This window comes from Pagrus major, chromosome 15 (genome assembly GCF_040436345.1).
Source record: "Pagrus major chromosome 15, Pma_NU_1.0".
Lineage (NCBI taxonomy): Eukaryota > Metazoa > Chordata > Actinopteri > Spariformes > Sparidae > Pagrus > Pagrus major.
In genome coordinates, this window is record NC_133229.1 from 2,204,342 (window position 1) to 2,342,815 (window position 138,474).

General features: G+C 41.0%; 2 protein-coding genes and 1 long non-coding RNA gene across 5 annotated transcripts; all 3 read right to left on the minus strand.

Moving 5' to 3' along the window:
* Window positions 1-6,677: 6,677 nt before the first annotated feature.
* LOC141009857 (uncharacterized) lies at window positions 6,678-9,898 on the minus strand. The gene is made up of 3 exons (XR_012180156.1): window positions 9,647-9,898; window positions 7,101-7,241; window positions 6,678-7,005 (listed from the first exon to the last, which is right to left on the minus strand). It is a non-coding gene; the product is annotated as an uncharacterized lncRNA (long non-coding RNA).
* A 609-nt stretch (window positions 9,899-10,507) lies between these two features.
* On the minus strand, window positions 10,508-57,426 carry ndst2a (N-deacetylase/N-sulfotransferase (heparan glucosaminyl) 2a). Of its 2 annotated transcripts, XM_073481341.1 has the most exons (16): window positions 57,344-57,426; window positions 44,327-44,388; window positions 32,377-32,427; window positions 30,439-32,088; window positions 29,669-29,756; window positions 29,006-29,160; window positions 28,428-28,613; window positions 26,209-26,337; window positions 24,605-24,787; window positions 24,231-24,327; window positions 21,910-22,033; window positions 18,043-18,217; window positions 17,115-17,285; window positions 16,428-16,537; window positions 16,205-16,307; window positions 10,508-13,273 (listed from the first exon to the last, which is right to left on the minus strand). In XM_073481341.1, the coding sequence occupies exons 4-16, from the start codon at window positions 31,510-31,512 to the stop codon at window positions 13,148-13,150; spliced, it is 2,721 nt and encodes a 906-aa protein (XP_073337442.1). In that variant the 5' UTR covers window positions 31,513-32,088; window positions 32,377-32,427; window positions 44,327-44,388; window positions 57,344-57,426; the 3' UTR covers window positions 10,508-13,147. The 2 variants fall into 2 exon arrangements, with proteins under 2 accessions (XP_073337442.1, XP_073337443.1); XM_073481342.1 differs by lacking the exons at window positions 44,327-44,388; window positions 57,344-57,426 and adding an exon at window positions 41,825-41,908.
* A 13,359-nt stretch (window positions 57,427-70,785) lies between these two features.
* Window positions 70,786-113,736, minus strand: zswim8 (zinc finger, SWIM-type containing 8). 2 transcript variants are annotated; one of them, XM_073481580.1, is made up of 26 exons: window positions 112,094-113,736; window positions 100,302-100,455; window positions 97,339-97,433; window positions 96,836-97,008; window positions 95,749-95,856; window positions 95,546-95,627; window positions 94,892-95,012; window positions 93,843-94,044; window positions 91,998-92,173; window positions 90,488-91,787; window positions 89,138-89,269; window positions 88,649-88,828; window positions 88,096-88,279; window positions 84,101-84,199; window positions 83,782-83,906; window positions 83,330-83,651; window positions 79,208-79,363; window positions 78,742-78,964; window positions 74,288-74,577; window positions 73,945-74,168; window positions 73,228-73,725; window positions 72,559-72,736; window positions 72,229-72,402; window positions 72,010-72,129; window positions 71,639-71,817; window positions 70,786-71,329 (listed from the first exon to the last, which is right to left on the minus strand). In XM_073481580.1, the coding sequence occupies exons 1-26, from the start codon at window positions 112,269-112,271 to the stop codon at window positions 71,126-71,128; spliced, it is 5,877 nt and encodes a 1,958-aa protein (XP_073337681.1). In that variant the 5' UTR covers window positions 112,272-113,736; the 3' UTR covers window positions 70,786-71,125. The 2 variants fall into 2 exon arrangements, with proteins under 2 accessions (XP_073337681.1, XP_073337680.1); XM_073481579.1 differs by having other exon boundaries at window positions 73,228-73,770.
* Window positions 113,737-138,474: the final 24,738 nt, after the last annotated feature.

A 138,474-nucleotide genomic window follows, 5' to 3' on the forward strand; every position in this document is an offset into this window, starting at 1 on the left:
GTGAATTTAGAACTAATTCAAAATGTGGCAGCTCGACTCCTAAATGAGACTAAAATTAGACTGAATATGAACCTGTCCACCGAACACTAATCTCTCCTCACCTGCCCAGCACTGCTATGCAGCATTGCTGGACAGCGTGGGTTGCTTGATGCAGTTGGTCAGCACAGCTTTTGGTCTCTGTACAGACACAATAACATAATATAATAATACACATAATACCAAACCTGGCAACCTCACTTTGATGACAAGACTTCAGGAAGCTGCCCACAGTGACTGTTCATCAAGAAATAATTCTAGCATGTAAATGCAACTTTCTCTTTAAGTGCAGATTAAACAAGTGAGATACAAGATGTTAATCACTGAGCTTTAGAGGTATATAATTGAACTCTGGACAGAGCCAACAGCTAGCTGTTAATCTGCTCCTAGTCTTAATGCTGAAGTAGGCTAACCCTGTCCTGACTCCCGGTCTGTACTGGGGGGTGTAGTTCATAAGAAATTGCCAGAATTCGAAGGTAGCTCTAAAAGGGGGAAGCATAACCCCTAACTGCTGCTCACTATACTCTTTGCCGTAGCTATCTTTGGCTGTAGCTACTGGCTGCCATAGATCAGTTAGCTGTGGAGCTAAGTGGCCCTATTAGCTGAGAGGAATTTGCCTGGACCGCAACCTCAGATGATGGTGAGAGTCACTGCGGACAATGGGGGTCAGTCAACAAGTCTTCCAGTGAACAGAGCTGGACACCAGACTGGGACTGAACACAGCCTCTGAGACAACAGATATCAGTTTGAAGACAGGGATACAGTACAGAGGTGATTTACAGCGGCTCTGACCAGGACTATGACTTTGGGGATGAGAAGATACGGCAGGCGGGTATAATAATAATAATAATAATGATAATAATAATAATAATAATAATAATAATAATAATGATAAAATAATAATAATTTATATATTTATTTATATAGCACCTTTAAAAACAGAGTTTATAAAGTGCTTTGACAAAAGAAATCAGGACTGAGGATTTATATTGCCCAAACCAGAGGTGATTGTGGAAAGACAATCCAAGACTGTTTAAGTGAGTTAGTTTAGTTTATGTCCAGTTTGAATGAAGTGTGTTTTACGATGAGTTAATGAGACGATTAAGCTCGTCTTCAGTAAAAGACACAAACTTGACTGTTGCATTTTTCTGTTTAGCAAAAAAAATAGGTGTAAAATATTTCCTTTCTTAACAGTTTGTGAGTTTATTTTATCCACTTATTAGACTAAGTAGTGAACTTGCCGCTTTTACATCTCCCAGCTTAAACTACGGGGCTATCAGACTATCACCTCTTTAGGTACAAAGTGGTGTTAGGAGACAGGACAGGCCTGGGCTAGCTGATTAGCATGTAAACTTCAGTAGACGTCTGTGTAACACGGCACATAAACAATATGACAGAACATCAACACTGTTTCTTCACATTGTTTTGATAATGTTAGTTCAGTTTTTGAATGTTTTAAACTTCAATTCTGGCAATTTCGGACACATTGCCCCTTTGACATGACATGAGATTGATGTTCTTCCCACCTCACGCTCAGAAAGAAGGCGAATAAATGTACTATTATTTTTTGAAATAGATGCAGGGTGATTCTGATCTGGTGAATGGCTGACAGGACCCACATTACGTCATGAGAACGTGTGGTGTTTTAAAGCGTCATGAAGCAAGTTACAGGAACAGCAACAAGTCGGTGTTTGCTAACAGTATCAAGTCTGAAGCTACACATAGTATTTCTGAGATTTCAATCTGAATCTTAAGAATTTAATTTAATAGATGTCGGACCATCATTATTGAAACTTGAATTTTGTAAATATATTGTAGGTGTTATTACAGAAGCTAGTTTTAAGACATTAAACTTCCAAATCTGATGTACAATTCTCTATTTTACCAAACTGTGGCACACACAGGTAACAGCCTTGGGAAATTTTCAGGCACTGACTCATTCAGCGAAACAATGTGCAGCATCTCTGGATGCTAAAACCTTCTGCACACCGTCACAACCACATTCACACCCATGAAGAAACATGCTCACAGAAACAGACGCAGCACGAATTGAATACATGCACACACACATACAAGAACAGTGTATTCAGAAAAGAGGTTTTAAACATTTTCATCCACCATCTTACCTTTCACAGAGAAACACTTGCTGCTGATTCTCTATCCTCACCTCTTTCCTCTCCCTTTACGATGGATCGGATGATGGGTGCTATTCCTTAGAAAGCCTTCATCCTCTTCCTCCTCCTCCTTGCATCCACAGGTGACCTCTCCCTCTCCCTCTCTCTCTATCTATCGTTAACTCCACTCCATTCACTGAGCTGCCTGTGATCCCTCTCTGCTCTCCCCCCCACTACTCTCCCTCCTTTGTCTCAGCAGCCCCCGGGCTGTGCACAAGATGGAGGAGACCTTGAGATAATCCTTTCCTACATCTGATTACAAATGTGAGGATGCAATCTTCAAATCCCTGCTCTGTAAGAGAGAGTCCAGCCGGTTAGCGGTTGGCTTACGCAGCTGTAGTGGGAGACGGATGGAGGGGGCGGGGGAATGATAATGAGAGGAGATAGTCAGGCATCCAGCGTCATTGTCCCTCCACCTGGGCAGGGGGAGCAGGGCTGATGCATCAATGAATGTGCGCACTAGAGAGAAGAAGACATCCTTTGTTTCTCTTCCTTCGTCTCCATTCTCCTTTTTTATCTTCAGCTCCGCTCTGAACTCAGTTACTGGTTTAGTTTCACACTTAGTGGTTCTCTCGCTCAACCTCTCTGTAACCCTCCCACCAACACCAACCCACTCTCATCACTATCCCTGTTGCTATGGAAACTGCAATACTGAATGGGCCTGTGTGTTTTTTCTCAGCCAGCAATGAGACAGACAGCCAAAACAAATCAGCTGGGAACTGCACATGTTTATGGTTGACTCAGTCAGTTTCAAATATTAACTCATCGCTTCTCATTTCTATATATGTCAGAAACCATGGCGGACACAAATGATGGTGTCATGCAGAGACTGTAGAGAATATGGACGTAGTTCCTGTGATGTCACCCACAGGTTTGTGATGGGGCTTTATGAAGCTGCTCTATTGGAGCAGGAAAATCCAAATATGGTCAAAATACGGGAAGCCTGGGTGGAGCTTGAATTAGCTAGTGTTAACTGCCATGGCTAAATGTAGGCTAATCAGTTGGGATACAGCCAATCATATGCAATTAATTTAAATGTGTAACTGGGTGAGTCACAAATTCTCCTTTGATATGCAGCAGAGGGCCACAGGTCGGACTGGAACCCTGAGCCGCTGCAGCGAGGACAAGGCCTCTGTACATGGGATGCTTCTACCAACTGAGCTAGTGGACGCCCCAGGAAATGCTGTTTGTTTATTGATTTGTTTTATGACTGCACGTGAAATAACAAAAGCAGCAAAAAGGGGGATACTGCTTGTCTGCAACCTGATGTGTTTGTTTATTCAGATCATCGAATGAGTATAACCTAGTATAAACCCCCCCCCCCCCCCCCATCCTTTTATAAAAGTAGTAATTTTAGGCTACCTTGCAGAATCTTGGAGTTGCTAGTTTGGCGCTGGAATCTGAACTGATCCTTTAAAACACCAAAGTCATGTTGTGGTTTCTCAAATGTCGAGCATCCACTCCTGACTCTGAGTTGTGACTCACCTCTTTTTAAGGGCCTCTCAACCACCAAACACCCACACCATTTGCACCTCAGCAGTTTCAGCATTTACATTTTCAGTAGGAGAGTCTAAACTGGCTGATTTGGGCATTCGTTCTCTATTTTCCTGTTAACTGAGCTGTCCTTACCATTAAATGAAGCTTCCCCACCTGACTGACAATGCCCACGTTGCTCGGACTACTAAACAAAGTGGGGATACTGCCTTATAATCTTAATCTATGAGTCAGTGTTTTAATTTTACCTCCAAACTTGGCTCTTGTATCAATACCATCTCCATCAACTATGAATTGCTTTGTCCTGGGCAATAGACTCAGATTCCCCCTTGTGGTACTCTGAAGACAATCTGGCCATTATTCCCAATTGTCTCTTAACTGCTCACCCTTCCTAAATGATGATTTTTAGGTTTAGGATTAGGATGCAAAATGTATTTATTAAATTATCTCCCACTAAATCAGTAGTGCAATGTTCATAAGCTGAAACCATCTTACTCTTGTCCGTACTCATTTTGAGTCTATCCCTCTTGAAATGTCTGACGCACTGGTTCCAAGACACTAGCAGCTAAAACATTTAAATATTCCACTAGTCCAGGTGATATGTGTATAAAATCAATTACTTTTTCATAAAAGCATGAAACTTGGTACACTTGTAGAGTTTGAGGCCCGACACATTTTCAGAGATGGAGCCATCATTAATTGTTCAGATGAACAGTTTATACTGAATTCAGGTACGTTGTGAGAAGGAAACTGGGGACCATCTTGAAATGGGAACACACAAGCCAAGATGGCCATTAACATGTTGACCCATGAGTACTCAGTAGTCATTGGTCAAAGCACACCCATCTTCAAACTCCTTCACCTTCATTTCATTCAGATCTCAGCTAAACACCTGTAAAGTTCCATGACTGCATCTTGCAGCCTGGTTTCCACTACAGTAGGAGTCACCAGAACCACATTTGCCATGATCACACACACACACACACACACACACACACACACACACACACACACACACACACAGTTTGTATTCACAGTATTTGAGAACCTTGGGCAGACTTTCTAATAATATCATATCTGCATGCAAGTTGTGTAGAATGTTTTGTGAATCAACCCTGATAATACAGTGACTGTGATATACATTTAATACCCATTTAATATTCCATATGAACTTGGCAACTTAGCTGAAAGCAGCTACAAACAACTTTTATTTTTTTTGTTGATTCTGGCCTCTGTGGTTGTTCGAGTCCCCCCTCATGTCGTAAAGATCTTGATCTGGCTAGAACCAATGAATATTGTTAATATTGTTCTTTTTAAACACAGCTGTTTGCTGAATGCATATCAATGAGGTAATGTAGCTTGTAATGTATTTGTGGCTGTGTGAGACTAACATACAGTATATGACTGCAGAATATAATATGGGTTATTATAATTAAACTTTTGTTTAAAAGCTGAAGTAGTCAACATTCCTGGTCACATCCTTGTCCAGGAAGAAGAGGGCTGATTCAGGAGAGGTTTACAACTCTTTCACCAAACAACTAGAGATCATCTTGTGATGACATCACACCAGAACAAGGAATGTATGGCATTAAACATGGTATAGTTCACCTGTTTCACCAAACTCACTTCTCTGATGTCATCTGTTACACTGCACCATTCATATCACAGCAGGTGTGATCCCATTGAAAGATGGTCTCCAGTTTCACTGAACCTCATCTTTATCACAGCCACACACCTGAGAAGTTTCATGCCTGCGTGTAGCAGGATTGGGACACCATCGCGTTGACAAAATCTGTCCAGAAAGTCCTTTTAGTCTAAATTGCTATGGTCATTGGAGGCAGTGGTAGCTTAATCCCTGGATCAGAAGCGCTTGCCCCTCCCCCATTATCACCACTGAGGTGCCCTTAAGCAAGGCCCTTAACCCCAACTGCTTCAGTGGCTGGCAGATCAGACTGTGGTTGTACTGAGCAGCTTCCAGGTGTAAATGGGTAACTGTGAATGTGATCAGGGCGTTCCTGAAAAAGAGAGCATTCATTAATTGTAATCCTCGACCATCAAATCGTAGGGGTAGATATCACCTCGTGTGTGTTATCATGTTTGTTCAGGAGATATTATGCAAAATATATAATTCAGTTATGGCAGCAAGTAAAATGGCCGCTTCATAGCATTTTTGCAATGGCTCCATATCTGAAAATGTTCAAGACCCCAAACTGCACAACTTTATCAAGTTTCATGCTTTTATGTAAAGGTGAACAATTCACCTCAGATTTGGCGTACCTCCTGGACTACACCTCGCAACTTTGATCACTGGATGTCAGTATGGTTTTTGACACCTTTGATCACTGTATACTAAACCAAAATGAAAATCATTTGGTATTTCAGGCCCTGCTCTCGTGTTGTTAACTACATCAAAATTTTGTAATGTAAAATGCAAAGTACCTCAGGGCTCTGTTCTCGGCCCTCTGCTTCTGTTTTTTTTGTGTTTTATTTAACCAAATTAAATATTCATGGAATGAATTTCCAGTGTTACACTGATTATACTCTGCTGTATGTGTCTGTAAAGGCAAATAATTAAATTATAGGTCTGTTTGCTGTGTAAAACTGGATTTACATAGTTTCCTTTTCCTAAATTGGCCCAGCTCATTGGACCCAAATTTTGCTCAAGGAGAAGTGTCGCTCTGAAATCTTGCGAGAGGTGAGGAGAGTGCCAGGAGATGACTGTAGAAATGTGAGTCAGATATAGGTTTACTTAAATCTTAAGAGTTTACTTATTTAGCTGATCTAGGTGAGGCACCAACTGTAAGAACTTACCTCAGAGCAAGACGTTCTGGTTACAAAAAGGATCTTATTTAACAAAAAGGTCTCTCTCCATAGGAATCATTTTTGTTATGTTGTCAGACACTTACAAAAACAACCTGAGCGTGACGGTTTGAAGGTTTGTAGATGGACCCAAAAGTGGACAATCAGACAGGAGAAGGTTAAAAGATGATTTATTCAACAATCAGTGAATATTAGTGCAGTTCAGGGGTAGCTCGTTGAAGCAGGTGAAGAGAGCTCCATGAGGAGAGGGGTTATTGAGGTCATGAAGCTCCAAAGCATGCAGAGAAGCGTAGTGGCTGGCTGGGTTCTGGTGAAGGGTTACCAGTGAGTAGACGGGGTCCTGAGAGCGTCTCGGTTCGGGGAGTCTCGGGGGGAGTGTGGCAGGTGGCAGAGGTGCGCTGGCAGGAGGCTGGTTGGTGGAGGGGGTGGTTGGTGGAGAGGCTGATTGGTGGAGAGGCTGGAGAGTATGGAGAAGCCAACACTGGGGAGGATGAGGAGAAGAACAGCATTAAAGCTTGTGGAGAGACAAAGTAGCACTAGGAAATAACACTCAGATCTTGGCTTCAAAGTAACTACCACGGTGTGGTGTCAGAAACAATCTGGCAGCGAATGGAGTTGACCAAGGAATTTAACCAAGGGGTGATGAGGAGACTCGCTGCAGGTATGTGTCCAGCTCCAGCCCTCCAGATAAACCATGCCTCAGCCTAAGACGCACCTCTGAAACTCACAAGCAGAAGTACACACCAAACATGAAAAAAGTCCACATCAAAAACCAAAATCATGACACTCCTGTCACTCCTGACGCCTGTCAGTGGTAAAAACAAGCACTTTTAGTGGACGAAACTAAAACCCAGGTTTAAAAATGCCAGAATTCCTCTTTAAAAACCATAAAAATCCAAGATGAGTGTGTATTCCCAAACTACATAAACCACATATAACTTGCTCTGCCAAACTACAGTTGAATTATCAGGAACAACAACCATGTCCAACTAATACCAGCACTATTTTAAGGTATTTTAAGGTATTTTGAGGTTATATTCTGGAATTTTCTGCAAAAGCCAGACACACGAGAGATTTGTTTATGTAAGTCTTAGCACATGTGTGGAGAGGATGTTTAGTGTTTAGAACACTTGTCACTGTGAATTATCTTTGAAGCATCATTCATGACCCCAGTGACACCAGCAGAGAATAAGAGTTCTTTGGTTCTGCAAGTATCCGTGTGTTTGAGTTGGGGGTGGGGGGTGGGCTGACAGCTGTGCACAGATTAAGGCTAAGATTTTCTTGGAGCAGCTCTAGCTCTGTGTGTGTATTTCATTACAATGCTATTTGCTTGCAGCTCATGAGTGTTCAAAGTATTAAAGTATATTTCTGCATTTGGAGTGCATGTGTATAGTTATTTTCTCAGAGTGTTTCTTTCATTATGTCCAAGTCTTCATAGCGCTGTGTGATCACTGCTGTCACTGTGAGGCTCAGGCTTCACTGTTAAGGGAAATTCCTTTATGTTGGATCCATTGATGGTGAAATCGATCAGGCCAGCAGTAGATTGTTAATTGAGACTGATTTATACACACGTCTGGGAGTCTGGGTTGTACTTTGAAGACTGCTACTATGAAGTCAATAATTCTGCATGACAAGGGGAGCCATACATTCCTTATACAAAATGCATAACATAAATTGAGAGCTACCAAATATTCTTCCTCGCTCTTTTCTCCAGCTAACCAGGGGATCCGTCTGTTCCATCTCTACATACTTACATACAGTCATGGTCAAAAGTTAGCATACACTTGTAAAGAACATGTACAGGTGCATCTCAAAAAAATTGAATATCATGGAATATCAAGCCCATTTTTTTCTGTAATTTAATTCATAAAGTGAAACTTTCATATATTCTAGATCTAAAAATATTAGAATATTACATAAGACCAATCAACAAAAAGGATTTATAATACAGAAATGTTGAACTTCTGAAAAGTATGTTCATTTATGCACTCAATACTTGGTCGGGGCTCCTTTTGCACGAATTACTGCATCAGTGCTGCGTGGCATGGAGGCGAATCTAGAATATATGAAAGTTTCACCTTTTTGAAGTAAAAAAGTTAAAAATGAACTTTTCCATTATATTCAAATTTTTTGAGATGCACATGTATAACATGGCAGTCTTTCAGTTCCAATGATTTCTACAGTGCTTATTTCTCTGTGATGGAATGAGTCGAACACAAACCACTTTGTCACAAAAAAACATTCATTAAGTTTGGTTCAGTAATGAATTTATTATAAGTCTTCTGAAAGTGTGAACAAATCTGCTGGTTAGATTTACTTCCCTATCTAATCATCACTGATTAAACCTCAGCATTAGCCAGCAGTGGCTTCTCCTGTTCAGTGAGTCTGTACCAACATCCACACTGAGTGACCTCAACACTTGAGTGTGTTTCCATTCCACCAAATAAGTCTGCACAGAATCCCTATAACAGACTATGTAGTGTGTAGCGTAACTGAAGAAGGCCTACAAGTATCATAATTATGGCGCCAGATATAACATTAATTATATCAAATTTATAAAATATACCTCAGGGTTTTCAGCCTCAATAAGTGGACACACCACAAAAGGTCCAAAGAATAGGGTTAAATAATAATCAAAAAGAATGTCCACTCCCATTTTAACTTTCAGTTATTATTAATCAAATCAAAATTTCAGGACAAAATAAATTCGACTCTTGTTAACATAACCAACATACTTCAACACAGTTCATAATTGGTCCTGGATCATACAAGAAAACACACCAGAAATAACATAAATCACTTCGTCCAAATTAAATCTCCTTCTTGGGCTTTAAAGTCATTAAAATAATGTCAATTGATAAATGTCCAGCAATGTAGGGTGAATGGGAATATGTGTGTGTGTTTGTGTGTATGTTCAGTCCATGTGGTATGACTGGGACAGAAGGGGGAAGGGAGAGTCCAACTTGGGAGATGTGGAGATTTCCCAGGTTTGTGAAAGGGTAAGGGGATGTGGGCTAGTGTGAAATGGGGAGCAGTGGTGAATTCAGGAAAGGCAGTCTCTGGGCAAAAAGGAAATACTAAGTGTCCAAATGAAGAGTAATGATCCACTGTGAAACACTCACAGTCAGGAGCTGTAGTTCACACCTGCCTCAGCAGCAAAAAAGGTAAACTTTCTCAACCCCGCTCTGATGATAGGTGAACCTTGGTCCTCAGACTTGGTCTCTCCAGTGGTTATCTCCCAACACTCCTTCCTTTCCAGACCCTCTTCCTCTGCTTCTGCTCCCAGTCTCTGCTTGTCCTCACATGCACTCTTGTTTTTTTTTCACCCACAGGTGTGCACTCACTATATAACTTTTGCCACACCCACTCTACCACAGCCCCTCCTCTCCCTCACAGCAATCTCTGCTGTGAGGCAGAGGAAAGGTGCAGTCCAGTCTGCTACAAGTGATATTGAACTGAATAGAAGTAGGAAAAATCGCCACAGGGATTCATGTTTTTTTCTATTCCTTTTGCTGGTTGGTAATACAAAAAGGGTGAAAATAATAAATATCATGTAATCAACATTCTTTGTCTAAAAATGTGTGTCCTTTTACAATATATATCTTTAGGGTTTCTTTTTCTCCTACATTGAGCCAGAAATCTCTGTCAGTAGCACTAACATACACCTCATTTATAGAACATTTATTCTAAACAAAAAAAAAAAAAAAGTGTTCTGAATTATGGAGTGATGAAATGAGATAAATGTACAAACAAAACAAAACTTCTCTAAAATATCTTCAGAATTTAAACAAGAATTTTGAACCTGCTGTTCAGATTTCTGTTGTGGAAATTTTGTAAAAAATGTACCCTATTCACCTGTTGTGTCCCTTTCCTGGATATGGTTTTGAAGAGGCTATTGGCTCTCTACTGTACAGTCTTACGGTCAACTATTTCTACAATCACGTAACATGAAGGTTGGGGTAAAAAAGACACGGGAGCCATCATTTCCAACCTCCCTATGCATTTATTAGAGATGATACAGTGTTGGCCTTTTTGACATTTATACAAAACAAACAGAAAACAAGACAGCAGCTTCTCGTTCATCTCCATACTGGCTCCAATGTCTGTTTTCCTGTCCAATTTGTGGGTGACTGTCCTCAGATGGACAAGAGCGTGAGTGTGTCCGGTGACAGTTGTGTCGTTTTAACAGAAGATACTTGACATGTACTGGGTCTTTTTTTTTTCTTTCTGAGTGTAGCGCTCTAACTGACTGAGGTGCTGATCCCCCTCTCACAGTAAAACTCAACCCACACTGGGTTTTAACTATCTCTGGTCCAGGGCTGTATTGCGTGACGACATCATGTCAGGATCACTGTATACAGCTGTTTAAATATTTATCACTGTTAAAATGGTGAAAACACTTTTGATGGATGACAAACAATTACAAAGCACATTTTATACCAAACAATACTGTTAGCAGCTGGTTAAGGTCACTTTACATTACACAAGTCAATTTACTAGTCATGGTTGGTCCTGTGTCTGTGAAAACATTTGTATGTTTTCTGTGGTTCTGAGTTTCTTCGTCAAGTCTGAGAAAACAACCCTGATGATGTCATAATGATGTCATCAGACTATAAACAGAAAGGAGTCCCAAACTTCAGAGGTGACTGAAAGATATTTACCTGGCAGGAAGGGTATCAGCTTATCTCAACCACAGTTTCTAAAGTCTGTCTCTGCAATACTACATCATTAGAATTTCACTTTAGGCTCACATTTGTCTCTTCACACAAATTTAATTTGTAAATGTACAGCAGACCATTTCTTGGAATACAAATGGTCATCACTAAATATGTACACATCAGTTGTACATATTTCAGCTTTGTTGCTGACTAATCTTGTCCCCTCAGCTTGTATAAACACACTTAATGCTACATTGCTCAAACAAGTAAAAATCCAGTCCTACAACACAACCTTTGCCCAACAGTGTGTTGTTTGGTTCACTCCATATGTGGAAACATGGATTATAAAAAAAAGAATCAGCTATGTGATTAGGGTTAACAGTAGGGATGTCATGATTCTCCAAATTCTTAATTGATTGATTTTTGATTTAAACATATTTTTCAGCACTGATGGCTATGCCTTTGTTAGACTATCACATCTGGATTTGCTAAGGTCAATAGATCATTGGTTTTAAGCCCAAGATAGGGGTATTTTACAGAAGCAGCTTGACTTTATCCTGGTGTTTTTTTTTTCTGGGTTCCACAAAGATTCCAAAGCAAAACAAAAATGCAGCAATTTGGGGATTCTGCAATAAAATAAAGGAAAAGAAATTCAGTTTGTTACAAAGTTCATTTTCTAAAATCTGTCCTAAGCAAGCCCTGAAAATAAATCAATAAAGGATCTCGGAGAAAGAAACTAAACCCAACATCTCCAACGCTGTCAGAGTTACCTTCGTGCCAGTCAGTTGATTGTCTTTGTGTACACAGGATAAGTGTCTGAAAGTGCAGCTGCAGGCTACTGCTATGCTAGCTGTGTCGCCTCTGAACTTTTGCTTTGTTTTCTTTGGACGCATGAAAGAAGGTGGGGGTGGAGAGAAAAATAGTACTGGGATAATCGCAGATCCGGTTTGAAATTAAAAGTTCATTTCGATCCATTTTTGATTTAGAATTGAAATAATGACACTCCTGGTTAAAAGCAGGTATACAAGCAATCTAAAGTAAAAAAAGGAGAATGGAGGGAGACCTTCGCAAATGTGGAGTTCAGTCGATGATCATTTACAAACCATCTTTACCTCAGTGAATAATAATAATCATAAAGCTGTTTCCTTGATAGGATGTCAGTGTGGGCAGAGCCTGGACCACTCCTGGGCTTCAGTCATGTACTTACACACATGATATTTACATTGACCTGTCTTTATATTCAATTCATTACAGTGAACAGAGTTAAAAACTGTGAGGATGAAGGGGATAGCACCACCTCAACTGTTGGCTACACCTGCAGGTATATGTGTGAGTAACAGAGAAATGTGGACCAGGATATGGGCTGTCTGTCTGTACTGTCTGCTTCACGCTCACAGCCATTTTGTTTCCCATCTCTGCATCAAACCTAACATATACAACTTCTTTTGAAAATCGATTGCTTTACAATCATTCTTGTGTACAGATGAGGTTTCTGTGTGTGTGTTTGATTGTGCATGTTAGTCCTGTATCCAGTCATACACTTACATCCACACAGTCTCATCCTGTGAGTTTCTCTCCTCATATTAAGGCTGTCTGACCTGTTCTTTATGCCTCACACCCGCTGGTCACCCAGTCCTCTGGATCCACAGCAAACTGATGAATACAGTGTCAGCCCCTGTCCATCACCAGTGAGGCTGAAGGCTGTCCAGTGCTCGAGGAAGATTGGCAACAAATCAGCAGTCCAGTGGTAACCTTCTCCAGTAGTGACCAACAATTAGAGAGGGTCTCATGTTATAGTGGAACAGGAGCACCAGTAACATCGGCTGTAGCTCTTTTAGTGTGTGCTACTGTAGGTTTCAGATCAGGTAGTCCAGTCTAATCAAGAGCCACGTGTTGGCTCACCCACAGACTCCAGTCCCGGCTTGCTTTTCTGTGGTGTGTCTGTGTGTGTGTCAGCATGCGGCCTCAGCTCCAGCTTGTGCTCTGGAGTTCTTGGCGAAGCCAGGACGGAAGCGGTTGGCCCAACCGATTCAGCAGATGCAGCAGCTCCATGTTGTGCTCACGGTAGTACTCTGCCAGGAAGGCACGGGACTGCACACACACACACACACACGCAAAAAAATATGTTGGTCAGAGATCAGAAGTACAAAAGAAAAATGACTTGTTATAACATACAGAAATTAAACGTACAATGATCTTCTGTCTCTTTGCATAAAATAACTTCAATATAATTGTGGGGATCCTCCAGTGTTGTTGATATGACCAGTCTCCTCTGTTACTGACGTTTTACAGGATAACTTTGTGTTATTAAATTTTTTTCTTATTGTCAATAAAGCTCATTCAGACCAACACTATGTGAGTCCTGCCCTGTGTGTGGCTCTCAGCTACAAGTCCATTAATTCTGACAGAGGATCTTTCAAAATTGATCACAAATCTACCATTACATTTTTTTAAAAGGCTCAGTTATTTTCTAAAACAGCTGGACACTGTTGTTTGGACAAACATTACTCAAACAGGAGGAAGTAGAGCATTTATTGAGGACGATTTTCAGCAGCGTGTTTAATCCACATTTGTTGCTCTGTCGCTTCCTGAAGTGGGTGCTGCAGCCCCCCTGCTGTGCCTTAGAACCGGCCAAGATGCCACAAAATTTGATCATATCCATTTTAATTGTACAATTTAATAATGTTTCACTACATCAGAAAAAATGCACCATTTACTTATATGAAAAACAAAGAAAAAAGCAATAAACATCAGAGCCACCTTATTAAAGCTCTGTTAATATGTAGTATGCCACAGCTCAGAGTTTCCAGTGTTGTCATAGTGACAGAGAAACCGCGACATGCTGATAAGAGTACATGGTGGAACTACTCAGTTTAGGACTTAATGGACAGGTTTTGGCTGTTTGTTGAACACAGATATTCATCACTGACATTTAGTGTGTTGCTGCCGATCCGAATGTCACATAAGTGGTCGTAACTTTTCTCATCCCGGGTCTACATGAAAAACAAGACAAGGAATCCCTTGTCTGGGGACTTAGACCTGTAGTTTATGTACGCTTAAGTCTCCATCCAAATCATAACACCGTGCATACAACAGTGGGTTCACAAATTCCATTTAAACACCTTACAATCTTTTCTAAATGTTGCATACACCTAAATGTGTGTCAACGATAGTTTTTATAATTGTAATACTTGTAAAGCATGAAATGGTCTTGGCCTAAAAACATCTCGTGATTTGTTGAATGTTACAAATGACCAAGACCCCTCAGATCATCTGGGACACCTTTACTCATGCCGTTTTTCCATCACATCTACCGGCCCGGCTCTAGTCGGTTTGACTTGGTGTGGCAGCCCGCCGCAACAGGGATTTGCATTTCCACCCTAACTGGGCGACCTGCTTGAAGGTGTGTCTTAAACCAATGACATTTGTCCCAATCGCCGCAGTACTGTCGGTTATAGTACAGTTACAAACACGTTTATTTCTTATAACTTCACAATAAAAGCCCCCCGTTATTTAGTCAGTTAAAGCTTTTATTATGAAGCAACATCACAGGAAATGTTGTGTTTTCACCAGGAGTAACTAAACATGACTCCGGAAACAGCTGAAAGTGAACAGGACGAAACAGTAAAACACAGCAGATGTTTGAAAGTACAAACAGGACGAGAGAAACTAGAGAGATTCAGTTAGAAGCTACAGGCCACAGAGCTGACACAGACATGAGTTGAGTATCGATTTTAGGGGGAGACGGGTGCTTAATATAGGTTGGCCACAGTTGTTAACTGTCACCACGGGCAACTTGGAGGCGAGCGAACACAGCTTGACCCTACTCTGGAGCTGGTCCATTGCTGCAACTCAGTGCAGTAAAACTGGTAAAGGAAAAGCAAATCGTCACGGCTGGTGGAAAAATCAGTGTTCCCAGGATCAAACCCAAGCAAGGTGAACAGCTTTTAGTTTCTATGCTCTATGCACTCTTTAAATCAGATATTTAATCTATAACTTTTCATTTGCTTATTTTTGCCTTTTGTTGTTATTGTCTGGCAATTTTAAAATTTCCTTCAATTGCATCTTTTTTTCTTTTTTCAAACCACTACGGTGAGGTGCTGCAGTTTACACATGTATTCTAGTGAGTAAGTGGGGCAGTAAGACAGTGTTTGTGAATAAATAATGTGTGTGTTCATGGTATTGAATGAACATGTCACCCAGTGCAACAGTGTAGTTTGTTAGTAGGATACTTCATGGGATGTGCTGACAAGAGGAAAAATATAGAATATTACCAGATGTAAACAGGCAGAACTTGCCTAGCTCTTAAAGAGTAACTACACCCCTTTTCAGCTGAAAAACAACATACAGTATATGGGTGTTTAGTAGTGTTGATTGACTGATTCAGGTCCACACCTTATTAGCATACCTTATATTTGAATTCTATATATTGTGTTATAAATATGCATAGTGACTTCCCTCTGCAGGTTACAATCTGGCTTTTGCAATTGAATTTTGCTGTTAGCGGATCATAGGCGACTGATTTCATCCACAGCCACCACTCCCTCCCTCTGTGTCCCCTCCTATAAAATCAATGTCTCATGATTGAACAGACTTTGGGAGAGCATCAGTGAAGAAGTGATTGAGTAGTTACATAAAAATGTCTTTGGTAACAGACAGGAAGTCCAGGAAGTCACGACATCATGACATTCAATGTGTTTTGTGGTGACAAACCCTTGCTAATATGCTAGCTAATAGCAGGTTGGTGTGTATGCGTGTGTGTGTGTGTGTATTATGCGTATATGTGTGTACGTGTGGTTGTGAAGAGGGGGAGTATATGGGCATGTCATGCCACTCCCTGCCATCCCTGCCCACGTTGAGGCATTTTTTTAATTTCCAGGGTAGAGGCACCTCTGGGGTTTAGTTACTCTTTAATAAAATCTATAACTTGGAAAGTTTTGGTAAACCAGAATTATCCTTCAAATTTTAGTGCTTGCACATGCTGGTCAGTGAGTGAAGTGAGTTGATGAGGTGTAGATGTACCTCAGAACTCATCTCTGGGTACTTCCTGCCTTTACTCTTCCCCAGACATTTGGCTCGACCTCCTTCCACCCGCTGACACCAGAAACCTTTGCTGTCATCATACCTGCAGAAACATGATAATACATTAATACACCTTTCACATGTGGTACATGGAATCATAGCTGGGTTCATTTCTCTGTATTTATTTGTATTTCTTTTAGTAGTGCGTGTGCGTGTTACAAACATTAGAGCCTGGGTGTAATTGAAGATGGGAGTAACACCGAGAAACCTCTGGATTCCCTCCATCACTAGTGCTGGGTTGGACCGCAGCAAGGCCCCATCCACGATATGCAACTACAACACACACATACTCAGTGTCATACATCACTCTAACTGCACAATTGTTGATGATATTTCCTTAAGATGAACAACTGCTGCTTCCATGTAATGCAAAAGTTAATGAGTTTCCTCTTCTTACAAATTTCCAAATTCATTTGGGATTTTTTGTTGTTTTTTCCCCCACCGAACCAGACCTGACTAAACTGTGACCCCAAAACCAAGGTATGTCCAGAACAGTGACCTTAGTGCACCCTTACACCCCTATTGACTAGTTATGTTTTTCTTCTTCCAGACGTTTCATGAGTTCAATAAGACAGCTTAAAAACACTTTGCAATGAAGCAAACAATTTGTAAAGCCAAGCCTAAAATATTAAGTGTAACCTCGATAAAAGCATTTCCATTTAGGCGGGAAGCCATCCACAAAGTGAAAACACAGTCAACTGAGCATGAATGCTTTGTGAAGTGAAGCAATCATAATATTATATCATTTCTGTGTCAAAATATCCGGATGGAAACGAGTAAACCAGCTGCTGACCGTGACATTGAAGTATATAGGACCACACTAATGTCCACCTGCTCCAGTGTTTGTTACCTGGCTGGGCTGGTAGTGTTGCAGCCAGCGCTCCAAGTGAGTAGCGTAGATGCCGGGATGAAGGCAGCGCCTCTGAAGGGCCTGCAGGTCCCTGGGGGCTGAGAGGCCTGCAGTCACCACAGCATGGAAAGTGTTGTTGAGGGCCGCAGGGTCCTGGTGGGCCCTCTGGTGCTGTGGTCATCAACACACACAGACACAGACACAGACACACACACATAACAGTGAAGAGCGTTACAACTGCTGTGAGGAACCTGTACAGCCTGACACAGAAGTTTAGCTGTGACGTTGCTCCCATGCTTCAAATAGTGGCCGGACATTAGGCTAATGTTAATTATGTAGGAGGTATGTCGGAGGGAGGCAGAGATCATCTTCGAGTGATAAAAAAATAATTCACCTAGTATTTTTTTTTAAACAGACATCTCGGGGCACATGTCGGACCTTATAAACTTGCTGGGAAGCACGAACTGGACGAGACCCATGCTGAGTGTGACTTCTGCCTCACAACAATTACTAATCATGTTAGCCATTTCACCTGAAGCTAATGTCTGCAGCCATAAATAATAGCCGTTACAGCAAGCCCGGCTAATCAGCCAAGATCCGAGGAGGCGCGGTCAACCTTGCTGTCCACCTCTGAGAGAGTTGTGTACAGCAGAGTCAATAGATGCCTAATCTTAAAGCTGCCATGTGAAAACAATATTATTGTAGATTACAACAATCGTGTAAGGCACTGCACATGGATAAATGTTTTGTTTTTGTAATGTATATGTTTTGATGTTTGATCATTGAGGATGCCATACACTGAGCTGCATTGAGAATTCTTTTGCATTCGAATCATTACGGATGAATCATAACTGAATGGAATTGTGAGGCCAGTGAAGATTCACACCTCCAGTGTGTACAGTTTTGTAGAGTGTGTGCTGGTTCTCACCTGGTACCAGGAGTACGCTCTATCAGATGGGTTAATGAGCACTGCCAGGATTTTGGCTCTGGGTAGCAGGGCAGCAGCTCTCTTAGGAGCCACCTCTGTGTCAAAGTAGTTGGCACTCTTTTCAAACATGAAGTCTGTGCTGACATTAGAAGGGAATGGGAAGAAGTCCATGTACCTGAGGAGAACACAGATAAAACAAGTGCTTGTTAGCTAGTGCCTAAAAAAGTATTCAAACCCAGCCCATTTCATTTTATTGTGTTTCCATCTAAGGGCACACTCACACTTGGCCCAGTTGCTCCGTATCGTGCACGATTGTAAGCACGATTGTCCCTCCTCCCCAGTCCCCTGCTGGCCTGCACTCACATTGCTCCGGTCGCAACCGGGCGTGAGCACAGTTACCTCTTGTCTTATATGATGTGAATAACATTCATCATCACAATGCGATGCTGGGAAACCTTGGGTGCTGGCATTCATGTGAATGCCACTTGACATGCACCACCCATCCAAACACTGTTGTGGACCAAGTACACCCCCTCATCACAACAACACTACCCGATGGCAGTGGCCCCCCAGCAGGACAATGTGCCCTGACACACTGCAAACGCTGCTCAGGAACAGCTCGAGGAACACAATAAAGGGCCCAAGGTGATGACCGGGCCTCCAAATTCCCCAGATCCCAATCTGATCGAGCGTCTGTAAGACATGCTGGAGCAGGTCTGATCCATGGAGGCACCCCCCCCCAACATACAGGACCCAGAGGATCCACTATAAAACGCCCTGGTGCCAGACACCACAGGACACCCTCAGAGGTCTTAAGTCCATGTCTTGACAGGTCAGAGCTGTTTTGGCTGCACAAGGGGAACCTTCACAATATTAGGCAGGTGGTCATAATGTTATGCCTGATCGGTGTATATATGTATATATATTTTCATGAGCTGAACGCAAAGATCTAAAACTTTTTCTATATACACAAAAGATCCATTTCTCTCAAATATTGTTCACAAATCTGTCTAAATCTGTGTTAGTGAGCACTTCTCCTTTGCCGAGATAATCTATCCCACCTCACAGGTGTGGCATATCAAGATGCTGATTAGACAGCGTGAATATTGGACAGGTGTGCCTTAGGCTGGCCACAATAAAAGGCCATTCTGAAATGTGCAGTTTTGCTCTTTTGGGGGGGTCAGAAAACCAGTCAGTATCTGGTGTGACCACCATTTGCCTCACATCTCCTTTGCATAGATCTGATCAGGTATTCTGTTTTTTTTCAATGAAGATCACATTAAATGAATCAGAAATACAGTCTAGACATTGTTAATGTCTGGAAAACGGCTGATTTTTAATGGAATATCTACACAGGTGTACAGAGGCCCATTTCCAGCAACCATCACTCCTGTGTTCTAATGGTACATTGTGTTAGCTAATCGTGCTAAAAGGCTAATTGATGATTAGAAAACCCTTGTGCAATTATGTTAGCACAGTTGAAAACTGTTGTGCTGATTAGAGAAGCTATAAAACTGGCCATCCTTTGAGCTAGTTGAGTATCTGGAGCGTCAGCATTTGTGGGTTCGATTATACTCTCAAAATGGCCAGGAAAAGAGAACTTTCTTCTGGAACTCGACAGTCTGTTCTTGTTCTGAGAAATGAAGGCTAATCCATGCGAGAAATTGCCGTGAAACTGAAGATGTCCTACAACGGTGTGTACTACTCCCTTCAGAGAACAGCACAAACGGGCTCTAACCAGAATAGAAAGAGAAGTGGGAGGCCCAGGTGCACAACTAGGCAAGAGGACAAGTACATTAGAGTCTCTAGTTTCAGAAACAGACACCCCACAGGTCCTCAACTGGCAGCTTCATTAAATGGTACCCGCAAAATGCCAGTCTCAACGTCCACAGTGGAGAGGCGACTCTGGGATGCTGGCCTTCTAGGCAGTGTGGCAAAGAAAAAGCCATATCTGAGACTGGCCAATAAAAGGAAAAGGTTAAGATGGGCAAAAGAACACAGACATTGGACAGAGGAAGATTCAGGAAGAAAAGTGTCATGGACAGACACAACTAAGTTTGATGTGTTTGGATCACACAGAAGAACATTTGTGAGACGCAGAACAAGTGAAAAGATGCTGGAGGAGTGCCTGACGCCATCTGTCAAGCATGGTGGCGGTAATGTGATGGTCTGGGGCTGCTTTGGTGCTGGTAAAGTGGGAGATTTGTACAAGGTAAAAGGGATTTTGAAAAAGGAAGGCTATCACTCCATTTTGCAATGCCATGCCATACCCTGTGGACAGCGCTTGATTGGAGCCAATTTCCTCCTACAACAGGACAATGACCCAAAGCACACCTCCAAACTATGCAAGGACTATTTAGGGAAGAAGCAGTCAGCTGGTATTCTGTGATGGGGTGGCCAGCGCAGTCACCAGATCTCAACCCTATTGAGCTGTTGTGGGAGCAGCTTGACCGTATGGTACATAAGAAGTGCCCATCAAACCAATCCAACTTGTGGGAGGTGCTTCAGGAAGCGTGGGGTGAAATTTCTTCTGATTACCTCAACAAATTGACAGCTAGAATGCCAAAGGTCTGCAAGGCTGTAATTGCTGCAAATGGAGAATTCTTTGACGAAAGCAAAATTTGAAGGACAAAATTATTATTTCAAATGAAAATCATTATTTCTAACCTTGTCAATGTCTTGACTATATTTTCTATTCATTTTGCAACTCATTTGATGAATAAAAGTGTGAGTTTTCATGGAAAACGTGAAATTGTCTGGGTGACCCTAAACTTTTGAACGGTAGTGTTATATATATATACTGTATATATATAAATATATATATATATATATATATAAATATATATAATATATATATAATATATATATATATATATACAGTATATATATATAACACTACCGTGTAAATATATATATATATATATATATATATATATATATATATATATATATATATATATATATATATATATATATATATATATATATATATATACACACAAATTTATATTCATATTTATATTTATATGGAGAATATTGTAGCGCAGCAGGGATTTGCATTTCCAACACAACTGGGCGACCTGCTTGAAGGTGTGTCTTAAACAATTTACGCACATGTACCAATCCCCACAGTGCTATCAAAGAATCACAGCTAACAAAGTGGCCCCGCTAATTCAGTTACAAACACGTTTCATTTACTAAAACTTCTTCACAATAAAAGCCCCCGTTATTTCTCTATGCAATTCTGTCTGGCACCGGGTTTGGACTTTTCCCCAAAAATGAAGGATGCATGACAGCACAAAGGAAATGCGTCTGCCATTGCGCAACCAAAACAGGAAGAGGCATTTTTTTACCCGGTCACTATCCCCAGGTAATGGTGGAACATCTGGATTAACTGTGGAAACTCTATACTGCAAAATAAAAAGAACCCTGCTGATGGAGGAGGCAAACAAGGTGAAAAGGGAGAGTGATAGAAACTGAGGTAAAACAAGAGTGAACAGACGGGCATTCACTCGATGGAGAGCGTCTGTGTTGTGTCAAAGTCTGTTTTCCCGTTGATATGTTCCTCCAGTACTTGAGACAGTTCAAAACGGGCGTTCTAGATTAGAAAGTAACAAAATCTGCCTACTTATTAACACAACTTTTCATAGCGCTGAGATCAAATTGGGAATCTTACAGTTGTTTTTTGCTGTGGACAGTAGTCAGGCTGTTCCAATTTTTGCTTGAAAAAATAACATCTAATGAAAAGAACAAGAAGTAGAAAAAAAAAAACAAAAAAAAAATTTAAGGCATGTTGTGTTGGGGCTCTAACTATGTATTAAAAACTATCTGAGGGCAGAGTCCAGTATGCGGTAGTGTTATCTTTACCAGTCAATCCCATTGTCATAGTTTGCTCCACTGAAGAACTGGATCTCCTCAAAGGTGGTGGTGCTGGGGAAGGAGCTGGTGACTGCTGGATGGAGGCTCAGGAATGAATGAAGCGCTGTAGTGCCTTATAGAAAAAACAAGACATTTATAAAAATAAAGAGAGATATGTATACACTACTCAAAATGTATATGTATATGTATATGTATGTATACAGTCCTGCTCACCATTATTGGCACCCCTTCATTTTTTGCATAACCTCTACAGTATCGTCAGAAATAAATGGAAATGTACCAAATTTATATCATCAGGATCTTTTAATCGGAGGTCCAAAGTAATTTAACAAAGAAAATTGTTTTTTCAACTTACATATTGTAATTTCAAAGAAGAAACAGAAAAAACAGCATGTGCAGCAATAATGGCACCCCTCTTTAATATCTGGTTGCACACCCTTTGGCAGTGATGACAGCCTCCAAACGTTTCTTATACGCTTCTATAAGCTTCTTGCACTTCTCAGCTGGTATTTTCTCCCACTCTGTCTTTGCAAATTGTTCAAGCTCTTGAACGTTTGCAGGTTTCTTTTCCCCAATGGCAGATTTCAGCTCATACCAAAGATTTTCAATCGGATTGAGATCAGGACTCATGGCTGGCCATTTTAAAACAGTCCATTTTTTCCTTTTCAACCATTCCTGCGTGCTTTTGGATGTGTGCTTTGGGTCTTTGTCTTGCTGGAGGACCCATGATCTTCGACTCAAACCAAGTTTTCTTACACTGGGTAGGACATTTCGCTCTAAAATCTCTTGATAATTCTCTGATTTCATGATTCCTGTGATACGGTCAAGGCCTCCAGTACCAGATGCAGCAAAGCAGCCCCACAGCATTATGGATCCTCCACCATGCTTAACTGTTGGTAGGGTGTTCTTTTCCTTGTAGGCTTCATTGTGTAGTCTATAAAAAAACTGTGGGTGTGCATTGCCAAAAAGCTCTATTTTTGTTTCATCTGTCCACAGAACATTTTCCCAGAAGGATTGTGGTTTGTCCAGGTACTCTTTGGCAAAGATTAGTTGTTCCTTTTTATGTCTTTTCCTCAGCAGTGATGTCTTCCTTGGCCTTCGCCCATGAAGCCCTGTTTGGTTTAGTGTGCGGCGTATGGTACTTGTTGAAACCATGACTCCAGACTGTTCCAGGTTGGCCTTCAGGTCTTTGTATGTTTGACGTGGTGTTTTTTCCACCATTCGCACCAACTTTCGAAGACTTCTCTCATCAATTTTTCTCTTCCCCCCACGCCCAGGGAGGTTCTTGACAGTTCCATGCTTGGCAAACTTCTTAATAACATTACGCACTGTTGAAACAGGGACACCAAGGTCTTTGGAGATGGCCTTATACCCTTTGGAGGTCTTGTGTTTGCCAATTATCGCACTTCTGATGTCCTCAGACAGCTCCTTTGTCTTCACCATTGTGACAAAGGAACAGGGGATAACAGATGGCTTTTTAAAACAGGGAAGTCATCATTCATTGGCTAATTCATGTCACATGGGCACAGACAATTTATCATAGGTGATTTCTCATTTGTGAACACAATGTGTTTCCATACTGATTTACAGCAAAGGGTGCCAATACCAGTGACACAGCAAGCTTTAAGGTTTTCTATTTTTTCCTCCCATTGTTTATTGTTTTAAATTGTTGTTTATCATTTGCTCTTTTGTATCAAACACAAGTTCTCTATAGAAAAGAAATGTTTCACTTGATTCATTTTTTTCAGAAGATATTCCACATTATGTACTTAAACTTCATGGGTGCTAATAATGGTGAGCAGGACTGTATATAAGGGCTGTCACACACAAACTACATACACATACACACACATGTATTGATCTTGATCCTGATCTTGATGGTGTCAAACACATCAAGAAGGCAAGAAATTCCACAAATTAACTCTTGACAAGGCACAGATGTTAATTGAAAACCATTCCAGGTGACTACCTCATGAATCTGATTGAGAGAATGCCAGAAGTGTGCAAAGCTGTCATCAAAGCAAAAGGTGGCTACTTTGAAGAATATAAATTATAAATCATATTCTGGTTTGTTTAACACTTTTTTGTTTACTACATAATTTCACATGTGTTCCTTCATAGTTTGGATGTCTTCAGTATTGATAATAATATAAATAAAGAAAAAACATTGAATGAGAAGGTGTCCAAACTTTTGACCGATAGTGTATATATACACACACACACACACACACACACACACACACACACACACACACACACACACACACACACACACACACACACACACACACACACACACAGAGTGATACCTGTTTTCTGTGGTCCAATGACAAGGAACTTGGGGAGTCTGTCGCAAGTCTTTTCTTTAGACCAGATATCTTTGTGTCTCTTGTCATGACAAGGGTTCTGGAAAAAAATAAAGAAAAAAAAAAAAATCCGGCTCATTGCACTTTTTAAGAAACAAAATACATTCAAAACTATGCTTTAATTCCAGTGTTCCTACTACATTTGCTTATGCTGTGCACAAGATCGCCTTGCTTATCAGTATTAGCAACTTCTGTCACTCAAATAGTCAGATGTCCCCTTTAATCTGAACTGTGGGCGTGAATAAAAGCTTTTTAACAATAAATTAGATGTACTGTGATGAAATTATGATTTCCAAAAACAATATGAAAATACTGACCTGCCAGAGTGGGTCTCTCTCCTCAGGGAAGATCTGGAAGTATTTCTCAGCGAGCTGGACCGGGGGCAACGTCTGCAGCTTGAGGTTTGTCCAACACTGGACAAACTTCACCAAGGACTCAAAGGTGTACAGACCCAGCCGATCGTTGCCATAGTTAGACAGGTGGGTCATGAAGATACTGATCTGGATTGAGAGCACAATGTATTTTGAAAGTTAGTTTAATATTTACCTGGAGCTGTTGTCAGAGCAGTAAGACCCTCAGCTCAAACCAGCAGGCTGAGACAAAATTAGCTAGATAATGACCAACAGCTTTTAAGTCTGAAAATGATCAGGACTTCTTGGTGTTGCAAATATATAATTTGAGCAGAATAATTATCATAAAGTTAGTCACACAAAGAATAAAGAAACTCAAAAGAAGATTGCATACCATAAGCAAAAATGCTCTATCTATTCAACAAGATTTTATGCGTGCGTGTATGTGTGTACACAAGAGCTGTTTTTAAGTCTTCAGTCAAGTCTAAAGTCTTTGAGACTTGCAAGTCAAGAAGCAGCTTCTGATCCATCAATGCTTAGGATGAAAATTACTATAACATTTGTCCAAAATCACAGAAAATACTTCTATTAAAACGGAGCATTTAATGTCCAGTTGCAAGTTATGAATCAAAGCATCTGTGTGTGTCCAATATCTCAGTGAAAACACTCTCAATGAAGTTGCAACTGTACAATTAAAACCAGGATCAGTTACAGAAGAGGCCCCCACATTAGTCATCGATCCACACCTGCTAAACAAATAGCCCAATATATAAAATTATGAAGATTCAGCACCAACCTCCAACTAACCACTGCAGCTGTTCTCCTATGCAGCCATCAAGTTGTAAAAGGCTTTGAGCAACATTTCTTTAAATACTCAAGACTAATAGTGTTTAAAGGTGAGATGCTTTTGAACAAATTTTCTGCTGTTCTATAAAATATTCATTATGATCTCTCCGATCTCTCGTCTATACTGCCAGTGCCTTCAGACAGCTGACTGGTAAAGGCAGCAAATGAGTAATGTTTTATTTTAAAACATTTGGCTGCATCAGCCTGAAGACCTCACTTCAACCTCTTCTCTCTCAGCTTTTCTGCACAACGTTTATACCTTTTTTCTCTTTATTGTTGTCCATCTTGCTGCATTGCACTAATCATTCAAATGTTTTAAATGTATCCATCTAACAAAAATGTGAAAACAACAGGGCCTCCCCTTTAAAATGGACTGGTCCAAAAGTAATTCGCTGGCATTAACCAATTGCGGGCAGCCCACTCGCCTGGGCCAGTAAGCCACACAACACACACTTGTTTTAAATTTAAGGAGGGGATGTGTCATTTATATTTTGCCTCGCTTCAGCCCCAATTGGCAAGCAGGGAGGAAAATACCTGGTATATCTGGATGGCCAGACCATCATTTAACTGAATACATGGCCTCTCTGGATTCCAATTGATGGAAATGTAATCCCTGCATTCAAGTCTCATGGCAGACGAGTCCAAGTCAAGTCAAAGTCCTCATTTTTTGAGTCCAAGTCTTAAGACTACAGCTCTGGTGTGTGTATGGGGAGTGGTTTCCATACAGGGTTTAGGAGGACAGTGAGGAAGAGTTCTCCTCCTCTGATGCTCTTGTCCAGCTCCTTCGAGCCTCCTGGGTATTCATTGTAGAAGATCGTATGGGTGAACAGCCCACAGGTCTGCCTGGGTAACACCTAAAACACACAAGGAGATCATGAGACATTTTAACTGTTGTTACTGCTGTTTCAGTTTAGCCTGGGCTGAGCCGCAGGATCACAATTGTGGTTGATCTGGGCATTTTTTGATCAATAGGTACAGCTATAAAGCCTGATCCATTTTTGGTCATTTGTTGGTTTATTAGTACCGCTTTCTACGGAGCACCCCTTAGGCCACATGGTAGAAAAAAATAATGGATGTGGAAATCTGTGGGAACTGATTAATAATTAGATTTGCCTTCTTGTTCTTGATCAGCTCGAGGCACCATGTATACAAGTAACCCAGCACACCTACGGACAATCCTGTCTTTCGACGTGGAGTTTGCCTTTGATAGTGATCAATAATAAAATGAGGTGTGATCAGGTGCTTTGCTGGCGCATCTCTGAGCAGCAGAAAGCATTTGCAGTAATAACATGGACCCTTGATCTAAAGTCAATGTCACAGTGTTTTACCTGCTACATGGAGGGCTCAGTGTTCATATAGTAAGATGCACCTTCATAGGCAGGTTCATAAGGCATGTACACTGTGCTTTAATGATTAGAGGCTGCTTTCAGTCATTTAAAGGTTTCCTTTCCATGCATATAGTAATGTCACTGTAGCAAACACCATGGCACTTTTAAGCAGCAAAACTAAATCTGTATTTATAAACTGGTCAGTACAGAGGACACTCTCCAGAGGACACAGCAGTGATGGAGCTCAGGAGTCGGTGTAGTGTATCAGTGTATCAGTGAAGTTAAACTGTTTCTGCTGCTGGAGTCCATTGCAGGTTATGTCATTAATATGTTCCTCATCAAGGATTAATTATTTCACCCACCCACACCCCATCCCCTATTAATCAAAATGATAGTTCTTATGACCTGTCCGGTTGATCAGAGGACTGAGATCCACGCATCACATTACTCACACAGAGACGCAACGCAGCGCTCTTCCTCCAGTTAAATAGAGCATGTTGCTCACATACAGTCAAACCGAGTTGCTGTCATCATCTTTATTGATTATTGATCACTGTCAAAGGCAAACTCCATGTAGAAAGAGAGGACTGTCAGTAGCTGTGCTGGGTTGCTTGTATCCATGGTGCCTCCAGCTGATCAATGAGAAGAGGGCAAAATCTGTGGGCACGGATTGTGAATCCGAGGGCATGGATTTAAAAAAAAGTGCGCACTGACTGTGAATCTGAGAGCACGGTTTACAAATCCATTCCCATGGAATCCACATCCATTTTTTCTTCCCACCATGTGGCCCTAGGGGGGAATCCCTAGCTTTCAAATGTCAAATTGCACTTGAAACAGTACAACTGCGCAGGGTTTGTTTTTTGAAGATATTCCTCTTCCTTGAAAACAAAATACTATAGGACAACATATAGAATATTATTGGAGAGCTAACGGAAAGCAGTGTATTTTTGTAATGCAGTGTTGGATCATGACCAGTGAAGCATTTAACTTTGATCCACACAATATTTGTCAAGATGGGTAACTCGCTAATCAGAATGCTTTTACTGCAATATTCATGACCCTCTAAGACACTTTAGTCCGGAATAGACTGGAGGGTGCTTACTGCATCTTCGTTTTACCTCCACAGTGCAACACAAAGGCATTTGAAAATCATATATGGCATTGCTCACTATCTGTTCCATTTCTGTCCACAGGTCTTTGTCCAACAAAACATTTCGCTTGAAGGACAGCTTTTTCCTTCTGCAAAAGGACTGAACCTTTTGCAGAACCTTGTACTGCTGCACCTGTACACCATGCTCCTGTACATGTGAATGTGCAGGTTTCTCTGTTTACCTAAGTTCTATTTTAATTTATTTTGTGACTCTGATATGTATGTGACAGAAGGCATATTATGTTATTGTGTATTCAGCTTAAGCCACAAACCCTGCTGTGCAACGTTTTCACAGAACTATTTTCTGCTTAACTGTCTCCACACAGCTGCATAGAAAAGAACATCTAAGCTGCTGAGCTGCTAGGTTTCATTATCACTTCCACATTTACCCTTATTTTTCTAAATTTACATTTACTGATGGGAACATTATTGAAATGCAAGTATTGAACAAGGACTGTAGACTGACCTGGATCCCATTGTGGATGAAGCCACGGCGGTAACGAGCTGGCCTCAGATGAGGGTATTCCTCAGTGCTGGTCACCTTGATGCCCCACACAGACTTCCAGGCCTCATAGAGCTGACTGTGAACTGGGTAAACCCCAGAATGGTGCGGGGCCACTGCATAGCCCATATCTGTGGGGATGCCATGCTCCTGGAGAGAGGGAAGTGTGGAGAGAAGACAGGATGTGGGCAAATGTGGAGGTCAGCAGAGAAAGAGCAAACAGGCAAGAAAGCTGATTCCCAACCCCCATGCAGGTGTGTAATGCTCGTATAAATGACCAACATTTCTAAAAACTTTCACTTCCACAGCTGTTAACACAAATGACTGTAAGAGGTCTATTGCACAAGAAAAAAGCAAAAAAGAGAAGAGATCAGAATACTCCGACACTACTCGTAACCACAACACACAAATCCTCTTACTACAAGCTCCTCTATTGATCATATAACCACATAGTCACATACGCCTTCTAATCTCCATGTAGCTTTACACAAGTCATGTAACTACACTTAGTGGTGCTGGTCATGTCTGATAGTGGTGCGAACCTGAGCAAAGATCTTGTTCAGCCTCATTTGCTCAGCCAAGACGCTGACGTTGTGAAAGAGGTGAGGCTGCATGTGACTCCACATGTGAGGAAACCACCAGAAATCCATCCTGTGTTGCAGCAGCATGTCGTCTCCCCGATCCTCCTCATCAGTTCCTGTGCACGCAAGCACGCATGCACACACATACACAGACACACACAGTTTAGGCAAAACTATTGTGGCCTGATCTACATTAAACACTGTCTCTTTGTGAGCGATAAGGTATTGAGTCTGTTAAAGACAATAGTACTGCTGTCAGATTGGTACTCAGTACTGGCAGATACCCTGAGATGACAGAGCTGAATTGGAATTGGTCACAATAACATAATGATCTTGATTTGTTTTTAGTTCTGCTAAGAGTAAAACTGTAATAAAACATTTCAGCAAATGAATGTAAAATATATTATTAAAAAAAATCACTGATTCTTACAATCACGACATTACATATTCCCATGAAAGATTTTGCAAAGGTTAACACATGCTAGTTCATTCATGCCAATAGTGCTGTATTTTTTTTAAACTTTGCTTGTTACAAAAACAAAGGCAAAGATCCAGAGCTGTGCAATGAGAGAATGTGTTTAACCAGAAAGCTGTGCTGATACAATACTGTCAGATATGCCATACCTGTGTGATAAAACTTTCCAGAAAATCCCAAGTTGAAGGTGAAATTAGGGACCAGAGCTCTCAGCTTGTTTTGAGTGTTGAGCAACGCCTGTAAAAGGAGGAAAAATACACCCCACGTTAACACTCACTTGATGACAACATTATCTTATTATTCATTTTCTTTACAACACGAGGCAGTGGTGCTCATGGGAATTGCAGTCTTCATTTCTGGAAAAACTAACATTTTTTTCCAACAGGGGCCGCAAAAATAATCAAACAGAACCTTGTAGTTGCTTTAAGCTTTTTTCAACACTGCCTACAATCCTTTAAAACATAGATGATAGGAGTATTTAACCTGCAACAGCTCTTACGTTTTAAAGTAGTCCTATAGGGAGGACTACATAATGGGCTCATCGGTAAAATGAAAAAACACTTTTCACATCACCTTTTTCCCCCTTTAACACTATGCATAAGGTATATAATCCTTGGTTAGTGACCACCAGTTGTAGACTACTTTTCACAATGCACTGCGGGATACTATATAGGGTATAACATTTTCCACTACACATTTGGACAATGCTAGAAAATGGCAAACTCACTATATAGTCCACTTTATTGTAAGTAGTAAGTGATTTTCGACACAGCCATAGTATTCTCTCTTTCTCTCACTAACAGACACAGTGTGTGGCCTATGAACAATCAAAACTACTGGGCGATATGAGAGGCAAGTAAAATTAATGTCTGATCATTCGTGGTCTCTTGTGTTACTATAGATGACAAGGCTCACTCACCTCCACATCTGAAACCTTCATACGGGTTCCCTCTTTGCCAACAAATATATCATCCACGTCAACCAGGATGTGGCGGTCCAAGGACAAACACAGTCTCTTTCCTGTCAGGTAGGCAATGGCATCCACAAACACTAGTTTGTGAAGCCAATAGTTGAGATTGTTCCCAAATAGAACTCTTTGAATGCCATCGTGGAGCCCCAAGTCCTGGACCACTGTGGCGTGGAGGGCCCGCAGGGGGCTGGGTCCAAAATGTGCCAGTACCTCAGACGACTTGGTGCTGGCCAGAAGCACTGGTTCATAGGTAGAGTGGTTGGACTGGAAAATGGTCCAGTCATCCCCTGGTAAAGAGCCTTGCTCAACCTGGTTGGGCTTGGTGATGTAAAGCAGAGGAGCATTGGGGTTTATGCGGTAATCCCTGAGTCCCAGGTGTGAGTGTAGAAAAAGCGGGAAACCTTTGAGCTGTGCGCTGAGAAGAGAGTTTTCATTAGCTTTGAAGAAGCCAATGACACCTACTCCATACTCAGCACAGTACTTGTCTAGCAAGTCACGGTTCCAAGCATCCAGATTGACATATTTCAACACATTTTCATAGATGATCAGTGTGTAGCGTCCACGGTTATGCTCTGTCAATGTGGGCATGTCACCTTTACCAGGAGCAATCTCTGTCCGGTAGTGGAATCGGCTAGACTCTAATATGGCTACAATCTCCTGGCCCAGCTGGGAGTATATGCTCTCCACAAACACCAAAACTACAGGCTGTGTCCTGGAATTGTCCACCGCCTTCACCTGTCGAAGTCGGCCCTGGCGTGAGGGAAGGAAGAGTGGTGCCCTCTGGACACCCGGCCCTGCTCCGGCAGCTCCGGTACTCGCTCCAGGTGATATCCCCCCTCCTCCACCACAGTCACTGAAGGGTAAAGGGGGGGCCTCCTTGATTTTCGGGCTGTTGGAGACATAGTAAGCCAAGAAGGCCATAGATAGCAAGCAGAAGATGATCAGTGCCAGGATGAGGCGGTGAAGCTCCAGCTGGCGGACACCTCTCATTAGCTTCCACACACCCAAGCCGGCACCTACCATGGTTTTGGAGGGGAGAGGCAGGAATGGGCAGCAACCAGCAGCAGTGAACAGGGATGGAGGGGAGAAAGGTGAAGGAGGAGTGAGAGGAGGAGGGAATGGAGGCGGAAGATCGAGCAGTAGATACTGGCACTGAGCTGTGCTGAGGAATAGCCATTTACACTAGGTCACCATGGCCAGCATCATCCATTACCTGCCCTCCACTTCTTGCTCTGCAGCGCAACAAACAATCTCAATCGACTGAATAAACAGAGGGAAGGACAGATGATTATTTGATGGATGGAATGTGAAATAGAATGCCCAATGTCAAATAAAGACGGAGGAATTGAAGTTGGACGAATCAAAGCTGGCACCAACGAAGATGATCTCTCTGAGGACCAGTTGGGTCCATAGTATCAGGTCCCAAGTTCAGCCTTCCCGCTGCTTGGTCAGTTCTCTCTTTCAAACAGCTGCGCAGGTTTCTCTACACGTGGATGTGTCCATCTGTGGATGCTTGTGTACTGTGTCTGCGCTGGTGGCCTGTGCTTCGGGGCTGGACCCCCTCAGGCCACCAAGCCTGGACATCCCAGAAAAAGACAGCTAGAAGATAAAGACAGGTGAAGGTGAAGAAGGTGAGGAAAAAAAGGAAGTGAAGCAACCCCCTACACCTTCAGGGAAGTAGTACATTTTCAATGAACTTTCAATCATCATAGCTGTTCTGTACAATTCTGGCATGCCTGCAACTCAGTGAGAGGTAATGTTTGAATGTTAAGAATGTATTCTGCTAAAGGAATATTCAATAATCCAAAGAAAAGGTTTCTCCTCCTAGAGAAAGAACTTTTTGACAAATCAGTTATTGGATAGATCTATTGTCATAATAATTCTTACCTGAAAAGTACTGCAGCTCTGTAAACCTTCTATCCCAAATCTGAAAGAGCCCTGAAGGAGAGAGATACAGAAAGAGAAGGTGGAGAGGGAAGAGAAAGAGAGAAAATTTAAAACATATACTTTTACAAGGACAAAAACAAGTCTAAGCTCTGTTTGATTTAATCAACAAATCTAAGTGGGGTCATTCCATACCAACTCACCTAGGCCCTTCCCAGTTCATGACAAGGATTTTCTTGAAAAAATCATTTAAAAAACATCTATTTAATCCATGGAACCTTGCAGAAACCTATTATTGTACTTCAAATAATTTTTATGAAAAATTATTTTTTAATGTTAGCCCCTCAGACCTAAAGTTCATCATTTTTGTGATTATTTGTATGTGTATTCTAAGCTATTCTACTTACTGCTTATTTTTGACTGGACAGGGTTGAAATTTGTCCTGAGCATCCAAGAAAACCCCCAGGGTGATTTGCAACATCTATTCATCTAAATAGTTGTTGCAGAGTGTTTACAGTCAAATTTTTGAAGAATCTTTCATTTTCAAAAATGATCATCACTAGTTTCCACTTTGTTACAACCAAATTAGATTTTGTGTAGTATTAATAAAGTTCTATCACATCTAAGAGGTTGTTTAGTCCATGATATATCGTTTCAGCATCAACACTGCGCACATGATGTGCGATGTCAGCAAAATATCTCAAATCGTCCTGCTAAAGCTTTTTTGCTGCTTGATACAAAAGGAAAACCCATGCAGTTCTCATTTTCCATAACTTGTCTACAAGAGAAGTCTGTCTGATCTTTCTAAAATTATGTTATTAATTTACTCTGATTTATGGGTTTTTGGATACACAATTTGTTGCTAGTGAGTGTCATGCAGGCTCTCCAGGCACAGCGAGTTTGTCTCTGAGCTGCCAGTGCAGTTTGGTCAGTGGAGGAGAATAGGCCACGTTTCCTCCTCATCAGAATGCATTATACAGTCAATCAGCAGTTTGTGGTCTAACATAGACCTAGTCTCAAGTGTCTGTGTCAGGAAGAGGAATAATCTAGCGGATGTGCAGTGCTTGAAGCGGAAAAAAACCCCCAGCAGTTTTGGACAGGCCATTGGGGCTCCCGATGGCCAGTCCGACCATGTTGGCATAGATAGATAGATAGATAGATAGACTTTATTGTCTGTCATGAGTGACAGAAATTCTTCTTTGACAGGCTCGTATAAAAGAACATTAAAAACAAACATAAAAAACAACATTTAAGTGCAATCATGCGAGAAAAAACGGAGGAGGGGGCTGTTAAAAGCAGCAGCAAAGTGTTCATTTTTGATTATTCAGGGTGGTTATTGCAGAGGGGATGAGGGATTTTTTATAGATGGTTTTTCTGGGCCAGTGGAACCTTATAATGTTTGCCTGATGGCAGCAGCTGGAATGTGTGCATCTTTAGACACTGTGCTTACTTACTTAGTGTGTCATACAAACCGAGCACTTCAAGTACTGACAGAGAATAGCAGGCAGGCAAATTTAGGGCCAAAGTTGAAAAATTCCTAACAAAAAAGTATTTGGAGTAAAACTATAGGATTTTGCAAGGTCCCATGAACTAGGACTGAATGATTTCAGACAACGCGATCATATGATCGCCAAAGCTGCGGTTTTTGCAGCGCTCCTGACTGACCCAGGATCTGTTGTGTCAACTATTTTACACATACATGCCGTCTCCCTACCATCCTGCCAAGCTCACCAATCAGAAGCGGCATGCTACTCGTGGACAGGTCACGCTAACCAATCAGTATTAACCTGCTCCTTAACGTGTTCTGAAATGGCTTCAGCTGGACCAGAAGCGGAGTTAGGGGATTTAATCCCCAAGTAAAACAGCACATCGGTCATTTGGGAGTATTTCGAGTTTGAGGCTGCAGACGTGCACCAGAAACAGGTACTGTGCAAAACCTGTCGCGCTAAAGTTGCAACATCCAGCGGAAACACAACCAATTTATACCGGCACTTGAAAAATCACCACAGGCATTTGCATGACGAATGCATGACGAAAAAGTCTGGTGAAAAGTCCGGTGAAAATGATACTCAGGCCCACTGTAGCAAACAGACTACAATTACAGCATCTTTTGCCAGTGTATAATATCCATTAAGTTAATAAATGCATTTGGAAGCAATTTTTAACTTTAGTTTTCATCCTTGCATTAGAGTAATAGCATTTAATGTTTTAATGTTACTGTACATTGTGAATATTGCACTGAAGCTTGATTTGAAGGAAATCGTGAATCAAATCGAAATCGCAGTATCTGCCAGAAAAATCGCAATTAGATCTTTTCCTAAAATCGTTCAGCCCTACCATGAACTAAATTTTTTTTTGTTTCTCGAGAAAATCCATGACTTGAACAGCAAGAAGTTCTGAATTCTGGCTGAGTTGGCATGGAATGACCCAATAACTTCATACAGTCTGAGCAAAATACAGACTTTAAACATGAAATAAAGACAAAGAAGGCTTTTTCCCTTAAATACTTTCAAGTAGAGGAGAGAAAAAAGTCACATTTATTTTCTGCATAGACACTGAAGCAAAGAGAGAGAGGTGGAGCACTTCAAGGCTTAGATGGACATGATGTCCCAAGTGCATTACAGTGGGAAACATCCAACCTCCAAGCTTAAAACGCTTAACAGAAGCCTAAGATTACATTTTGTAGAAATCTGACAAAACATTCAGCAGTATAAATCATTTCACTTTTAGGTTAGTGCCTGGCAGACTTCTTTTTCATAGCTAGACTCAAGAGAAGGATAAGAACCCATTGCCCTACAAAACAAACATGCAATGAAAACATGCAAATAATTGAAACTGATGGCCAGAACATAAACCTTATGGAATGGTTAAATATTCCAGGAGACTCCATGTTTCCATGTTAAAAGAAGAATTTATAGTGGGGGCAAATACTAGACATACAGAGACAGTCCGTCTACAGTACTGACCAAAATTTAACTAATGGTCAAGTAAGAACATCAATATAGATGCTTAAAATGACTCAGAAGTCTAAAGACCAATGTACTTATGAATGCACTTGGGATCGTTAACCATAGTTTGTGATAAAGTAGCCACACATTCATAGTGTAAATGCAATTTATTAGTTAAAGCTTCAAACACAGTTGCCTTCCCAATGACCCTGACAAAGTACCCCATATAATTATATATGTGTGGTCCTTAGAACAACCACTGTCAGACTGGTATGAATGAGAGACAAAGACTGTGTTGCCTTTGTATGAGTATAGTAACCATGCGTGTAGATGTGTGCACATGCATGCCTTGATTCTTTTGGCTCACAGTGCTAATTAAAGGAGCTTCCCACAGCAATTGGAGGCCATGAATACTGTGAGGCATCACACACACAGAGCAGACAATACCACAGTCAGCAGAGGGCCCACACTGTTTGGACTTCAATTCAGGTTCTGTCGTGGTCTTAAAGCTCATTATTTGTCTGCCTGATTGTATGTGAACAGACACCAGATTGAATAGCTAATGTTTGCAAAAGGCTGAGGTGATGGATAAAACTTAATTGGATGGAAGTGAGACACACAAATGCCAGCTGGACATTGAAGAAGTCTATCAATGTTTCAGATGAAGAGGAGGTTAGACAAACTATTTTAAAACATATCTCTCTAACACATTTAATTGTTAGTAAGAGTGGTGCTTATGTTAAGGGTCAGATAAAACAAAACACATGAATTGTGTGTGTGAAATTAACTTAAACGACATGGAAAGGGAAGTCCATTATCTAATCAGTTAGGTATTGCATTTGAGTTGGGAATGTTTTAAAAAACTCACTTCAGAGGCTTCAAGATTAATTCAACATCTGAGATTTAAATGCCTGCTACCAGGAGTAATGCTTGGAAGAGTAACAATAGTATGTTGTTAGAAACAAGCTTTGAGCATACACAACAAGGAGAAATGCCTGTTGTGAAAGGTAGAATGTGATTTTGTGAAACTTAAGTTGATAGCCTGGGGGATGCATGCTCCCTCTAGCAGCAATTCAAAGTCATGTGATAAAATGTAACCCAATGTAGGTCTCTACGTCATCAAGCTAACGATCAACTTATTCTAAGTGTTTCAATCGTGAGCCACGTTAAAATCATATATACCCCCATTCCTACTTAGAACCAACCAACTATTTTGTAACCGTTCACCTACAATGGGAGGAATGTGGTGTTCTTTGGTGTGTGAGAAATAGAAAAAGGGAGGCAGAGTCCATGTTCAAACTTGTCTAAATGTTCAAACTACTTTCGCTGCCATTCAGCAATAAATACCACCATTTGGCACAATTCATTTACACTTTTTTTTTTTTCGTTTACTCTATTTATTTGGCCATGGACTCCTTCAACCCCAGCAGTGGGATCAGCACCTCGGAGAGCACAGTGGTGCACAGTTTTGCCCTTTGTCTTATCCTCAGTCCTAACAATTGTGCCAATATAATGCATAAAGTTGTTCTGCAAGTTGGGCTGGGTACGGATCAGCGATTAGCGCCTATTTTTACAGGTTGGGCGGTATGGGTTGGCTCTTATAATGGGCTGGGTGGGTGCGGGTCATAACAACCTTGACCCACACATTTCGAATGTGCAGGCATAAACTGTGATGGTATAGCATTAATACGTCTGTGAACATATGAACACAAGTGAATAAAGTGATCACTTGTTACAATTCATTGTGCTGCTTTTGAATTTGAAGAAACTCCCGCAATGCGTTCTTGAGATACTGCTTTCACAATACACAATGTCACAGTGACCTTGACCTTTGACCTCCAAAATTGAATAAGTTCATCCTTGAGTCCAGGTGTGGGTTTGTGCCAAATTTGATGAAAATCTCTTGAGATATCTGTTCATGAGGCATGAGGTTGCTGTAACCTTTGATCCCCAAAATTGAATCAGTTCATCCTTGAGTCAGATTGGACATTTGTGCAAAGTTTGAGGAAAACCCTTCAAAGTGTTCTTGAGATATCCTTTTCACAAGAATGGCACAGACTAACATGAGGCTACAGTGACCTTGACCTTTGACCTCCAAAATCTAATCAGTTCATCCTTGAGCCAGAGTGGACATTTGTGCAAAGTTTGAAGAAACCCCCTCAAACAGTTTTTGAGATTTCACGTTCACAAGAATGGCCTCTGGCCCTGGCTCTCGCCGGCATGGAGGCATAAAAATGAAAGTTGGAGAAATCCCTGGAACTTAAGATTGCCGTGATATATACAGTATGTTCTTTACAAGTGTATGTAAACGTTTGACCACAACTGTAGCTACCATGCACAGTTCACCTGGTGTCCACTCTGCCATTTTGTTTTCTTAATTCTGCCGATGAGAAATCCTGTTGTTTTTTTTGTTGTTTTCTTTTCTGGTTTGAGTTCAACTGTCTATTAAAGTGTGTCATCAACTTTTGTTGGCTGAGAACCCAACACATGGTCTGAATTGCCGGTGCATTAGTCACAAACAATGGATAACTATGTCTCTAGGCAAGACGCTTTAAAATAAGCCCAAACCATCAATATGTAGCAAACTGCATTTGAGTCACAAGTAGGCCATGTGGAATTTGCTTCACACAGATAGCAATTAATGCAGAGCTATTACTATAGACTGTTCTTATTTTGTCCACATACAGCATCTAAGCACTACCAAGAACATCTAGTAGTAAACTGGAATAAACACTGAGCCTACACACACAAAGTATATGGGCATAATAAAATGTCAGACAGACACAGACAGATTCGTTGAAGATGAGGAAGATGAGGGGGAGGAACAGATAATAAATGAAGTGCGGGAGGAGCAGTGTGGGGAGACTGTGGTCATAATGAGCATCTGCTGTTTAATGGATTACTGAGTAGAGCTGAATACTCCTCTGGGATCCACAAAGACCAGCCAGCAGCAGTAACACTGGGGAACAGGCACCAAACTAGCTGTATGGAAGATATGAATATCCAGTGTTTTATAGCAACCTGCCCATTAGCTTAAGTGAGTATCAATTTCATATTTCATAGTTTTGCTGAGCAAAATGGACAGATCCTGTAGGAAGCATTAAGTGTTCATTGACTTATCATGGTTTTCTTCCCATCAGTTTTGATATCTCTTTATTTAGCGGTAAAAGCGGTCAAATTGTCAGAGGAAAAACACAATCACAAAGCTTAGGTGTTCTTTCCCTGGTCAGCTTTAGCTTAGCTTATGGTGAAAGTTTCATTACAACTTAAGGAGACACACAGCTCACACCACTGGAAAATAGAAAGGAACAAGACCAATACAAAAACATCTTTGGTGCGGTTCAGGGAAACTGGGTTTAGTACTCTCAGGGGTAGATTCACGAGGTAGATGTGTGAACTGTCTGACTTGATCCAAGAGCTCGGGGACAGATCTCAGGTGTGACACTGAGTCTTATCATGCATTCTTTTGTATGGACTGAGGACAATAATACACTGCCTGGCCAAAAAAAAAGTCACGCCTGGATTTAACTAAGCAAATAAGCAACACGTTATGTAGCCCTAACTAATGCAGTGAGTAGCTTCTCATTTCTTGAACAGCCATGTCGGAAGACACATCCTGTGGTCTTGGAAAAGATGTTACTCTGTTTCAGAAGGGTCAAATTATTGGCCTGCATCAAGCAAAGAAAACAACTAAGGAGATTGCAGAAACTACTTAAATTGGATGAAGAATATTGTCCTCACAAGATTTAAGGTCACAGTGACCATGACTTTTGACATCCAAAATGTAATCAATTTTTCCTTGAGTCGAAGTTGGCATTTATTCCAAATTTGAAGAAATTCCCTTAAGGCGTTCCAGAGTGATGGCTGCATCAGGGTAAGAAGAGAGGCGGATGAAGTGATGAACCCATCATGCCTAGTGCCTACCGTACAAGTAGGGATGTAACGGTTACCGGTGTCACGGTAAACCACGATAAAATTCCCGACGGTGAAGGTTACCGTTTAAGTTTTAATTACCATGGTAACCGCCGCGGTCGATAACCACGGTGTGGAAAACTCGCGAGATACTTTATCCAAGTCTCCCTACGCATGCGCAGCGTGCAACGTGCGCTTGTTATGTAGTGAAGAAGACATGGCGGAGGGTGGACGTGATAGTAGCGGCCCTCAAGGCATTTTTCCGCCTTCAAAGAGAACCAAATCTGAAGTCTGGGCGTATTTTGGTTGTTATAAGAAAGCTCAGGGACAGCTGGTCGAGGATGGCAGCCGTATCTGCAGGAGCTGCAAGAAGAAAGTTGTTGCGAGGGGCGGCAACACGTCCAATTTACTTACTTATTTGCGCAACCATCGCCCTCAACTGTTCAGCGAATGCAAGGTAAATTAACCTTAAGCTCAGGTGAATGATGTGTGTATGTCGAGTTTTCTCTGTCTAATTTGCTGTTGTCACTAATGCAAACTGACCAGATAGTGGTATAACTGAACGAAGTTGATCCGTGATTTGGCACGTTATCTGAACCGCTTATTAATTGTAGATTTTACTTTTTAAAGTCGACCTAATAATTCCCCAAATATTGATGCAGAGCTGCAGTGAGGAGGATTTGAGACAAACACGTACTGGGTGGACTGAGTTAGTGAATGCAAACTGACTGAGATGACTGACTTTCATCTCAGCTCCGTTCACCGGAGCAGCGTCTACCTGTGGCTCAGCAGCCATTAGACCAATCAGATTGACCGAGTCCATTGACAACAGACGAGCAAGCAGACAGAGACAGACAGCCAATATATATATAAGTAATATCAGAAATATATAATACTTGTGGATTATTTGTAGAATAGACTATATATAAAGAATAATCTAAAATGGTGAATATAACAAGTGTCTAGATAGAGATAAGAGCCAAAATAGAGTATTCATAATTAATTTAACAATAATCCTTTTTGTTTTGATCTAAAAGATTATCCAACCTGTTTCTCACAAAAGTGATATGATCTAGATTGTGAGTTTTGTGATCTGTTGGTTGCACCCTTAGTATTAAGTAACAATGACAGTAATAATTAATAATGACATTTTCTATTCATTTTTTTCACAGAGAGGGTCTGCTGGCCAATCAGGTGCTACTGCCAGTACATCTCATTCTACCTCTGTAACGCAGACATTACAGGACGCGTTTCAAAAACAGGCTGCTTATACCCTAACCCTTTTAATATATAATAAATCTATTTAAATATAAATCTTGGTGAAATTATTTCAATTTATCAGTGTATCAGTGTTTTTTCAACATTTTGAAGACATTTTAAAAATACCGCGGTATACCGATAACCGTGATAATTTTGGTCACTATTACCGTGGTGTGAAATTTTCATACCGTTACATCCCTACGTACAAGCCTGTGGGAGAGCAGTGTTATAATCTGGGGTTGCTTCATTTGGTCAGGTCTAGGTTCAGCAATGTTAAATGCCTTAGCTGACTAGCTGAATATACTGAATGACCAGGTTTTTCCATCAATGGATTTTTTCTTCTCTGATGGCATGGGCATACTCCAAGATGACAATCCACAATTCATCGGGCTCAAATTGTGAAAGAGTGGTTCAGGGAGCATGAGACATCATATTCACACATGGATAGGCCACGACAGAGTCAAGACCCGAACCCAATTAAGAATCTTTGGGATGTGGTGGAGAAGACTTTACGCAGCGGCCCGGCTCTCCCATCATCAATACAAGATCTTGGCGAAAAATTAATGCAAGTCTGGATGGACATAAATGTTGTGACATTGCATAAACCTATCAAAATGATGCCACAGTGAATGCATACCGTTATCAAAGCTGAAGGCGGTCCAACGAAATATTGAAGTGTGTGACTTTGTTTTTGGCTGAGCAGTGTAGCTTATAGTTTCTATCAAAATATATACAAACAAGCTTTTCAATATTTTTAACTTTGTTGTCCTTGCTAAGCGACAACAAGAGCAGGCAGTTGTACGTTTTCAGTGCAAACATGGCACCCAAGTCTTATCCTTCCATGGTGGGACCTCCATGGATGGTGCTTGTTCTAGATGCTCAGTGGGATTGGGATCTGGGGATTTTGGAGGCCAGGTTGCCTTAAGCACTTTGTAATATTCCTTTATGGCCGTGATACGGTCGTTGGAGCTGATTGCGACCGTTCTAGATGATGCTTGTGTTTTCACCAACTGCGGCACAGCACATTTGAGAGTCTATGTTTGACGGAAGCGGACTGCAGCCGCAGCAGATTGTTCCAGACAGGAAGTCAGACAGCTGGACTGCATAGTGCATCCTGTCAATTTTCAAAATAAAAACACTCTGCTCCAACTCAGGATCTACAGCACAACAAAGTCGGGAATATTAACAATTAACAATCAAAACAGACAAATATGAAAACTATTTCACTACGAAGCCTACACAACCACTGTAGATACACAAAGATCAAGGAGAAATGAATAAATAAAGACAATCTGAGCAAGTACACAACATCAAGCAGTCATGACACTCGCTTTTGAAATGCTCTCAGTGGGATATGAAGTTGCATGGAAGATGGAACATAAGGCTGGTTTCAGACCAAATCCGGCAGTGCGGCAAAAACACAGGTTTTCCCATGCATTTTAATGAGGGCAGTCCATTCTGGCTGCGGCGGTGCTGGCTGCAGGGGGCTCTGCAAAAAAATGGTGACGGCTGCGGTGAAAAAGTTGAGACAGACTCAACTTGGTAAAACGCAGCCCGATGTCACATTGCAGTGGCCAATCACATAAGCTGGCGATCAGACTAGCAGCATGAATGACTGAAATTACAGTGGATTGTAACGTAAACATAAACAGAGCAGAACAGGTCAGTAGCTGGGCATGTTATTTAACATACAGATGCAACACAACAGACATTTCTTTGTGTAGCGCTATGTTTCACTTGTGATCCCTCGGCTTGGTCCTGTGCCCCAGTTTAAAACATGTAAGTAATGATCTGCCTTGCATTCTGGTTGTGTACCGTTATTTTTTATTTGTCGATAAGTCACACGCACGGACCATGGAGTGACACTCCCACATTGCCGCACAAAACAGTGGCGTTTCTCCGCACCACCGGATTTGGTCTGAATGTACCCTAACAGTGTAAACACACCAAGCAAAAGAGACGTGATGACTAAAAATTCCACTAGTCTGATTTCGGCAGTAACTTTACTGGTTAAAATGATCAAACGTAAACAAGCTTCTCACTAAGGTCTTATATGAGCTCATGATTCTGACATATACATCATGAACAGGAACATCCTGAATAATCAAGTTTCATTCTTGTCCTGAAGAACACTCTCATGAATCGATTTGATTCAGAATCGATTTTTGATTCAAAACAATTCTTTATTCGAAATTGATTATCAATTGAATGAATAGGGGGGCACGGTTTCCAGTCTTTTGCACCAGTATACTGTGTGCCAAACCATTCACTGGTGTCCTTAATCAGCTGAAATACTATATGAAACACAATCATAAATTGAGATAAACGATATGCATCCTTTTCATTTTAAATTTTGTTGTAGCATACTTTTACACTTACTTGAGAAGATTGTTTAAGAAAAATCTTTACTTTTACTCTGATACATTTGGAAACAATAGTGCTACTTTTATGCACATTTATGCACACATAAGAGGCAGGTGGTCAGCTGGTCCCAGGTCTGCTGGTTGCTCCGTTATCGATCCTCGAGCCACGCCTCCGCATGACTTTATTTAAAGCAGCAGGAGTATGGCTTTCAAGTCGCACTAACCGCTAATATTTATGGATGAATTAACTGCGCATAGTGCAGCGAGCTGCAGTCGTATGAAGTCAGTAGAACATCAGAGTACCCATTGCTGACAGAGGGCTGTAAGTGTGCCTGTTGTGGTAAAAAGTTTCGTAATATATACAATGCTCGATATGGTTCAGGACTTTGGAGGGCCATACAAAAACCTCAATTCTAGCCTGATTGATCCATTCCTTTACCACTTTTGATGAGTGTTTGGGATCATTGTCTTGTTGGAACACACAACTGCACCCAAGACCCAATCTTCTGACTGATGATTTTAGGTTTTCCTGAAGAATTTGGAGATAATCCTCACCTTCTAAAGGCCTCACCTTCACACCTCCAAACTCACCTCCTATTGCTGGTCATTGTGGTCCAGTTCAGCTCAATTTTTGTTTCATGTGACCAGAGTTTTCCTCCAGAAGGCATTTTCTTTGTCCGTGTGATCAGCAGCAAAGCAGATGATGCAAAGCACACTGTGGACACTGACACCTGTCTTCCAGCAGCTTCTAATTCATTGCAGACTTGCTTTTTGGTGGTTTTTGGTTGACTCTTGACCATCCTGACCAGTTTTCTCTCAGCAGCAGGTGATAGTTTGTGTTTTCTTCCTGATCGTGGAAGTGACACAACTGTGCCATGCAATTTATAATTACAGTTGTTAGTGCAGTTGATCTTGGGACCTGTAACTGCTTTGAAATGGCTCCAAGTGACTTTCCTGACTTGTTCAAATCAATTATTTTTCTCTTCTCTTGCTTTTTCAGATCAATGCTGAGCTCCTTAGACTTTTCCACTGTAGTGCTAAAGTTAAGAGGTCATGCTTCAAAGAAAATTTTATTTACACATCCTTCTATCATCACCAAAATTGATCGTTTAAGTTGCTGTATTTATATTTTTGAGCCATCAGATTTGGTCACAAATTTCAGAAGACCCATAATAAATTCATTATGGAACCAAACTTCATGAATTTACAAAGTAGTATTTTTGTTTACTAGAATATTTTATGACGTCCTCATTTTAAGTGTGAAAAGTAAGAATGACAACACGGAATCCTCTTACCCCAACTGAAAGCAACAAATCAGACAACCAAGTTGCCTATTATTTAAGACACTTCATCCATATAAACAGTTGACAATAATATAAATGGTAATGAAGTTTCTAATCCACACAAATATAACCCAGAGGTGTCAGATCAAGTTACCACAGCTAATGAAATTCATGAAAGTGTACTGACTTGCTTGGACTGGCTTTCCCTCCACTGTCACGAGATCTTCAACTCAACATTGCTGTGAATATCTGAAAAAGTAAGAAGACAAAGGGGTTAGGGTTTATGTTACAATGGAGTCCAAGGGCTTTTAAAAACTATTAATTGGTCCAACAGAATGTTAAGTCATTTTAATGTTTTTTGTAGCCTATACATCCTTGCCAATAAGGAGATATGATCTGGTATTAATTATTACAAATAAGTTTAAAATATCAAGAAAGTGTTCTTTATTTTAATTAAGGTGCAGACTCTCCAAACACTAATGTTGTAGAAAGATAAACTTGTTAATAGGGATCTGCAATACGACCGTTTCGCAAGCTGGTAACAAAGAGCTGCATTTAATACTACACATTTGATACAGCACATAAAAAACAAAGGAATACAACAAGTTCACTCAAGCAATACAGGCAAAGGCACCGAAGCAACAAACACTCGTGGATACTTTCAAAAGGAAAGAGAAATATCCTTGAGACAGCGACATGGCCACAAATATTACAGAGAAGGTCACTGAATTCATCGCTCTGGATAACCAGCCCATCTCTGTGGTGGGGGATCAGGGTTTAGTTACAGACTTTGTTTACTTGGTTGTTTTTGTTAAAAAACAAAAAACAGATAAATCAATGTTGCAATAGGATATGCAGAATAAGAAAGAGCCATATGAACGTATTTACTTTGTTTCAACAAAATAAAAAAACCTATTAAGGAACAGCTTGGATGCAGGTAATTTTTTCTTAATGCAGCTGTATTATCTAGGAAAATAGCAGTTAGGGCTAAGTATCGGATTGGGACTCGGTATCGGCAGATACTAAATATTAAATGACTCAGATCGGGATCGGGATCGGGGTAAAAAAAAACCTGATCGGGACATCCCTACTTGTTAATTTAAAAAATACATTTATTTTCCACTACACAATTTTGTGAATTAGTTTAATGATTAGTTAGATTTAGGATTAGTTCAACGCCAGTGTTACTTCCTTTAAACAGTTAACGTTCTCTTTCAAACAGACAACAGAGGTGTGGTTAATAGTTTAGCATGGATAGCAATAGCAGGGTATAATCAGGAATCCTGAAGTTACATTTAATACCTTTAAAGACCTTTTTTAAGACCCTTTCCATACATTTTAAGACCTCATCGCCACTTCGAGTTCTACCAGGTCACATCAGCGACACACTTTTACTTACATTTGCTATTTATTGATTGTAAGATAGCACAACTAAACAGTCTTAGTTTGTGGTAACTCCTTATCAATACATCATTCAAATAGGCGGGGTGGAAACAAAGCACAAGAGAAAGAACTGAGTGACTAATCCAATGCAACGTTTATTAGAAAGAAACCATTAGAAAATAGAAAATCCCGGCCACGCCGTGCTGCCGCACAGAGTCAAACCGAATAAAGCCAGGCAGGCAGATGTAATGCCACAGACTGATTGCCTCCATGCCACGCTGCATTGATGCAGTAATTCTTGCAAAAGGAGCCCTGACCAAGTAAATAAATTAACATACTTTTCAAAAGTTAAACATTTCTGTATTATAAATCCTTTTTTTGATTGGTCTTAATAACATATTAATATTTTGAGACACTGGATTTTTGATTTTCATTAACTGTAACCTGTAATCATTAGAATTAAAACAAAAAAAAGGCTTGAAATATTTCACTTTATGTTAATGAATCTATATAGCTCATCTGGCCCAGAAACGCCTCGGAATCTCCCAGGAGGAGCTGGAAAATGTGGGGAGAGGGACCTCCAGAATACCCTACTGAGCCTGCTGCCACCGTGACTCTACCCTGGAAAAAGAAACATGGATGGATGTGGGTGGATGGATGGATGAATTACAGTGAGAGACTGAGGATCAGTATAACCCAAAACACTATATTTAATGTGAGCTGCCTGCCTAGTGACTGCTAAAGTTATTATCGATCAACTATTAATATCGTTTGACAAAATGATCTTAACTAAAGGCCCACTTATTAGCCTTTTCTTGAGATTCCAACTATATTTCACAGTATTCCTATAGTCAGTTGTGAATAAGACATAAGTCAAACTAAGCTGGGTAGGAAAATCCGGCCACATGACAACAGGATGTGTCATCTGCTGAGTCAGACTTTGAAATCTCTAAAAAAAGAGCTTGTAGGTGGAGTTTAGATTTGTACTGTTTCAGAGTCATGTATGAATTTTCATAGTCAATGATTCATGCAGTTTACAGTGCGCAGACCTTCATGGTAGGAACTTAGGCTCTGTGTGTGTAGGTGGCATTAAGTGCGTATCCTTGATTTGCAGTATATATCTTGATGGGAGATCAAAAAGCTGGTGTCTCTGGACTGAGTGTTTCTATAGTCCCAACTCCAATAGAGTGACATGTCTACTCTCCGACAGAAGTTACATTCCTGCAGTTAAAAATTCATTTTTTTTTATTTAAGCTTATTAACTTCAATCAGGACCCTCAGTTTTTGGATTTGGTGGTGTGAAAAAAATAAGGTGCGCCAAATTTAGAAGGGTACATGTTAATACAATGTGTCACATTTTTAATCAACATTAAAGCATGTATCTATTAGATGGGAGTCAGTATCAGCACAATATTCAAGGACTCTGACTGAGATTGGGGACATCCCTTTTGTTCTCAGACTTGGTTGAGTCCTGCGGCCATTAGTTTTTTCATCATTCGTTTTCATCTTTGTACTGCAGTCATGTCAAATTTGTAGTTTTGCTGACTTATAAGCACCTCTGAGTTTTGGGACTGTTGTGTGAAAACGTGACATCAATGCAAAAAAAACCCCAACCCTATATTGTTTTCTGTCCCTGGGTGTCTCCTCACTTTGATGTTTCATTTTGACTAAAGACAATCGATCCTGCAGTTCATCAGCCTGCAGGGAAACGCATCCCCTCAGCTGCTCTGCTCCAGCTCAACACTGATTAACACTCATCTCCACACTGCAAACTGCTCATTAGCAAACCACTTCACTTCAGCCTGTGTGACAGTGCCAGCCACATGGTGCTCAGAACCATTTGCTCCTCAATCCCACTTTGTAGTTAAGGGATTCTCTACCAGCAGTGCTCTGTGTAGTGGTGGTTGAGGAAAAGGAACTCTGTTGCATAATTCCAGACAATTCAGAGGAGGACTCAGCCAGTACTGACTTATGCTCTCAACTTGTGCTCGCAAAGGGAGCACAGAGGGACAGCTTGGCTAGCAAGCCCCTTTTTGGTGGAAAATGTCCATCCAGCACTAGCCAAGTATTGCGCGCATCCGGACGCACATGCGCACACACAAAATAGGATGAAATAAAATAGCATGGTGATTTTCTTACTGATGATTATAATAATAAATGGTAATAAGTGTACGTTTTGGTGAAATGGATGATGTATGATTCCAGTGAATAAGGTGCAGATAGATAAATGTTTTGTTTATGTTTATGTATTGAAAATATACAGCTTTTATTTTGTAGACTGCTGTAGTCTGATTATTGGAAGGACTTTCTGAATAAAAGGGGATCATTGAGAATTGTTTTGCATTCGAATCGTTGACAGCTTTATCGTAATCAAATTGTGACGCCAGTGAAGATTCACACCTCTAATTGATGCCTGTGTACTGCGTGGTGGCTGCAGTGCTGAGCTTCTGCTGCTCACTCACGTGTTTGAGTTCATGTAGGCTGCGTTGCTGCTGCTGCGCGGCTCCTACCTGCCCCATCTGTTTACATGGAGTTTGCCTTTGATAATTATCAATAAATATGATTACGTGATTTTCCTTTACACCCTTTGAATGAGCAAGAAAGTATGAGTGAGAAAGAGAGGGAGGGAGGGAGGGAGAGAAAGGGAAAGAAAGGTAGTGCACAGGAAAGAAAATGCCCCCTACTTGTGTGTATTCTCTTCATGTCTGTGACATATTCTACACATACAGACATTAAAATTGTAGTAAAATGCTGGTGGCTGATGATGTGGATATGACTGTCTACAGGTCATTTTCAGGACTATTTTTGCCAAGAACCGCGCGCGCGTCGGCAAAACTTCCAATCTCTAGATCACAAGACACAGCAGCCACGTGTAAATGGTCAATCAGTGGGTGTTAGGGGTGACACATAAAATAACATCTTATTTGTCAAATCTCATAGGCGTTAATCTCAGGGAGGCCACAATCCATGACCAGTATATCAGTGTAACGGAGTGTTCATTAGCAGAGTTACAGTACTTACTCTGGTGTCCAACTCAGTAACACATGTAGTCGTGTGGTTTTAATTTTCAAATGAGTTAAAAACACTGCTTTATCACACCTCATATGCACTACAGCTCACTTTGCGAACGTACCTCCACTGCTACAACTCCATCCTGGGGGAAACACTGTGGTCACAATCTGCCTTCTTCTCCTGAGTTATGGTGTTAAATAATGGCCAGAGAAGTGTTTTGTGCAGAATATTATGATATCACAGTTAAGTTGATCTTTTGGAAATAAAATGTCATCACTTTATTTTATTCACATGAATTTCCTTCCTACAGGGAGTACAGATAGTGAATAAACTTACCACAGTTGAACTGGAACTGATCTCAGACCAGAAAAGCATTCATATTATCAATATTTTTGGTGAGGTAATGAATTCAGTTACACTGACAGACTGTTACGACAGAAACAATGTCAGCAACAATGAACAGGCAGAGGTAAGTTGAATGCTACACGTCAGTTTACTACAGCTAAATGGTAGAGTTTGGAAATAGGGTTAGGAAATATGGAATTAAAATTATGATTATACAATATTTAGCCTTGAAAGCCATGATGAAATGATTCAACAAAATGACCTTTCTAATTAGAATAGTATTTTAGATAATAATTTAAAACTTTAATAGATTAATCACTGATAAAATTATTTTATTATTTTACTAATTATTAATTAAGAAACAAAATTAGAACCACATAATGAATCAGTAGAAACTGCATATCTAGGTGTGCTGCTTTAGCAGCTGAATATTGATTCACTGTGATTCAATACGCCCTGTTAGGTTCAATACACAAAGGCAAACAATACAATACAATACAATACAATACAATACTACAATAATGTTTGCCGTTTACCTTGATTGGATACTGCATATGTTTTTTATGGAAGGCAATTAAGATAAGTGTTAAATTTTTATAATAAGGTTTGTGGTTTGACTATATCTGCTTTTAATTATTTTTACATGCAATATTGCCTTTGCTAGTGTGAGTAGTTTTATATTAAGATATCGAAACCGTACCGTTACCGTGGCCCAAAACCTGTGATGCATACCGAACTGTGGGAAAACTCTACCGTTGCATCCCTAGTGATTAATAGAGCACATTCCTGATATCCTATGTAAACTGAGAGAACAAAATAAGGTTGCAGCCATTAGTGAAGATGTTTAATTAGGTCTGCCATTCAGTCATTTTCCGGACAAAGCCTTTAATACAAATTTATTGGAGCATTGCAGCCAAAATGTAGGGCACCAAGGCAAAAACCAATGGTACAATAACTATAAGTCATTATTCCATTGTATGAAGATAAAACAGTGTAACATCAAGAATTAGGAGTCAGCATAGTGCGTTTCAAACTGAGCTTAGTCCCAGGCTAAGGTAGCTATTGGCCCCAAGCTAAGAGAGCCATTGGTCCCAGGCTAAGGGAGCTGTTAGGCCCTGGCAAAGAAAGCATCCACACTAGCACATTCCAAAGTGGGCCTGGGGCTAAGAGGTGCCAGTGTGAAACGGAACTAAAGATAAAAGGCATAGTAAGACAACATTTGAGAATGTTCAGCTGACCTTCAAAGTACTTGCGTGCTTTACCCAGGGCTAGCCCTGGGCTAAGAAAGCATTCATACTTGCACAGGACTCCTGAAACCCTATGAGGCACCAGGAGCAGTACATCTCAGGAGCAGTTAGGGTTTCGGTGTCTTGCTCAAAGGCCCCTCAGCGGTGCTCTGGAGGTGAACTGGCACCTCTCCAGCTACCAGTCCACAATCTTGACTGGTCCAAGGGGGTCTAGAACCGGCAACCCTCCAGTCCCCAAGCAAAGTCCCTACATGCTGAGCTACTGCCGCCCCCTAATCTGTGCCAAACAGCAACTATCAAATGAGAACTTCACTAGTTAAATTTCAATTACTTTCATTCTTCGAGACATTGAAAAATGAATCCCTCTAAAAAGGAGGCACTTAATGTAACACCTTCCTTCTTCCCTGTAAGGTCTGCTCACTAAAGGAGCACAGGGTAAGGGAGTGGAAATGAGCAAAGTTTCCTGCACAAACTATTCATTACAGCCTGCCTGTCATGTCTTAACATGTTCTAACACAACTTCCCACATCACCCTCCAGGTACACACTTTCCACAGACACCCCCGATAATGCCCTGAAACCACTGTTGCAGCTTACATGCTACTGCTGACCAACTACAGTGTTCAGATTCACTAAGCCTACTGGTAACACTTTAAATATCCCAAAATCCCTTTGATGTAGCACCACAGTGCTTTGCACATTCAGCTACCATTAGGTCAGGGTTTTACAACACCTAAAAATAATCTTATCGAATACTGTTTATAGCCATATGGATGCAGTTTTAATGTGTTGCGACTGAGATCCTGACCCACCATGCATCCTAGAAAGTGACAAATAAGTTTTTTGCTCTAAATGACATAATTACATAATCATCATCAGTAAATAGAGGACCCTGTCTGACTCTCACTCGCGGGGAGGGACGCTGTTTTCTGGGGGAAAGTTCACTGAAGTCTCGATCAGGAGGGCTGACCATCGCAGTGATTTTTTTCTATATAAGTTTCCAGAGACAGTAACTACAACAACACAATAATGGAAAGCGACAAAGCAACCATTCAACTGCAGGAGCCATCTGACTCTGTTGCCGGGGACAGACGCTGTTTTTCAGGCAGAAATGTGACGAAGAGTCGGTAGGACAGACAGGATGACAGAGGCTTTTCCACGTACGGATGCAGTATTTTTTTCCTCATATAAGTTGGCAAAGACAGTTACCACATTACTGTTGTCTGGTCCTGTAATGTTGCTTTGTGGGTTGAAGTGTGTTTCATTTATTAGTTGAGTGAAGGATCTGTTTAGTTATCAGACTGTGAACACCATCAGACCAACACACCTGTTCCGTACTGCCGGCTTTTCCATTTACACAGCCGCCGGCTCACTTGTGCTGCGGCTCTGATACTACCTTCGGAGGCAGATCAGAGTCGAAGCAAAACTGTCCCTGTGTAACTTTCACACAGACGGCGGGGCCGAGTATTGGTGCATGATTCCCCCCACTGAAAGGGCAGTGTGAAAGGGGCTAGATATGCGGCTGGTTAATACGGCATTTCCACATGTGCTCGCTTGGCTTGACTGAGCACATCTGGGATTTATAACTCCATTACAACAGGGATGTGTTCTTTAACACTTGTGTTGAGTAGAAGACATTCAAAAGCGACGGGCTGGTCCATGGCTGTGACAAGCGGTGAAAGTTAACGGTTTTCCACTTCCTTAATACTTTCTAGGTCCTGACACCACACAAATTGATTATATTTATAATTTATTTCAAACAATAACACAAAGAATAAAAAGGCTCCTGCCTTGTCTCTAACACAACAATTTTGGCCTCTAAACTGACTCGAACTGACACCTGGTCTCAATTAAAACTGGAATTTATAAGCTTTACAAAAGATTTATTGCTGGCCTGATGTATTTGGTTGGAGTTTGGCGTTTCAGTTTCTTGAAGTTTCAAGAAACTGAAATACGTCCAGTTGCCTACGATACAGCACTTACATACATCAATATGTTAGGCAAGCTGATCAATCCAAGACAATGTTTACTAAACATGTTATCACAGCCCTCCTCTCTGATGGCTGATTCTTCATGCAACAACACAGACTGATTTGAATGTGTTTGTTTTTCTGTGCTCAGTGTGGGTCAATGGATGGCAACTTCAGTCTGTCCAGAGCAGACAGACTTTGTACAGGAGCAAGATGTCTCAATAACTATTGACCAGACTGTCACAAAATTTAGTCTTAAAGTCATGTTCTCCAGTAGATGAATGATCTTGGTGACCTTTCTTCGAGCGGTCATAAAGTATAATATTCCCCATACCAACACATTCATCCATGACAAAGTATCTTTAAATCTAATGGGCAGTCTGGCATGGAATTCACAGAGCACAGCCACATTACAGACAGAAAAATAAGTGGAAAGCAATGAACACAGAGTTTTTGCTTTTCTTTATCAACAGGCCTGTTCCAAGATGCAGGTGCACTGAGTTCTCTCGATAATTTTGCTGAGAAAAACACAGACAATAAATCTGCGACATAAACAGATGTGAGACCCTTTCCAGGTATTTACACTAAATACAGCACTGCATTGAAATAAAAAAAGACTGCAGCACTATCTGGAAGCCCAGTTTGAATTCATCAAAACACTGCACAGTGGTTTATATGAACTCTGGAGGATTCTCACCAGGACAAGTAGTATCCTCTGTCTCGTGATCACCAGGTTAACTGGAGAATTATCCTGTTCATGTTGTACAACATCTACAAACATCTGGTGTTTGTCTTCAATGTGAATGGGTACAATTGACATTAATTTCGATGTCAAATGACTCTGCAGTAGCCAAGGGGGTTTATCCGCTCCAGCTTGCACCACAGAGATGAGAAAGAAGTGAGATGTTTGTCTTCTTAGCTACTTTCATGATCAGCTCCAGAAAAAAAAGATGTCTAATTCAGAATTTTATAGATCAAGACTTTAAAATAAGTTTAATGTCTTCTCGATGCAGTCTGATGAGGTAAATGATCTGCTGCTTTCTACTGTTGTTTCCAGTGCATTTGTGATGAAAAATTTGACACACAAGAAATGTTTCTATTTCTGGCGGTCTTGCCTGTCTTTAAAAAACCTACATGGCTTTAGAAATGTCCATCCCTTATAAAAGACAACAGTTCACCAAACCTGGCAGCATCCGACCTGACTTAAACCCTGGCAGCAAAGGCTAAAGACAAACAATCTAAACTAGAATTCAGCTCAGTTTGAACGGCCGCATTAAAACAATTCACATCTCGTTTGCCGAGAAACAGCAACAACGCAGAGATTAATCAAAAGTTAGGTGAACATTGCACAGGGTTCATACACCTTTTCCAAGGTCAAATTCAAGCACCTTTCAGGCACTTTCAAGGTCCATTTTCAAGCTTTTCCAGCACCTTACAGCTGTGGTAAATGACATTTATACTAATACAAATATACTCAAGATTATTATTTCACTTCTTTATCATATTAAAAGAGATGGTATTGTGCTATACTAACACAACCAAAACTGTGCTTGTAATAGCAAAATGATAAGAAATTAAAAGGAAAACACTTAAGTAGACTTTGCTTGCTATCCAACCTGGCTGAGTCAATATAAACAATTACCCCAAAAATCACTCGACAAATAACTTCACTTTCAATAAATTCTTCACTGAAAATGTGAAAAATGAGAACATTTTTCTTTGACATAGGCAGTCAATCAGCTCATTGACTTTTTTTACACAGTATTGTTCTGATTTGAAAAAACAAACAGCATTAACAACACAAAAATACAGGGCTAACCAAGGTTAGGACAAAAGTTGCATTAGATGCATACATATACTGCAGAAATTCAAAATGCATATTTCACTTCACATTAACTCAGCAAGATGTTGTGCAAATCAAAACAAATCTACTTAAGCTGAGGTTAGTGGCCTTTATCCCCTTCTGTTGAAAAGCAGGACCTGGATTTATAAGTCTTCTCATCAGATCTCGATGCTTCTTTCCTAAATAACACCAAAAATAGAAGGAAAATATTATTTTTTAAAAAACAAAATGTTTATTATCAATACAATTATCAGTAAGATGTTGAAAATGATATTTGTCAAGCAAATATGTTGCTGTATGTGTTATTGTAGAAGTCCTAAATTATCACCTTTAAAGTGCTTGATCTCTTCATGGTAATAACATGACATACAGTAAGACAGGCATGGAGACTAACACTGAGTAGGAGACTTTGACATTTCAAGTCAGAAGACTTTGACATTGCACAAGAACCTGTCTGATATTCTTCTAAAGAGAAATTGAAATAATCTACAATTATTTTATCTACAAATTTTATTACTATTATTATTTACAATTATAATATATTGGTCATCTCCCTTGTACAAACATGTAGATAACGTAAACACATTAGCGTCAACGTGTAACGGTGGCCTAACGTTACTTGAATATTCTCTTCTATGACTTACCTTTCATGTGACTCTAGAGCGCAGACTTTCCCACTGTGAAAAGCGGCATGTCGTTTTTGCAGACTTTCGCAGGAGGCTACTCATGGATTTGGTCCTCATCTTAGCCACGGTTTGTATTTGTCGTTTTGTAGCCAATGCTCATTAAAACAGCAACCTCCCAGCATGCTGTCTTCTCCCACTCACTAGCCCCATTCACACTGCCCTTTGCGTGGAGGGATCCTGCGCCAATTCTTCGCATCCTCCTCTGTGTGAAAGTGTGAATGGATAAGCCGGCAGCGCGGAGCGGGGCATGTCGGTCTGATGGTGTTCACTGTCTGATAACTAAACATCCTTCACTCATCAAAATAAAGAGAAATGACCCACAAAGTAATGTTACAGGACCAAACAACAGTAACGTGGTAACTGGTAGTGTCTTGCAACTTATTGCGAGGAAAAAAACATTGTAGTTATGCGTGGAGAAGTGTCTGACATCATGTCTGTCATAAAGTCTGTCCTACTGACTCTTCATCACATTTCTGCCCGAAAAAAAAGCGTTTGTCCCCAGTAAAAAACTTTAACTCACCAAGTGTTTGTCTCCTTCACTATTGTGTTGTTGTAGTTACTGTCTTGAAAAAAATCACCGCCACGGTCAGTTCTCACAACCGAGATTTCAGTGAACTTTCCCCAGAAAACAGCATCCCTCCCAGTGAGTGAGAGAGTCAGGCAGTGTCCTGTTTACTGATAGAGATTATGTAATTATATAATTTAGAGCGAAAAACTTAACTTTGTCACTTTCCAGGATGTATGGTGGGTCAGGATCTCAATCACAACACATTATAACAGCATCCATATGATTATAAACAGTCAGCAGGTACGTGTTTAGATTAACAGGAGGACACCGGGCGAAACATGTTGAAAAAACCACACAGACGTCATCATCATGACGTGTACCGTCATGCGTCTTTTGGATCCGCAGCGCTGGCTTTCTGTGTGAATTACACACTGGTGCGGCTTTACGCCGGAGCTGCTTGGTTCTGTGTGAACAAACAAAGGCGGAGAAATGGCCAACCGCCGATGCAGAGATAATGCAGAGTCTCTGTGTGGAAAGGGCTAGAGACGCAAGCGAGGCCCAGGCGGCGCTGTCTTCACTTTAGGTTCTTTGACTTATTTTATTTCTCCATCTAATAAGCGAACTATTCTGTCAGATAGCGATTTGCCGTGAAAGAAATACAGTTACAATTTCAAGCATTTTCAAGCACTTTATCCAAAATTCAAGCACTTTTCAAACCTTGAAAACACAACATTAAAATGTAGGCATTTTCAAGGATTTCAAGCACCCGTACAAACCCTGATTGCAAAGAATCTGGCCAAGCACACATGGTCAACTTTAGGAACTGAACATTTTCAATACTTATAGGAGGGGGTCTAAATACAAACACTGTTCAAGGATTGAGGTTCCACAGTAGGGCTGCACGATATGTAAAACAATAATATTGCCATTATTTTGACAGATATTATGATTACAATATTATTCACAATTAGCCGGAACCCCACCCCACCCCCCAAAAAATAATAATTAAATCCTGATTATGTGAAATTTGTTAGGGTCTGTACCAAACAATATTTTCTTACCCTGGTGAACAACATTTGTAGGCTTGGGCCTCTCTGCAGCGCTACAGTACCTAATTATAATGATGTTTGTCACACATTATCAAAATATTGCAGCTTCTGCAATTTTAATGTTGCACTTAGCCATATTTCAATTTCGATTATGTTTTGAATAATTTTGCAGCCCTATTTTAACACTCAAAACTATGACATCATTAACTGCTGTTAATTGTGATATTCACTGAAGGAGTAAACAATGATTCTTCTTGCATCAGTAATAAAACTGCAACTTAGCTCCTAACACTTTTACTCCAAGCCTCTTTCAAAAAGTCATTTTTCAGTTGTTTCACAATAGTTCACAGTGATCCACATACACATAACATCAATAGTTGGCTTCATTCATTACTCAAATTGCGCACTAATAGCAACACAGAGCGGTGAACCGAAGATAGACTAATCACTTGTAAATTGCTTTGTGTTGAAGATCAGCATTGATTTAAGTGGACATCCAGAGGGGGAAAAAATATCTATGCTGGAACACGGCAGCTCCAAAACAGCTCCAAATCTATGTTAACGTCCAATACCAAAACAATACCTCAGATTTACCCATTACACTGATGTGGTGCTCCACAATGATAAATTAAACATAGTTGCGCATAGTGAAAGCACAAGCATATCGTTGTTATCATTCAAAAGTGTCATTAAATGAAGAAGAGGAAGATCTGAAAAGCAGCAAGAAACGATTAGGAGAAAACTTTATTTTAAAAGCCAGCAGTCCTTCGTAGATTCCAGCTAGCATGTTTGCAGCTAGCTAGCTCTATAAGCAACAGTCTCACCAGACTGTCGCTAATGTTAGCATGGCTAACGTCAGCTTTCAGTGGCTCAGTGTGATACTGAAACCTGCACCTATGAACAATCCTGTGACCTGAGGACTCTCTACTTCATGCTTCAACCCCTCTATAAAGCTGGCATATCCATGTGTTTTCCAGCCAGTAAGAAAGGTTCCCAGTACGAACCCCAGCCCCGTAACCACTGGGATAACTGGAACCTAGAATAACGTTACGGCTAGCTGCTGAGGCTACGGCATCTACTCACAAAACTCCGAAGATAAAACGGGCTTCAACTTCGAGACAGTGTCACACAATACGGAAGGTCTAAGTGATTTGGGACTTACCAGCGTTCGTTCTCAATAAATAACAATCCGACAAGAGAACGGGAGGATGAGAAGCTTCAGGGTTTAGAGTTAAAAGTGAACTTCTGCACGTCGCTGCTTAGTCCGCCATCTTGGATCTACTGGAACTCTGGACTCAACCAAACTATAACCGGGGAGGGTTTAAAATTTAACCCCCAAAATTATTTATCTAACGTTTGTTTTCACAGACCAAGGTCCAAAGGAAGACATGGTATTCACTGTTATCCTGGAAACACTGAAGGAATGTCGGTAGTAATGTTGACATACTTCTTCTCTTACCTCATATTACTGATCGATAACCCCTGAAACCACAGTGGCTAGTAAAGTCTTTTAAAACTCGTGTGTATTTTTTTTCTTTCTTTTCTTTTTTTCTCTTCTTCTTCTTCTTCTTTTTTTTTTTTTTTTTTTTACAGATGTGCAGTGCAAAAAAACTCAACATGCACATTTGAATGTCAGCAGAAAATAACGATGCATGTGTCGGACATGCAGTTGCAGGTTAATTATCAGTCTCATCCTTACATTTATTTTTTTGTCACAAAAAGATTGGTAGCAGTGAACAATATACGTTTTTTTAGAGCCATTAAAATGGTGAGTATACTCAGTTGCCTGTTTATCAAGTCCAACTGTTTTCAAAATCTTCATATGTTATCATGTACAATATTTGTTTAAATCAATGCCAAAGTGAAGTATCATTTTGTTAGATCTCAAGGTTCAAGGTTTTATTTGTTATTATACATACATTTATGCATAATGACGTGCAGATGTAGCCTCCTCTATGCTACACACAAAGAAACATATATTCAAACATATATTCAAATGTTGAAAGTAGAATATAAAAAAATACAACAAACTACATACAGATAAGATCAGAACAGCTTAATGATTACCAGAATTGAAATTGGTTGTTACATGACATGCAAGCAACGGGACAGCAATAACTCCAGTTAACTAGAAAAAGTATAAGATATAAATAATAAGAGGTATATAAAACTGAAATAACTAAACAATAGATAAATAAGACTGAACTATTTAAACTATACATGAGTATTTGAGAAAAACGTATAGGTGAAGGGACACTGGTGTATTAATAGCAGCAGATTCAACAGTATATGTTAACAGTTTATACAAGACTAATGTATGATATGATGAAGTCATGGTACTTAGTGTCTGTAACTATAGAGATGTAATTCAAATAAAATAAAAAACAATGCAAAAATCTCTGAGCATATTACCATGGTATATTATATGATAAATTAGCGTAAGATGAAAGGTAGTAATATAGTATAGCATAATATACAATAACAGAGTCCAGTTTTTTGTTGATTTGGACCCCAAGGTACGTACATGTAGTCCACCACCCTCTACACTTCTTCCCCCTGGATGACGACCAGGCTAGGGGGCCTCCCAGTCCTCTGTATTCCTCCTTTATGTCTTTGATGCATCCAACAATGGGGAAGTCGTCACAGAACTTTTGTAGGTGGCAGGAACCAGAGTTAATGCAGACATCTGAGGTGTAAATAGTGAAGATGATTGGTGCCAGTACAGTTTCTTGAGGTGCACTGATGCACAGCATCACTCTGGCATGCTGTGGCTGGCCAGTGAGGTAGTCCATGAGGTCATGACCCTCAGGGAAAGCTGCTGCAAGCTGCCCAGCAGACATTTTGAGTACCCTTGGACTGATGTTGTGCAGCCAGTAGCTGCAGCCTCATCCGTCTACACCTGAACTGAACTGTTTTTCTGAGGGTTTGACCCGTGTTTTCAGCTTACAGTAAGCTGGCAGGAGAAGTAGTGAAATATGGTGTGAGGACAGGGGAGGGCTTTGTAGCTGCCAGGAATGTTTGTGTTATGGTCCATTGTTTCACCTGGCAGAGCTGTGGACATGCTGGTGGAATTTAGATAAAACAGGTCTGAGATATGTTTGTTTAAAATCTTCAGCTTAAATAAAATGCTGTCCAATTTGGACCCTGACATGTTTTTCTAACCATTTTTCTAAATATGACTACAAAACTTCCCTACTCTACTGCATTTCTTTGTTGTTTATAATTTAGTAAGTCATTTTTACTTTATTCATCGTTATAATTTTCCCTTTTTTTGCATCATATCATCTACTTTCATTATATTTGATTACATATTTGGCTGTAATGGCTCAGAAACAAGACAACTTAGAACCCAAACGCATGACTCACAGGCAGACAGGTAAGGATAAAAGTTCAAGTCAAAACCAGGTAGACAAGTCAGGAAAACTTATCCAGTAAGATGCAAGGTAGAGAACATTCAAACAATGGATCAGGCATGCAGAATGAAGGTTGAATCTCAATGAATGCAAACGAGACAATTTCGCAAAGACAGAGTGGAAATGGACTGGTATATATAATGCTATACTAATCAGGCAAATGAGGAACAGGTGAGTAAAAGGCGAAGATAGTCAGGTATGGATGGGAATGGCTTGAAATGGGTCAGAAGGGAGTGGCTGGATCTGCAACAGGTGGCTGATGTCATGACAAGGACTCTGTTAAACTAGACTGGCATGGGGTGACATGCCTCTCAAATGACACAACAACTACTAAGAAAAGAAAAAACAACAAAATAATGATTGAATTTCAGCTCAGCATTCAGTGCAGTCTCACCCATGAAACTGATGATTACAACGCTCTGCAACTGCATATTGGACTTCCTCACAAGCAGACCCCAGAGTGTACGGATTGGCAGTCACACCTCCTCTCTGTTGGTGCTCAACACTGGAGCGCCCCAGGGCTGTGTGCTCAGCCTCCTCCTGTTTACTTTTTACCTATTGTTAAGTATGTGGACCACATCACCATCATCGGCCACATTACAATGAAAGTTCATATCGGGATGAAATCTATTGCTCAACATCAGCAAAACCAAGGAGCCGATTTTTGATTTTAGAAGAAAGGGGTCACAAACTGGCATGGTTTGTGCATGTCCCAGGACAGGAAGGCTCTGCAGCGGGTGATTAAAACCTCCCAGAACATCACTGATACCCATTTACAGAGCATCAGTGATATCAGCGAAGTGAGATTGTCACAGAACCCAAAAGATACTATGAGATAGATACTACTTTACTTTGCCATCTGGCAAAATATACATAAATATCTGATGCTGTACCACCAGACTACAGAGCAGCTTCATTCCTCAGGCTGTGAGACTCCTCAATTAATGCCCCGCACTCCACTATATAAAATAGTTTATTTTGTTTGTAGCATCAAAGGTCTAACCTACCAGGCTTCCATGCACTCCTGCAAAACCCATGGTTTTGTTATTATCATTAGAATTATTATATTATATACTTATACACTATATGTGAGCGCATGTGCATAAATACAGTATTTGTTTTTTCCTTGTTCATACTGCACATTCCTCTGGTGACACTTACGCATATATCAATACACTTAAACAACACACTTTAAAGGTGCCATATGAAGTTTCAAGGAAGAAATGTTAACAGAAGAGAAAAATCTTCACTTATTGATTTTCATGTCTGAATAAACTGAATAAACAAACAGACTAACTAACTTGTCAAAGGACAACAGAATTTCACCATTTTAAGTAGCTTCCTCTCTAGCGTCAAACAATGTTCTGGGCAGGGTTGGAGTTATAATCTGAGCTTTGTGGGGGTCTCTAAATAAACTAACCCTAACGCTAGCTAACGTTTAAGGAGCAGATAAATAAATAGGCCAAACAGGTGTGTTCTGGGAGAGAGACTGTTTATGTTTGGTTTTACCCTTTGTCCTGAATGATCCGATCATAAGTGGACAGCTTCAGGCCCGTCAATTCACACCTGACCATAAACACGTAGACATGCGACTTGTTACCACCTGAGATCTGATCTCACTTCCACACTCTCTATGCAAATATACCTACACCTACATCACTAGGAGAAACTGATATGTTCATTACATAAAAAAAAAAGAAATATATATTCATGTATAACATTTGCTGAAATAACAAGAAGGCCCAAATAATTAAGATTGTGCTGTAGACAGTCATCACAGTCCAAAGTTGAGCTTTTTTTTTTTCAGGGAATCTGCTGATTTTCTCCACTCTCTTCTTTCTCCAAAGAAGTAGCCTATATTATTTACTTTTTACTGTATTTGTAAGATTTGATATGCATCAATATGTTATATTCTTTAATCAGTTTGGTGTAAATGGTGAAATCAGTTGAAACAGTGTTCAAACCGCTGCTGGAAGGTAAGACACACCTTAGATAGACTACAGAAGCAGACAGGATGCAAGTTAAACACAAAAAACAGACAGACAGTCATGCCATGATAAACTGACACGTTTTACAAGGAAAGAGGCATCTTAATGTATTTAATCCTGAATTTACAGGAAGGCACCAATGATAGGAATGAAATAGGACTTTTTAGGAGGAGAAAGTTCCCTTAATAATTGTTGGGGTTGGTATGCAAACAACAAGCACTTACAACTGGTTTCCAGTTGGTTATAGTGAGATTTAATCAGAATATAGAATGTGTTTCATCTGCCTAGTTGCCATTTTTATGTCACATTGGCCAGTGGACAATGGTGGGTGAGGCTCAAAACAAGAAAGACGTCATGTTCATGTACATATCAGGATGTACTGAGGACACACAGGATGGAGACGGGCACACGTTGAACTGTGTAAGAATTCAGTAATAGTGATTTATTTAGAAATGTTACAGAAACTCCTACTGTATTTACCTGAAGTTTAGTGTAGTTAATCAGTTGCAAGGTCAGCTGATGAAGATTTCTGTTGGCCGCTAATACTAACGCTAATGTTAGCTTGTTAGTGTCAGACTAGGTAGCACATTGTATTTAGCAATGGAGTTAAACTGTATTTCTGAGCCTCCAACTGTGTTTGCAGTCTGAGAAGTTGGTCTATTTAAACGGAGCACAGAGCACTAGTCAGGCAGGGAGCCGGTGCACGTTGTGTGTGGCCCCATTTTAAAAGGTTTCAGCCTGTACCATCTCATCGGTTTCAGGTCGCCAGCTGCACAGACTCCCTGTAAGGTCTTTAGAGACTCTCTCACAACATCCACTGCTTCTTCTTTTCTTCTGTACATTTTGTAGCATTTTTCAGGGGGCATTCATGTCTCAGGAGATGTTTTTCTTTCATTTTCTGAAGTACAACTCACTTCTTTCTCAGCAGCAGCAGCTAGGGAGATATGACCCAGCCTTTAACATGAGACAATGAAATTATCAGTATTATCAGCTTACTTACCCGTTTCATTTGTATTATTGCAGGTTTGCGTGATGTTGCATGTTTTAGTTGTTATGCACAATGGGGTGGCTCATGGTCACAAGGGCTATGTTGAATTTGTATGAGTTAGTTCAATATAATGGGTATTTCAGTATGTGGATAAGGAACAAATGACTGTGTAGTGGTGTTTTTTTTTCCTTGGAGGGAGGTTGGGTGGGTTTGTTAAATATGTTATCTTTAGGCATTCAAAGTCTTGAGAGTTTAAAAAAGAAAAAAAACTAAACATCATTTTAACTGTTTGATTTAGGTACCTTGAAAGTGTTTGAAAAGTGGTGTAGTTTTACTCTTAAAAACATAGCTTTGCGAGCTTTTCCTAACAACATGTCAGGGCCCTGCTGAGCAGAAAGTGTATTTACATCAACATATTTCATCCACAATATTTAACAGTACACAGTATTCATAAGGATTATGTTTGCTTTGAATTTTGACTAGTGATTTCAAAACCTTATCCAACGCCTTAAATGTCACTCAAATCCTCTCTGGAAAACTGCAGGTCATCTGACATGGTTCTTCTCAGATAACAGTACCTGTGTATCCACACTTCCATAGGCCAGTTTTCTGGAGTGTTCTCGATCAGGTTGTGTGAACGACTTTCGCTCGCAGCAGCTTAATGCCACTTTTAAACCAAAATTAGTGTGCATATGCATTGTTTTTTTGTTTTGTTTTGAAACATAGCTTTTCGTTTCTTCTGGAACTGATAACGGAAGTTGCTAAGGAGTGAGACGTCTTGCTTCTTTTCTCATCTCTGTTAAGTGTTGCACATGCTCAGTAACGATCAGGCAGCCGATGAGGCTCAGAAAATTTCTTTACATCTCTAACTTAGCTCTCAAGTTTACAGTGTTGTCTTGTATCTTCATTAAGGGGTCATTTTGGAAGGTGGGATTTTTCAGAAAATGCGTTACCTACAGACATGGTCAAAAGTTTACATACACTGTAAAGAACATGTATATTATTGCAGTCTTGAGTTCCAATGATTTCTACAGCGCTCATGTTTCTGTGATGGAATGAGTGGAACACATACTACTTTGTCACAAAAACATTCATGAAGTTTGGTTCAGTAATGAATTTATTATAGGTCTTCTGAAAATGTGACCAAATCTGCTGGATCAATCATAATCAAACAGTAACTTGAACAATCAATTTAGGTGATTATCGAAAGTTGTGTGAATCAAATGTTCTTTGTAGCATGGCCTCTAAACTTCTTCTGAGTGATTCTGATTGATAACAGCTGGTGACTTTTCTGAGTCCATTTTAACAGGGCTTGTCTGATACCCCCATTAGACTCAGCCACAAACACTACAATGGAAAAGTCTAAGGAGCTCAGCATTGAGCTGAAAGAGCACATTATTGATTTGAACAAGTCAGGAAAGTCACTTGGAGCCATTTCAAAGCAGTTACAGGTCCCAAGATCAACTGTACAAACAACTGTTTGTAAGTATAAAGTGCATGGCACAGTTGTATCACTGCCACCATCAGGAAGAAAACACAAACTATCACCTGCTTCTGAGAGAAAACTGGTCAGGATGGTCAAGAGTCAACCAAAAACCACCAAAAAGCAAGTCTGCAATGGATTAGAAGCTGCTGGAAGACAGGTGTCAGTGTTCACAGTCAAGTGTGTTTTGCATCAACATAGGTGGAGATGTTTGGAGGAGAGAAGGTGAGGCCTTTAACCCCAAGAACACCATACCTGCTTTCAAGCATGGTGATGGTAGTATTATGCTGTGGGGCTGTTTTGCTGGATCTGCTGCTCTAAAGAAAGTAAATGGAATAATGAAGAAGGAGGATTATCTCCAAATTCTGCAGTTGGGTGTTCCAACAGGACAATGATCCCAAACACACATCAGAAGTGGTAAAGGAATGGATCAATCAGGCTAGAACTGAGGTTTTGGAATGGCCTTCACAAAGTCCAGTCTTAAACCCCATAGAGAACATGTGGACTGTGCTGAAGAAACAAGTCTGTGCCAGGAAGCCAACAAATTTAGTTGAACTTCACCAACTCTGTGAAGAGGAGTGGTTAAAAATAAAGCCAGAGGACGACCAGAAGCTTGTGGATGGATATCAAAAACACCTAACTGAGGTGAAAATGGCCGAGAGACATTTAACCAAATATTACAATTACTGTTTGGATATTTTTAAACCAGCAGATTTGGTCACATTTTCAGACAACCTATAATAAATTCATTACTGAACCAAAATTCACAAATATTTTTTGTGAGAAAGTAGTTTGTGTTCACTCATTCCATCACAGAATAATGAGAGCTGTAGAAATCATTGAAACTCAAGACGGCCATGATATACATGTTCTTTACAGTGTATTTAAACTTTTGACCACGACTGTAATAAAAAGTCGTCCACATAAAGCGATACCTTATGAGATTTACCACCCTGGGAGATGCCATCTTCTGCCCTAGAGCTAAAGCAAGAGGCTCGATCAAAATGTGTGTGTTAAATGTAAATTACTGAAACATCAAATAGGCTGCATTTAGGCTCCTACATTACCGCCTCTAATTGTTATCAATGTTCTTGAAACAATTACTCAAAATTGTAATATAATGGAGCCTACATGCTATCTTAAACTTAAACCATCTGAGGACATCTTTGAGTTCTACACCCCGTCATAAACAGGTAAGCCCTTCAGCTCGAGTCCATCACCATCCTTATCATGTCGTCCTAAGTGATGACCTGGTTTCGTAACAGTTCATCAGTTATCCCAAGATTCATGAAGAAGACATAACTTTGTTATTGGGCGTCAAAGCTTGTTGGTCTTAGTCTCGACTTTCACCTGATGAGCAAGGCCTTTCTTGTCAGGAAAGGTCTCCACAATTCTTCCAAGTGGCCATGTATTTCTGGGTGACGCGTCATCCACAATGAGCACGACGTCACCGACACAGAAGCTTCTTCCAGGCGTGGACCATCGCTGGCGTTCTTGGGGATGCGTGAGGTATTATTTGCACCAACGTTTCCAGAAGAAGTCAGCAAGTTACTGAACTTGTCTCCATCTTCTGTTGGTGTATTGGTCATCCTTGTTAAATACTCCTGGTGGTAACTTGGGCTTGACTATGAGTAACAACAGGTGGTTCAGTGTTCAGGCCTCTAAATGATTGAGGTCTGAAGATGCCTTTGTGATAGGCCTGCTGTTAATGATGGCCTCAGCTTCACACAACAAGGTATGGAGACCTTCTTCATCCAAAAGTTGATTCTTCACAAGGCATCTTGGATGATGGCCTTGCATAAATTGTCAAACCCTAGTCTGTCATTGCGTTCCGAGTTTAATACTGGTGCGCTCTTTGAGGCATTGCTGGCTGAACATTGCGTTTCACGTTAGGTGAAGGTGAAGCCTGCTGTGGTGGCGGTTGAGGGTTAGCTTTCACCTCTGTTTTATCAACCTGTTCATCATCTTCAACAATGCATCTTCATTCTGATCTTTTCTGTTTTACTGCTAATTATACTGTGTGGCCTGCCCTCTTCCAGGTCACCATGGTGGACAGGAGGTCATGTGGCTCGGGCACCACTTGGTGATGCCTCGGCCTGCTCAGTCATCCACACACTTTACATATGTTATAATTTGTATCAGATATTCTGTCCATGAAATTTGCAAACTGTGATTTTGTTCTTCTTTTCTGTACATGCGACACCTATTGCATGTCTGTCCGTCCTGGGAGAGGGATCCCTCCTCTGTGGCTCTTCCTGAGGTTTCTTCCACCTTTTTTTCCTGTTAAAAGCTTTTTTTTCTCAATATGGCAAGTTTTTCCTCACTCGAATCAAGGGTCTGAGGACAAAGGATGTCGTTCACTGTACAGATTGTAAAGCCCACTGAGGCAATGTGATTGTGATTTTGGGCTATATAAATAAAATTGATTTGATTTGATTTGTACCAGATTCGCCTTTTTTCATGTCATCTTCCAAACTGTCGGTACGGGAATGAACCAGTTCGGTATTGTGTGTATGTAACCTAACCATATCTGGGGTTGATTGAAAAAGTTCTAATATTTACCAAAAATGTCGCCCTGCTCAAGACCTCAGTACAAGCACGTCCCTACATGTTATTGCTGACCAGTGCCCCAGAATCATCCTTTCTGAGCCATCTACCAATACAGCGTATGACTCCAAGGTTTGATCTCAGTATCAGGGGAACTTTGCTGACCTTCAACAGCACGTTCCGTCCTCCAGGTGGTCAGCCAACATACTAGACCTCCTCTGCTATGTTAAGGAGACAGGAGTCTGGCTGTGGGGCAGGGGTTGCTCAGTACCAAGCAGAATTATAGCTGATTTCCGAGAGGGCTTGGCAGGTCTACATGGCTCCCTCTTAGTGCTGGTCTCTTTGCGGGAGCTGAACCTTGAAGTGTCAGCCTGCACCTGGATCTCAAATTTCAGCCAGTCAGACAAGGAGGGTGGGGATGGAGACATGCTGAGGATGGATGAACCTGTGTAAAGCTTCTGAATTACTTCTCCCAGGTGTTTGATCTGCGTGCTGAGTTGATCCGTCTCCATCATATTCCCTCACCTGTATTCACTCTGCCAGGTCTTAAGGTTGAGATCTTAGTTGCACAGCTTTAGGTTCCATTGCAGCTAGAAGGGTGTCATGTTTTTGCATCAGGTCCCGGTTCTGCTTTCGCAGCCCCTCTGGGTCATTGTGCAGTTGCACCACTGGACCGCTAGAGGGAGGAACGTGCTGATCTAGAGAGATGGGCTGCTCATCATCATTTGCTGATGTCACTGATGGGCTCCAGTTGCCTGGGCCAATAAGGTCTTCGTCCTGACGGTGTGCAGGTAGAGTTGTCAGCCTCCTGGCTTGCACTAGTAGTTCCCTATCCTGGGTGGTTGACATCTTGTACTGCAGTAGGCCCTGGAGTAGGCATGAAGGACCATGAAAAAACTATTGTAACTTGCCCACTGCAGGGTGTCCAACTTAACAAGGTGTCTGATTGTACAGTCCAGGAAGATTTATCTAAGTTATATGTGATTGTTTCCTGGTTTATACACTCAACTTCAAGGAAAATACCAATGTCAAAAGTCCGTTCATGGCCATTGCGATCCTCCTGTCTAGCTGTCTGAGTGCAGGTGATGAGCGAGAGGGCCGATTCGGTGCTCACTCTCGTCCCTGATTGGTCATGCATCAGGAGAGAGGGGGAGAGAGATAGAGAGAAAGTGCTGGCCTTTCATACACTAAGGGTTGCTACTATAATAAAAACATCTTTTTAAGGATGAATGGAAATGTGGAAATGTCTTGTGTACTGCTCGGACAATTTTAGTCCTGTCTGATGATCTTATAAATTATGTTACTGCTCCCTCTTGTGGCCATTGCTGAGTGTGCAGGCAGCCTCAGGAGCACAATGTGTTTCACCTCTGTAGGGAAGATGACCAAGAACTCCTACTAAACCCCACACACCACTCACAGCACGTTGGTGTTTTGAATTATCTTTATTAAGTAAACTCTACACTTTTAGTATTGCTTTTATCTTTTTTTTTTATTCTTTTCACTAAATTAGAACCTTTTGCAATCAGCACATATAGAATTTTTCAATCAAGCTACACTTTTTGAGGAATACAAAAATATCACAGTACATTTTCTACTAAGTCACCTTCACCTGTGAGGTCCAGAGCCAATCAGAGAGGCAGGTTCAGAACCACAGCAGCTGCCTAGACGGAGATGGAACGTCAACATGTTTTAAAGTAACAGCACCATGGTCTATGAGCTAACCACATTGAAGAAAGGGGCCACTCAAACACACTCATGTGTCTGATTTCCAACAGCTCCGGGTCAGTGTTTGGACTTGTGTGCATTACACAGCTCAGTGAAGAAGGGCTTTTCAGGGCCAAACAACGGCTGGGTCTCATTTATAGGGCTGTTATGGTTTCTGAAGGTGTGGCTTTGGAGGTATCCCTGTGTTACAGTCTACAGAGGAAACATTATGAAGGTATTGCAAAATTACAGCTGTAGCCTTATAAAGACAAGTGAGCGACACACGGTGAATTTTGGAATAGTAAAAACCTCAAGGAGCGTCCAAATTCAATAGAAGAAGATGGTGAAAATGAGACACAGCCACTGTCTGGGCCCTGTATGGGACAGTCTTACCCAATGTGTGACATGTTTCCCATTGAAAACACACATTTGCCAAACCAACTACTAAACTCTCAATTATCTATCTTGGAAAAACAATGTATACTCGTTGAAAACACTTCCAGTCAAACCTAAATCTCACTTGACGCAGCTTGTTCAAGTTTGTTTTGGAGTGTGGCCAGAATGGTGTCATTACTGACCCCTGTGACTGATTGGGGATAAAACAACAAGTGGTAGTGTCTAACAGAAAGGGCAGTAAGCTCATTCTTGTTTGGTGCACCAGAACAGGGATGGGAGGAAATAAGATTTTATCATGGATCACAGTAAAAACACTGAAGATAAGTTGATCGTGGTGAATTTGCTCACATCAGTGAAATAGCTGACTAGCTCAATAACGTGCAGTCCTATATTTAAATAATATCACCACAACCTGCATCTTTCTAGTGGAAAAACTGTTATATCAGGTGTGAGGAAAGGCTATGGATTCCAAACTAAAAGAAAGACTGGTGGATGAGGTCCCTAACATTTATTTATTCTTTATTTATGAAGGGGGACCTTATGATTTATGATTACCTTATTTAAGTTGGATTGTTTTTCACTATAATTGATGTTCACTAACACTGTGTCCTATCTGCGGTGTAATACAAATATTTGTTTCCTAACAAAATGCATGGTCAAGTGATTGCAGTATGTTTTGCTGCCTTTTGAAGAGTTTTAGTATATTTTGATGATTATCAAGATAATACTGTGAATTATTTTGGCCAGGATAATCAAGATATGATATTGTCATATCATCCCATGCCTATACCAGAATGAATTGAAGAAGACACTGCACCTAACATTGTACTTTGATAAAACATGAATATCTGGTCTTTGTGTAGCTTGTCTGTCGTGTTTTCAGACTCTATGTTTTGGGCTTACAAGAAGGAAAACTTGAAAACACAAAGATGAGCACCAGCACTTTGACTAGTTTGGCAAATGTACATCTGGGGAATTTCACCATGTCCAATACAGGGCAGTTCACAGCTGCTTTCTAAACTTTTCAATGGAAGCATCTGAGACTGTTGATGCATTTGAACTAGTCAGTGATTAGGATGCTGAAAAGAAAGGCTGGGTATGGAATCTCAATACTTTTTGAGTACACACTGATTAGTGTGTGTATTACTGAGTATTAACAACTGATGGCACTGAATGCTTGGTGTCTTTTAAGTTACACTTGTCTTTAATGTAATTCCTAATTTAGTTTTGTACTGGATTTGATTTTAGCTTAGATTTAGCACAATTGTGTTTAGACAGCATTGCAGAGTGAATTTAGCTTATTTTGTTTAATGTCTAGAAATATTTTGTAGAAAAGCATATTTATATTTAGCATAAAAGGCATCAAAAAACATATTTGTCACCTAATAAAAATCTGTGGAGCCTCTAATTGGACATGAGCAGAAACCACCACAGAGACTTTGGTGAGCACCACAATCTGCTTGGAGAAAAGATGTTTGGAGTCTTAAGAAGGTCCAAATCAAAAATGTAAATGATACCCAGCCTTACTGACAAGTTATAACACAGGACTGATCCAGATGTAGTGACTGCTGCACACTCAGTGCTTGGAGCAGTGGTTAGGTGGCCTCTGGTTTTGGTCTGGAGCTGTGTTCGAATCACTCCTCAGGCAGGCTGAAATGTAAATATGGATCCCACACAACAACAACAGCACCTTTAACATTCTCTCATTCTCTTCCCATTCCTCTCTGCATACATGTTATATTCTATACAAAATATATATAAAAAAATGAAACAAAATACTGAAAAATCCCCACTCGTACTCACAATATAATTTCTCATATTAAACCTTTTTTTCCTTGCAAATCTTCCTCGTCTCCCACTCTGCAAAGATTCAGATCCATAGTGACAAGCTTTTGGCAAACGATGCCTTGCAGCACCTACCACTCTGGACAGGAATGTTGCAGCATGAAAATGAGCCACACTTAGTGGTTTCACTCAAAACAGAATGAAACAAAACTACAAAACACTGGAAATGAAGTGAGGATGGAGGCTGAGAGATCCCCGTCAATGTCTTCAGTTTAGGGGAAATGGAAGAGACAGGTTAGATGAAGAAAGGAAGGAGTACACTTTAATTCCACAGTTACACAAACATGAACCATGATAAAACAAGAGTGAGGAGTCTGTCAAGAACAGAGGAGAGCAGGAGGTGGACCTGGCGTCTCCTCTGAGGTCTGGGTCAGGGGTACCGGAGCTGATTGTACTGCCAGTGTGCTGTGTTTGTTTGTGAGTCCACATAGCAGGGAGCAGGGTCCCTGATAGAACCAGACAGCATGAATGTGGCCAGCTCAGTGCAATGGCAGTAGCAATGCTGGAGGCTTAAGAGCCGCTGGATGGGATTCCTGAAGTCCAGGCCCAGAGCCAGCATACTCCCCACTGAGCAGCCCGCTCAGGGGGAGAAGGTTGCCATCTCCAGGGAGATGCGCTGCCACAGCTCCTTGGTCTGCTTGCCTCTCTTCAGGTTCTGCAGCACATCGTTGAACTGCATCATACCCACGGGGGTCAGGCAGAAAGCACCTCGAGCACTGCGGATGATGTTGACAAAGTCATCGTAGTCGGCAGGGGTCAGGTGGATGAGCCGATGGTGGATGTACTGCAGAGAGACAGAGGGAGGTCTGATTCTACAGGCAGCCTGATGGACAATTCAGAGATTCTGAGATAGCAACATAGACAAGAACCTTGTGCTCATAACAGTGCGGGATGTAAACATTAATGGTGTCCTCCTCAGCTGAACAGTAATGTTAGCTAGCTAGCCTCTCATCCCTGAGTAGATGCACAAAGCACCTATTCTGACCAACTCACTGCAACTGCTGGAATGTAAGCCAAGAATAACTATTTACTGACATTCTTCTGCAGATCAAATTGCAGCTGCAGCTGCAGTATGAATGTTGATGTGTTTTACCTGCAGGTAGGCCTGTTGGCAGCGCTGGACGAGCTGATGGAACGCAGGTGTTCGGAGGTGGGCATGGATGTGGGCGGGGTTCAGCCTCTGCAGAGCCTCCATGATGATCTCCTGCAGGACAAATGGACTGAGGACACCTTTTGCTGCTCCAACACAGAACTGGTACACATAGTTGACTCCTGACAGGAAGAGAGGAGAAAACAGATTGAATATGTAGAAAAGGAAAAGACAAATTTGCCAAGATGCTGTTGTGTGCTTGCATACTCAAATATGATGCCTAAACAATCCATACATCACTTAACAAAATAATGAACTCATGTATCAACCAAATCATCCCTCGTTTTTGTCCATTAATTCCTGTGCAGACTCACCTAGTCTTGCAGCCAGTCCCAGCAGCCATTTGACGTCCTCAGTGTATGGTGGGCTCCTGGAGAAGTTGTTGGGGTGGTCGTTGTGAGCCCTCCTGCCCAGCATCTCCAATGCCAGCATGCCTTCAAACCAAAGATCACATTTACTCAGTTAACTATACTATAGCTGTACTATATGGACATTGCTTAGTAAAATATAATCATACGACTCAAACTACTGACCAACTCTGTAGGCAGAGTGCAGGTAGTGCAGGCCCTGTTGGCTGATTGGCTGGTTGTGCTGCTCGTCCTCTGCTGGGAATGGAGTGCTGACCAATGAGCCAGGCTGGGAGGACAGGGAGGGGAGAGATGCTCCCTGTATGGCCTGGATGGTGGGGCCCGTGTGGACACTGCCTACTGTAAAACATGACAGGGACATCATACTGTTGAGCATTAACCCATCCCATGGCATTATCACATTGACCAATATACAATAATGTTGCCTAAATTTAGAAGAAAATTGCTGTAGTTGCTGGGTTCAAACACAGACAACACACAGTGTGTAGTCCTGACCTGCTACAGTGGTGCTCAGCGGCAGGCCGGTCTCAGTGTGGTAGGGATGGACGGCGATCTGAGTCATGGACGGTACAGGGACACCAGGGAAGGTCACAGCTGTGGCTGCCATAGGGGGCTGGGGGCCAGTGGCCACTGAGAATGGGTATTGGGCACCAATGAAAGCTGGGTGCATTCCCTGTAAGGTTGTCAAAACTTTAGATACTTAGATACTTATTCGATATCATGTGTTTAAGACGACATGGTATCCACATTCAATAGTACTGTAAAAACTGACAGAACAGATCTACAATCACATTTTCAACCCAAGGCTGCACAGATATTAACATTAGTACAAATGTGTTGGTGTGTGTTCAGTGACTTTGTCTCTACAGTGTGAGGGTTGTTAATCACAAAAAAGAGAAATAAAAATATATAATTAAAACTGCAAGCAGTGATGAACCCTGCGCACGTCAGGGCTGCCAATGCGTCGGGGCGTATTTAATGATGGTCAGACAAGCCTTACTTACATTCTCTTAACAAGTGAGTCTGGCTTTACATATACGTGATATGTACACTAAGTGCCTGCAGCCACCTTTGTAGTTTTGCATGTTCATGTGAAAACAACATCAAAACTATACTTTAACATTCTACCAAAAGTCCACTGATTGTATAAGGGAAAGTTCTGACCTGTGGATATGCAGCTCCAGACACAGGGAAGACTGTGGGTCGGGGGACGTGTTGCAGAGGATGTCCCAGATACTGTGGGGTGCAGACGGTGGGGAGATGGGCCTGGATGGTGGTGTAGGGGTGGAGGCCTTGGCTGTGGGGGTGAGCCATGGCCTGCCCTGGCAATGCGTGGGACTGGTAAATGGTGGAGCCCACAGAGATGACAGGTACGACGGCTGCTGCAGTGACTGAGGCTGTGACGGCTGCCATCCCCTGAGACTCCATGTTGGCTCCTGTGTCGAGGACAACACAGCTGGTCTCTGGGGGCCTCCTGCCCGAACCCCCGTTGGCCCCGCAGCGCCCAGAGGTCTCTCTCAGCTGGCCTGAGCCCCCACCCACTGACTGCTCATACAGCCAGTACCACTGGTGAGCCACCTCAAAGAGAACCTCAGGGTAAACACCTCCACCCTTGGCTGCTTCCTCTACTGCAATGCAGGCCTTCTCCAGCATTACATTGTCCTGAAGAAAGACAGTGACAGATGGGGACCGATGGTAAGGGAGAATCTATGAGGAGCAAAGAGGAGATAACTATGGATGGATTTATTTATCACAATACATCATGTATGGTTTTTATTCACTGTTTTGTCTTTAGCAGGTTTCAGAAAGCTAAGTTTTTTGTTTACTTTCACTGAGCTCAAGACAATGAACAACAACAGGTTACTCTGAACTGTACAGTACCTGCTCTTTGCACTGCACCAGGGCTCTCTGGATCTCATTAGGATTGAGGGCATGAGCGTGAGGCAGGCAGCTCAGGGCCAGCTCTGCCGCCGCTCTCACCATGTTGGGGTCCCTTGCTCGAGACGCTCGGTCAGCCAAGGATGCCACCTCTGGAGGGGTGAGGTGACCGTCCCAACACTCCACCAGAATGTTTAGGGCAGCACTGCCGATCTCCATGGCCTGACCTGAGACAAGGAGAGAGGATGAAGTATTTGGGCAGGAAGATAAGAAACAAATAAAAACACTGGATTTAAAAATCTTTATGTTTCTGTCGAACTGTTTTTCACACAACAATCCCCCTCACCAGTGATCCAGGACACATGGGAGGAGTAGGTCCTGGACAGCCAGTTGGGTGAGACAAAGTTGTGAAGGCCAAGAGCATACAGGCCAATCTCAAAGGCACACAGGTGCAGGTTTCTGTGGGGCCCCTGGTGGCCCCCGCTGGCTGAGGGCTGGGTGAAAATGGAGGTGGAGGAGTTTCCTCCAGCTTTGATCAGCACCGTCTTGGCCAGTTCAAAGTAAAAATGAGCTGCTGCCTCCGATGGCTGGTTGGGCACATGGGGCGCATGGCACTCTGGACGTCGCCCTTTGTACCTGAACACAGGGAAACACAACATGCTAATTAGAATAAGCTAGAATGAAGACACAAACAGAGTTACTGTCAGTCTGGTTTTCTTTTCAAGAAAACCCATTCAACAAAGTAGAATGATCTCTCCAGGCATGTCTGGTCCTACTTAACTCAGCTTTACGCCATCTTTGATCTATACTCTGATTAAACTGTACAGTTTGTATATTCTGTGGCCCTCTCATTTGTTACATTATCTGTGTCTTTAGATTGGTAAGAAAAAGTAGTATTTTCATGATTTTAGATTTCAGGTAAATAACTGGACATCAAATTCAACGATTTACTGAAAGTATAAGAGCATCAGACTGCCAATTTGTATTTCAAATAATTTTCATCATATGAAAGTCAAGTGACTTATAGCAGCACATCATGTTACTATCAGTTTCTCTTTGATAATAAATGTTTAATGTGTACATTCATTGTGAACTGACGTGATCTGACACCTGTTTGTTAACATGTAGTTATCTTGACTGTTTATACAGTTCTGAATTAGCGTCATGAACCAGTTTACTTGCAGATCAGTTCGGGAGTTCAAGTCAGCCTTTAAGCAACCAACACCGCTTTTCTTGATGTGGATTAATTGTTGTGCATAAACAGGTTATTGTGTAGCTGTGTAGCTATGCTGTGGCTAATGTGTCTCCTCAAGAAATATACACAATTGATATCGATACACTGTATTGAAAATATTGTTATCTACAAAAGGGGTACCCCGCAGAAAAAGTTTTGGAACCACTGTTATAGGCATTTTGATGCTAAGCTGACAATTTCTTTTAGCGATGACTGGTGATTTCTTATATTCTTAGTTAACTGCATTCAAAAACATTAATGACCTTAGCCATCTGACTGTACTGAATCGACCTTTTGTGGCAGGCAACTGCAAACTGATACAAACAGAGCTGTGACTGCTCAGCTTGGGCTATTTCTGTGTTCTGCGTCAAGTTTTTGAGGCTGGAGGAGATGTTGAGAATCAAGACAATGTTAAGGAAGTTGAAAAAAGTAACTAACACACTTTTAGAAAATACAATTCCATCACATTTCCCATTCTTCTCACTGCGACCCCTGCTTTCTATCACAGTGAAAGAAAGCAGTAATGAGACAAGGAGAAAGTAACCTGGATGTGACTCTTGTTCTGTAAGTGTGTTTATAGCCCACTCAATATCAAACTTGATAACAGGCTGTTTTGTTGTGAACTCATCTTATTCTTTAGTCTTTCAATAATCTAGCTACTGTCCTTTTACTTGTCTATGGCTATGTTCACACTACTAGTCCAAATCTGGTTTTAGGCATATCCGAATAGTATCCAGATTCATTTTAAAAGGTCTGAACAGCAAAAAAACAGCAGGGAGGTGGTTTGACAGTTTTCCAGCAGCCTTCAGTCAGTACAGGAAGTCACAGAAACACTCACTTCCTATTAGATCTGATTCCGATTTATTAAAATGCTCAGACTCCATTATCAGTTTGAACGCACTCTTGTATTGTTGTTAATTATGACAGGGTAGCCCATTAAAATGCTACACAGGCGATCTGTTATTTCTCTTCATGGATCAACCATTTTCATGTCATGGATTTTCTTGAAAAACGTCTATTAAATACATGGGATCTTGCAAAATCCTATAGCTGTACTCCAAATACTTTTTAAGTTTTAAATTTTTAAAGTTTGGCCCTCTGAGCTAAATTTTTAGCATTTTAGCGATTCCCTGTATGTGAATTGTAAACCTCACCAATCGCTGTTGCTGAGTGGTTACAGTAATCAAATTAATAACAGGTCATTAACAAAGTCATTTTTTACCAGAATGAAGACTGTCATTTTCAAAAATTCATTGATGTTAGCGTATCAAAAATGGTGAGTTCAGAGCCTCCGTCACCACTTTTGGTTGACACGGAAAACAGCAGGAGTGCTGTTTGGAAATACTTCGCATCCTAGGCAAACAAACAAGGAAGTTGTGCTTAACAACAAAAACACACACACAGTACTATTAACTTTAGTTAATTTCTAAGACTACTTAGAGTCAAGAGTTCTTTTAAATGGCCTGAAGTGTAATATTTCTCTTTAAGAGGAAAGCTGGGGAGGCTTTAACTTTACCTAATTTCTAAGATTAGTTAATCAGAAAATGTAGATATTTTAAAGGCCTGAAAGAAAATAACAAACGCTACTAAAGGTGTGATATTTCTCTTATAGTAGCAGAGAGAAGCTGAGGAAAGTCGACCTGCAATCAATCTTATCGTACCTCAAAAAGAATATTGCTTTTGTTTGTGTACACATATTTCAATTCTTGGTAATGTTCACTCTGCCGTTTTATACTAGCTACTACTAAAGACACACTTCGTTGTCATTTTACAACCTTGTTATATTTATCTTTTATCCAAAATATAAAATGTTATGCCCTCCCTTGTTGTATCATTTCTCAGCACTGTTCACTGCCTAGATAGCACACAGCATAGCATGGCTAAGCACAGGACTGTTTAACTCTGGTTGTTCACTGTCCGGGTGTTATTGTAATCTCAGGTTAGGTTATTGGTAGTTTGCTTTGCTACATGTCAATTTGACGAATTTTGCTTGGTTCTTCCGGACACACACTCTGCATCATTGCTGAAACGAAGGCTCGCCTTTACGCTGCCTTTGTTTGTTCACACTGAACTGAGCAGCACCGGCATAAAGCCGCTCCAGTGTGTCATTTCATACAGCATGTCGGCACTGCGGACCAAAAGAGGCGTGACGGTACACATGACGTTGACATCCGTGTTTTTTTTCCAACGTGTTTCCCCCGGTGTCCTCCTGTTAATCTAAACATGTATCTGCCGACTGTTTATAATCATATGGATGCAGTTATAATGTGTTGTGATTGAGATCCTGACCCACCATGCATCCTGGAAAGTGACAAAGTTACATTATTTGCTCTAAGTAACATAATTACATAATCACCATCAGTAAATAGAGGACCCTGTCTGACTCTCACTTGCAGGGAGGGAGGCTGTTTTCTGGGGGAAAATTCACTGAAGTCTCGATCAGATCTGACCGTTTGTGTCTATATGAGTTACTACAACAACACAATAGTGGAAAGAGACAAAGACATGGTGAGATTTTTGCTCTGAATCATGTCACATAATCACCACCATTCAACTGCGGGAGCTGCTAGGTCGCACTACCAGGGACAGACGCGGACAGAAATGTGACGAAGAATCAGTAGGACAGGATGATTTTTTTTCATCATATAAGATGCTGAAGACACGACCACATTACTGTTTTCTGGTCCTGTAATGTTGCTTTGTGGGTTGAAGTGTGGGACATTTCTCTTTTATTTGATGGGTGAAGGATCTGTTTAGTTATCAAACTGTGAACACCATCAGACCGACACACCCATGATCTTTTTCCATTCGCACAGATGCCGTCTCGCCTCTGCTGCAGCTCTGATACTACCTCCCGTGGCGGATCAGAGGCAGAACGAAACTGTCCCCCCTCTCCACATCTGTATCGGCACATGATTCCCGCCTTGAAAGGGCAGTGTGAATGGGGTTAATGTTGCCCACCTCTACTCCGTCAAGGACCATTACCAGCTGTTATGGTAATTTTGGTTGTATTTTTTAATTATAAGTTAATTCTTAATCAGAGTTACAAACTGACAGTCTAGTACCTTTTATGAGACTGAATTATTGAATTGGCTATCCTTTCCCTTCTTCAAGGGTGGTGCTCCCGAGATGATCTAATGTAAATTAGATCTTATTATTTATCATGATTAATAATTATCCCTGATAATCATTAATTATTATTGATAATTTAACTCAAATTCGTTAGAATTGCTTAAAAGCACAACACTACTAAACCTCAGCCACAGAACATGTGTTCTGTTCAAAGAATAAATGTTCAAATCAGTCCAATAACTTAAAAATCTCTTCAATTCAGCAAAAATAAAAAGTTCCCATAAAACATCACATTGCTGAGGCAAAATCTAAACCAATCAGGTTTTAGGTCAGGTGACAGCCAGGTGTTTGCAGTCGGTGGAGAGCAACAATAATCTGCAACAAGCCTGATATTGTGGGCACTCCGTCTTTCAGATCTGATTTGAGAAACAAATCGGATTTGCCTGCTGTCTGAACATAGCCTTAGTGACCTGATGTGGAGGAAGACTGTTTACCTGCTGGTGTCAGTGCTCTTGGCCCTGGCTCCGCCCCCTGCCCTGCGAGATCCGCTGGAGGAGGAGGAGCCCAGCGAATCAGACGATGAACTGCTGATGCTGTCGCTGTCCTGGCCCCGCCCCCAAGATGTTGCTGCCCAGCTGCCCCGGAGTGGCCGTCGGCTGAGGGTGGGAGAGCTGTCTGAGGTTGTCTCCGGAGCACTGCTGTCGATACTCGCCATGCCTGTCCAAACAACATCTACATCAAACTCACATCACCAATATTTGTTAATTTATTTTTGATCTGAAGCGGTTTTGGTTAATTTCTAAATACAGACTGTAGGTAAACAATCAGATATACCACATATATGACTCTAAAAATCAGCACTGTCTGACAATGTGGATAGAAGTTATGTTGATTCTCTGAAAGACTGGAGGTAGTGACATCCTGGGTAAAGAATATTGACATTAATGCAAAAGTTTCTACCGGTGTGTTTCTTCTTCTGGCGGACAGGTGAGCCCCAGCAGCGTTGGCTGTATCCACAGCGTGCCCCGAGTGCCAGCCGACTGGGCACTGTGGCCTCCAGTTTAAATGGAGCCGTTTCGTTCTGCTGCTCACTTGATGGTGGAGGCCCATCTGATACTGCAAGGAGAGAAAACAAACAGAGGTCCATCAAAGAATACTGTGTCACCATGGATGATTGCCTTATGTAAGGTAGGACGGAGTATCTGGGTGTCAGAAATGTCAAAAATCTGAATTTTGCTTGGCTGGAAGAAATCAATAGCAATCTTCAATCATGAGGTGATATGAATAAATTCAAAAAGATAGGATTGTTTCAGCCCTGTGTTGGCCTCTCTTTGCTGTCAATTTCCGATTTGATTTTAAGATTTTACCGATAACTTTTAAAGACTTAGTGGGCTGGCTCCTATTGCCAGTGCTGCTCCCAAACAAGCCAGAGCGTAGCCTCAGATCCTTAGGCCGTATTCACAAAGAATCAGGAGTTGCAGGCTTGTGGTGTGGTGTAGGAGTGTCTCCATAATTTTGTGAACTTAATGTACCCAACAAAGGCTGAGCTACTATGTTGCTATGCTACTAGCATTAGGTTCCTATGAGTGATTGTTCACATTGACAGTTTAAATAAACACATTTACTTGCATAACAATCATGATGTGAGGCATACAATCGTGGTCAAAAGTTTACATACACTGTAAAGATCATGTATATCATGGTAGGCTTGAGTTCCAATGATTTCTACAACTCTCAATTTTCTGTGATGGAGTTAGTGGAACACAAACTTTGTCACAAAAAACATTCATGAAGTTGTGACAAAATTATAGAAAGTTGTGTCAATCAAATTTGCTTTGTAGCATGGCCTCTTAACTCTTAATAGGGCTTGTTTGATATACCTATTAGACTCAGCCACAAACACTACAGTGGAAAAGTCTAAGGAGCTCAGCATTGATCTAAAAGATCGCATCATTGATTTGAACAAGTCAGGAAAGTCACTTGGAGCCATTTCAAAGCAGTTACAGGTCCCAAGATCAACTGTACAAACAACTGTTTGTAAGTATACAGTGCATGGCACAGTTGTGTCACTGCCACCATCAGGAAGAAAACACAAACTATCACCTGCTGCTGAGAGAAAACTGGTCAGGATGGTCAAGAGCCAACCAAAAACCACCAAAAAGCAAGTCTGCAATGGATTAGAAGCTGTAGGAAGGTGTCAGTGTTCACAGTCAAGTTACACCAACATGGGCTGAGAGGCTGCAGTGCAATAAAGAAGCCCTTGCTCCAACGGCATCTTAAAGCTCGACTGAAGTTTGCTGCTGATCACATTAACAATGAAAAAATACCCTAAGAAGAAGAAAGTAAATGGAATAATGAAGAAGGAGGATTATCTCCAAATTCTTCAGGAAAACCTAAAATCATCAGCAGAAGATTGGCTCTTGGGTGCAGTTGGGTGTTCCAACAGGACAATGATCCCAAACACACATCAGAATTGGTAAAGGAATCGATCAATCAGGCTAGAATTGAGGTTTTGGAATGGCCTTCACAAAGTCCTGACTTGAACCCTTTGACTTCGGCGGCTGTAGCTCAGGAGGTAGAGTGGGTTGTCCAGTAATCAGAAGGTCCTGGCTACCCTGGCTGCATGTCGAAGTATCCTTGAGCAAGATACTGAACCCCAAATTGCTCCTGATGTGCAGATTGGCACCTTGAACGGCAGCCTCTGCCATCAGTGTATGAATGTGTGTGTGAATGGGTGAATGTGTCAAATGTTGTTAACTGCTTTGAGTGGCCAGTAAACTGGAAAAGCGTAATAGAAATGCAAGTCCATTTACTATTTAACCCCATAGAGAACATGTGGACTGTGCTGAAGAAACGTGTCAGGAAGCCAACAAATTTAGTTGAACTTCACCAACTCTGTCAAGAGGAGTGGTTAAAAATTCAGCCAGAGGACGACCAGAAGCTTGTGGATGGATATCAAAAGCACCTAACTGAGGTGAAAATGACCGAGAGGCATTTAACCAAATATTACAATTACTGTATGTATATATTTGATCCAGCAGATTTGGTCACATTTTCAGAAGACCTATAAAAAATTCATTACTGAACTAAACTTCATGAATGTTTTTGTGACAAAGTAGTATGTGTTCACTCATTCCATCAAAGAAAAATGAGAGCTGTAGAAATCATTGAAACTCACGACTGCCATGGTATACATGTTCTTTACAGTATGTAAACTTTCACCACGACTGTTATCATAAACGTTGTTTTTAAACTGGTAAAAAAAAGAGACTGCGTTAAGTGAACACAAGTGAAGCATAAGGTCATACAAAGAAATATCCACTGTGGTCTCCCGGTAGCATTAAGCCACAACTGACTCATCCTACTCTGCCTCAGATCTGCAGGTCATGCCTTCGCTACACATCGTATGATTTGTAATTTGGCATGTCGGTTCTATAGTGCGTATCCACAGATTAAAATAAACAAATGAATACATAAAAAAAACTAACCAGGATGTGGGGCCTATCATTATGTCTTTAAACTAGTGCACAAGCCCAACTAAGTGAATACACATAAATTGCGGATTTAAACTCCATTGTGTTTTTCATTAATGCTGTATGTTGTCCCCCAAAACAACGGAAAACATTTCATTTACCTGTTATTGCACATCCACTATGTGCAATAAGAACTGTGGACACATACCTCACGCTGGATAATTAGCACAAAGTCAGAACGGGTATTCCCACCACGTGCATCAATGACAGCCTTACACCTTTGGTTCATAATTTTCACTAGATGTCAAATATTGTTTTGCAGTATAGCGCTCCATTCTGCAGCAACTCAAGACTTCCTGGAGGTCACGTGGTGGTGGGTCAAGGGCATAGACATGATGCTTCAACTGGTCCCAGAGATGCTCTATGGGGTTCAGGTCGGGTGACTTTGCCAGTCATTCCGTGTGAGGGACACCAACCTGCTGGAGATGCGGGATGACCACACGAGCACGATGTGGGGGTGCGGTGTCGTCCATGAACACGAAGTTCAGGGCGTACTGGCGCCACTGGGGGATGATGATGGGCTCGATGATGTCCAGCAGGTATGACTGACCTGTGACTGTTCCATTGACAAACACCAGATCAGTTTTTCTGTCCATGGATTTCCCAGAACACTGTCGCACCACCTCCTCCAGCTCAAGGATTTGGGACCATGTTGACTGCTGCATAGTGCTCACCTCAACACCTCCAAACGCATTGCCACCCATCATTCCGATGCAGGGTGATCCTGCTCTCAACAGTGGACATCACTGATAACAACTGCTGGATGGTCCAACCAACATGTTAACTGGCCCGCTGCAGACGTGCTCAACGGTGCCTGACATTCAAGGGTGTCACATGCAACGGTCGTCTGCCGTTCAATACATAGTGGTGAAGCCTGTTCGGGATGGTCTGATCAGACACATCAGTTCCTCTGACAGCCCTCACACGTCTCTGTAGTATGTTGTAGTGGCACCACTACGAGGCCTTTCACGCACTGAACTGGTGTTACGATGTTAAGAGACCAGTCTGCTAATGACACTGAGACACTTGTCCATTGGCAAAATCAATTTGCCTACTCCCTGTCTGGAAACGGGCCAAAGCCAGGTGGCGCTCCTGCTCAGTCAGCTTACGTCAGTTGACCATGACAATTTCAAATGGCCACAATGGACACTCACTCATTATTCAGTGCCTTTTATAGCTCCCAAACAAACATTTTGTTCAATAACAGCTTCTACTATATTTGTGTGAGTTCTGAATTTGTACCCTCATTCGAGTTATAGCCACAACTGAGCTGAAGCAGTTCCACAAACAAACAAAACCATTTTATTTTATTTTTTTACACATGACTCTCCCTGAGTAAAACTATTAAAGCAACAAATATACTGTATATATACTGTATATACTGGCAAAATATATGCACCCATATCTCAATTTACCTAACTTATTTTGAGTATTGTACTGTATAGCGAAACATAGCAATTGCAATTACTATTTTTTAAAGATGAAGCTGCTGTGGAAGCTCTACAGTACAATAAGATATGGCACCCATAGAGGGGGTGGAGGTTCTCACCATGCTCCCTGGTCTCAGCAGTGCTCTCCCCTGCTGAATTGTTCTGCACCGGGTTCAGTTCAGCCTGATGAGCCAACTCCTCACCAGCCAATGCTACAGCAGAGGAAGAGCTGGAAGAAGAGGCTGCCACGCTGGTTGCAGATGAAGATGAGGGTGCATGTTTGGAAACACCGCCTGTGGCCCCACTCACCCCACTGTGGCTGGCGGCAGTATGCTTTGAAGGGCTGCGCTGGCTGCCAGCTGCTGGCTTGCTGGAGTAGAAGGAGCTCAGGGTCTGGGGCTTGTGGGTTTGACTCTCCCTGTCCAACAACTTATCCAGTATCTGGGGGTTTGGGGGCAGAGGAAAGGAAGATATTAGCTGGCTTTCTCTGTTGAAAAGGTTTTGTGGCATATCGGAAATTCATGCCATTTTCTTATCAAATGGTGAGAATGGTCACAGTAGTGATGGCTACCTTTTTGAGCTTGCTCTGGTCATCCTTATAGGTGATCATAAGGGCCAGGGCCAGGTCACCTTTCACTCGTCTGGTTCCTTCACACAGCAGAGGATGCTCTGCTTCACTAACTGTGGTCTTCATACCTGGAGACACATAGAGGACGGAGACAAATAGAAGGATTACAGCAGGAAGTGACAGGGAGACAGGATGAAGTGGACAGTGGACACAAAGGTAGGGGACGCAAGAGAATAAGTGAGGAGAGAAAAAGAGATGTTTAGAAACAGAAACTGAATCTAATCCAGACAGAAATTAAGGAAAAGGACAAGAATAAATTTACCGAGTGCAGCAACAGCAGCCTCGAAGCCCAGCTCCTCATCACCAGGCATCTCATTGTTACGGTTGCGGCTTGGGGGACGGGAACCCGTTGGGGACACGACTGCACAAACAATTTGGAGAAAAGTGAAAGGGATGTTAATTCTTGAAGTTCCCATTTAAATGACTTAACGTGGGTTTAAAAAAATAAAGCTGTAACTTCTTCAGTCACTCTAAGTTTTGAGGTGGACAATGGTTGGGTATTACACTGAGAAAATAAAAATCAATTCAAGAAAGTGATAACATTTTATACCAGACCTACTCAACTACTTTTTTTGAAGGGCCATATTTAAAAAATGCTATTTTTTCCCCTCCGCTTTGTTTATTTGTATTCACAATTGGAAATCTAAGAAGTCTATTCTGATTCTTGTTGATTTAATGAAATAAGAATATTTTTGTGCTTAGCACAAAACAGACAACAGACATAATAAATGAATGGACTAACCAGCCTACGAACAAAATGATCAAAGGACTGGAACGAGGTCCTTGTTAAAAGGGCCACATTTTTAACAAACCATTTACTGTAATGTCTCTGGCTTGATTTCAGCTGAGGGTCTGTTGGATGTCAGACCTCTCCTTGTGCCTACATTTCCTGTCTGTATCTCAGCTGCCAAAAAAGGCAAAAATGTCACAAAACTAATCTTAAAAAAATAAAACAAAGCAAAACAAAAAAGACTGCACTCTTGTGTGTGCATGCGCACATGTGATGCATGCTGGCGTGCACACACACGGTTACGTTATTTTTAACAACAACATTGTGAACTTTTTACCTTTTAAGCTATTCCAAAAAATGAAAGGAAAGTTTTCTGCCTTCATCCTTACTACTTAGTGTTATTGAGCTATAAACTGGGGAAAATCAGTTCACAAAGAATACCGGCATCTTTTAAAGTGGAATAATTTCTTGCTTGCTGCTGCCTTGAAGGTCTCCAAGAGCAGAAGGGCTTTTGGTAAGAGAGGTGACCAAGACCCGGATGTTCACTCTGGCTGAGCTCCAGAGATCCTGTGTGGAAATGGGAGAAACTTCCAGAAGGACAACCATCACTGCAACACTCCACCAGTCTGGGCTTACGGCAGAGAAGCCAGACGGAAGCCTCTCCTCAGTGAAATACACATGAAAGCCCGCTTGGAGTAAAAAAGTACCTAAAGAACACTCAGACTGTGAGAAACAAGATTCTCTGGTCTGATGAAACCAAGATTGAACTGTCTGGCCTCAATTATAAGCGTCATGTCTGGAGGGCACCGCTCATCACCTACCCAGTATCATCCCAACAGTGAATCATGGTGGTGGCAGCATCATGCTTTGGGGGTGTTTTCAGTGGCAGGGACTGGGCAACTGGTTAGGGTTGAGGGAAAGCTGAACAGAGCAAAGTACAGAGATATTCTTAATGAAAACCTGGTCCAGAGTGCTCAGGACCTCAGAATGGGCCGAAGATTCACCTTCCAACAGGACAATGACCCTAAGCACACAGCCAAAACAACGCAGGAGTGGCTTAGTGACAACTCTGAATGTCCTTGAGTGGCCCAGCCAGAGCCCTGACTTGAACCCAATGGAACATCTCTGGAGAGATGTGAAAATGACTGTCCACCCACAGTCCCCGTCCAACCTGACAGAGCTTGAGAGGATCTGCAGAGAAGAATGGCAGAAAATCCCCAAATCCAGGTGTGCAAAGCTTGTCGCGTCATGCCCAAGAAGACTTGATGCTGTAATCGCTGCCAAAGGTCCTTCAACTAAGTACCGAGTAAAGGGTCTGAATACTTATGTCAATTTTTCCTTTATAATACATTTTCAAAAATTTGGTTTCTGCTTTCTGATTATGGTGTATTGAGTGTAGATTGATATGGGTAAAAAATAATCAAAAAGATTTTAGCATAAGGCTGCAACATAACATAATATGAAAAAAATGAAGGGGTCTGAATACTTTCTGAATGCACTGTGTCACCAACTGGAATTAACTAAGCAAACAGGTAAACGCTTTCCATTGGATAATTACTGCAGTGATTTATATGTTTCAGCTGGCAACAAGTTATTTAACCCTAACTGATGCAGTGAGTAGCTTCTCATTTCTTAACCAACCATGTTAGAAGACATACCCTGTGGTCGTAGAAAATGTTACTCTGTTTCAGAAGGGTCAAACTACTGGCCTGCATCAAGCAAAGAAAACAACTAAGGAGATTACTGAAACTACTAAAATTGGGTTAAGAACTGTCCAACGCATTATTAAAACCTGGAGGGATAGTGGTGAACCATCATCTTTTGTTCAAATGTGGTTGGAAAAAATCTTGAATGATCGTGATCAGAGATCACTTAAACATTTGCTGAAATCACATGGTAAAAAAATCAACAGTAGAACTCACGGCTATGTTTAATAGTGAAAGCAAGAACATCTCACACACACAATGTGAAGAGAACTCAAGGGACTGGGACTAAACAGCTGTGTAGCCTGAAGAAAACCACTTATCAGTGAGGCTAATCGGGAAATAAGGCTTCAATTTGCCAGGAAGCATAAAGATAAGACTCTGGAGCAATGGAAAAAGGTCATGTGGTCTGATGAGTCCAGATTTACCCTGTTCCAGAGTGATGGGTTCATCAGGGTAAGAAGAGAAGCGGATGAAGTGATGCAGCCATCATGCCTAGTGCCTACCGTACAAGCCTGTGGGGGCAGTGTTATGATCTGGGGTAGATTCAGTTGGTCAGGTCTAGGTTCAGCAACTTTAAAAATGAGTTCAGCTGACTACCTGAATATACTGAATGACCAGGTTTTTCCATCAATGGATTTTTTCTTCCCTGATGGCACGGGCATACTCCAAGATGACAGTGCCACGATTCAACGGGCTCAAATTGTGAAAGAGTGGTTCAGGGAGCATGAGACATCATTTTCACACATGGATTGGCCACCACAGAGTCCAGACCTGAACCCCAATGAGACTCTTTGGGATGTGCTGGAGAAGAGGCAGCAGCCAGACTCTCCCATCATCAATACAAGATCTTGGCGAATGCGTGCCGTAGCCAAAGTTAAAGGTGGTCCAACGAAACATCAGTGTGTGTGACTTTCATTTTGGCCGGGTTAGGTCGGCCAGTAATTAAATTAATACATTTAAAACTCATAATTATGACTTCAACTTATACTTCATAATACTTACATAATTTCAACATTCCAACATTTTAAAATCCCATATTATTATATTTTTTCATCTGATAATTTCTACCTCGCTCATCTCATGATTATGGCTTTTTCTCTGAAAATGATGATTTGGGTAAAATGGGAATATTTTTCCATCAAGCTTAGTTTTCATCTTATCTTTTTCTTTAACTGGCAGTAATGGGCTTCCATATTTATCACTGTGTACCTCACGGAAAGCCTGGCACAGGAACCTTTTGGAGTAGGTGACAACAACTGCAGCAGGTAGGCTGACGGTTTTTTTAAAAGCTGCTGCTGTGCACTGTAACTTTTGACATAATGCTTGACCCACTGTGAATATTTTTGCCACTGAAAATGTCAGAGCAGAAACTCCTGATTGAGCCTGGGCATGTCATGTTTCTATATTTATAAAGAGAAAACTAGTATACATATAATATATATATATATATATATATATAAACAATATTAAAAGTGTGTTTTTTGTTTTAAAGACACATTTCATATCAAGCAAGTCAAGTTCAACTCTAAACTCTTACACTCTGAATTTCCAATGATCTGTGTTGTGCTCACCAATTAAGTTATTTATTTTGTGTTCATTTGAATTTTGTTTTTGCCACTCTCAGTTACAGTGTTGTCTTTTGCTCAGCCATATAATTGTGTAACCTTGTTTCTATTCCAAGTGCCCTGTCTCTCATCTCTTGCACTGCAGTATGTTGTATCTGATGTGTTGTGTTGTTTTGTTCTGTTCCGTTTGAAAGAAAAGCAATAAAAACTACTGATCATACAAATGTCCAACAATCAAACAATAATTGGTGCTTACCTGGGGTACACAGTACATCAAAGATGAAGCTGGCCAACATGAGAGGCAGCACAGGTCTGTAATCACAAAAGTTTCCATCTCGGAGCTGCTCGCCTCTCTCTCTGATGGCCGACATCTCCACCAGGCCCAGCGGAATCTTCTTCAACAGAGCTACCACCTCTGACTCCTGGTAGGCCAGCTTCACCTGGTCAACACACAAACACACACTCTGTCAGTATGTGTGATACACGTTCATGTCTCCATATTCTATAAGCATAGTTTGGAGACACCATATACAATACAGTTTATACAAGGACAAGTAGCCAGTTTCTGCCTTTAAATGCTAATGAAGCTAATGGATGGTACAACCTTTTACAATGTTTGGCATACAGATGATTTCACTTTCCTTCACTTACACTCCTGCTTCATCTAGATATGATTATGTGATAAATAATGAATTAAACCAAAGTGTTTTAGGAAAAGGAACTGTTAACATTGAATAAACGTAACTCAACAACCATTCAATAGTATTAACTTTCAGGATTTGTGTGTGATTTGTGTGAGAGTGAGAGACCTCCAGAGCTTTGGTAGATGCCGGTGGTCTCTGGAGTTCCAGGGAGAACATGCCGGTGCTGAAGGCTAGGTTGTGTAGCTCCAGTCGTTCACTGAGAACAGTGAGGAGGAAGGCAGCTTTTGACAGCGTGTTAGTGGCTACCTGCGTCTGACGACTCGTTGACACCTTGCTCTTCTTACCCTACATCCAACAACCAGGGTAATAATAACGATGTTAGAACATGAAACAACACTTTACCACACTCAACATCTGTATTTTCTAACTTTAATGACTAGTTTATATTTGTTGCATGACTACAAATTGGTACAGTAACAATTTGGGATTGTAACAATGCCAATATAACACAGATATTAGAAGAATCTGATTGCTTTCCTCCTGCTACATAGTTCAAGATGCTGACTGATGAGTTTGGAAGATTGACCAAAAGGAGAGAAGAGAAGTCAAAGGACACAGGAGAATGTGTTTTGACACTGCTAGGACTGGATTTACCTTAGTCTGTGGTTGTTCCACTTTCAGGTCTGGAGGGTTGGCTAACAGGTCTCTGGCCAGCTCCACAGCAAGCCGGCACGCCTCATTACTGTATCCATGAGCATGGAGAGCCTCTGCACATGCAAACAGCACCTGTACACACACACAGCAACAGTATTCAGAGGAGCACAGGGGTTTTCTCATCTATGCCACTGAGTCTGGACGTTTTTTGTCCAATGGCATTAGGTCCAGTCAGGTGTAAACACAGCTGAAAATTAAAGCCACCAGTAGAACAATAGTGAGCAAAATAATCATTCTCCTTTGGTCAAGACATCTTCATCAGCTTGATTCGAAAGTCATGCATTCTTTTCACTAATGGAAATGCCTGTATTTTTTAGAACCCAGATCTTACTTTTGAAATTGAGTAATTCTTTCTATTACTTAAAATAACATTTTATTCACAATGTGCTGTAAAGACAGTTAGATACTTACACAATTAAGAGCAAGCAGCATGCAATCAGCCAGATCGACCGCTGTCAGACTGATAGCATTTAACTCAATTACTTAAACCACTTATTTGGAAGTGAAAGTTAAGGCAGCTGCAGGCAACAATGAAAATCCAAATTGCCATGTTCTTACTGGCAGTGTGGTTCGAGACTGACACCATAAGCTCATTAGGAATACAGTTTACTGAGGTTATAAATTAAGTGAGAAGCAGGGTCATTTTCTCATACGTCCATGTACAGTAAGACTTTTTTTAAACCAGTGGAATTGCCCTCTGCTGGCCATTAACACAACACAGGTACTGTATAAGGCACCTCTACATTGGCAACACTTTTCAGACCCGGAAGCTGAGTCCATATTTTATAGTCAGTCAGTGGTCCATGATAGGAAGATGTGGCAGCATGTAATTTGGTAGCGAAAGAGCGGTCTCTCTTCCACCGGTCCAGATGTGGTCATGCCAGGTGACCAGACTGTCTTAACTCACAGCTTACCAACAGGTAAGTGTACACTACTCTGATTTGAGATGAATAATAGAGTAATATCAGCTATGGTTGGCCTATTTTTTGTGCCCATCCACACAGGTATTGCCTCAATCAAACTGCTGTATTGACACTGTCAGTGTGTACCAAACATTTATGCCCACTGGAGAGCACCAATATAGATGTTGCTGTTACAGCTGAAAGATAATCAAATTCAAATGTCTTCTTCTGGTAAATACAATTTTGACCAAATTGTTTGAAGATGCGTTATGTGTGTGACGTGACCTTTATGGATGAGGTCAGAATGTGTTTGAATCTTTACATCCATTCCTGTAAAGCTCTGGCTGTGAACAATATAACCAGCACAACACTTGTGATCCTTCCTCACCTCCATGCGCCCTTCCTGCTCCAGAGGTTTCATCCCTGCAAAGATGTCTGGCTCCTCCTCCTGGTGGTTGTCAGCCAGCTGTCTGTCTGCTCCCTCCTCTGAGGCAACATTCAGGTAGTATGCCTGATAGTCATCCTCACCTACAGCCTCTCCTGCATCTCCACCTGCTGCTTCTGCTGCCTGGTTAGCTTGTGCACCTGTAGCTGATCCAGCTAATGCTGCCTCTTTGCCACCCTGTGGTGGTTTGGCAGCCTTTTCAGTGATGCCTGATCTTGCTGTTGTGGTGGAGGTGGAAGGCTGGTTACTGCCAGCTGAATCTGCATCTTCATCTCTGTTTTGGACAGGCTCCACCTCCAGCTCTGCTTCCTTCTCTGTAGCATTGGGCAAGTCCATAACAACCACCACAGTCTCTTTGGGAGGGAAGCAAGGTGGAGCAGTCTCTGGAGCAGGAAGTGTAGCTGAGGCTTGGCTGACACGCTTTGTTTCAAACATCTTGCTCCCTCCGCTGCCGCTGCTGTACTTGCGTGAGTCTCTAAGCAGTGGGCTCGGGGAGGGCAGCATCTCTGGGGGTGGGGGGAGAAACTCAAAAGTGTTGCTGGCCTCAGCCCCCAGAGCCAGACTGCAGCCGTCGTCCAGGCTGAGTTCAGCCAGGTCCGGCTCCAGAGAGCTGTCCTCGCTGCTGGTTCTTCTCTTGGCACTGGCATGCTTACCACCTCCTAACCCTCCACTTCCTCCAGGACCTCCTACAGCTGCCCCCTTCCCACCTCCCTGTGTCAGTTTCAGCTTACCTCCAGAGGAGGAGCCCGGTCCTTTGTACATGCACTTCCCTCCTCCATCTTCCAAGGACAGAGAGACGCTCCCTCCCAGACGGACCAGCATCCCTCCCCCACCACTCACTGACAGACCTTTCCTCTTGGTCAGTATAGTTTCCTTGGGTCGCACTGCCACCTCCTGTTGGGATGAGTGCCCACTTCCTCTTCCTTTAAAATCTCCAGCTCCACTTTCCCCTCGCACTACTCCACCTGTTTCAGAAGTTTCTCCAGCCCCTCCTGCAGCAGCTTTGGCTCCTCTTTGGAGCTGCACTGCCCTGGACCAGCAGAATGTGGCACTTTTCTTATCAGCACTGCAGTAGGTAATGCCATCAAGTGGGTAGGCCACCTCCCAGTTGAAATAGCAGGACTCCACAGCGGGCTTGAAGCCCTGGAACAGTTTATCCAGAGACTTACGATGCTGTCCCCGCTTCACTATCTCTATCACTTTGAGGTGCCACTGCTTCAGCTGGCCTGCCAGCTCCAGACGCCTACAAGAGAGCATACACAGTTTGCTGTTAATTATGGTCCCTATTTACTACTTGCCCCCAACTTAAATATGTTGCCTGACGCAATCCTTAAGTGAAAAGTGTGCTGATATTACACAACTTCTCCGTGGGATGTATCGTATTTCATGACCAAATTCAGTGACAATTTAACAAGACTATAAGCAGTGTGTTGCCTGGTGCCAATGGTCTCACCTGCAGGGGCTCATAGTGGGGTCAAGCACTGCCAGCCGCCAAAGCACCACCATCTCATCACACATACTGGCACAGGCGTGAGCCGCCACCTCTGATTGGCCATTGCTGCGCCCGGTGTGGCCACTGGCACTGCTGTGCGATGCGGAGGTCCGAACACTGTACCACCAGCTGATGATCTGAACACACAACTCAGTGAGCAACATGTACTTCAGCTTTCTTTTTAATTCAAGGTCAACATACAGATTTCATGTCTATCTTTAGCATTTCATATATATTAAAAGGTCAGAGGTCTGGAAAATTGCCAGCACAGCGCACCAACATGAATAACAGTCATTAAGTTCTCCGTAATGTTATAAAAACGACATGCATCCTCAGCCCATCATAATATAATGTTAACTGAGTAAGTGACAGGTGGTCTGGACCAAACTGATTTACCCCTGTCAATAGACCCTTCAATCAATACTTCCATCCAGAAATATAATTGGTGGAATCAAAGAAGGCATTTAAATTAGTGGGCTTGTGAGTGAATAATGGCCTAATCCCAACACACTAAGCCCTACCCCTCTGTTTTGTTTCATCTTTTTCTTTATAACAAGCATTAAACAATCACTACTACTGCTGATGCCTTGGTAGCTAGCTAAAAGTTACACTTATTTCTGATTTGTGCATGACAGTCCCAAATTTTGATGTATTTTAATGTTGCAAATAACATTGTGATAATACCAGCAACACAAGAGAAATCACAACAGCTGGAAATGGCATTGGGGTTGCTGCAGTGTCCAAATTTTCCTACCAGCTAATAAGCTTGTGACAACACCAGTGTTACCTGGCATTTCCTACTGCAGCATCTTCACATTAAAAGCATTAAACACGAGTTGACTTATTTTGAAGTAGGCACACAGGAAATGCAATGTGTTCAGTGAATGAACACCACTATCGATCATCAAAAATGCATCTAGAGTGCAAAACAACAGTTATTTTGAGTTTCAGTTACATTTTTTGACAGAGGATCAATCTGAAATATGTCAGGGCGTAATTGAACAAAAAGGAGCAGTTAGATGAAGAGCTGCAGGTGACAGGCTGCACATCTCCAATTTCTCACTGAGGTAACCAATACCTTTTCCCTCATTAACGTTATCGGGTTCTCTATTAGCATTGAGTTTAAATCTGACATTTTGCAAAATAGGCACTTTTGCTTGTCTCTTCGACAACAAATCCTCCATCATCGTCTTGTTAGTAAACTCACCTCACTCTTGTTATGTGATAAGTGAATGCGACTCCTGCTGTATGGTGTAATTGGTGTAAGCCTGAACACTGTGTAACACAGGGAACACAGACTACCAAGGCAAGCCTGGACGGCATATTGGAAATATCCACCGCGTCTCTTTACATAAACGCCATCAACAACAACTGATGATGTATGAAGGTCTTGAAAGATCATCCAAATTTCATAGGTGGAGATTTAAACTACTACCCCTTGTAACTCTGTTCTGAGGGGTAAGGGGGCACCTGAAAACTTGGGGTAAGGTTAAAAATGTGAAATGGGATTGAGCCAGTGAGTACACTGATGGAGGGGTAAATGAGGAAAGTATGTGGTATTGGCAGATACAAAATATCATAAAGACTCTCTAGTTTGGTTTTATGAGCATTTGCAATATCTCCCCACAGCCTTGAGATTTCTGAGAGCTAGCTCAAAGAAAAAAAGCAAAGCATTTCCTTTACATTTTTGACTTCCCCGGCTATTGTCAACTCCAACATTATCACTAACATGCACGAGTGTAGTTTTTAATTTTTGCACTGGTTTACTTTCAGCACCTGGAGCCTGTGTCAATGTTGAGGACGTACCTGTTCGTAGGTGAGGCACTGCTCGGTCAGGATCTCAAGCAGTGGGGCTGCGTTGCTGTCTCGTCTCTTGAACATCTCCCTGACAATGGACAGGAGGTTCCAAATACCTTCTGGCTCTCGGCCCCTCAGAGGTCGCAGCAGACACGCCCATTCAGCAGCAGCTGGCGGCTCAGTGGACGACAGGTACATGGAGTTTACATCACTGTGGATAACACACACACACACAGACAATACTAGTTGCAGTAGTGTTCCCTCAATATGACTAGATTCAATTCAGACTGTGATAAGTGATGAGGAAATGTTTCATTTCCATGTTGCGTTAATTCTGGATTTTTTCAAATAAAAAAAGCTGAAATGTAAAATTGGTACCATATTTATATAGTGAAGTGCATGTGTGAACAGGGTTGGAGAAGTGGAGTACTATGACTAAAGGGTCAGTGGAGGCGTGAAGGACTCAGAGAAAGAGTTGGACATCAGCAGCGGGCTTAAACGGCGTGTAGAGCCAGAATATTTTGACATCTTACTTGGTAGATTAAGGATTATTTCTACCATTTCTCTATCAGAGGTGATTGTGGAAAGAAAACCCAAGACTGTTTCAGTGAGTTTTACTTTGTTCATGTTTGAATGAAGAGTTTTACAGTGAGTTTATGAGACAATTAAGCTCATCTTAGTTCACTAAGAAAGAGAAATTTGAATTTGGAAGGGTTGTTTTTTTTCTGTTTAGTAAGAAAAATACTGATCAAAATATCTCCTTTCTCAACATTTACTAAATGAGCAGTGAACCTGACACTCATACAACTCCCTGCTAAAAAACTATGGGGCTATCGGCCTATTGCACTACAAAGTAGTATCAAGGGACAGGACAGGTCAGGGCTAGCTGGTTAGCATGCTAACTTAGCAGCATGTCTGCAACACAATACAACGTCAACACTGTTGTTACTTCACACTCTGTTGATAATGTTAGTTAATTTCTTGATTGTTTTTTATATTCGGGCCTATCTTACATACAGCCCCTCTCAGGATCATTAAGTGAGATAAGTAGTGTGTACCTGAAGACTACAGGTGAAGGCCCACAGAACTTGTGCAGAGTCTTTTTGATGTTGTCGCTGAGGGTCGACTCATCCAAATACCAGGTGCTCTGGTCAGATGCTGAAGGGCCTGCTGTGGGGTCTACACACATATACACACACATACACATTATACAGATAATTTGATCTCTCCCTTAGAAAGCCCCCCAGAGAAAATTTGTCATGCATTACAAAGACCAGAAACTGTACTGTTTTAAATGACATTTTAAGGACTTTCCTTTTCCTATTTTACAGTGCTGAGTTGAAAAAAAAAAAATGTAGAGCATCTGTGGTTTGAAAGCACAATTCCCTTTAAACCTTTCTTCTGTGAAAAAAACACTCCTCTGTCCATGAATACTCCTACTCTTCACTACAGGGAGACCCCATACAGGATATATCTCCTATATCCTCACCCAATGCTATAGGTAACATTACTGCCATCTGGTTGCAGAAATCTGCGATAATGTAGGCTGAAACTGGTTCACTTTATTATATGCAGACAAAAGGTTGAATGAAACAATTAAAAGTTCTCCCCTGGTCTGAATATCAGACAGTGCACATTAGGGCTTTTCCACATTGTTCTCTTGCTGTACTGTATGTTATAAACAATCTATGTTTTCATTTCTTGTACTGTACCTGGAGCTCCACACACAGTGTTGATGGCAGTAGACTGAGAGGACAGCAGCTCATCCAGCAGCCGCTGAGCTGTTGGTAGGATCTGGGGACACAAAACTGAATGAATACCAAACTTTCTTTTTCATATATAAATTACAGCAGAGATACATTTTGTTCAATACTTTGTTCTATAGAGAACAACTGGTTTGGGAAGTGGATATTACCTGCTGAGGCAGCTCACTGATTAGGTACTGAGCAAACTTTTGGAGCTGGTCCCTCTGCAGCCTTGACAGAGATTCAGAGACTGGAGCCCTCAGACACACTGCTGATGCCTGAAGACACACACAGACACATATATAGAGACAAACCGACACCCAACAACCTCAGTTAACAAGCTATGTAGCACTCACAAAATCCAAACTTTAGAATACACCTTAGATTACAGAAGACACGCATTTCCAGAAACATCATTTTTTTTACATGTTGAAAAAATATTTTAAAATGCCTGATACAAATGGTGTACTAAAAAGCACACAGGACAACACAGCTGATGACAGGTAGACTAAAGAGTCATTTTGCTAGTTGAGCATCCCCTCTACATCACGTTGGTACAAACTGTAACTTCCTGTCAACCAATCGTACATCCTTTCCAGGAAGGTAAGGGTGTATTTGACTCCAGCTGGGTATCACCACTGATGTCGCGATTGATTTAATTTCCTATTCAAGTCAATGTTGATTCAGTTAGGGATTATTCAGTTACAGTGCCAAATTTGCTTCTTAAATGAAAGAGAGAAAATATTACCAATGTAAATAGTACAAGGAACCCTCTTACCTGGTACATTATTAAAAATATTAATGTTTTTCATTAAGAATTGAATTAAAAGATTTCAGAGATTTGTGGTTAAAATCTAACAATTAATACATGAATGGGATATTGTTATGATTTTAGCATCTTTAGCATACACATTAAAAATGCTGTAGTCAAGCCCTCGCTGCAGTGGCCCAGGCTTTGAGTCTGACCTGTGGCCCTTTGCTGCATGTCATGCTGCTTTTCATCCTAAAAAATAACTTAATTACAATTAACAACAATTAACAATTAATTTTGTGTTGAGACTGATTATTGGGACTTGACTAATCATTTTGGGTTTGACCCACTTCCCCATCCCCCATCTGATAAGGATGTCGTGCCCGATACATCCTGTAGGATATGGATACTTTTTGTTTGGTTTTCTGTTGATAAAATGAGACCAACTGATTTGATGAAAATGTGATACAGTTTGATAGAATTCCCTAGGGTACACACAAACTCACATTATGGATCCTGAAGAGGCAGAGGGCCACCACATGAGCACACCATTTGGCTCCAGCGCCACAGGTGCAGCTGCAGGAAGTGATGCGGCAGCGATCAAACATGACCGCCACGTTGTAAGCTCCTTTAGACTGACCGGCCTGACTGGACACCACTGTAGCACTGAGATGGAAGCCTGGTGAGAGGAGACAGTCACAGAAGGACAAGAGACAACAACAATTACTAAGCACGATACATATTTTATCTGACTCACTCATTAAAAGGTGAAGCTATGATAGGAATTTTTAATGTAATAATTTGGTGATTTATAGCTACAATGTAAGTGAATGGAGTTCCTTAGAATCACATGGTTTACTCAAGCTGTACATGCCATCATTATAAGCTTAAGTCTAGCCGATTTTTATACCATTCTGCGCAAACTATACTGCATACTGTTATAGTTTACAATAGGAATGATAATTGTCTCTTTGAGTCTCGGTATGGTAAGTGCGACAACTCAACCCACCAATCTGCAGGGGGTCTTTGACAGCTCGGATCCTGTATAGCTGCTCTCCACGTTGGAATTCATCTGGACTTCCATTAGCCAGGCAGGAATATAACCTGCAGCAGGAGGACAGAGACAGACACGGGACAGAAGAACCACAGAGGTCAGACAAGAAGAGAACAAGAAGAGGAAAAATGATAGAAGAAAGATGTAAAGGAAAGATGAAGAGAAACAAATTAGTAATCACTGAATCACAAAACTGAGTGTATCTACACTGGTGAGTCCTGTTTATCCATCCATCCATCCAGGTCAGGAGTCTATCTGTGTTGAGTTTATTTCTAAAAGGCAGAAATGATTTTTAGACAACTTTTTCACGAAGACATAAGAAGACATACGATGCCACGGTGCTGAGATACTGAGATCCATGTTCTTCTTCCACTTGTTACTTAATGCTGTAAGGATGTCCTCTGTCTTGGGAACCACTGTGTCCCTCAATCTAAGTTGGCCTAAAGGTGGAAGCTTCCTATGGTACTTCTGGACAATTGCACAATCTAAAAATGTTAGCTTCCTACCTAGAAATTCCACCTGTCACTTTTTGAAACATCCTATTTTAAGCTACAGCAAGTGCTGACAATAATTTTTCTGTGGTGACCTCTAAAACTGAGTCACTCTGTCTAGGTTTGTGACTCTGTCAAGTGTGTGTGATAAAAAGGCAGTCTCAGTTGTCTCAGTCTTTGTATTGAGGTCTTTGTGCCCTGAAGCCACGACTCCACCACCTGGTCACCGCTTGTACCTTGTTAATTCAGATTGATAAAATGTACACAGATGGAAAGTGTCTGTAACTCCAAAGTACATTCACCTACAAACTGTACTCAGCTAAAGTACTTCAGTACATTTATTTAGTGTTACCTTGTTGTGTTGTCATATTAAACTACATCAAACAGTTCACAGTTTAACACTTTATGTTCCTCTGAACAGTTCTGTTGTGTTTAGCTCTGCTGTCAGCTGTAAGTTGTTAGCTCAGTCAGCTGTTAGCTCTGGTTGCTGTTAGCTCTCATGCTGCAGGGCTCAAAACAAACAACGTTACACTGTCCCCCCACTCAGGACAACAGAAAATATAAACAGACAATGCCAAATAATGAATTGAAAGGACTACTTCTGACTCCAATGAAATGCGTCTTCTCCTGCTGTTACCATAGTTATCGCTCTCCACAGCACTGTGACAGTACTAGTTATAATCATTGGCTGGCCTCTCAGCATGAGACCTAACGTTATGAGAGTTGTTCCCCGGTACCGGTCCATCTATCCCCTGCACGGGCCTTGCGAATACATTACACTGCTTAAAACAAGAGGGCGCGGAAATCTGTATCCATATTGGCAAAAGGATAGCTGGTAAGCTGTTGGTAGCAGGCAAGCAGCAGAATCCTGCGCTGTGTGTGGCATTTTAGCGGCGGATAGACAAACTGTCTTGTGTGTTTATCTGATCGGCTATTCTAATTGGGCTCTATAGAGACCACCGATCAAACTTTTTACAACACATTTGGTCGATAACGATTGGTGCCTGATCAATCGGAGCATTCTTAGTTAAAACACTGCAGCCCACTGATTGGTCAGTCAGATCAACCAGAATTGTCTCATCGCCTCTGCTCTAATGTAGGATTTCCCAAACCAATGTATTTTTAGCAGTCTTCTGTCTTGCTGCCTGTAGCTTTTCTCAAAGTTTGTTTCCTTGTTATAATAAGCAACCACAAACTGAGAAGAAAGAACACACAACATGTGTGTTGTGCATAGGGACCATGTTTGAGAGAGAGAGAGAGAGAGAGAGAGAGAGCAGCTGAAAAGAAGGAAAGAAGGAAATCAAGGTTAGCAGTTTGTATATGTTGCCAATTGGGCAGTAATGTAGAGAATAGGTCACAGTGTGTCAGTTAATAAAGGCAGCAGCTGATCAAGCATCAAGATCAGTCTCCTCTGTTGTTTCCCAACCACTAGAAAAGTAAAAAGGGGTTAACTCCAAAGCCTGGCCATTATTGACCCCGCCTGCATTTAGGGGTACTTTCTGCAGTGAAAATGCAGTTTGGCAAAACATTTTGAGAAGCTCAGACACCTAAAAAATACTCGCAACAGGCTCCTCAGTTTTAGTTTGTGCTGACATCCCCAGTTGTCACTAGTAAATATTCATGATTTAAGTGACTTCACAAGGGGCAAAATTATGTTTTGGCTGCTGTCAACATTAATTAGGCTGCAAGTGAAAACACTTAAAAGCTGGGGTTAGAGATTTTAATTAATTTCATGTGTTTTAGTTACATATTGACACTTGCAAATGTTACAAATTAAAGCTAAAAATGTGACTTATTAAGAGAAATGATAGCACTGAACAGCGATGCCTGGATCCTTACCTCTTGTGTCTTAGTGTCCCTTTAATCTCCATCTGTGCTACACATACATATCTAATTTAACATTTATTACTGCTAAGATCCCAACAGTAGGGAAATCAGCTCAAGTAATTCCATTGCATAAGGGGTTTCCCACTGACAAAATGAACAGCACATTTCCAAAATCTCAAGTTCTTTCACCATGTGGTTTGCTGGTATTGGCCTCAACAATCACATAAATCAACTGCAACTATGACTAAGATCAACTTTTTTTTTTTTTAAACCATATCTTGATACAGGAAAATAAATGCAGACTGACTACAGAGCAGTATAGTTGGCAACTATAACAACTATAATAATATAACGTTTGTGGTTTGGAGTCAGTGTGCAGACTTTTTTTTTCCCATTGATTATCACAGGAGACTTAAAGTTTTAAAAGAGCTTTCTTCTCTTATTATTATACTCCTACTCTCTTATGGGGAAACAATCTCACAGCTGGCAGGACATCAGCAGATTGCACTTGTGTCTTCAACTGTCAGTGGCTGACAGGATTACCAACACCTCCATCCCTGAAAGGTGAAGAAAAGAATTCCAGGTTATCAGTGTTCTCACCTGATGTCCTCCTCATTCTCGGGAAAGCTCCAGTAGGCAATGCGGAGCTGGAGCTGTTCTGGTACAGGGGGGTAAACCTTCTCCACAACCTCAAATGGGATATGGAAGGCTACCTGCTTTGCTGACAACTCCACCAGAGGAATCACCTGGCCATCTGGGGAAGACCACAAAAGAGAGGAAGATTAGCTCAGTGAGTGGGAATGGAGAAGAAAGACTTTAGATAGTGTGTGCATTTTTGTTCCCTTACTCTAGTATCACATTACTGAGAGCTGCAGGCTGAATGACCACAACTACCTGACATAAAGTATTAAAGAGTAACTCAACAGTAGGGTGAAGAGCAGTGTTTCTCAGCCCTCTGTGGAGCCTGTTTCACCTCTGAAACAAATGCTCCCTCACGAGGATGGTTTACCACTTGTGGATACTATTCTGTGCATGCGTATCACATGCCATTTGAAACTATTTAAATGCTAAAGGCAAGCTGTAACGTCTTCCTCCTCTTTTAAATTAAAAACAACAAAAGATACAACAGAGATGTGGACCATGGCAGAGACAGAAACTTTAAAGCATTCAAGCTAGTCCTACAGATGTCAGCTTGAACTGACACACCTGGAGTACACTTTCATTCAAAATGTCATTTATTTAAAATCGAAGAACCATTTAGGTTGCACTCGGTTAGAATGATGTCGAGTTACAAACAAGAATAAAAAAAAGAGAAAAGAATACAAATGAAGATCAGTTAAAACAGTTACAAGAGAGCATTTTCTGATCACAGTTTTAAATTGATTATAGGTTAGTAGACTATTGTGTTGAAGATCATTCCAAGAGTTTGGGGGCACTAAAGGCAAAGACTGACTTTCCACATTCAGGTCGTGCCTGGGGGACCTTTGCCATAAGCCAGTCACCTGTGCGAGTTTGCCAAGTTTCAAAGTTCAAATCCAGTATTATTGATTGGTATGGTGGTAGCTTTCCAACAAGCGCTTTATAGATAAATAAGTACCAATGATCATTATGCCCCTCTGTGAGTAAAGACCAACCCAAGTTATCATACAATATATAATGGTTAGTACCGTAACTATCACCAGTAATATATGGGAAATTCAGCCCAATAAAATTTGGAGAGTCTAGAAGAGCCGTCCGATTACATTTTATACCCATTCAAGTTAGCTGGCCGCAAAACCGGAAGTTAGCCGGCTCACGCCCTATGGCACCCCAGCTGGACAGCCACCGCCACAATTAAAGTCTGATTTTGTGGGAAACACTGTTGTCTATATGTTGTTTGAATGTGAATTTCTCATCAAGCCAGATGCCAAGGTATTTATATTCAGTAACTCAATGTTTGATCCATTTGTAGTGGATATATGCAAATTACTACAGTAAACATCTCGCATGAATTTTGTTTTACCTGCATTTAGTACTAGTTTAAGATTAATCAGAGCATCTCGTAGAGGATTAAAGGAAAGTTGCAGGTTTTCCGTGGCTTGTTGTACAGAATCAGTGATACAATACACAAGTGTCATCAGCATAAAGATAAAGAGAAATATAGGCTCTATCTTAGATCTGGTGCAAGGTGGCGCACAGCGCAGTGCAAGTATCTTTACTAGTTTAGGACCAGTGCAGTTGTCATTTCACGTCCAGCGCCCAATATGTGTAAATAGCAAATGTACTTGTGCCCACCAGTGCACTTCTGGGCGTGTTGGTGAGGTGTGGTCAGGTGCTTTGATGACGCATTGCTATTTTGAGGCAGCAGAAAGTGACTGCACCACAGAGCTGGTCTAAAGTCAATGGCGTAGTGTGTTTGCTGCTATTTAAAGGGTGCATTATTTTTGATTAACATGCACCACACAGGCTGGTTCAAAATGTGTTTACACAGATTTTATGATTAGAGAGGCTACTTTCAGTCCTTGATAATGTTTCCATGCATGCAGTAATGTCACTGTAATAGAGGAAACAGAATTCAACTTTTATTTTCTGAAATACATATTTTTAGAAAGAATCTCAAGATTTATCTGGAGAGCAGTAATTCATGGCCAACTATTTTACTGTATGAATCTTTACAGTGTGTGACCTTTTGATGTGTAGAATAACACAGAACATTATGTAACATGAAATATTAACTGATCCTGTTGGCGAGTTTTAAATAGTGAAGTTTATCCACTGTTCCCTTTAGGAAAGATGCACATTGTTTCTGCTGCAGGAGGATCACTGCAGGTAATGTCAGTAATATTTTCCTCATTAAAGACTTTCATCCACCTGTATCCTAGCCGCTATTGTTTAAAATTATAATTTTTATGACCCGTCCTGCTTGATCCACAGACCAAGATCCGCAAATCATTATTACACACAGAGGAATGCACAGCAGCACTCCTCCTTCTCAGTTGAATATCAGTGTATTTTTTCATATGCAGTCAAAGAGAGTTGTTAATGGCACAGATGATTGTAAAACATCAGAGGCAGAAGGTCCAGCAGCCACAAACCCTGTCCCTCAGTAAAGATGAGTGCCACTGTTTAATTGCAATGCTCCAGGCCCTGGCACACCTGGCTATTAAAGAGAATGGGAGATGACTCTGATTGGTTTAATGTATGTTTTGCTCAAAACACACCGATGACTAATTCAGAGTATTTGCCCCCTTTGCACCGTGTGCCTTACTCTGCGCCCAGATCATCCACTGTTTAACTAGCAAACGGGAGTTGGACACCACCTAACCACAGTTGCGTCACGTGCTTTAGACCATGCACCAAAGTTTGTTTAAATAGGGCCCAATGTCATTAATGTAGGTGGTGAAAGAGGACAGGACCTGAAACTGAACCTTGTGGAACACCTTTTGTTACTGGCAATTAATCAGACTGGAGCTCTAGTAGTTATGTTTTATTATTTGAGTAGGTTATTTACCAAGGATTCCAGGATTTTTACATAACTGTATCAAGGTGAGAAGTCAAACCACTGGAGGTCAGCAAAAATGATACATCCAGCAGCTGAACCTCTCCTAAGAAAGTAATATTAAAATCTACCAAGCAGACTGCGACAAAGTTTGAGTACAATAACAATGTGCATTTCTTGAAACCAGATTAGAAAAATGAAAATGTTTTTATTAATATGCACAAAAGGTTTTCCACATTTCTGTTTCAGATTGGGTCCGAAGACCTCTCAGAAAAACGTCCATTCAATTTTAACGACGCTCACAGTCCTTCGTCTTGGACCAGCCTTGGTTGAATGTGATTGGAAACATTAAAATGGCAAATCAAGTTTGAAAGTTTCTACACCAATCCCCACCTTGAAATGATGGCTGGGGAAGTGATCAAAAGCACAAACTGCAACAAAACTTCTATGAAAGCCTGTGAGCATAACTTTATCAATGATGGATTTCACCAAGTGATCAATTTTTTCCACCCATTTTATCATTATCAGACATTGGGCTATGATGAACTAGTCTCATACTGGCAAGGCCCAAAGAACAGCAAACTCATCAGTATGGTTTTCTTTTTATCCAAAAATTCACAAGAGTGGGGTGTAATGAGCCTAGCAAACTCTCAGGGCCATGAGTACAGCTACACACATATCATTTGTTCATTTATATATTTTTGATGATTCAAAAACTGTGACCAATGGAGGAATCAAAGCAGTGTGTGTGTTTGTGTGTGTGTCTTCTGAAGAAAGGGCAGCATAAGCACAATGACAGAAGTCTTATTGAGAGCAGTTTGCCACTGAGAGCAAAAAAAGTGATAGGTCTCAGATTACAGACCTCATTTCCAAGCCACTGCTTGTGCTTCTGTTTACCATATATGGAGGAAAGCACTCCGTTCATATAATGCCATCCTTGGGGTAAAAACTCAGAGGCTCGTGGTTACAAGCCATGGGAACCCCGTCAAGACGAGCAGACTATCATCACTCAAATCTTATGTGGGTGTAATTCAGTGAGCTAAGCCATTGTGTGACAAAAAGCAAAGAAAAGTTGAAAACCAGGTGGTGGAAATCAGAATCAGCTTTATTGGCCTAGTATGTGAACACATGCAAGCAATTTGACTCCAGTTTTCTGCTGCTCTCAATGTACTTATGCAGAAATAGACATCCTGCTAAGAACAAGGACACCAAAAGTGAACCAAGGTAAATATAAACATTTAACCATTATGTGCATTCACTGTCACAGACTTGGCCTTTTATTCTATTACAGAATACAAAAGTAGCTGAAGCACAAATCTGCTTCATGAAAATATTGTAGCATTTGCTGCTTAGTATTTGATCCTGTGTGAATTAAGAAATGATTAGAGTGTATCCAAGCAAATCTAGTCTTTCTTCTTTGTGTTTTCAACACTGTAATGAGACTGCTCTCATTAAAGTTCTGAACTTGTCTAGAAACTAATTCATGCATCATTAGTCCTAGTTCTACTGAATGTTAATATTGTCTTTGAACTGGTTGACTATTCATTACTAATATACAGTAGTGTTGTCACCGTACTGGAATTTCCAACTTTGACACGATACCTTGAAAAATATTGATATTCAACACCATGTTTGATACTACAGGGGAAAATTTACACAACATCAAGGGCATAACATTTGAGATTGTTATCAAAAGATAAACCTTAGGCCAGTGTGCTGTGTGTTAAAAACTAGAGCCCTACTGATACCTGATTTATGGGGCCGATACAGATATAAGGGAGTAAAAAATTCCCTTATCAATATACTGGCTGATAAATACACATTTTTTCACATCACGTCTTGCTAACTACTTCAGGCATTAACTGACCCCCATGGATTCCTGTAAGAAGTGTCACCAAACTGGGAAGAAGCTCAACATATATTTTCAATAATTAATGTAGGTTAAAAAGCCAAGACTTTAAACTTTATGTTTTGGTGATAAGAGTGTAGTAGCGGAAGGCTGAGTGACAAAACAACCAAGGATGAGGAAAAGTCTGAGTGTGACATTCAGGAGGAGAATTCTGTGTTAAGTCGGAGAGAGCTCAGTCTGAAAGACAGTCCAGACTGGCATTCTCTTGATGCACTTTTCCAAGAGCTTTAGGAGTACAAACTTTAGTGAGTCCCAAGCAAAACTAATGGCTTGTCTTTCACCAGAACATTTAGCAAGTGTCGCATTTCAAAACAATTTGTGTATGTGTTCTTATTTAAGTTTTTCACTTTACGGTGATAATATGATGTCATTAGGTAGTTAAACTTTTTATACTCTGTGACCTTGTGTTTTTTGAGTTTTTATGTCACAGGTCCAGTATTACTGATGATGCTGCAGAGGCTGTTTCAGCCTCACTAGAATCAGTGTTACATACTTGTATTGCTGAAGTAGTAAAAATGTACAGTAAGTAATTAAAAAATAAAAGTCTGCAACAATTATTGACTTTCTTGCAAAATAGCATTTTTTAAATGATGCATATTTTTCAAAACTAAAACTACCACTGACTTTTACTACTTCTCATGTCATTAATAATACTATTACTGTTTCATTATTGCTCATCTTTCTACTAACTACTCTTTTTCCACTGATGGCAGAAAAAAGTTTCAAATACACAGAATGCAAGGTAAACTACTAAATCTTTAGGATTACATTATGTCATGGTCTTTTGAAATGTAAGTAATATTGTAAAACTGCAGCCTGACTGATTTATTTACCAGATGTCTTAATTACTACAAAATCATCCATCTAAAATGAGTAAAGTGTGCTATTAACATCTGCATGTTTTGCATATATTACAGTATTAGTATATAGTAAGAAACTGTGACAGTGCGACTGTAACAGTAAAGAGCTACAGAGAGAAGGGGGTGGCTGGGTAGTAACAGAGTTCATGCTGCCAGCCTATCATTGGCTGTGGCAGGTGAATGACAGCAAGCTGTCCACCAATCAGTTGCAAGCACAGAGGGAAGCCGCTTCAACAGCTGTTCCTTTGTAGCTAGCTGGTGAAGAGCTAAGGACTGATTCAGTGTTTTCATTGGGTCACTTGTTGTCTCACTGCCTTTCTCATTTCCTCCCTCTGTCCATTTCTCTCCACTGCACTCCATTAGTACACTGACATACACCTATGGTGCGCCGGGTGGAGTATTCTCCTCACTATTTACAAGCCTCTGCTGTTATACACACTGGATCCTCAGCTGTTACAAACAGGTTAGGTATTGGTCACTCTAAAAAGCCATCCTCATTTGATTACGTTTGACTGATGCATCTTAATAGTGTTCTGTGAATTTAAATACATGAAAAGATAAGAAGGATTATCTGTTTCTCTTGTGGAGCTGGAACAATTACTGCAACAAGTAGCTCACTGAATAAGTGTGGCAGTTTTGCTGACTGTGCCTATCTATCTATCTATCTATCTATCTATCTATCCTTCCATCCATCCATCCATCCCACACACAGTTCCCAGTAAATTACTGGGATAACCTTTTAGGCAGCCTGTTGGTGATTTTACACTACTCACACATGCAGCTACATTCAGGAACATTTCTGTCTGGTGCCTTTTCACACATGCCATGGCAATACCGGAATAGATGGAGCAAGAGACAGTAGAGCAGATGGGGGCAATGCAATACTTATGGATGCAAACCACCATAATAAACTCAATGGAAGAAAAAGATAGGAGGCCAGATGTGCGTGCACACAGCAGAAGACGTCTCGATGCAAGACAGGTAATGTTTTCTTGTGAGATCTACTCACAGAAACACACATTTAATACATTAAGAGGAACATTAAAAAAGCATTGGATGCTGAACTGGACATAAGTAGAGACAATGCATAATCAGCGGAGGCTTGTGATTGGTTCACTCACTTCACTCGACATTTTAAGCAATCAATACAATCAGTTTTTTTTATTTAGAAAATGGGGACCTGTTCAGATATTTACAAACTAAGACATTTGTCAAACTCCCTCAGAGATTGTTTCTAAAGTGTATAGGAGTTTACAGAAAATTAAATGGAAGAAACTCGCTCTATGTAAAAGTGAAATGAGAACAGGAAATGAAAATTAAAAGAGAGTGATTGGCATTCTATGTGAAATGCCTAGCAGTCTTCAACTAGCTCTAAAAGATGGAGGGAATTCGGATGGAAGAATTTTTTTTGTTACACCTCACATAAATAGTAACACAATAGTGTATAGGCAAGATTAATAGACTTTTTCTAACATCATGTAAATTCAATTCAATTCAAAAAACTTTATTTGTTCCCGGGGGGCAATTTAAGTATAGTAAACGTAGTGACTGTCTCCAGCATTGCTGCAGTTTCCCAACTGTTTATTTAAACCACACTTTTAAAGTCCATGTAAACATGTTAGTCCAACTGAAATCATATTAAATATTGTTGTACTAACACACCCAGATAATGCAGTTGGAAGTCAATTTACTATTTCATGTATACGCCTTAGTCGGACCTGAACTGGCCTCAGCCTTCTGCACATGTACCACATTCCCCGCGCTGGGCATTGACCCGGAAATCATAGTTCCATAGCAAGAAGCCGGGAAAAACAAAAGAAGAAGACGGCGACGAAGGTATCAACAAGGCAAGTGCTAGAGCAAGAAATACATTTTTATCCATGTTTTCACCATTTGCGGTGCAGCCCATTTGCTGCTTCTTAACTTGTTTGGTATGTGACGTAATAGGTCAACCTGATGAAGGTCCAGTAGCAACTAGCTGAAACGGTGCATATCGCCACCTACCGTGGTGAAGTCAGACATACTTCCGTCAATAAACTGATTCTCTCCTGGTGCTTGTATACTGGGACAATGGCAGTAGTCCAATTAAATGGCCTATGACCGTACCTTGACTTAAGTGTGTGTGTGCATGCAAACGTATTGAATGTGGTCAGACTAATGCCAATCACTCATATATTTTCTGGTCATGTATACAAATACAGACATTCTAGGACATTGTAATTTAGACTCTTGAAGAAGCTTTACTCTGCAAATAACTAGAAAGTCTGAAAAGAATGGATCAAAGATTGTAAAGAGAATGTAGTGCCCACTACACACATACTGTATTTTAATTTAAATTATTTATTTATTTAGTTTTCTTTTAAATGACTGCTCTGTTTTGATACAGCTTTCAAATATCAATATAGGCCTCAAAAATCCATTACTGGGCTATATTTCCTAAATAATAACAATAATAATAATAATAATAATATAATGTATGATGACCTCATACTATCTTAAACTATACTGATTCAAAATTTGGAACTGAAAAAGTAGTGAACATGAAAATCGTTACACAAATATATTACATTATTACACAAGAAGTTAACCAATTTTATCGGTGAGCAATTAATTTTAACCTTTACTTTAACATGCAATGCATTTCACTGGATGAAAACCCACATCATGTACCTGCCCATAACATACTTGTTACCATTCCCCTCCCCCAAGTGTTTTTTCAGCTGCTCGGCAGATGGTCAACATGTTTTGCACACACCTGTCCCTGTTATGTTGTGCATGTTATGCTCCTTATACTTCATAAGAATTAAAAACATATCATATGGAGGGACTATTCTCTTGTCTTTTTTTATATCTCTGGCTGTTGAGAAGATCAAACTTAAGTTCGATTTGGCTTTGTTGACTTTGTGTGTGCATTTGTGACTGATGGAACTCACTGAGAAGAAAAACAGAGAAACATAGTTATTCTTGTAAGTTGCTGGCTTGCGGCTGACACATATCGGAAGGGACACAAGAACTCCAAACTTCACTAATATTGTTGTGTAACACTGAATCAAATGATTACATGTAATGGAAAGGGCAAACCCACAAACATTTCTTTTAGACCATTGGTCTGACTGTATGATTCAGTCTCTGCCATTATCAACCCTTCTCCTAGCAGCAGCAGGCAGCTTTTACTCTGACAAAACCACTGTTGCTAACAATGTTAGCTACTAGCTGCTAAACACAGTGAATCATTTAGAAGCCAAAGAGCTTAATATTTTTGTCACACGTTGGTTGAGACCAAATCAGAGCTAAAAACAAAGCTACTGAACTTAAATTCATCAGGTGGACACAAACACGACTCTCCAATGGGAATACAAGATTGACTCGTGTCTGCAAAATGTGTAAGCAGGCTACTGTTAACATGTTAGAAACCACAACTTAATGGCCCATCCACCTGGTTTAGTTTAGTTTATTAGGATCCCCATTAGCTACTGCACTGCAGCAATCATTCTTCTTCGGTAGTGATGGGATTAGTATCTGGATACATTATCTTGATAATGACAAGTCTTTACTTTTACACCTTGATTGACTGAGATTAACAAATGTTCTCATTTTCACATCCCAAGTGGTGATTGTAGCTAGCACATTTGTTAACAGGGACAGGAGATTTCAGGTCAAGGAAAGTGATCTTCTTGATAGAGTACCTGCAACGTCATGGAAAGCGAGGGTCATGTGACAGGGAATACATGCATCAGACAGCGTCTATAGGCTACTAGGACATCAGCCTTAGTAATAGGCTGAAGTCCTAGCCCATCACATTCAGACCACAATGCTTGCTGTGTGCATTTCCACCTGCATTGATGTTTTTTCTGATCAAGATCAGATATCGGGATACAGTCAGATCACATGTTACAACCTGATGGAAACAGGTTTATAAGGTGATAAATAAGACATTGTGAATGTTTACCTGTCTCCCCTTTTCTTTTCTGTGTATTGTGCATATATTGGTGAAAATTTCCACTTGGTAGGCAGTGGAAAAGCCTGAGCTGAGCTGCCTTAAAGTTTTATTCTCAAGTTAAAAGGAAATTCTGGTATTTTTAAACTTGGGCCCTATATTTACATGTTTACATCGTTCAAGAAGAAGTTTCACTCTGACATCTCATAAGCTGAGTTGTTGTATGAAGACGACAGCGGAAAGGTGGGTCAGAGCTGGAGAGGGAAGTTTTGAGTTTACCTAGAGAAACTGCAAGCAACAATTTATTCACAAAATCATGGCTGACCGATTTTGACAATCTAGATGAGGCAACAACTAATGTTGCATGATTTCAGAGCAAGACTGCTCCTTAAGGAAGACTTGTGTTTCTCTTTATAAAAAGGATCTTATTATTCAACAAAAAGGAACTGATTCTGTAATATTGTCAGACACATAAAATAACAACCTCAGCCTTTCAGTGAAAAAACAAGCACTTTTAGTGGACGCAACTTTGACAGTTGGAGTTGTACCAAAGGATTACATTGCAGCCATGTCATGGCTGCCAGCAGAGGCAATCTACTGGATTGATTCTAAAGCTTTTGGTAAGTATAATTTATTTACACACCAAAACATGTAAATACAGGGCCTCACTTTTAAAATATTGTAATTACCCTTTAAGGCTTTGATTAAGAAGGAGAGCTGTGATGCTTTAGAACAATCAAATCTGCCTTTATTACTGCAGCCTGTGTAGGATAAAGCAGTGTTTACAACAGACAGCGTTTCCATCTTCTCAAACCTGACACTTTTACACACATGGCCATCTCAAAAACAGAAAATTTAAAGTACATCCTTATCTGCCACAGAGGTTGGCAACTTACAGCCCTCCTTTGTGTAAACAGGAAGATAAGGATAAGGATAAGGGCATCTGTCAGGGGTGAGTTTTAAATATCGCAGGGAAGAAGGTTAAAACAGAAAGTAGCCACAGTGATCTGTTAGATGAGGTGAAAGAATAATGGTGCAGTGGGCAAAGTCAGAACTGCAGGTGATCTGGAACGTTTTACCACACAGATTTATTGCAATAACAGTTGTTAACCTACAGAAATGTACAGAGCATTAGATCAATGCAAAACATATTCTAAAATATTGGATATAATTATTAGCCTTTTTACCACTTGGGTTCCACTTCTGGAGCTGCTTCACTTGGCACATTAATAGAATACTGTTCCATTATATTTTAAAGAAACTTTTTCATTAACGTTATGAAACGACTGAAGGCAAGCCATTTGTGACACATTTTGAGAACCACTAAAAATCATGTGGGCGAGCAAAGACATACAGCACAGATAAGAGAAGAATTAACAAGACACGTCTTTATCTTTGGGACAAATTATGAGAAGTTGAAGCCAATCTGTCAAATACATTAAATGAAATTCAGAGTAAATCAGTTTGCTCTCACTGACACGTTTAAGGCTGGCTAAACTCTTACTCTGAAAGTAAAGTGCTGCATGTGAAGGCAACTGGTGTCATTCACTAGCACTGACTGTTGTTCCTGTAGCACATGGCTTTCTGCTTGATGGCTTTAGTAAACAGGAACATGGAGGAGTCTCTGGAGAGTAACCCCAGAGAAATCTAGGGTAGGCTCTTCTCTGGACCCAGGCTGTGGGTTCTGTAGCCAGTGAGCTCCACATTCCCAGGAAACATCCATCACATTACAGTCCATATAATGATTTATATACACCATACAAGCAGTCTTCAGAAAGGCTTTGAGATGACTGAAGTAGCAGTTTGCTGACCAACTTGTGAGAAACTGCCACTATGTTTTTGCTAAATCCAACAAAGTTCAATGACTTATATGTTAGTCCTGGTATATGCAGAGCAAGTGGAGCTGACAGGCTGCTGGACTCGCTTTTACTTAACTGAATAATATCAGTGACAGCTACAGTGTTTAGAATGTCACTGAACTAACAAGTATGTTTCTATAATTTATCACTCCAGTTTACGTGTACATTAAACTAACCAACAGTATATTTTTAAAAAGATATATTACATAAAAGGTTTTAGAGCAACAGATAATATTGGTGATTGTTAGTGAGTGTATAGTGAGTGTGACTGACATTCACACTCACTATGGAAATTCATGTTGAATGGAAACATATGAATAACTGTGTGTCTGTGTCAGTGTTCTCCAACCTTTAATCTTGACAGTTGGGGAGTTGGGTCCGGCAGACTGCTTCCTCCATCCCCTCCAGTTTTGACAGAGACTCTCTGCCTCTGAGATGAAGGAGCACAGAGAGTCTTCCTCGAACCGGTCCGAGTCTTCGAAGGAGAACCTCTCCCCATCCTCCCACTCGGCAAACATAAGTTCCATTACATCCACTTTTTAACTGCTTCCGAGTCCAGAGGACTGCGACTCGGGGCCACGGCCTTTCTTCGGTCTTAAAAACCCAAGAGGAAACCCGGCGAACAGTGTCCAACAGTCGGGAGGAATCGGGAGTCTCAAGACTGGGGGAGGGGAGGCCACTAGCAACCAAAACACAGCTGAGAGGCTTACCGCTGGGCCCTCAAACACAGCTACATAATACAACTCTGACAAGGCTGTGTTCTCCCTTAAACAGTCTGTAAGAATATACACAACAAAACTATAATCGCACAACGTTTATTTTTAAATTCGCATGAGTTTTAGATGTATTGTTTAGTATATTCAAATCAAACTACTGGTCATTTAAATCGATTTATCAATCCACTCCATGCCGCCTGGCTGACTTGTGTCTCCCTTCCAGTACTTTGACTAGCAAGTCTGTCGTCTGTTTTAATGCACTACTGCCGACTGCTGCCTCTGAGAGGAGGAACGAGCCAAACACAGCAGCTAACTATTGTTCCTGTCAAACAAACCTAAGAGTTTAAATGCAAAACTGTGAAATTCCGCCTACAATATGCAACTAAGAATGTTTAAACATATTGCTCTGCAACGACGCTGGTTCGGAGCAGCAATGTGATTAAATCTTTAAGAAGTCATTAAGTTGTTTTCTTTCATCCCGTCCTGCTCTTTTCAGCCAATCAACTGGACTATATTCGATATCTCGATCTTCTATTGTAGCTTTAGCCCAATCCTGAAAGTTAAACCTCTCTCAGAAAAACATTGTTAATCAGTCGATGTCAAATATACACATACTGTTGCCAAATGTGTTGCTTATTGTACATTTAGTGTGCTAGTTTGATGTTATTATGCTGGGCTGCTAGTACAAATAACATTTAGCCGACGTTAGCTGAAAGGCTAATTATGCTAATAACTGCAAACTGAGATAGCACAAAAAGCTGTCAACGGTTGCAGACGATTATACTGAGGTTAAATTTGGTTTTGAACACGACGACAGGCGTTGGTTTACCTTCGTTCTGGTCCAACTACCTTACGTTAGCTATAGGTACTAGCACGAGAAAGCTAACCTCCAAACGGCTAACTTCAACTAGCTTAAATAGCTGTTTGTTTACATTTACTGGTGAAGCCATATACCTGCCGCAATGTAATAACTACATGCTTATTTATATCGCAGATCTTCTGGAGTTTTACATTTTCATCGGTTACATACGGTTCATAATTCGATATTAATCCCCGCTCCTAGCTCAATGTTTTCCGTTCTTTGTATGAGTATTAGAGCCTTCTGCCTGACGTTAAAAGCTCGTATATTCCTCAGTCAGCTCTGGTGCAGAAATTCGAATCAGTCCATAGGTATCGTCCTTCCCGACTGACAACGGCTGTCCTGGTGTCTTATAATCGTCTCTACTTCCAAATGACACCGGGATCCCCAGAATGTTCCCCGTATCGCTCTCGTCCAGGCTCTATCAGAGTATCAGTCTGCCGGGGGAAGATGGCTCACCTCTCCAACAGCACCTCCTCCATCAGCTGATCACAGCTTCCGGCTGCCAGCTCCACACAGGCAGCGGTTCAGATGGTCTTGTGCTCGGCTGGAGAAGAACGCAGGCAGGAGATGTGTCAACAAGCCTAGCTTACGCATATTGTCATGTAGAGCACACGAACTTTTCAAACATCATATTGGGAATTGACATTTAATTTACTGATGTTATTTTACTGCATGAACATGCCCCAGGCTGACCTCAAAAGTCCCCCTTGTTTTTGTTAATTTGAGCTTCTAGCTACTTACTTAAGCACACAGCATGAACGGGATACTCATGGTGATGCAACAGACTGTCCTGTGTTCACTATGTGTTTCTGTGTTTTTTTCTGTTATTTTCTTACTGAATGCTCACCCCAGTCACCTTAACCAGTTAGGCAAACCTAAGGGACAGCCTATGGGAAACATTCCCACCCAAGTAGGTGAACCTAATATGCTTGGTTACATTTGTGACAGCAGTGTTCATTTTTTGCAGGCCAATGTTGGCGTGCCAATGTCATTTGCACTATTGTTTTCTTAGCTTAGCTTCCTCAAGATAGCCAACCAGCTAACTTTGTTTTGAGCCTCAGAGACAGAACACCACTAAAGGCCCTTTCATAGGCAGGCCCCTTTCACCTTGTAGCTCAGGTCATAAAATCTAGATATTGTTTTTTTTTTCCTGTGCAGCCCCTTGAGATATTTTTTTTGTAATGGAGAGTATGAAGATTTAGTGCTTCATGCATCATCAATAATGAATTTTGGGTTAAATTTGGCTATCAATAACAATTAATGATTATCAGGGATAATTATTAATTATGATAAATAATAAGATCCAATTTACATTAGATCACCTCAGGGGCACCACCCTTGAAGAAGAGAACAGATAGCCAATTCACCAAATCAGTTTCATAAAAAGGTACTAAACTGTCAGTTTGTAACTCTGATTAATAATTAACTTAATAACTACAAACAAAATTACCATAACAGCTAGTAATGGTTGAAGGATTTTGGAGTCCTTGACAGATCAAGGTCAGATTAGCCGTGTAGCAAAGCAAACTACCAATAACCTGACCTGAGATCACAATAACACCCAAACAGTGAACAAAAACATAGCTTGAACACATGTGCATTACATCAACCAGAGTTAAAAAGTCCTGTGCTTAGCCGTGCCATGCTATGCTGTGTGCTATCTAGGCCCAGTTCAATGTTACCAGTCTTTGAAGGAAAGGTACTGGTGAGTTCCTTGGCTGATGAGCAAAGCAGGAGAAGGTTGTAATCCCAATGTTGAACAGTGCTCTTCTTGCTGTGCAAGGTCTGATGAAAGACAGCGGGTGGAGGAAACTGGTCGCTCCTTTCCTTTGCAGGGATAGCAGCATGGTGCTAACTTGCTTCGTGTTCCTTGGATTGTGTAGTTAGCTGGTAGGCTTTGCGTCACAGCTGCTGGTGCTAACTGAGCTAGAATACTAGCAGGACCTTGCGTCCTTCTCCTTGTGAGGATAAGTTCTTTGGGCCTGCTGGAAATGCAGCGGGCAGCTACCAGCAGCTGTTGGGCCCAGAAGAATCCAGGAGTACGAGAACAAAGGAAGGAGCTGGAGTTTTGACTATCTGGTCAGCGGGGGAGTCTGTCACCCTGACTGATGTAGCTCAAAGCTGGGTCTCTTGGCAGGCTTTGCACCTAGGTGTGAAAACTGAGGAATTCTGGGGAAGTCCATTTTGAAATCCACAATGAACGTCTTTATTTGTGGGTCCCAACAAAGGTAATATTTTTGGTAATGTTTTGCTCAAATGAAACTTCTAAATTGTAAAAATTTGAAAAAATGTTTCTGTGGAATATCGTGTTTAGCTACAAGCTCCTTGAATAACATGAGTTTATCATTCTGTAACCTATATAGATCCTGAATTTTCTGCACTCCTTAAAGTGGGGGTAGGTAAGTTGGAAAAACCATCAACTAGTATCCTAAGTTTCTTCAGACTAGTGGAGTACATATGTATACACTACCAGTCAAAAGTTTGGACACACGTTCTCATTCAATGGTTTTTCTTTACTTTTATTACTTTCTACATTGTAGATCAATACTGAAGACATCCAAACTATGAAGGAACACATATGGATTTATGTAGTATACAAAAAAGTGTTAAACCAACCAAAAAATGATTTATATTTTATATTCTTCAAAGTAGCCACCTTTTGCTTTGATGACAGCTTTGCGGGAAGATTATCATCTGTAAAGTAAAACATCATGGATCTTAACTGAGCTGCGCAATAATACCAAAGAGGGTTAGGACAGTGGTGCCCCGCTCTGTCACAAGTACAGCAGGGATAAGCGCAACTGGGGTCGTTTGTTATTCCACAAGAAATGTATAAATTGTTTCCTTAACTTTAAGAATACATTTGAGGGAGGAGGCAAGGGAATGTTTTAGAATAAATAGAGCAAAAGTAAATCAGGAGACGTGATGCCTCACTTTGAAGTATTTAATGAAGCTCGATGTGGAGGAGAACATAGCTCAACAGTACATGTAGTCACAATGGAATGCTTGCTGAAGCACACTTCCTGGTCTGTGGCTATTTAACCTGCTACGGAAACATGCTTACCTAAGTCACATTGCATTTGATGGGAGAATATCAAGTTTGTTCTATCTTGGCGCCAGTGTGTCTCTCATATGAGATATAGTGAAGACTAAAATTCTAAAGGAACAGAATGTGACCTTGGTCGTCTGGGAGGCAGCATCTTATCTCTACAGCTGCTCACTGTGACCCAGAGTGTGACCTTAGGGCAACTCTACCTCCTGGGTGAGCGGAGTATATAGGCAAATTTATGACTATGCCACTACAATGGGGTGGGTGATACCACAAAATTTGGTTGTGTTCCAATAGCAAGTAATTCAAAGCCAATATCGCTGATACCGATACAAATACTTTTTATTATGAAAACAGGACAGTTTTTAAAGGCAAATAACAAAATATTTAGTTTATTAATATAAAGTGAAAGTGCATACATACAAAAAAAAGGTTTTATACTGTATTTAAAAAGGTTACTATATTCAGCCATTTTCATACTTTAGGTTTGAGATATATATTATTTTTTCAATTTCATTAAAATAATTCATTTGGATAACAAGTTCCAATGGGCTCAATGTATTATTTGGATGTCTGAATATTGTATGCTATATTCAAAGAGAAAGCAAAGAGAAAGCTTACATGTTCACACGGAGGAACGTATAAAGGCAGCTCTACTTGTTGATGAAATATAAATAAATGAGCACAACACAGAAAAGTGAAACAGATCCCTTTGTATCGATCCAATCGACGCTTGAATCCATCTACAAAAGGAGTACGTAGTATCGGTAGTATCGATATTTTTGGATCGATCCACCCCTACCCTACAAGACTTAACATATGGGCATTCCTCAACAGGCACAACCCTGTGAAATGACTTGTTTGATTGTCATAATTTGAATCATTTGGCCCAATCAAATTTGTAAAGTCTAAAAGAGCCACAAGATAAAATCATTTTATCGCAATTTAAGTTAGCAGGGCGCTAAATTGGAAGTTAGCCAGGTTGGTCAGCGGAAGTCTCTCGTGTGCACACTTTATGAGCCACACAAAGTGGAAGATCCGGGTAATTTTATAATTGAAATATATTATAATTAGGAATTAACAGTGTAAATGTTAGGATACCACAGTCGTCAGCTCAGTCCAGAGCCACCACTGCTGCTGGGGCCATCAGTTAGCTCTACAACAGAGCCACTAGTGATAAATTATGATCTTGGTGAAAAACACTCCAGTCCCAAGCAGCAAGCTTTATCTGAAAACACTGCAGTCCCAAGCAGCAAGCTTTATCTGAATACCCCTCAAAATTGATTACAAGTAGTCTTGGCTGGAATATAATGTGAAAGGATGCCGTCTTCTGTTTTGCATGCGGCCACTTCCAGAGTAACAGCGGTGTGGAGGATTCATTTTACAAGCCTACTGTAATGACAGGCTACACTGTTGCTGAACATGTTGGAATTGTGAGTGTGTGCACAATATAAATTGGATATAAGTGAGTATACGTGTCAGTTTTCAATTTAACATGAAATTAGTTCATGTGTACACCTACATTAAATAATTTAAAATGGTACATGGAAATTAAGGCTGAACAGTATAATATAAGCCCAAACAAACTGATATTTCACTTTTTACAAGCTTAAACTATGGTTGCCAGTGCGCTTGAGTTGTGTGTGCTCATGTGTTAAAGACCGATATCATACAGAAACTAACTAGTGGTCAGAAACTAATTGTTTGCCCAATTTGACTGTATGGCGAGTTTGGCACTACTGTCTTTTGTAACTGTATGCGTATCACAACACATAATAGTTGGACTGGGTGTACTCAAGTCAGTTAAAAAATGTCGGGCCTATTCTTGACTTATTCTGTCTTACTGAAGCCTGGCTGTGTGATGATGAATATGTCAGCCTTAATAAATCCACTCCCCCCAGTCATATCAATACTCACATTCCTCGAGACACTGGCCGAGGAGGTGGAGTTGCATCCATATTTGACTCAAGCCTTTTAATCAATCGTGAAACTAAAATCGATTATAACTCGTTCAAAAGCCTTATTCTTAGTATTTCTCACCCGACCTGGAAAAAAATATCAAAGTCCTGGGGTCTCATTTATAAAACATTGTGTAGGATCCAACCTAAAAGTGTATGTGCGCCCAAAAGTGGAAAATGGTGTGCACCAAATAAAACTTTAGAACTTTGTATTTTTTTTTTATAAAACTGTGCCCACGCAAAACTGCAGTCCATGTTCCCTTTATAAATCACAGTCCACTTTGATCAGCCTCATATCCTGCCCTATACACACCCACATTCAACCATATACCATGTGGCTGACACAGATGAACCCGGTAAGTATATTTTATTTCAATTATATGGCTGTGTAAAACAATTTAGAAATGTGACAGTGATATGTTGTCTCCTTTAGTCCCTTCAGAATCAGGAGTGGAGGGTGGTGAGCATGTCTCCAGAGAGGAGAGTCCCAGCAAGGGGGCAGTAGCTGAGGGCCCGGCTCTCCCCAGCACCAATGCACCCCATGCACATGGTGCGTCAAGTGGCCGGGTTCTGTCCTGCAAACATGAAAGGACACAATAAGTGCAGTCAATGGAATAGCAAATAAGCTGAGAGTTAACAGAAGTGACATCCAACTTATTGAATGCAATGTGTAAAATATCAGCAACATTAAAAGATCTTGTGAAAAAATGTACCTTAATTGCTTTCTTTTCAAACACCGCATCACATTCTCACATATCCTCACTCCCTGTTAAAAGACTTCTTGAAGGCCAAGCCTCTGTGCCATGTTGTGTAGAACACCACACACCCTGATTATTTTAAACACTTTGGCAGGGTGGTACAACAGTCTGCCCCCACAACTAAGTGCACACGAGCATGGGCACCATTATAATGCATTTCCTCTGCATTCTGGGGGTCTGGGAATGGGGTGAGGAGCCAGCGCCTGAGGGGGTTACCTGTGTCACCTCCAGTATTGCGCTAAGGGCTGGCTGTGATACCGTTTTACCGTGGGCTTTAAACAGAAAGGTGAAATTGTGTGAATGATATCAAACATACCTGTCGGCTAATTCCTGCTGGTGGGAGCTGGTCAGAAAAACCAGAGTAGTCAGTACTTGTAATTGTACCAGGATGGCGTGGTTACATCTCTTTGGCCTGTCTAATACTAGACCCAGTTCAGCACATAGTTCCAAGACCACAGCTCTAGGGAATCTAAATCAGCTTAATAGCCAGTCATCACCGTTGGCCAGTAAATCTTCGTGGTCCATTTGCGTGGTCCTCGAGTAATGCCAGTGCATCCATTTTGCATCATTACGCACAAGTGTCACCGCAACATTAATATGTTTATAGCAATCAGAATAATTGATTGCCACCTTGCCAAAATGATCTTGTCAATTAGTATCCATCACACTGGGATATCATGTAAAGAACATTTTGATTTTATTCTGGTGTCTGCATTATGACTAGGACTCATGAAGACAGAGTGAAACATGTGAGAGCTGTTACTTTATTTGCAGGCTTTTTTAAAAATCATAATTTATACCATCTGTGCAGGTGGTGAGGATGTACTGGGTGAGGTGACTGGAGAAAGCTGTGTGTGTAAGACAGCGCTGTCTCCAGTGTGTTCTGTGCACCAGGCAACACAGAAGTGTTCAATGCAATGATTTTACACACAAACTATGCAAATACTTGAATCATACTTGGTCATATGTGGACAGTATAAGATAATTCTGGAAACAACTGACTTGACTGTCCTACAATTTTTCTATGCTTTATTTGATCTAATCTTGATAATCTCATTTAATTAATTGGTTGCCAAACAGTCTGGCCCTCTCCTCTGTGCGTGGAGGGAATGCTCGCTTCCGAGTGCATTTCTCAGCTAGCAACAGAGCGTTGCAAAAACTCAAATTGAGTCTGCTAACAAGCGACCGGCATCAACACCACACAACACAGACTGCTTGTAAACCCAAGAAAAGGTAAAGTAATATGATTGTGGCGAGGGGCACAAAGGGGGGAAATTCAGGGGAAGCCAAACCCCACCTGGGGACTTTCAACCAAGAAATATTTGAACCTCTGCGATTTGTTTAGGGAAATAGAAAAAAGGACACAGGCTCGTTACTGAATGAGTAGTGACGCTAGTTTTAAAGCAAATTAAAAAGGTTTTATTTTAAACAATAATCAAAATAATCAAGTTAAATAGACAAAGGTTGGAACTGCTGAGGGGAGAAAGGGTTAATGAGCAAAGGAAAAACTCTTAAAAATCAGTAAAGTGTATGAAATTATTTTATTACATCTTTTTAAAAAAGGCCTCAATACAAAAAAAAAATAAATAAAAAATCAGTGTCCTTCAAATTCAAAAAAGCAACCACAACTAAACATAAAACAGTAAGGAAATTTGTGTTTGGTATGTATTTTGTGCCATTTTAGAAACAAGACATATTGGCAATTTAACAATTTATTAATCTAAACAGGAGCCTCAGTAGCGTGTGGAAGAACCATACACAGCCACAACAGCCTGGCACCTCCTCCTCATGCTGGTCACCAGCCTGGTCACACAGAGCTGGTTTCTCAGAGACTACCTCCAGAATTTGGGAGTGGAGAGGATGGAATGGCCTGCCAGCAGTCCTGACCTCAACCCCATTGAACACTTGTGAGATCAGCTTGGGCGCGCTGTTTGTGCCAGAGTGACCAACACAACCACGTTGGCTGACTTGCAACAAATGCTGGTTGAAGAATGGGATGCCATCCCACAGCAGTGTGTGGTCAGGCTGGTGACCAGCATGAGGAGGAGGAGCCAGGCTGTTGTGGCTGTTTATGGTTCTTCCACACCCACTCACACACTGAGGTTCCTGTTTGTTAAATTGCCCATATGTCTTGTTTCTTCAGACTTCAATCATCCAATCCACCAAACAAGAGTCAATAGCAGAATAAGCTGTTTGGCAGAGAAGATTTGGCTAATTTTTCATGGGCGCAACCCACATACTGAGCTCTGCTGTTCATCCCACAAATGCATGTTCCTTATAAATGTGGCACCATTTAAAAAAAAAAAAAAGAAAAAAAAAGGGGGAAATAAAACAGGCTTTCCAATGGTATAAAATTTATTGCCAAGAAGCATTGTTAAAGAAATAAACAAATTTCCTTACTTTTTGTGCCATGTTTATAAAAAGAAAAAAAAAAAAAGAAAAAGGAAAACTAAGCCGAGGCCATATGTGGAGCGGCAGACTACATAGAGGCAGTGTCCAGGGGTGCTACCACTACTCCCCTTCAGTGCAGCACAGCAAATGGTGCAGCCAATAGTGTATACCCATGTGTTTACTCACATACAAAAAGTGAAGGGACCTCACCACAGGTGCCTAGCCTCCCAACAATATGGCACTCTGCTTAGGAAAATAACTAAACAAATGGCCAGAAAAAACAAGTAATCAAATAAACAAGGTAGCAAACAAAGTAAAGTAAAAAAAAAAAAAAAAAAAAAAAACTAAAAAGGCACAACTGTGGGCAAAACAGCAGTGTTATTTTGAATTAAAATTAGCTCGGCTCACTGCATGTTAAAATACATTTTAAAACTAAGCCTTCTCACCACTCATGCACCAGACAAACAGAAAATGGTCTGGTAAGGGGCAAACAGGGATTCCTCACATGGCCGCCACAGCAAAGACAGAGCAGGAGGCAGAGGCGGAACAATGGCACACAGGTGCCTTATAGCTTGGCCCTGATTAAGGAACTTGTTGGGGGGAGGAGTTGGGTCCAGGCTGCATTCAACAGCACTACACCTTGCTCTTTGCTATGGGAGTATACCCCACCACACACTGGAGCCAGTCTGGCCAAACGGGAATTGGACTGAGGTCAGGTGAAAAGTAAAGTAAACATAGGCGGTGCATTCGAGGGAGGTTTGCTCTGTTTTGAAGCTCCAAAACGACGCAGATGTGGGTTTCTCCCTGTTGGACAGTTAAGATAAAATCACAACAAAGCATGACAAATAGTTGTGTGTGTAAATAATTTCATATTGTGGTTGTTGTCATCTTGTTACGGCAGTTAAGCCAGGTTAGCTTTCTTGCTAACATGAACTGCATGTTATGAAACAATCAACGCCAGATCAAATTCAGGACACTGAAATGTGTTCTACTACAGCAATTGATAGCTAAGCTAGCTACTCCTATTGGTGGTGGATGAGCATGTGCGTCACACAGCATTATTATTTTGACTACAAATGTCATTTTATTTTTAAGGGTATGTGGTGAGGGGTGCTTCACTATGTCACAGGCGTACATGAATGGGCCTTTGACAGATATCAACATCCACCTCTGGATGTGGCAAGTTACGAGAAAGACTACATGATATCTGGTTCTGCAGCACATGAGGCACTCACAGATTATTCTCAACAGGCTCTTGCTGAAGGATGTTGAGAAGTTTCTGACCTTTCAGTAAGACTAAACACTGTTATCTTGTCTACTAGAGTATGTGTCAGTTTTTAGTATTTACGATAGGTGAATGTGGAAATAGAAATGTTACAGCAATATTATCAAAATGATGCCCTTATATGACTGGGTTGTGCAACAGTCAGTGAATCGTGATTTTTTTTCTTTGCAATACAGTACAACATCAGATCTGGAGTTCTTTTAAAACCATGTTCTGATGTTTGCTGGCAAGCGATTTGCCTTCTCTCCTCCGGTGTATAAAGCAAGGATCCTCCTCGCTGCACTGGACTATAATCACCACAATCACTGGCCAGTGCATATCAACCGGAAAGGCGAAGTTTCGTAAGTGGTACATGTGAAAACACATTTTATTGTTTGTTTGCCTGAGGAATAATAAGGGGGGTTCAACAAGTTCCCTAGAGAATGATGCCACCACTGACATAGAACTGCTTCAGTAGAATCCCTCTCTACATGAATAAAAAAAAAAAAACACAGTAAAATGTCACTGTCAACTAATGTTAAACTGTGTGAGAGTGTCCAGCAAGACGTCGAAACATTACTGTGCCCACACATTAAAAGTTGCCAAGGACTACAGCTACATCCCTCAGCTGCAGCATATTTGTTGTAAGGTGAGGTGCAGGATAGCCTGGTGGAAGATAAAACATCACGCTGGCAGGGAGTTGTGCAGAAAAAACTTTTATTAACAGTGTCAAAAACATGTTACAAAGAAAACATCCTTCACACCGCTCTGGTGCTACTCTTAAAGAAACCAACCAGCTCTCTCCCCTTTCACTCACATATATAGCAGGTGCGTCCGCCTTTCCAGTTCAAAGTGGCCTATCAGGGAAGATCTCTACAATGGAGAGTTGACAAGGTTAAACTTGCTCATACCAGCAATATCTAAATTCATTCTTCAACATGTTAAGAGAACTACTGTACATTCAAAATAAACAAATCAATTGTACATCATTCAGTATTTATATTAATTACCTGAAATTTCCTCACACATCCACTATCCAATCAAATCCGAGCACCTGCCTACTGATACACCCCATAAAAAGGCTACTGTTGAGGCGCGCTTCCTCTTTCATCACCAGCACAAGATGGCCACCACAAAGGACTCAAACTTCTACAGGTTATTGCTTTGCTTATAGCATGTTTTTAATATGTTTTGAGAAATAAACTTCTTCCCTTCTCAACCTCTAATGCTGAGTACAATTCTTTGTATTTAGCAATATGTTTTGGAACTATAATTTAAATAAAGAAAACAGAAAACTGTGTGAGTGTATGTCAACCTTCCTGAACAAAAAACAACCCTACCTTATATTGTGCTAGCCAACAAGCTAATAACGATGTAATGGTTTATAAATACAAATTCTAATAAATATGTTTGTCAAACAGTAACTTTACTTACCTATTCTATCAACGTGATGCCGGTCAATCTCTTGTGGTGCCGTTGTTATTTTGCTCGATGCTTGCACGTCACTTAGGTGCCACTAGGATCGCTAAAGAGAACCATTTTTTGAATCTTATCTAATGTCCCTTTAAGTGGAATTACATGTGTAAGAGGCATCATTTTTCAGTCTGGTTTCAATTCACCACCTCACCATCTGTGTCGCCAGTTCACCTTGCCTCCAAAAAGTTTTTTACGCATGGGTCAGAGTTTGCTTACCAGTGCGCACATTCTCCTCAAGTTTGTTTTTGTAGATCACAACTTTTGCGTGGCTTATGGCACTTTCAGGCCCCATGTTGATCGTACACAACATTTATAAATTAGTTTTTATCATGTTAGTCCTTAAAACAGATCAAGTAATTATTGTGGGTGTTTTTAATATTCACATGGACATGGATAGTGATAGTCTTGGTACTGCATTCACCATTACTAGATTTGATTGCCTTCAGTCAGTGTGTAAATAAACCCACTTACTGTTTTAATCACAACCTCACCATTATTCTGGCATTTCTATACTATATGTCTGTCTGACAGTGCTGTAGCTCCATTTGGGGAAATGATTCCATCAGCTTTAAATTTAGTGTCATGTCCCAGTACAACAGAAGTCTTGTGCTAGTACCTAACCCTACCTCCCAGATTTATCACCATGTTGATAAGTGTTGCAAGCTCTCTGTGAATGAGACTTGACTCTGTTGCCCCTCTAAAAAAGAAAACAATAAAGCATAGGAGATAAGCTCCATGGTACAACCTCCAAACTTGAACCAAAATTCGAAAGGAAATGGCATTCCACCAAACTGGAAGACGCCTGTTTAGTCTGGCTTAAGAAAGCCTTAAAACTTTTAAGAAAGCCCGCTGAAATGCCAGAGAAGCTTATTATTCAGCATTGATAGAGGAAAATAAGACCAACCCCAGGTTTCTTTTCAGCACTGTAGCCTGGCTGAGTCATAGCTCTACTGCGCTTTGTATTCCAACTGTATAACACTTGGCAGTAATGACTTCTTTAATGATAAAATTCTACTTATTTGAGATTAAATTTGTCACCTTCTGACTTGAGATGGAACCAATTTAGCTACTAATACAGAACCCTTAGAAACAGCTGTAAAAGTAGATATACACTGCTCAAAAAAATTAAGGGAACACTTAATCTTCACAGTAAAGCACCACGTCAGTTAAACTTCAGGGATATCAATCCGTCCATTTAGGAAGCACAAGTGACTGTGAATCAATTTCACCTGCTTTGGTGCAAATGAAAGTGACAACAGGCGTAATGGAGAGGCAAAACCAAGACAACCCCCCGAAAAGGGAATGGTTTTGCCTGTGATGGCCTCAGACAATTGCGTTCTCCTTATCTGACTCCTGACTGATTCTTCTCTAGTTAGTTAGAACTGAAGAAGCCTCTTGGATGAGAGACGAAACGTCTTCAAGAAACTGAAAGTCCAGTTGCCTATGATACAGCACTCTTCTCTAGTTTTGTGTTCTGCTAGTGTCCATGTCACTTCTGGTAGCATGAGGTGGTACCTGCTGCCCCATCAGGTTGTACAGGAAGTCCAGCTTCTCCAGGATGGCACATCCATACATGTGGTTGCAAGGTTTCCTGTGTCTCCCAGCACAGTCTCAAGAGCATGGAGGAGATACCAGGAGACCAGCCATTACAGCCATTACAGCCATCCCGACTGGTTTTAACTGCACTTTTTAACCTGACGAGGACTTGTACCCTTCTGTCCCCGGGATTTTATAATAATCGACCTGACAGAAGTCAGGCTGCATTCAGCACACCCAGTTGTGTTTATTTGTCTTTAGCCTAGCGGCTAACCTGTCGCCCTCACTCAAAGATGCACAGGGATGACAATACACTGCTGCTCAAAGCAAATAAAAAGATTGCTGACCTGAAGGAGGACATCAGACGGCTCTCCGACGAGCTTCACAAGAAGGACTCCCTACTATCCAGCTTTATGGACCTGGTGAGTGAACGGTCCAAAAAAGGTTGCCTCCCTCAGCTCAGCGCTCCAGGATACGGTTGCGTGGGACCCCGTCACCTGCCCGCAGCCCTCTTTCTGCTCAACCCCTGGCATCGGTCCGACCTGGGCCGGGGTGGTGGTCCATGGCCGCAAGAAGGGCTCGGGCGAGTTCCTCTCTCCTCCTCCTCTGAGTCTCTCAAATCGCTTTTCCATCTTGGCTAGCTATAACCCGGCCCATCCGTCTGACTCCACTGCGCCTCCTCCTCCTCAGCTGATCCATCTCCTTCGCTGTCTCCCCCCCGCTCCCTCTTCTCTCCTACCACTTTGATTGTGGGTGACAGCATTACCAGGTACATACGCTTTTTCAATGCCATCACACACTGCTTGCCTGGAGCCACATTCCCAGTCATCCTGGATAAAATACCTGGGCTGCTGAACTCACTCCAATCTTCTGTCAACCGGATTATAATCTACGTAGGTTCCAACGACTCCGCTCGCGGGCAGTCAGAGTTGACAAAAAAGGATTTTAAAGACCTTTTTAGCCTTCTAAAAAGCTGGGGGAAGTCTGTTTTCACCAGCGACCCCCTGCCCTTGTCATCCTGCAGTGCAGAGCACTTCAGTAGACTCCTCAGCCTCAACTCCTGGCTCAGTCTGACCTGCAGAGCCACCAATTTGTGTTTCATTGACAATTTTAATCTGTTTTGGAACCGTCTCACCCTTTACAGTCATGATGGCGTCCACCCTAACAGGCTGGGCTGCTCAATATTGAAGGCTAATTTACAGTACCATGTACAGAATGCAATTCAGCCTACTCCTCGTGACTGACTGTTTCCACAACACACCCTCACACCTGAATCTTCCTCTATGGTCCCCGAGAACGCCCACAGTTCCATTTCAGTGATTAGCTCCCCCTGCTGGCCTCATCAACATTGGCAGCCAGCTTTTTTCCATGATGCCTCCCTGTTGCCACAGCCTCAGTTCCCTCTACTTGACATAAGGGGGGCTCTCCCTCACCCCCAATATTATTTTGATAGGACTGCAAATCTGTCTTCTGTACCTTTGCCTGTCATCTCTGTCCACCGACCGATCACTCGACGTAGACAGAGATCACAAACTCGCAACAGGTGTTTACTGACTATTCCCCTACAGTCATCTGTTAGGCACCCTGGCCTGTCACAATCAGTCCGGATAGCCTTGCTCAACGCCCGCTCCATTGCTAATAAATCTCTCATCCTCAATGAACTTTTCACCAGAGAGTCCCTGGATTTTATGTTTCTTACTGAAACGTGGCAACGTGAGGGTGAATTTGTCCACCTGAATGAGCTCTGTCCTGTCGGCTGCTCAGTTACTGGTGCGCCTTGCTTGGCACGCCATGGAGGTGGGCTCGCTGCTGTATATCGCGACATATACTTGTGCAGAGAAATAAATTTAGTTAACCACTCCTCCTTTGAGTCACAGATGATAAAGATTGGTTTAACTAATGTATTTTATTGTGTTTTAATTTACCGCCCCCCTGGCCCTGCAAGTGTCTTCCTTGATGATTTTACAGAGTTTTAAGCCTCCATAATTAAGTTGGAGAAGGTTTTAATCATTGGCGATTTTAACCTTCACATTAATAAGGTCAGCTGCAACATGGCTGCCGACCTCCTGTCCATAAATGACTCTTTCAACTTCACCCAGCATGTCTCTGGACCTACACACACCAAAGGCCACACCCTGGACCTTGTCTTCTCCCTTGGTTTAAGCATTGCTAATGTGTGTGTAGAGGATGTGTGTGTTAGCGATCACAGTTGTGTTTTCTTTGACCTCGCCTTTCCCTTGGATCCTCCTCCTCCGAAAACGAGGGCAGAAAGGCGGCTTATAAATGAGGATGCTGTTCAGAAGCTTTCTGTTTTGTTTGATCCATACTCCCTGGTGGGATACAGTGATGCAGATGCTTTAATAGGGGCTTTTAACAGCCATTGCTTGGACATTATAGACAAAGTGGCACCTTTGGAATTAAACCATGTCTCACATAAAAATCATTGTCCGAGGATTGATGAACCTATTAAGAATCTCCAGAGAAACTGTTGAAAGGTAGAGCGCCTATGGAAATCAACAAAACTTGAAGTTCACAGGATTCACCTGAAGGAATTGAGAGCCTCCTTAAATGAAATCCTAAGAAATGCCAGAACCCAATACTTCTCTCAGCTAATATCTTTGAATAAGAAAACCCCCAAAATCCTGTTTGACACCATACACTCCATAGTGTCCCCTACCACCCCTCAAATTCCCGTGTTTTCCCAAGCAGACAGTAATGCACTCCTCACTTTCTTTGTTGAAAAGATCAGAGATATCAGGGGAAACACCTTACCACCATCTTGTTATGGGTCTGCCTGTGTGTTGTCACCCCCTCACACTTGGTCCTCATTTAACCCCGTGACATTACATGATGTCTCTACCCTACTTGATAAAATGAAACCCTCCTCCTGTCCTACAGATTTCCCCCCTACAGTGCTGTTCAAAAAGTCTTTTAAGTCTATTGGCCGTTGTATTGTTGATGTGTTTTATTTATCTCTTTTAACTGGAGTTGTTCCCTGTGTCTTTAAACATGCTGTTGTCGAACCAATATTGAAAAAAAAACAGTTTGGATCCATTACATCCTGAAAATTATAGGCCAATTTCTAAACTCCCCTTTGTGTCAAAAATCTTAGAAAAAGTGGTGGCAGAACAACTCACTGTACATTTAGAAAACCATGAGATCTTCGATAAATTCCAGTCTGGATTCCGTAAAAGGCATTCTACTGAAACTGCACTACTTAAAGTTTCAAGTGACATTTTGTTGTCAGCAGACTCAAGGGAATACACTGTCCTGGTTTTACTAGACCTGTCATCTGCCTTTGATACTGTTGATCATAATATTCTGATCAAAAGACTCTATGATCTGGTTGGGATGTCTGGTTCAGTTTTACAGTGGTTCTCATCATATCTGTCAGGTAGAACCTTTAGTGTTTGTGCGAACCAGATTATGTCTGATACCACTGAACTCTCATGTGGGGTTCCCCAGGGCTCGGTCTTGGGACCAATCTTATTCCTCTTGTACATACTCCCACTAGGAACAATAATCAGGTCTTATAACAATGTATCATACCATTTTTATGCTGATGACATTCAGCTGTATTGTAAGTTTAAACCTACTGAGCTCCATAAACTGTCTTTCATAACTGGCTGCCTGACCAACATCAAAAAATGGTTAAATGACAACTACCTGAAGCTTAATTCTGATAAAACACAAATATTGGTTATTGCGCCGGATGACAAAATCCCTCAGATCAGGCAGTACATTGGTGATATTTTAGGCTCATCTGTGCAGTCAAGCTTCAGAAACTTGGGTGTCGTTTTTGATTCTGCAATGTCGCTAGAGCAGCACTCCAAACAATTAATCAGAAACTGCTTTTTCCACCTGAGGAACATTGCAAAATTGAGTGATGAGTGGTGTCAAAAGCTGAACTTGAGATGGTTATTCAAGCTTTTTTTTCTTCTCGTCTAGACTACGGTAACAGCCTTTTTACCTGCCTAAACAAGAAAGAGCTTAACCGTCTCCAGACTGTACAGAATGCAGCTGCACAGCTTTTAACTCACACTCACAAAAGAGCACACATCACCCCTGTTTTAGCTTCCCTGCATTGGTTACCAGTCCATTTTAGAATCAATTTTAAAATTTTGGTCCTTACTTTTAGAGCCCTTCATGGTCAAGCACCCCCTTACATCTCTGACCTGATTAAACTTCATGTACCTGCCCGTACTATGAGGTCGCCAGGTCAGAGATTGTTGGTGGTCCCTCACACCCACTTTAAGACCAGAGGTGACCAGTCCTTTCAGGCAGTGGCACCCAAACTTTGGAATGCCCTGCCTCTCTCTCTAAGATGCTCTGAATCTGTGGACTCTTTTAGGAAACAGCTGAAAACTTTTTTATTTAAGCAGGCTTTTAGTTAATGTCTTAAATTGTTTTATTCATTGTATTTCTATGTTTTTACTGTTGTATTTTATTTTATTGTGAAGCACTTTGTGATTTTTATCTGTGAAAAGTGCTATATAAATAAACCTTACTTACTTACTTACTTACTTACACGAGGATAGCTGGACAGGGCCGTAGAAGGACATCAACCCAGCAGTAGGACCTATATCTGCTCCTTTGTTAGAGGAGGAACAGGAGGAGCACTGTCAGAGTCCTACAAAATGACCTCCAGCAGGCTACTGGTGTGCATGTTTCTGACCAAACTGTCAAAAAACAGACTGCATGAGGGTGGCATGAGGGCCCAACGTCCTATTCACCCATTTCTTCAGAGGCCTATGGGTGCTGCCATGACAGATAACTACTTCCGCCGGCGGTTTTCTGTTTCCGGGTGCCTTGCAACTGCATGACTGACCGCCGCCACCAAACTAGCCCAAAACAACTAGCGTTATGTCATAAATGCTAAATTGTTTTTAAAATGAGCTCAGGTACAACATGTGCCGTTGTTGGTTGCCACAACAATTCAAGAAATGTCGTATGTCGATGTAGCTAACGTTGGGCCATTGCTTCATGTCACCTACCCACTCCGTGAGAACTGACGGGTGAGGCACTGTTACAGAACTGTCCTCACGACTTTTTAAAACATCCGTACTGTGTATCCACCTCCGATTTTTGTCCATTTTGTCGCTTTCTTTGTGTTAAAAGCTGTTTTTTAGAGCGAGCATGACAGCTACGCTAGCGTAAAAACAGAGTTCAACCAGTTCAACCGGAAGAGCATAACCGACTACCGCTATGAACCATGGGTAAACTCGCGAAGTCAGGAATAAGGTGAATAGTGGGACCTGTGCTCACAACCCATCAACATGCAGCTCGATTGGCTTTCGAGAGAACACCAGAATTGGCAGATCCGCAATTGGTGCCCTGTTCTCTTTACCATGAGAACAGGTTCACACTGACCACATGTGACAGGTGTGAAAGAGTCTGGAGAGGCCTGTAACGTTATCCAGCATGACCGGTTTGGCAGTGGGTCAGTGATGGTCTGGGGAGGCATATCCTTGGAGGTTCGCACAGACCTCCATGTCATAGCCAACGGTACACTGACTGCTGTTAGGTACCGGGATGAAATCCTCACAGTGATTGTCAAACCTTACGCTGGTGCAGTGGGCCCTGGGCTTCTCCTGGTGCAGGTCAATGCCCGGCCTCATGTGGAAGACATAGGCAGTTCCTGGATGACGAAGGCACTGATGACATTGACTGGCCCTCTTGTTCCCCTGATCTAAATCCAAGTACCGCCACAGATCGTCCAGGAGCTCACTGATGTCCTGATCCAGGTCTGGGAGGAGATCCCCTAGGACACCATCCACCGACTCATCAGGCATGCCCAGACATTGTCGGGAGTGCATACAGGCATGTGGGGGCCATACACACTACTGAGTCGCATTATGAGTTGCTGTAATAAAATTCACTCAAGCTGGATTGGCCTGTGATTTCAAATATTTTACTTTGATTTTCGGTGTGATTTTGAATCCAGCCCTCAATGGGTTGATGATTTTGGTTTCCAATGAGCGTTGTTATGTCATTTTGTTCTCAACAAATTCTACAATGTACATCAGTTAAGATTTATTTTTTTCACTTGAATAATTTGTTCATCAAGATCTGATGCGTGATAAAGTGTTCCCTTCATTTTTTTGAGCAGTGTACATCTAGATTCCTTTCTACCATTGACTTTCACCAGCTTCATCAATTTCAGAAATTTATTCATCTAAACCATCAACCCAACCCCATTCAATTGCTTAAACTTCCACTTTACTTAGCACTTCTCTACTCAACATGATCAATCTGTACCTATTAACAGGATATGTACCACAGTCTTTTAAAGTAGCTGTAATTAAACCTCTTCTTAAAAAGCCTACACTTGATCCAGAGGTTTAACTATAGACCCATAACCTTTTCTCTCTAAGATCCTTGAGAAAACAGTTGCCAATCAGCTATATGACTTTCTACATAACAATAGTTTATACGAGGATCTCCAATCCGGTTTTTAAGTGCATCATTCCCTCATGGTCAAAAGTTTACACACACTTGTAAAGAACATGTATATCATGGCAGTCTTGAGTTTCAATGATTAGTACAACTCTCATTTTTCTGTGATGGAATGAGTGGAACACATACTACTTGGTCACATGAAACAAAAAATTGAGTTGTTGGACCACTGTGACAAGCAATGTGTTTGGAGGAGAGAAGGTGAGGAATTAACCCCAAGAACACCATGTTCTTTACAAGAGTGTGTAAACTTTTGACCATGACTGTAGCACCGAAACAGCATTGGTTAAAGTTGCAAATGATCTCTTAGTTGCATCTGACAAAGGTTTTGTCTCTGTACTAGTCTTGTTAGATCTTATTGCTGTGTTTGGCACCATTAACCATCACATCCTATTACAAAGATTGGAACATTTAATTGGCATTAAAGGAACTGCATTGAGCTATTTATCAGATCAATCTCAGTTTGTACAAGTTAATAATAAATCCTCATTGTATACCAGAGTAAGTCACAGAGTTCCACAAAGGTCTGCACTTGGACCAATACTATTCACTTTATATATACCTTTTAGGGAATATCATTAGGAAACATACATTTTCATTGTTATGCAGATGATATGCAATTATACAATTAAGCCGGATGACACTAATCAGTAAGCTAAACTTCAGGAATGTCTTAAGGACAAAAAAACCTGGATGACCTCCAATTTCCTGCTACTGAACTCAGACTAAACAGAAGCTATTGTGCTGGGCTCTAAACTTCTTGGAGACACATTATCTGAAAAGCTACTCTGGACAGTAGTACCCTGGCCTCCAGCACCACAGTAAGGAATCTGGGAGTTATCTTTGATCAGGATTTGTCCTTTAAGTCCCACATAAAACAAATTTCAAGGACTGACTTCTTCCACCTTCGGAGCATTGCAAAAATCCAAAACATCCTGTCTCAAAAAGATGCAGAAAATTATATATTTCATATTTCTCCCATATTAGCCCCTGCACTGGCTTTCTGTAAAACCCAGAATAGAATTTAAAATCCTCCTCCTCACATACAAAGCCCTTAACGACCAGGAACTGGCATATCATAAAGACCTAATAGTACCCTATTACCCCACTTGAACGCTGCACTCTCAGGATGCAGGGTTACTTGTCGTTCCTAGAGTCTCCAAAAGTAGAACGGGAGGCAGATCCTTTAGCCATCAAGCTCCTCTCCTGTGGGACCATCTTCTAGTGTCTGTTTGGGAGGCAGACACCCTCTCTACGTTTAAAAGTAGACTTAAAAACTTTTTGATACAGCTTGTAGTTTGGGCCTGCACATGCTAGTAGCTCTGCTGCCATAGGTTTAGACTGCCAAGGGATTTCCCATGATGAACTGAGCTCCTCTCTCTTCCTCTCTATCTGTACAAATCATGTCTCATTAATACATATTACTGTCTCTGTGAGTCTCTGTGCTCTCTCGTCTTGCAGGTTCCCATGGATGGTGGTTGATCCTGCTGCTGTGGTCCTGCTTGTCTCCTACTATCACCATCACCATCATCATCATCATCATCATCATCATCACTATTATTATTATTATTATTATTACTTTTATTGTGATTATACTTTTAGTATTATTAATATTTCAATTATTAAGCTGTTAATGATGTGGCTACTGTACCCCCCTGTCTCTCCCTCTCTGTCTTCCCCCTCCCTCTCATTATGTGTAGTAGAATGACACAAGAACAGCGCCCAAACACCTATTCCAGACACACCTTTATAGCCTTCCACTGACTATTGCTGGTGGACTGAACCACCATAATTAGCCATCAGTAGGAGAAATGATCAAATTCATATTTACACTTTCTATTCATATATAACAATTTTCTTGTTAAATATCAGACTTATCACCCAAATCCCAAAAAGGGAGACAAATTGGCCATAAAATCAGGGAAACAACTTAATGTGGAGGAAAATAAATCAACATAAACAACAGTAGTGGGATAATGCAACAGAAATACATTGACACTCAATTAAAAAATAAAGTAGGGATGATATGATATATAAACAAAGCTTTCTGAAGCACTAAATCTGTATGACGCAATAGTGTTAATAATGGTTCACTGTTCTGATACAGGAAAAAATGGTGACATCTGCTGTTCACATTCTTGGCATGGCATTTCTATGGATGGATCTGAGACCATGATAAAACATTGTTTTTTAACAATTACAAAAATTGTATTTTATTTGTCTGCCGTTTACAACACTCACAGGTAGATGTGTAGATGTTAAAATGTGCTGATATCTGCTGAGTTGCTACTCAGGTTCTGTGGGCCTCAGCTTAAGGTTCTCATCATCCCCTCGTGGTATTGGCGGCTAAATCTGGGAAAGTGAAGACATTAACAGACCATCTGGGGGAATATAAAGGCTGATGAGCTGCAGTTCTTACTACTGCAGTCTGCTTGTCTACAAGGTTTTCATGATGGAGTTGTTGGGTGGCTCAGGTCCTTTCTAGATCCTCCTGGATCCATACTCTTTACCTCTGTTTTACAATCTGCCGATATCTTTATTTTTGTCATCAAAATTTGTATATTAGAATTTTTGCAGAAAAGGGCAACAGCTCAGATTCGAAAGCTTTGGGCGCTGCGATGAGGACAAAGCCTCTGTACATGGGGCACGTGCTCTACCAACTGCACAACCAGGGCACCCCAGAAAGGCAAATATAAATGAGAGAAGGTGATGCTGATGCACAAAATGCGGTCAGAATATGAACTCCTGCTGTTATACAATGCCACAAGATGTTGTTGGTCCAGGTCTGAAGCACATCTAAAAGATTCACCATCATTTAGAAACAAACAGCCCATGTACTGGTTCAGTTGAAAAATCCAACTAGCATTGTAAGTCTTTGCACAAGTGTACAGGATCCAACATAAGTGCTGATAAGACTTCTTGCCTACTTGTTTGGCCTAAATGACAATATCTGATAAGAGATTCAGGCCATTTCTAGACAGGTATTCTCAGAATATTTTATTATATTCTAGTAACAGCCCCTGGATATCTGAGAGGAAGTGGTGACTAGGGAAAGTTCAAGCAAAGGTGTTGTATCGGAATTTTACAACTTTTTTTTTTTTAAATGAAATACAGTGGAGATATTTCCAAAAACAGTTAAATAGATCCTTAATGTTTTATTTAAGGGCTGTTACCAGAAAAAATGTTTTGTTAAAAGGGAACACTTAGTTTTCTGCATTCTGAATGACTAACTGCACCCTTTTGGCAGAAGATCAACCAGCCAAGTAATAAACAATGAGGGAGATGCTATCGAGCCTTTTGTTAGAAAAGGTCACTCATTTTTTTAAAAGGAAACAATAAATGTTTGCTGGGAATATTTGTGTATAAGTAAGTGTCTGGATTTGATAGAGGAAGAAAAACTTATACCTCCGTGGCATAACCCTAGCAGGATGCTTTTGTACGAACTCATTCATTTAATGAAATATTATTTGCTAATTTTTTTTCAATTTAGATGTATTCTATCAGGGGTTACCAATATATGAAATGATTGTTTTGTGTCTGAGTTGCAACTACTTCAGTGTGTTTTAAGTTGTTTGTTCCTCTTAAATGTGTTTGAAAAAAGTTGGTATTCACCCAAATAGTGAGGGAGTTTAAAAAACTCACTTCCAACCTCATCCATCATGTTGCTGCAGACTTTTTGCAGAGGTTTTGTTCCATGTAGTAACCATGCCACATCTAATACCTACAACTTGTGTTCTGTTAGTCATGCCACTGTGAGGCAAAAATGAAGACACCAGCTGGCCTCTGCTGCAGCTCTGATACTACCTCTGTAGGCGGATCAGAGTCGGAGCAAAACTGTCCTCCTCTTTGTCACTTTCACACATACAGCGAAGGCGGGGTATCAGCGCATGATTCCCGCACTGAAAGGGCAGTGTGACTGGGGCTTTCAATGACATTTGTCAATTGAAAGGGTTCGAAGTTAGAAGAGTGGAGTGCAGGTGAAGGAAATCCAAACTTAGGAATCACCTCCTCTGTCTAAAAGAACTGCTTTCTCTGCTCAATCAAAACGTCAAAGTGGCGGGAATGACCTATTTCTCTAACTTAATCAATATCAATTAAAAAACCCAAGGTTTTTCCTTTTAACACCATTGAGAGATAAGTTAATCCTTCCCATCCTACTACATCTGCCTCCTCCTGCACAGATTGTGAAGGATTCTTGTCTTACTTTGTTAACAAAATCAACAATATTTATTACAGTTTCAAAAATAATACGGTCCTCATCAGTCCACTATCATGCTCTCCTATCTGAAATTCTCCCCCATATCACTACACCTCAATGACATAATTTACAATACAAGTCCATCCTTCTGCCCCCTAGATGTAATCCCTCCCAATTTTTTAAAAGAAGTCCAACCCATCCTGGGATCTACTCTACTCTCCATTAGCAATCTTTCTCTCACCTCTGGCCGTGTCCCTGACAGCTTTAAGATTGCTAGCATCCAACCCATTCTAAAGAAACTCTACTATACTGGTTACTATAGAAACAAGTCTTGCTATTTTTTTTGTGTGAAACGGAAATTGGTGGCGTCTACCTATTTGCCTCTTATTGATTATGGAGATGTGTTGTATAGGAATGCCTCTGCTCATTGTCTTCGCATTGTCGTACTTTAATTGTCTCTCCCACCACAGTTATGAAGATGACTTGCAGTTATATCTCTGTCAAACCGAACAATGTAAGCAACATTGTCACCCTCCATCTTTTCACCCTTTACCCTTCAGCCTTCACCGCTGGCCTCCAGAGGGTCCCAGCCTTCGCCTTTGCCGCCAGCCTCTTGCTAGACCTCCCAGCCTTTGCCTTCACGGCGGCCTCCCGCTAGACCTCCAGAGAGCTTTCACCGTACAGAACAATCAGTCAATGATCATGATGATGAAAAATATTTTTGTTAAAAAGATAGTGAGAGCCCTGGAGAGAAGGTGAGAAGGAATCTGTAGTGTGGAAAATGTAAATAATATTGAAATAACCATGTTTTGTTTTTGAGACATTTATTGAATTGCATCTGCTAAATGAACAAAAGGTTTCAAGGTGAACAGAAATTAGCCTGCTAGTCTCTGTTAAGTGCCTTGTGGTTGAATACTGATGTTGTGTGGCTTAAATACATTATCTTAAATGTCCCAGCAACATGGCTACTTACAGCAATGTTTGCTTTTCTCGTAGTGGAATGTGACTATGCTAAAATCAACAGTTCTCAAATAAATACAGCTTAACAAAGTCAATGTTTTTTTTCTCAAATAAATAAAAAATAATATAAAAAAATGAAAACTGCATTGGTCAATGCAGAGCACACAATGTATATCTTGTAGTATTCATTACAGCTGTACACATACATTGTGTACCAAATTCTAAAAATAAATACAAATTAATTTAGGGTTTTCCACCATGTAAGCACAAAATAAACTGAGATCAAGTTTCTTATTCTATATTTTGAAACAAGGCCTCAGGATCAGAGTTCATGACCCTTATGATAAGTTGATAACATACCGTATATATATTTCCACATCCGAAAACAGTTATGGTTGTTCAAATGACCACAAACCCATAGCCATACAATGAAACTGAGGCTTTTACAGGCCCCTTGGTTATTCAGTCTTATAAGCCTCTCTAAGCCATGTGTAGTCAGCCTATGAATGGATTTACACTTTTAACTGTATGGTAGTTGACAGTAAATGTTATTTTACAGACATGTAATTAGTTACATTTAAAGCAACAAAATGTAACTTCCTAAAAAAAAAAATGTGTTAAGTCTCATCCCCAGGTTGTTGCCAACTTAAAGCGAAATGGGGATGAGATTCAACAATCAAATGAAACTTAGTGTAAGTTCAATCAGGAAGGCTTTCTTTATGTTGCATTCAACTCGAAGAAGTAACACTTTTTATGAAGTGTTCATAATGCATTAAAATGCTTTATGAACATATGTGTTAAAATGCACCAATAGTGCTGTATAATCATAATTATAACACTCGTGAATATTCAGAATCCTTTATAAAAATATTCATAACACACAGCATTTTTTAATGAGTTATAAGGTTAAGTATCGACACTCACTATTTTTGCAAGGACCATAGAGTATTAATATTCTCATAGTTATACAGTACAACCATTTTATAACATTATCACTATTATAATGCATTATTATGTAATTATAAGTCACTTTAAAGTGGCCATTGGGTGCTTTTAGTAAAGTAATGAAATCCCTGTGTTACAAGCAGATTTAAAACAATACAAGC

Coding starts and splice junctions, on each gene's coding strand:
- zswim8 (XM_073481579.1), bottom strand. CDS start 112,271: ATGGAACTTATGTTTGCCGAGTGGGAGGATGGGGAGAGGTTCTCCTTC. Junction 89,270..90,487: donor AGCAGGAAGGGCGCATGGAG/GTGAGGAAGGAT, acceptor GTGTGTGTACAG/GTGCTGTTTGCATGTGCAGA. Junction 73,771..73,944: donor TGGTGCAGTGCAAAGAGCAG/GTACTGTACAGT, acceptor TGCTCCTCATAG/ATTCTCCCTTACCATCGGTC.
- ndst2a (XM_073481341.1), bottom strand. CDS start 31,512: ATGGTAGGTGCCGGCTTGGGTGTGTGGAAGCTAATGAGAGGTGTCCGC. Junction 26,338..28,427: donor TCATCCACAATGGGATCCAG/GTCAGTCTACAG, acceptor TGTGTGTTTTAG/GTGTTACCCAGGCAGACCTG. Junction 24,788..26,208: donor TCACTGTCCTCCTAAACCCT/GTATGGAAACCA, acceptor CTCTCAATCCAG/ATCAGTATCTTCATGACCCA.